Source organism: Leptidea sinapis, chromosome 13 (genome assembly GCF_905404315.1).
Source record: "Leptidea sinapis chromosome 13, ilLepSina1.1, whole genome shotgun sequence".
Lineage (NCBI taxonomy): Eukaryota > Metazoa > Arthropoda > Insecta > Lepidoptera > Pieridae > Leptidea > Leptidea sinapis.
The window spans coordinates 8,091,604-8,195,900 of NC_066277.1; the positions used below are offsets into that span (position 1 = coordinate 8,091,604).

Below are 104,297 nucleotides of genomic sequence, written 5' to 3' on the forward strand. Positions count from 1 at the left end.
ATCAGTAAATACCTAGGAGAATTCGATCACGAAAAGACTGAAAAAAATTATCCCTTGTATTTCATTTGTCCTACCTACATGTTACTGTTAATCATAGTTTTATTTGATCCCACGACACAGTTTCCAACTAGTATGGCGATTCAATAACAATCACAATGTAGTAAAATACTAATAATTATAACCTTGTAAATTATTTAAACTTATTGTAATTTAATGACAATGCATATGCAAAAAGATCGATTTAAAATAAATTATTCTTAGAAAGAAAACATATACACAACCACATTGCTCCTGTGTGCATGATCGACGAAATTTTCTGTTTTAACTATATAATTATTTTAATGTAGTAATGTCCGGGCGAAACACTAGTATGTAATAAATATAATATGCCCGGTAATTCCCCCACCGTCATAATTGTCTTAATCTCATTCAAATCCAGTTTGACATACACAATAAGCATCGTTAAACCTTTAACTTGTATGGCAAAAGCAATCAGTGCCCTCGAGACGAACCAGTCCTATACTTGTTTGTCTGAGATTTAACTAAAACAATGATTATAAATAAATTATTATTTTTAGGTTTCATTGAAGGTTTGTTAAATATAGTGTTCTTAATATGTTCATAATTATTATGATAATATTGTGCCATAGTGATTCATGATTCACAAATTGTCTGGTATACTATTTTAGTGTTTAACTTTCTAAGTGATGGTTTGTTATGTAATTTATTTTTGTATTCATAGTATTTTTTGGATTTCAGTGATAGCTGGTTCAGACTATATACCAAAACACAGTTATAAATTGCAGACTATTGTAAGTAATACTTAATATTTTATAGATTTAAATAAAATTCTTTTCATTTACAGAAGTATAATGTTTCTTACTCAGAGCTGAAAGGCCATCTTGCAAGTGATAACTTCTATCAATATGTTGTATTTTATATGAAGAAAATTCTTAAAATTTTTTTCGTAATGATTTCTTAATACAACAAAAAATATATCATTATACATACATATATTGAGGCACTAGTTTTCAAATTTTATTTTAAATGTTTTAATCATCAAACATCAAAGTCAAAGTCAAATAAACTTTATTCAATTAGGCTTAAGCTAAGCTCTTTTGAATCGTCGCTACAAATATTTCTCTTAAATTATTGAGTTTACCATATGTTCGTAAAAAGTTGAGCTCGTGAGAAGAACATAAATATAAGAATCTCAATGGCCACTCTTTTCAATCAAACAGAGTTATTAACAATGGTTGTAATATACATAACAAATAAATTTGTAAGGTGATGCATCCAATATCTCCTCTTTAAATAATAACTATTTCATAAAAATTTATAAAGAATAAACTGTATAAATATAAATTATTGTATATTGGATGTATCAAACTTTATAGCTTGAATTCATTGTTTGTTTAAGGATACTTCGTGGACATGATGGTCATGATTACTGTCACAATTAGTAATTGTATCCAACAGATACAATGATTAATTAACTCATAATCATAGCAAAAAAACCAAATCATGTATAATATATTCATGTTACTATATATACGTTTGGAAAGGCTTGACAGCAATGGAAAGATTGGTCGTTTCCGTGCTCGGCTTTTATCATGTGTGTATTTCTTCTTATCGGTTCTTTCAAGTAAGGGTTGCTGGGAAAATAAATTGACACTTAATAAATTACTGGGCAAATGAGACTTAACATCTTGTCTCAAGGTGACGAGCGCAGTTGTTCGCTCAGAATTTTTGGGGTTTTTCAAGAATCCTGAGTGGCAATGTATTAAAATGGGCAGGGCATATCAATTACCATCAGCTGAACGTCCTGCTCGTCATGTCCCTTATTTTCATATAAAAAAATGGATTTATTAAGGGACAATAATAAAAGGCATAAAAGGCATTTATTTTCTCAAAATTGATTCCTTTAGAATTCTTTTTGATGTCATTTCTTATACTACTAGATACTACTACCGCTTCGGAAACAAATGGCGCTCTGAGAGAGAAGAAGCGGCGCAAGAAACTCTCCCAGCATTCTTTTTTTTTTGCGCTCTTTTCAATAAAAATATACAATATTGTACAGTTGCTATAAAATAATCACAATCTAGTCCCAGGCTGTCCGATCATTTAGATATTCAGCAGTGGAGTAATAGGATTTACGACAGAGCCATTTTTTTATAAAACATTTAAATTTATTTATAGACAATGCCTGAACAGTGGCTGGGACTTTATTGTAGAAGTGTATACATTTACCCTTAAAGCTATTATGTATCTTATGAAGCCTACTAGAATTAGTTACAAGCAATCCCTTATTTCTAGTGTTATAATAATGAAAATCACTATTAAGAGCAAAAAGGTGACGATTTTTGTGAACATATATTAAATTTTCATAAATGTACTGACAATAAACAGTCATAATATTTATTTCTTTAAATTTTTCTTTGAGAGACTGTCTATAACCAAGCTGATATATAGCACGAACAGCTCTCTTTTGCAGAGCAAACACTATATCAATGTCAGCAGCATGACCCCATAGTAATATACCGTACGTCATGATGCTGTGAAAATAACTAAAGTACACTAATCTAGCGGTCGCAACATTCGTGTACTCTCTAATCTTTCTAACTGCATATGCCGCAGAGCTGAGTCTATCTGCTAGATGGGTAATATGTGGACCCCACTGAAGCTTTTTATCTAACGTGATACCCAGGAAGACCGTAGTGTCCACAAGTTCCAATCTCTGGTCATTTATAAGTACGTTGGTTTGTACCTCCGCTGTGTTTGGTGTAATGAACCGTAAACACTTTGTTTTTTTACTGTTTAAGTGCAGATTATTCGTCTCAAACCAACGCACTATCTTTGAGAGTGCATTGCTTACCTCGTCATCAATATTCGCACGTCGCTTCACTTTCAAAATAAGTGAAGTATCATCAGCAAACAATACAATCTCATGGCTATCATCTACCACAAACGGTAGATCGTTAATATATATAAGAAACAAGAAAGGACCGAGAATAGAACCCTGTGGAACACCTATTCGCACAGGTTTACCCTAAGACCGTTTGCCATTTACATCGACTATCTGAACTCTTTCGCTTAAATATGATTTTAACAGATTTAGGGCTCTATTTTTCACTCCATAATGCTTTAGTTTTAGGAGTAAAGTTTCATGGTGGACGCAGTCAAATGCTTTTGACAAATCACAAAAAATGCCCAATGCATCCTGTGACTCTTCCCAGGCGTCAAAGATGTGCTCAATGAGTCTAGTACCCGCATTAATTGTTGATAAACCCCTAGTGAAACCAAACTGATTTTTGTTCATTAATTTACAAAAATGCATTTGTAGCTGTTGAAGCAAAAGTTTTTCAAAATTTTACTAAAAACAGGCAGCACTGAAATAGGTCTGAAATTAGCAGGGTCAAAAGAACTGCCCGATTTAAACAAAGGTATAACTTTGCTGTATTTCATGAGGTCAGGGAACACACCCTCATCTATGCATTCATTAAATATTATTGCTAATTCAGGTGCTATAATGTCAAGTATGTATTAAACAATATTAGTCGAATGGCCCCATAGGTCTTTTGTATTTTTTAGGTTAATTAATTTGAAGATTTTTATTATATCGCTACCTGTAACATACTTAAATTTCAAGTCAGTAGAAGATACTGGTACGTGTAATTTAAGCATATCATATGCTGCTTTTGGCGAAGAGTTAAGGTATTTGGTCGTGACAATCGGGATTTCGAAGAAGTATTTATCAAATTCATTTGCAATTTCTATTTCTGAATTTATAACGCGATTATTAATATTTAAACAGATAGAGGTGTTACGGCAATTCGATCTACCAGTTTCATTGTTAATTACACTCCAAGTCGCTTTTACTTTATTATTACTGTTTTTAATTTTATCTGCAATGAAACGTGTTTTCGCTTCATGACAAACTATTTTAAAAAGCTTGGAGTATTTTTTTACATATATTTTAAATTCTTCACTATTATTGTAATGTTTCTCATAATAAAGGTCATATAAGCGTTTACGACTTTTGTGGATACCCATTGTTGCCCAATCATTAAAACTATGTTTGTTGTTTACTGTCAACGTTACTGGAGTAAAAATCCTGTCAAATTCCTCACAGAAGGAATTGAAGACTAAGTTATAGTGAAAATTAGCAGTTTCACCACAGTGTAAAAATGGTATCGTATTTACCAAATTATTTCTAAACCTCTCAAGACGGCTACCCGTAACTGGTATAATCGTCACCTTTTTTGGTCTGACATTGTCCAATCTTGTATTTACTTTTATAAGTTGCCCACTATGGTCGGACTGAAGATTATTAATTATGAGTTTACTAGTAATAGTAACATCTGTAAAAATATTATCTAAACAGGTTGCTGTTGTAGAAGTGATTCTAGTAGGTTCCCAAAATACATTGAACAAATTAAAACTTTGAAATAAATTTTTAAGGCTAGTACAATTGGCCGAAGGTTCAAGCAAGTTTATATTAAAATCTCCACACACTATAATTGACTTGCTAGTTTTGCTAAATTTTGATAGTACCTCCTCCATTCTATGTTGGAATTGTTCATCTGATGCAGTGGGGGGGCGGTATACACTTACAATAATAAATTGCTCTAGTTCTATACAAGCTATCTCAATTAGTTGTTCTAAAGAGAGATTAACAATATCTCTTCTATTTTTACATTTTAATCTATTATTAATAATAATTAGGGAACCTCCATGTATTGCCCTACTTCTACAAAACGAACTGACTACTTTATGTTCTCTAAAACTAAACTGGAGCTGATGACTCTTACGCCAATGTTCTGTAATACATAATATATCTATATTACAGCAGCTCAAAAACAGTTCAATTTCTAATTCCTTACTTGAGATACCTTGTATATTCTGGTGAACAATATTTATGAGCTTTATATTATGATTATCTATAGCAGTAACATTTATATTTGGTGAATGTTGCCTATTTTGTATGATATTGCAAGAGTTGTCCTCCCTTGTCAAATAACTTAATTTAAATTAATTGAAGAAAAATCTTCATTGTTATATTTTTGTACATTAGTACTAATACATTCCCCAATAGGGGCTTGTATGTCGATTATTTTACAATTTTGCCCAATAGAGGCATGTTTATTAAATAATACTACAGAGGAAGTAGTTTGTTGACTAAGACTATAAGCTACTAAAGTAGCCAGCTGTCGCTTAACTCTAAATGGTAGGTATAGGTTACCATTGGTTATTTTCATTTTATAATTAATGAATTTATTTGTGTCAAATAAAATTAAATTTTCATTGTTGTGGAATGTCGCATTATACAAAGTTGTATTTAATTTAAATATTTTTCTATTTTGCTCCTGTGTCAAATCCGAGGAGTATGGGAATGTACACATCATCACTTTAATTAATGACAAAATAATAATGATAAAAACACATGTTAATGGTTGTACATTCAAACGATTTTTTTTATATGAGAGGGGGCAAACGGACAAGAGGCTCACGAGATGGGGAGAGGTGAGGCAACCGCCCATGGACATCCGCAACAACAGGTGTGTACAGAAATGTGTTGCCGGCCTTTAAGGTGGGAGTATGCTTTTTTCTTGAAGGTCCCTAAGTCGCATCTGTTCGGGAATACCGCCGCCGGTAGTTGATTCCACAAAGTGGCTGTGCGAGGCAAGAAATCTCTAACAAAACGCGCGGTTGTGTCTCCTTTTTGATTGAATTCTAGTTTAACTTTTCTACTTAATCCTACGTATCTAAGGAATTTCATTAAATTCTTATGGAAAAGAAAAGAAGGAAAAATAAGCGTACAGGTCACCTGGTGTTAAGTTATCAGCGCCTCCCACATTATCTTGCAACACCAGAGGAATCACAGTAGCATTGCCGCCCGTTAGGAAGCTGTTATATTTTATGGTTTTCTTTATCAACTGTTCTTTTAGATTTATCTCAATATAGTAGTATAAGTCATAGAGAGTCAAGAATATCTCTTATGGAGACACAGAAATGTAAAAAAGAAAAGTGAATACATTGATACCGTAATTAATTTTGACTGTCAAGTTGTAAACAATTGGAAACAAAAAAACGCTTGGAATTAGTTCCTAAGTATTTTGAATATAAAACTATCAAATCACTAGCTAATTCACACATTAACAAATTACAATTGGTCTCGCTTTATCGGACTCTCTGATCGTCTATACGCCGGTATATTGTGTGTCTATGGAATGAAAACAGTTTCGGGCTAAACGATAGCAAATATCCACCAGTGCTTTTATTTATTCAGCACAAATAATAAAATCGTTTTTGTTAAAGATACGATATCATATCGACTTGAAGTTAGTGCCCACGAAAAGTAGCCTCAGAGTTTCGATATATGGAAAAAATACTTAAGAACCAAATTGAAATACATCAAGATGATTATAATGACATTTGTTGAAATTGTGGCCTCAAATTTTTATTACGTATTTACAGGAGAGTGGCCGTATGAAACGTGATAGTAATGACGGTAACACAACGAATCCATGCACACCCTACGATCCTCCCATGCCGAATTTCTACGAAAAAGCAAGCAGAGTAAGCGAAGAAAGTAAGTTACAGCTTTTGGTTACCCAGAAAATAGCATTATCGAATTTGTTGGGTAGTACAATCATAGCTTCATATCTCTTTATTATTTCTGGACTACTGGTATATTGATTGGAATAGCTCTGTAGAGATGTTTAATAAATTAACTCCAACGTAGCGACGTACCACAGTAGCAATTATATAATATGTATTAAAAAGAAGCTAATTCATTGCATAGCTTAAAAATTTTAAGACTTATATAGTGCAAATCACCGTTTTTTTAACCCGGCGAGCATGAGTCAGAGTATCTCACAACCTGGTGAGATTTGAAAGTAGTGTATTTTTTTAAATCTTTGTCTGGCAACCCTCGCTCGCTCAGTAGCTGGAGGCATGGGCGTAGGGCAGAGCATAGTGACGTCATCGCAGTGTGGCGTGGGACGCTGGCCGGGATATTAGAGCGCAAACCTCTTGGGGGTATGTTATACCCTGCCTCATTTTTGACGTATTTTTTTATGTGATTTTTCCATTGATGAATTTTAACTTTTATTAGTTTTTTATGGTAATAAACCATTGTAGTTTTTTTGATGATTTACTATATTGGTTGTCTTTCATTTCTTTAGTTGAGTTTTTATTATTATTTACAATTTTTAATCAAAATGTATATTCAAAGACAAAAAGAGTGAATTCGTGCCTTGTTAGAGGAGGAATCAAGTGATTATTCTGATGAGTCCAGGTCAGAAGATGAAACCCAGCGAGCACGAAGTGAATTATGATTGTACCAAAGCTGGCGTTGATGTGGTTGATGAGTTGAATGCCAATTACAACGTTTCTCGCAGCAGGAAACGATGGCCTATGACTCTTTTCTATAGTCTCTTGAACATGGCAGCTACAATTGCTTTCGTTACTTATCGAGCAAATAAAACATTACGACCAAGAGAACAGAATTCAGAATAAAGAAGAGAAGAAAGAAGAGAAAAAAATATTTTGGGCTTATAATGTTATACGAACACTTGCAATCAAGAGATCAACCAAAAAATGGCTCATACCTCCGCCAGCAAATTGAGAAACAGCAAGGAGAACCATCACTTGAACATGAGAATGGACCAGGACGAAATATCAGAGGCCAGGATTGTAAATACATAAATATCAAGCATATGGCATGCTTGTGCCAAGCCCATTTGCATGGAGCATGCAAAATTTATGTGCAAAAACTATGCTCATCTGGACAGTAGTAATTAATCATATGTATTGTAAAAAAAAATTACGTTTTATAACGAATAGAATTTAATTACCTTTTATTTTTCATGTTGAATTACAATCCAAAAAATAATATTTATCTTATAGTGTTGATTTTTGTGAACCTCAAAATTTTACTTCCTATAATTACTTAGTGTAAGAAAAAAATTAATAATTAAAAAATATTTCATGTTAAAAACTTCTTTTGCTGAATTCCATTAAATTATTAATTATTTGACTAAATAAGATCAACAAAATTAAGAGATAAATAATAATTTCTATATCATAATACATCAAATTATGGGTACCTCATTCTTTATGTAACTTTTTTTCACCTCATGCCCGCCGGGTTAATGGAAGAGGAGGACAAAAGAGCATAATTCCAGGTCACCAGATGGTATCACTTCAGCCTTAGCTCTCTTGTAACATCAGAGTTATCACAAGAATGTTGCTGACCTTATAAAGCGTGGAAGAAACGTACTTATAAATTGGTAAAAACCGAAAAAAAAAACTTGAATTATCGAAATTGACGAATAGCGTTAAGTGTCTAGATCTAACGCAATAGAACAGCAACCAAACTTGTTAAAATATTGCTTTATTTTTGATCCAATGATTTAATAATTGTTTATTTTAGAATGCTTCGAATATATTTGGAAATTAAAAGTACGCGCTGATGTGGAAAAAAGACGTTGGGACTGTAAGTGCTTTTATTTTCATAATTTTTTATATCTACAATCTTAATTAGACGTTTAACATATTAAACTTGCAATCAAAAATTGAACCGTAAAGTATATTAATTATTATTAAAAAAGCATGCATTCACACTACTTACTTTTATAAAATTTATCTTTTTAGGTGTAATTTGGCGCCACCATAATAGTGACGAAAATGGTCCCCACTCGGCAATCGGAGGAAGAAATACGGAACCTGGAGAATTTCCACACATGGTAATTTTAAAATTTTAATAATTCTTTTTTTTTTATGGAATAGCCTCCTATTCCACTTGTCCTCACAAACGAGCGTAGGGGTCACCTGGTGTTAAGTGATCACCGCCGCCCACATTCTCTTGCAACACCAGAGGTATCACAAGAGCGTTGCCAGCCTTTAAGGAAGGTGTACGCGCTTTTTTTTAAGGTACCCATGTCGTATCTTCCCGGAAACACCGCACAAGGAAGGATATTCAAATCGGTTTCACTCATGATTCATCGGTGTTGGTAGTTTCAAGCCATTCAGAGGTCCCCGATTCAGTCCCGGGTGAGTGTATTAAGTTCGCGGTCACGTCCCGTCTCCAATACATATTTGCGTTCGTAGTTCGTGGCTTGTCTTTTGTAACCATTGGCGTTCAAGCGTGCACAAAATTTACTCACAATATCCACTACTCGTATGTGATCATTGGTACTATGGGTCTTAATCCTAGAAGCGTTTAACTAACAACATGGGACATAGAGATAGGCTTTAAAAGGCTTCTGCTACTAAAATATTATTTTTAAGTAGTATACATATATATTTTACAGTTATTTATAATTTTATTTTGCCAACGGGCTGAAATGAACTAAGTACAAAATTTTTGCGGGGAGGTAAACACAATATATCAGTGAAGCTCGCATTCAAGTTTCTGGTTTCTGAGATCAGCTAGCACAAACAAACAGATCACCGCACAATTGTTCTTTCTTTATATAAAATACCTGATCAAACCAGGGCAACCTACTGGCCGCAGCGGATTAAGTTTCATTAATATTTTTCAATTAAAATTCTAATTCATTTTAACATTTAAGATGTGTCAAAAATACTAAAATATGATTCGGTCAACTTACAACACAATATAAAAAATAACATTGTTATATATTTTAATAGCACCTTAGGAGTCATAAGAATGTTGCCGACCGAGAGCGTGGAATAAACGTACATACGAATCCAAGTTTTGAGTTTTCTTGAGTGCTAATCCAGCCAATATTCGTCTTCAAACAATTGGACACGTGTTTCGCCTTTACAAGAGGCATTCTCAGGAGATGTTGACTCGCCAAACTCTGGCACGAGACTCAAGTTTGAAAAAAACTCAAAACATTTGGATAATTATGGATTTCCGCAAAGTAACGCCTACTTCAATAAAGTTTCGTATAAGCAAATTCAAAAACCGAAAAGAAATTGGTACGTGGCTTGTGGTACCGGGGGCAACCGGGTTTGAGTCAATGATTCTACCTATTGGGCTATCAATGCTTTTCATTTCCATGGGCTCTGCTATAGATGCTATAATGAAATACGGGTTTCCATCACCGCCAGCACATATTGCAGTCTTTTATAACAATAGACTATATTCTAGGGCGCCTTAGGATGGAGAGCCATTGCTGGAACTTGGATATTTAAATGTGGAAGTACATTGATAAGTGAAAATTATCTGCTAACTGCCGCTCATTGCTCCCAAACGTCATCAGGTGATACAACAGTTGCTGACACACGACCAGAAATTGTAAGACTCGGTGACAAGAACATTGTTGATGTAGTAAGTTGATCATGATTCTCTAATATTAACGTGAAACTTTAAATTATAATTAATATATGTGTATTTTTAATGGAAGCAAGCAAACGTATTCACATGAACTTGAACGGTCCCCCTGAAAACCAATGGAATCACAGTATTTATCTGTACATTTGTAATTGCGGTACATTTACATTTTTTCAGAAGTGAACAGAAGACTCAAGTTTGCGCGCTTACACAAAAGAACCCATTTGTCGTATCACCACTCTTCGATACCACTTCCCTTAATAAGGTCCGCTCACTCGACAGAAATCTCGAGCGATTGCCAATCCTGCGGTCATCTGAAAGACAAGGCCAAATTGGTTTCGAAGAAGCTGGCCGTCAAAAATAGAGCACGGCCCACATTTATGGCACGGTCCGGACATATATGAAGTATCACTTTCAACTCTGATCTGGCGCACCCCATCAGCTTGGACCATTTGACCGCGTGTGACACATGGCTACTCGAAGTTTTGGGGATACAGTACCCTGTTAACGTCTCCATCACCTGGCGTTGCGTAGAGACGTGTGTTTTCTACCATGATATAATATCCACCCATTTCCACCTACGCACAACTCTTTATAAATAAAAATATTGCCCCCATCTCTGAAACTGTGGCATTCCTCCACAGTGCGGTTTTCAAGGAAGGTTTTATTGCACGTACTACAAAGCTGTGGATGGACTTCCTTTTGTGGTGTTTCCGGGACGATACGACATGGGTGCCTTTAAAAAAAAGCGTGAACATCTTCCCGCCGGCAATGCTCCTGTAATTTCTCTAGTGTTGCGAGAGATTGTGGTTGTTGGTGATAACCCGTACGCTCATTTTTCCTCCTTTAATATTAAAGAAATACATCCTAGCAAAAAAGGCTTCAAACGGAACAGAGTTCGTGGTGAATATAAGAATGCGTATTGCATACCAAAATATGTAATATAGCATGTAAAATAACTACTTTTAATAGTATTGATAAGAAGTATAGTGTTTTCGGGACGATATGATATGGGTACTATCAAAACAAGCGCGTATACCTTCTTTTAAAGCCGTCAATGCTCGTGTGATTCCTGGAATGGTGTTGCAAAAGAATTTGGGCAGAATGGGTGAGAATGATCACCTAACCTCAGGTGACCACTCGCTTGTCAAATATTAAAGTTAAATTGTCAAAATATTATTTTATTACTCATTAGCTGCCTACACACTCATGTAGCTTTTTATATGGATACTTTTCTTAATTATGTAAAAAAAAAAACGTATCCAACTAATTTGCCGAATCTACTTCGATTTTTTAAATTTAATTCCCGCCATTTAAATAAGATGACACCTGATAAGAAATAATAAAAAAAAATATAAATTCACATTTCTTAATACTGGTAATTTCATTACTTTAATCTTTACTTTGCAGTTCTACAATGGACAAAAGCCCTTAGATGTGAAGATAAAACGCATAGTAAATCATCCAAATTTTAAACCTCCTAAGAAATACTTTGATATTGCTATTGTTGAACTTGCAAGGAGTGTGATATTTACCAAATACATACAACCGGCGTGTCTTTGGAGTGATTTTGATACAACAAGACTTGGAGCTCAAGCTACTCTTACTGGTTGGGGAGTTATTGAGACCGGTGGGTATATTTGTCTGTGAATGCAATAACATAGGAGAGAGTTGAAAATAAGACATTGGGATCGGGCATAGACTTAGATTATACCAGCGTATAGAATATCTGATAGCCCGAAAATGAGTCACCCAATTTATTTTGCCATTGTGTGCGTTAGCTAGTGGTTTAAGGTTCAAATTACTAAGGAGGTTATGTCAATAGTGGTTGACTTCTTACGAACTTTTAATCAAAATCGATTACAATAACAATAGATTCGCCTTCTTTTTTATCTTGCTTCTCTCTCTTCATTCTTTTTCATTCATTTCTCCATTAAAGATGTTCTTTTCTCTCGCACGTTTTGTTTGTCTAGTATATTGTGAGTCTAATGGTAGTCCATGTTGTATACCGCAAGACACGTTTGACTGAATATTCAACGTAATTCCGACAGTTATAAATTAAAATTATCTGCAAACATATTAGAATTAATTCAGTTTAAGAAGAAAGAATAAACTTATCCTGCTGTTTAATAAGTAAGCAATAGTTAAGGGCTCCATCGCAGTTTTATGACTTAAACATAGGCTGGGAAATTCTTATCAGCTTTTCTCCCCATGTCAAAGCCCCTTTACAAACTGATGTAGCTTCATAACGCTTACAAAATGTTGTTGCAATAATATCTTACATCAATGTCACTCCTCTACGGTACATAAATATTTTTCTATTCTACTATTAATAATATTTTCCTTACTTTTTTATACAGCCTTAAAATAAATTTACAGTTAAAAATAACTGATACATGGTTATCATTAATAGGTAGTTGCTGCATTATTTTGCAATGATTTTCTTCGAAATTAGATGGGCTATTCTCATGCTTTATTTCTTTGCCTTTTGCCTTGCAACGTAAGTAAAAACCGAGCTCAATTTTAAATCAAAGTTTGCGGAAAAAAGTTTGTTTAATCGTCAAATTTTGAATGTCTTTTAAAACTTCAGCGGGTAGAAAAACATCACCAGAGCTACAAGCTGCAGTAGTGGACATCATTGACTCAGGTCTCTGCGATAGACTTCTGCGTCCCTCGTGCAATAGACATTGGTGTGGCTTGGAGTCTCATCAGATTTGCGCTGGGAAACTAGCTGGAGGAGTTGATGCCTGTCAGGTACCTCAATATGGAACAATTGTAACAACTCTAGAGCTGTTTAAAGATTTTTTATATTGGTGCCATTATTTTATTTTGGAGATTTTATTGTAGAGTAATTTGAAGCATTGTTATGCCTTTTAGTACCTATCTCAATGTATTTGTCTTACCCTCATTTAAATTAAATCTATTATGTTGAATAAAATATTAAGATTAGTTTTTTAAATTTGTTTTGCTACGCAAATGTTGCAAATTAACTATTTATTATACTTCCAGGGTGATTCAGGTGGTCCACTACAAGTAAAAATTCCTTTGCCAATAATCTCTCAAGGTTCCATGCATTATATAATTGGAGTTACATCATTTGGTATCGGATGTGCCAGACCCAATTTGCCCGGTGTCTACACCAGAGTGTCGAACTTTGTCGACTGGATCGAGGACATCGTCTGGCGTGGACTTTGACAAAATTCCTGATGACTTTACAATTCTTAGAAACAAAAAATAATCAAAATGACATATGAGGAACATATTTTCATGGAAATAAAATTTAAAAAAGGCTTAAAGTGTTTTTGTTGACTAGTTCACTTACGCCATTGGGATGCATAGGATAGCGATGCTACGCGATCATCGCTGCACTCTGATCGTATCCGTAGATAGACGTCAAGTTAACGTAGTAATATGATAACAGCACTTTAGCCTAGCCCATCAGACCCACCTCAGTCAGAGAGGTGAAAATTTTGGAGTGAAACTCTTTAATGATTTTAAAAAGACCCAAGATACAACATGCTTAAAATTCTGATTATAACCCACATAGTGCTATTAGTTTTCATTTTTAATAAGCATCTCAAACAGAGTGTTTTCTAAACAATTTTAAAGAGTTTTTTATTATTAATCTTAGTTTACTCTGCGAGAGATAAATACTTGTGGGAATTTAAATCTTTATCGCCAATTTTATTAATGTTTTCCAGGTCGCTAAAGTTTTCAATTAAAAAAGAATTCCTTATAAAGAAAAAAAAAGTCTGGCTCAATATCTTAATAATATTTTTGTCCTACAAGATAGGTATTTTTACCAGATAAACTCATGCGAATTATTTGAGATTATACTATATGTATCTTACTTACATTTTATTACTACATTCAGGTCACACTCTCAACGCCACAATCGATCAGGTCAGAAGTCTCCCATGGCTCAATTCTTTTTTTATTACCTACAAGACAGGTCGCGCAGACTTCAAAAGGACGAATTTGCCAAGTACCCAAATAACACAACTATCCATTTCCGAACTTCGCTCATTCCTGTTCTATCGACGTCAGTGAGCTAGGAGGTAATTTAAAGTGCGATTCTCTTTTGGTATTAAGGGACTATAAGCAATTAGAATTTGGAAGCCGTATGGTACAAAACAACTAGTGTACATTGTACATTCCCTGGACTGAACGAGGCAAATATCTCGGAGTGCCACTCAACTGTAAGTTTCAACATGAAATTTGCAAGGGAAATCGATACGGTACCTAATAGCACCGGGTTTATTTTCAGCTGCCTTGAGCGTTGGAAATTCAGAAATACAAATACTCTCATTCTGACACAAAGATATTATATAATTTCGTAAGCAAGCTTCGAGTTTGTTCAAGCACGATCGTTTGCAGGTAATTCGCAATATTTTTTTTCGCACGGCACCCAGTAGTATATTCGAAATAAGGACCTACATCGCGATCTTAAGTTGTCCAAAACAGCTCAATATTTCAAAGAGCTTTCTCGACATTTGTACAGCTAGGCCGAGGAAAAAATCTCTCAGATTAAGCCTCAGCCTTTTCAATATAGATACGAAAGTTCTTCTTCTGTCGCTACTCTTAAATTCTACGTTGCGTTGTTATTGCGCCGCTCCATCAGTTATAGGCTAGTCAACAAGTTCAAAAACGAGCAAATGCTTGCAAACCTATAAAAGCTCCAAACAATGAGCAATGGCTTCTTCAATCCGAACTGATGTCTAGAAAAATGTATCGAAAGTATTTTTAGCAGTAGCTAAACCCAAAATAATAAATTGGATAGAAATTGGATTTGCGAAATCGCTTTTTCCCTTTATTGGGAAGAAACGAATTACCACGCGATTAAACCACGCCCATTCCGTTTCAATATACTTTGAATGTGTGCTCTTAATAGAACATATACAGAAAGCATTGTTAATATATTTTCATGGGATGAAGTGACGATACGACTGCATGATCTTAAAAGCCAACACCTGATTAAACATATGATCAAAGTAGTAACGGATCATAAAACGACCGATGATACAACATAACACAAACACATCACGCTGAGAATTATAATGAAATGTCTCCTGGTCTATTCAAAGAAATATATGTACATAGAACGCTCATTGGCAAATTTTTCAATCAATAATTTTGAACCCAAATGATATGGAACTTACAATTTAGATTCCAATAAATTTATCGCGTTTTTATACAATTGATTTTGAGTTTCAAGTGATTTTTCGGCTATAGAACGTTAGCGACTGTGCTTCTTTATGTTACTGTGAACTGTCAAAGATATCTTCAAAGAACTCTCAGTCGAATGTCACTCGAGTTATTTAAATACTTTCAAACAAATCGTAATTAAGAATTTCGATTTTGTTTGATTTTCCTCTCTATGTAAATATTAAAATTCTTAAAGCAAATTGTTTCTCTAATTTTTTAAATCAATTTTAACCATTCACCTTATTTAGCTCAACACTTGAAAGGCTCAATCTATGGTATTTCAGATGACCATGGTGGTGGTTATCCCTTCCCAATAGTTTAACTACTAGTCAGATTTCTCCCACACAAAAAAGTTTAAAATATTATAGGATTTTTATTAAAGTCAAATTAAATATAAAATAAAAAGACGCATCAAATTTGATGTCGTCACTTTAAGATATAAGTACGTATATATTATATCGTATTAAATATAATATCATTCTCTTGTACCCATAGTACAGGCCATATATATTAGTCTCTAGATAAAATGAGCGAGAGAAAAGAACATCTCGGAGATACAGCATGATAGAAACAGAAAGCGAAAAGCGAATCGAATTTTGAATATGAATTAGCTCTTTAGTATTTAGAACATTAAACCACTTGCTAAGTAACGCACATATTGACAAATCAAATTAAATCCTTTGTCCTATCCCCTCGATTTGAGATCACTCCCCTAACACCCACAGCCTGTATCGGCTACTCGTACTTGGTGTCGATATATCGAGCGACGTTCAGTTCCGTGGTCACTTGGAAGAGAAGGTCAAACTGGTCTCTAAAATGCTTGGTGTACTCAGTAAGGCGAGACAGTACTTCACTATAAGCCACCGCCTGCAACTATATAAGGCGCAAATTTGGCCTCACATGGAGTACTGTTCTCACCTCTGGGCAGGCGTTTCTCAGTACCTGTACAATACAGCATCTTCCATTTGACCGAATACAACGAAGAGCAGCTCGAATCATTGACAATCAACTCATCCCCGATCGGCTTGACTCTTTCGCGTTGCGTAGAGATGTGAGTTCTCTCTGCATCTTCTACCGCATATATCACGGGGAGTGCTCAGAGGAGCTGTTCGGGTTGATTCCAGCGGCCGAATTCAACCATCGGATATTACGTCAAAATGCAAAATACCACCCGCATCACGTTGACGTCTGGTATTCCACAACCGTACGTTTTATCAAAAAATTTCTTGCCACGCACAGCCACTTTGTGGAATCAATTACCGGCTGCTGTTTTCCTGATCCAAAACGGCCTCCAAACCTTCAAGGGAAGAGCATATCTTAAGGGCCAGCAACGCATTTCTTGATACCTTTTGTTGTGGATGTCCATGGGCGGTTGCCTCTCCAATCCCATTCCGTGAGTCTCGTGCCCGTTTATAAAAAAAAATCCAAATTTGTCACGTATTATCGGAGTGTCAGATCGTCTATACGCTAGTATATTTTAAGTTTACAATACAGGTTATACCTAGTTTGGGGCAAGATAATTAGTTTTAAGTTTATAAAAGTACAAGAAAAAATATATCTACAAGTATTGCTGGTTTAAGGATATCTTCTTAATATATATAAATTACGTGACATGTTGTTTGTCCGTGATGGACTCCTAAAGTAATGAACGGTTTTTAATGGGGATTACTTCATGGAGTGCAGTTTAGTCCAACTTGAGAGATAGGATAGTTTTAATTTATATTTTGTGACCCATAATTATTTTTATTTTCAATATTTGTTTTGTATGGACATATTTTCTATGAGGGGAGTTAAAGACGCACGGTTTGACAGTTTCGCTGCGAAACAATTTCACTATAACAACAGGGAGCATTTTTTACGAAATAATTCTGGATGTTATGAAATATTATTGGCAAATTCCTATAAAACAATTTTTTTAATTATTAACAGAACAACGTCTTTCTGGGCAGCTAGTAGTTATATAGATTTAACTCTCCCATCCAGCTCATATGTGTAAGCTATAATATAATATTTAAGTAAGATACATAATATCGATATAGTTTCGAATTTTTCACTTTAATAAAAAACCGGTGTCGTCGTCATTAAATGCTTAAAATATATCTCGGAGATTTATTTGGATTTAAAATCGGGCGGTGTTGGTATCCTCCATGTTGTTTTAAGTCGATCAGTGCGCACAACCGGCGCGTGCGCTAGCTTGAAGACGACTGCGACTTCTCAATGAGCGCTCTACTGATGGACAATAATAACTAACTTCAGTCACGTCACCGACAGTGACGTACACAGTGACAACTTCAAACACACTTTGAATGATGACGTACACAGAGTAGAATATAATCATACAGGCCATATTACTTTTATATTCTAATTCTCCGACATATATTAGATTATTAAGTAAGTAATTCGAAGTAAATTCATTACTTTAATTTTTTTAATTTGTTTTTAGCACTTAACTTAGTAAAGTTGTGCATACCTTTAATTTAGTACGTAAATAGTAACTTTATGTAAATAGTAGCTCTTATTTATGTTTATCTTATTCATATATATTAAATTATGTATCTAGTTGGTAAGCCTTAATAAATAAATAAATACATAATAGCTTTAAGAGTAAATGTATACTTTTACACTTTTATAATAAAATCCCAGCAAATGTTCAGGTATTATTTATAAATAAAATGTTTTATAAAAAAAAATGGCTCTGTCGTAAATCCTATTACTCCACAGCTGAATATATAAGTGATTGGACAGCTTGCGACTAGATTATGATTATTTTACAGCAATAGCAATGACAGTACAATATTGTATATTTTTATTAAAAAGAGCGCAAAAAGAGAATGCCGGGAGAGTTTCTTGCGCCGCTTCTTCTCTCTCAGAGCGCCATTTGTTTCCGAAGCGGTAGTAGTATCTAGTATATTAGAAATGACATCAAAAATAATTCTAAAGGAATCAATTTGAGAAAATAAATGCCTTTTAATAATGTATAAGAGTTATGTCGGAGCGAAGCGGAGTAATATATCATAAAAACATGTCCGGTAATTTCCCGAAAGTCATAATTGATGTTCACGTTCAAATCCAGTTTGGCAAACTCCATAAGAAACTTTTAACCTTTTATTTATAATATGTAAAAACCAAGCAGTTCCCTCGAGACGAACCAGTCCTGTGCATGTTGTCTGAGATTTAAGTATCTAAAACAATGATTAGAAAGAAATTATTATTTTTAGTTTTCATTGAAGGTTTGTACATAAACAGGGTTTTTTATTTGTTTATAATTAAAATATTTTGCTTTTTTAGTGTTTAACTTTATAAGTGATGTTATAATATGTAATTTTTTTTTAATAAAATGGATTTCAGTGATCGCTGCTTTAGACAATATACCAAAACACAGTCACAAAATGCAGGGTATTGTAAGTGATGCATAATATTTTTACGGATTTAAATTTAATTTCATTCATTTAATAACACAATTATCAAGTGGTAACTTCTAGATTGCTCATCATAATATCCACCAATTTATTTTTTTTATTTTTAAATGCCAAAAATTTTAATTGAAATGATTTCTTAATATGTTTTTCAAAAAATATATCACAATTTTAATCAAATATATGTCATGCACATATTCTAGAACTGACTCTCAAATGTTATATTAAATGTCTTTAATATTATACATTCATAACTTAAAGGTTTGTAAAGACATTATTGTAGACATCAATGCAAAGAGAACATCGTTAATCCTTATTGTCCGAATTGGTATTGATGTGAAAATAATGGTTTCTCATTCAAAATATGGAAATGTAGTTTATTTTTTAATTTAATTCTACGTATGTAAGTAATTTATTGGGATTCTGTAGTACTAAGTGGTCTTCTATATCGACTGTGCTTAGATTTATCTCAATATACTAAGATAAATAAGTTTCTGGGAAAACGATAAAAAATATCCGCCTTCCTGATTCTTTCTCTGATGCTACAGGATAATTAGAGAATGCAATCACTTTTGCTTAAGATAACTTACTTTAAGTCGAACTTACTTAAGACCCTGTCATATTGACTTAAAGTAAGTGCCAACGAAAAGTAGTTTCAGTTTTGTTAAAATGAAAAAAAAAATCCTTGAGAACAAACTGAATACACGCTGCAAACACAGATAATGATTATGAATGTTCTAGAAATTGTGGTCCAAATTACGATGACGATGTAAATCGATGACATGATTGTGTAAGAAATATAATAATAAATTTTTATTCCGTATTCACAGGAGAGTGGCCGTATGAAACGTGCTAGTAATAATGCGAACACAACGAATCCATGCACACCTTATGTTCCTCCCGTGCGAAATTTCAACAAAATGTCTAAGAGACTTAGCGAAGAAAGTAAGTTAAAATATACTATGGCATTATGGTATTTGTTGGGTAGTACAATCACTGGTGAAATCTTAAATACGATTATTTATATCTCTTCCCTATTTCTGTACTACTGGTTTTTTTATTGTATTGTATTTGTATCTTGCCACTTCTTCTCATTAAAGCTCAGGTTGTAAATGGTAAAAAAAGCTGTCCCCCTGAAAACGAGATCTGGAAAGGTCTTGAAACGTCGGGTTAACTAAAATAAAAATGTAACTTTTACGAAAACATCTAATGTAAAACCGTTACAATTACACGCGTTTTAATCCTATAAAAGTGTTTTATTTAAATGTGTAACACTCGCGTTAATCAAAGAAAATACAAAAGAAAAGGCTTTTGATTTTCATAAGTGTAATTTTGGTTTTGTTATGATTTTATTATAAATGTTGTCATTTTTGTTAAAATGCTGTAAGTGGCTTTTATTAATAAGTATGTTCAAGATGATATTGTAGAAGCACAATCATGATTTAAAAATATAAATCTCTATTAATAACTAACTAACTATTAATAGAATGTAAGAAATACCTTGTGATGTCTCGTAACTATAATTCTCGATATTAAACATGATACATTTTAGTGTCTCGTGCTACGAGTAGAAAAGCAGCGAAATTTGTAAAGATGTTACTAAATTTTATGATTGTGTATTTTAGAGTGCTTCGAATATATTTGGAAATTAAAAGTACGTGCTGATGTGGAAAAAAAAGACTGGGACTGTGAGTAATTTTAACTTCTTTATTTTTTAAAACTACAATCTTAATTAGAATAAAATGACATTTATTTTTTTTGTTATCCTAGATTAATCCGTCATGTTTATTATTATTAACAAAGTTAACAATACACATTCACACAACCTTCTTTCAAAGAATTTGTCTTTTTAGGTCTGGTTTGGCGCAGCAATAATCGTGGTGACCACTTTGCAATAGGGGGAAGAATTACGGAGGTTGGGGAATTTCCACACATGGTAATTTTATTTACTTAAATCGGCCTTACTCACAATACACCAGTGTTGGTACAGACTAGTGTCGAACTATTCGGTAGACTTTCATTAGTGTGAGTGTAGTTAGTTCGCGGTCACGTCCCCGTCTCACCCTACGCATTTGCGCTCGTAGTGCGTGGCTGGACTTTGGTCACCGTTCACGGGTGCACAAAATTAACTCACAATGTCCACTATATAATCATCGGCATTTTTTTTTTTTTTATTTACTGAAGTAATCAACAGCATACACAACAATTATTTTTACAATCTTAGTCTAGGTTTTACATAAAGCCACAATGAACTACTTACATAAATTTTAAATCATAAAAAGAAATCATATATTAACAGAATAGACTTAAAAATTATATAATATACTAACAAATAAATGATTACAAGAGTACGCGCGCGGGCGCGTGTGTGTTTGTGTGTGTGTGTGTGGTTTGTGTGTCTGTGTTTGTGAGTGTGTGTGTATATGAGTATTATTCGCAGATGCGTTTAAGAATATGGGTTTCTAAGTAGGTAACACAGACCATTCCTTGTGTCTATTAAATTGTCATTTTTTTATTCATGGTAACTTTATTTAAGAATTTAAAAAGCTTCTTCTGCTTTGTATCAATTATTTTTACTTTTATTTTCCTAATGGTTTGGAATGGAAAAGTACAAAATATTAGCGGGGAGATTACCACAGTACATCATTTGTGTGAAGCTCGCATTTAAATCGTCTTAGGTGCAGTTTTGTTTTCTGAGATTATTGAACACAAACAAACAGAAAAATACACAAAAGTCCTTAATACTATTATATAGCCTCGATCAACTACAACATTTATTAAATTGCATGGGTCACAGTCACCGCAGAGGTGTTATCTATATATAACATACCTGATCAAACCAGGGCAACCAAGTGGCTAAAGCGGATTACGTTTCTTTTTTTTTTCAATTTACATATAATTTCATTTAAAATAAGAACAATATATAAAATAGCATTGTTATACAACATTAATAAAAAAAATTAAAGTTACGCTAGAAAATAAAAAGGTGCAGAAATCCGGACCAAAGACAATTACATTTAAAGAAGAAGAAGATAAACGAACACCCATAAGGGTCACCTGATGGTTTGTGATCACAGCAGCCCATACTCTTTTGCATCACCAGAGGCATCGTATCAGCGTCAAATAAAATTAAGGAATTCGAAAATCGAATAATAATTGTTTAGTGGCATTCGGGGTTCGAAACGGGGGCGACCTGGTTTTAGTCCAAGGTTCTACCTATTGCACTATCGATGCTTTTCATTTTCATGGGCTCTGCTATAGATGCTATAATCAAATAGGAGTTTGCAATAACCATAATACACCGTAAATATATATTGCAGAGTCTTTTATATCAATAGACTATATTCTAGGGCGCCTTGGGATGGAAAGCCGTTGCTGGAACTTGGATATTTAAATGTGGAAGTACATTGATAAGTGAAAAATATCTGCTTACTGCCGCTCATTGCTCCCAAATACCATCAAGTGATAGAACAGTTGCTGACACACGACCAAAAATTGTAAGACTCGGTGACAAGAACATTGTTGATGTAGTAAGTTGATCATGATTCTTTAATAATAACGTGAAACTTTAAATTATAATTGCAATATGTGTATTTTTAATGGTAGTAGAAGGACAAACGAACGTATGGTTCACTTGAAAACCAGAGGAATCACAGCATTTATCTGTACATTTATTATTACGCAATGTTAAGACTATTACAGAAGTTTACAAATGACTCGCGTTTGCGCGCTTTCCACAAAAAAAAAACCATTTGTCGTATCACCGCTCTTTGAAAACACTTGCTTTAAAGCCTCGCCTAGTATCAGTTTATTGGATATCGAAATCTCGAGCAATTGCAAATCCCGCGGTCATCTGAATGTCATATATAGATCACAGCCATATGGAGTGTTGCTGTCACCTCTGGTCTGGTGCACCCGTCTGGTGCAATGCGTCTCGATCACCTGGCTTTGGGCAGAGAGGTCGCTTTATTGCGTGTCTCTTCTACCACATCACGGAAAATTTTCCATAAAGTTGTTTCACCACTGAATTACACTTTCAGACGACACGCCATAAATAAGTATATCATCCCCGCCCTCTGGATGTGTGGCGTTCCTCCACAGTGCGGTTTTCAAGGAGCTTTCTTCCACGTACAACTAAGCTGTGGAATGAGTCTCCTTTTGCTGTGGTTTCGCGACGATACGAGATGTGTACATTCAAATACCTTTCTACCTTCGCGGGGTATGCGAAGGCCGTAAGGCCGGCAACGCTCCTGTAACTCCTCTGATGTTGTGAGAGAATGTGGGCATCGGTTATTACTTAACATCAGGTGACCTGTTAGCTCGTTTGTCCTCCTTTTCCATAAAAACTTAATTTTTTACTACTACACACTCATGTAGCTTTCATTAGCGATATTTTTCTTAATGTAAAATAATTATTTGGCCAAATCTAGATCCATTTTTAAATATTTTCATTCCCGCCAAGTAAATATGTACTCGTATTATAAGTCTTTCCTTCTCAAAGTAGCGTAATCCACCTACCGGATGAGGAATAATAAAAAAAAATCACATTTCTTAATTCTGGTAACTTCATTTCCTAATATTTACATTGCAGTTCTACAATGGACACAGGCCCATGGATGTGAGGATAAAACGCATAGTAAATCATCCAAATTATAAACCTCCTAAGAAATACTTTGATATCGCTCTTGTTGAAACTGCGACAAATGTGGTATTTACCAAATTCATACAACCGGCGTGTCTTTGGAGTGATTTCGATACAAAAAAACTTGGAGCTCAAGCTACTCTTACTGGTTGGGGAGTTATTGAGACCGGTGGGTATATTTTGTCTGTGAAAGCAATAAGATAGGTGAGAGTTGAAAATGAGACAGTGGGATGGGGGATAGACTTTGATTATACTAAAGACCACCTGATAACACGTAAAGGAGTGACTAATTTTAATTTATGTGTGCGATAAATAGTGGCTTAAGGTTCAAAATACTAAGGAGGGTATGACAATTTGTGGTTGACTTCTTACGAACTTTTAATCAAAATCGGTTACATAAACAATAGATTCACTTTCTTTATCTATCTTGCTTCATCTCCATTATAGATTTTCTTTTCTCTGGCATGCTTACTTTGTCTATAAGCTAGCATATTGTCAGTCTGATTGCAGTTACCAGTGGGAGGCTCCTTTGCACAGGATGCCGGCTAGATTATGGGTACCACAACGGCGCCTATTTCTACCGTGAAGCAGTAATGTGGAAGCATTACTGTGTTTCGGTCTGAAGGGCGCCGTAGCTAGTGAAATTACTGGGCAAATAACTTAACATTTTATGTCTCAAGCTGACGAGCGCAGTTGTAGTGCCGCTCAGAATTTTTGGGGTTTTTCAACAATCCTGAGCGGCACTGCATTGTAATGGGCAGGGCGTATCAATTACCATCAGCTGGACGTCCTGCTCGTCTCGTCCCTTATTTTCATAAAAAAAGTCTATGTTGTATAGCGGAAGACACTTCTGACTGAATATTCTAGGTAATTCTGACAGTTATAAATCATTGTTATTTACAAACTGATTTGAATTAATTCAGTACAAGAAGAAAGAATAAAATTAACATGCTGTTTTATAAATTAGCTAGAATTAAGGACGGAAGAGCCCTTGGTATTCAATTTGACAATAAAGTAATGATGTCCTTCAAATTTAGATTTGCTATTTTCCTTGATCACGTAAAATTTTGAATGTCTTTTAAAACTGTAGCGGGTAGAAAAACATCACCAGAGCTACAAGCTGCAGTAGTGGACATCATTGACTCAGGTCTCTGTGATAGACTTCTGCGTCCCTCGTGCAATAGACATTGGTGTGGCTTGGAGTCTCATCAGATTTGTGCTGGGAAACTAGCTGGAGGAGTTGATGCCTGTCAGGTACCTCATTATGGAACAATTGTAATAAAGGCAGTGACAGATTAGTCAATAATCTTGTTAACCAGTTTTTAACATTGATATTTTATTTTGGATATTTCATTGAGACCTTTTTAAGATAAACTGAAGCATTGTCACGCCTCTTATTATCTGTCTTAACATGATATCTTTTTATAGAAGAGGAGAACAAACAAGTGTTCGGGTCACCTGATGTTAACTTATCACCGCCGGCTACATTCTCTTGCAACACCGGAGGTGTTACAAGAGCGTTGCTGACTTTTAAGGCGAAGAGTAAGCAGAAAACACGCAAACATGGTGTTTTTAGACAAGTTTTGTGGTAAAACTATAGCATTTCGAGCTATGAACACTACTTAATCCTGTTACACATATCGTTAAGTCTTATATGTAGGTTGCTAATGCTTGCTGTTGGTTAAAGTTAACACTGCCGAGCCTTTTTGAACTACCACTTTTCTTTGAAGTTAAACAAGTTATATGGCATGGCGTGACGCATTGTTTTGGTACTTCTCTCAGAAAAGTTATTCTTATAGCTTGTACTTTTTTGTGTAGGTTAATTTATTCAGATTAGTAGTGAATAACGAGGATTGTAAGCATATAAACTGTTTTCCACGCAAGAATTTTGAAAATATTGGCTTTTTTACATAGATGGCGGGTCGGCAGCCGTGAACTCATATCGCTCAAGGTCGGTGGCATTTAGTGTCGCCTTAAGTATGTACGCGCTTTTATTGAAGTTTTTTTAATTTAGCTTTGCCATCCAGATGATAGCGGAATTGGCAATAGCTCGATTTCTGCCTTTTCGACCCTGATTTAGATATAATCTGTTCTGCTGATTAAAATATTTAGAATAGTTTTTTGCTGCGCAAATGTTGCAAATCTACAATTTATTATACTTTCAGGGTGATTCAGGTGGTCCACTGCAAGTAAAAATTCCTTTGCCGAAAACTTCTCAAGGTTCAATGCACAATATAATTGGAATTACATCATTTGGTATCGGATGTGCCAGACCCAATCTTCCCGGTGTCTACACCAGAGTGTCAAGCTTTGTCGACTGGATCGAGGACGTCGTGTGGAGAGGACTTTAACATCTTTTCTGATGAATTTACAAAACTTACAAATAAAAAAAATGTCAGAAATACTTATGAAGAACATATTTTTAATGGAAATAAAATTTTAAAAAAGAGTCAAGTTAGTTTTTATGTTGACTATTTGCACCTCACAATTTTTAACGAATCTAATACAATCCAGCTGAATGAACAGGTTTTCTTATGGCCTCTTACCATAAAAAATATAATGTTGCCTATGCACTGTACCTCACGGAGTTTTATTACAAGCACACCGAAACTTAGATTATTGCAGTCCAAGGACCATATTTCTGTATGGACGTAGATGTTCACCATATCAAAATCTGATAAAACCCAGATTTCATAAGCCCGAAAAAAATCATAGGGGTCACTCTCATTAAGTTCTAAACGACGAATAGATTAAACGGCGCAAAAAAAGCTAGATACACACTCCGAAGTAACTTAAATAAAAAAAATTACCTGACATATGTATCAAAAGTAGTCCTGGATTTTAATCCTCAAGAAAAAACAAACATGGCTGTCCAAAGCAGTCCTGGCAGTGAAGTGTTATTGAGGTGCGAAAGGCTGTGGAAACACCTGGAGTGAAATCAAGAGAAATGTTCAGAATTATTCACGGTAAAGATCCACTATGGATGTCTTTTGGCCAAGCTAGGGGTTACAGGAACTTCAGTTAAGTAAGTCAACGTAACTTTATAGCACTACATTGCAGCAGCTAGTGTCAGTCAATGAAGTTGTGACTCCTCCGGTGCAGGAAGAAAGTAGGGCGTCACTCATAGAAATAAAAAAAACAGACGTATATGTTAAAAGTGCAAATCCCTTGCGCGATGACTGTCGCATAGATGAACATAGTACATATATTACATTGCTAGGTATACTTGCAACGCTCCGGATATTGAAGGACTTGTCCAGCAATGGCGCGCAAAATGACACCAATACGAATAAATTAAGGGTTTGATTGTGGAAAATAATCGCCGCATTGGAATCCAGGTAGTGGAAGTAAACCTGCAGTAAGATATAATGATATAAATCACATGAACGCGTTGTTTCACATCTGCCGTTTTTTATACTAAGTCATTACTCAATCACTGGTAATCTATCTATAAGCTCGCCGGTAAGGCAACCTGCTTGACGACGCAATGTCTCTTCTAGTTTCTACTTATTTTGATGGCTTCGGCATTCCTATTACATAACACACAATCAATTTAGGCACCAATGCTCAATTCAATGTTAATTTTTTGAATAATATGACATAAATTCAATATTCAATATATAATTACTACAAGAGATTGATTGTCCAATTTGTAATTTACAACTTGTTAATAATACATGAATAACAATACGCAATCAATTTCTATTCCAATACAAGATACAAACGGTTTTCCCACGAACAAGACTATTAATTTTACAGCCATTCTTACAATGAGGTTGAGTTTGCATGATTTTGTCGTAAATAACACATTTGAACATAAACTGGTATTAGCAGGAAAATGTATAATTTTTTTGTGACTTTTATAAAAAACTACGTACCGATTACTTAGTAATATTTTTTACTTAACTAAAGGGGTAATTTAAAATTCGGAAGTTATTGGTTTTACCCCGAAAATTGAGTTTTCATCCGATGTCGACGTTTTAAGGTCCTAGGAAGCTTCCCTGACTATTCCCGCGTTGGTGTCCGCACGCCTGTATGTATGTGTGTGTGTTATTGTATGGATGTATGTTTTTTTATGAAAATAAAGGACGAGACGAGCAGGACGTTCAGCTGATGGAAATCGAAACGCCCTGCCCATTACAATGCAGTACCGCTCAGGATTCTTGAAAAAACCCATAAATTCTGAGCGCCACTACAATTGCGCTCGTCACCTTGAGACATAAGATGTTAGGTCTCATTTGCCCAGTAATTTCACTAGCTACGGCACCCTTCAGACCGAAACACAGTAATAATGTATACACATTACTGCTTCACGGCAGCAATAGGCGCCGTTGTGGTACCCATGCTCTGGCCGGCATCCTGTGCAAAGGAGCCTCCCACTAGTATGTACACTTCTTATAACTTTTGAACGGCTCGAACGATTTCATCGCAGTTGTCGCCATTCGAAAGGGCTTGACCAAACTTAGATTTTGGAGAAAATTCGGCAAGATTCGGACCGGTAGAATTTAAGAAATCTCAAAGAAACTACAAGAAATATTTTTCGCATGTGTTTTTAATTGGAATAACTTTTAAATGGATTTACCGATCGATTCCTAAAAACTAATCAGATCTTAACATAAAAATACCACATCGATCGACACCAAGTCGGTCAAAGTCAGTTGATTTGTTCGTGAGTTATCGTTTACGAAATAAAAAAAGTGTTGGAAATTGGATTTGGATTTAGAATTCTTCTAAATTCCGAGTTCGGTCAATTGAAACACAAAGAATTATATGAGGCTCAAAAAACTGCGTGAAAATCAGTTCATTGGTTCAAAAGTTATTGCCGTTCGAAAATTTAAAATTTTAATAAACACAATTTTTTTTAACTTTTACCAGATTTTTGAGCTCGACGAGCTGAAAAACTTAGAACAGCTAACTCTTTGAGTTCGAAGAGTTCAATACAACACAAATTATATTTTTGAGCTCGAAGTGCTCGTTTTGTTAAGTATCTAAAAGCAAACCTTAATTAGAACAAGTCCTAAAGAGATAAATGAAATCACCATCGACTAGGAAGAAAATATAAATTTCTATTAAAGCCAGGAGGGAATCCAGTTAAAAGTTTTTCAAAATAGTTTTGTTGAGGTTAAATATTCTTTAATCAGATTCGCAATAAACCACAGATGAGTCGTGGTTGCACTGACTATTAATTGAGGTTTTTGTTGAAATAACTAACACAACGATTACTCTTTTCAGATTAGAGTACATATTATTTAAGCAATAAAATTTTGTTTTAGTTATTGATTGCTAAGCATGGAAACATTTAATGTATATTACGGTGCAAGGCCGGTCACATGGTCAGAATCTTCGTGATTATCCATTTTTTTGTGGGCGTTGTACACAACAGAAAGTAAAACATGGTCTTATAAATATTACAAACGTAATGGTAGGTACAGTTCACAAAGTCTTATGATTATGTAATAAGAACGTGGTATTCCTGGCATACGCGTGCGATGTAACAGCCTCGGTCGACAGGTTCCTCCCTGAGTGCCTGCTCGGCGCACGCCCGGCCTCCGAACTCGACTGCACTCACATCGCACGCCGATTACACCCACGCCAAGACAAGTACCGACACATCTTCGTACTCACGCATAGCTTGACGATCTTAACTACGACACGGCCATTCTGACCAGTCATGCATCCTCGGATAATGTCTCTGAAGCAAACTATAGCATCGAAAGTAATTTAACCGTTCTTCCTGACACAAACATTGGCTTTACAAAATAAATAATCAACAAGGTACCGAAAAATATAACAAATCTCCTCCTCCTACTCCTAATACTCGAAATTACTCGTGCAAATTTCATAAGGCCACATACCAAGGAGCTATATGATAAAGACTGACCAGAAGTGAGAGGATTAAGACACGCGGTGGTCAAGCAAAAGAAGCTCTACCAAAAATTTACTTCAAGCTCACTCGCAAGCTCCCACGCCTAAGGTTACATAAAACAACTCATGTGACAAGGATCACTGCCATTTCAACAAGCATCTGTTTAAAATATACGAGTATGTGTCAACGATAGTCCCCAGTCTTCACGGGGGAGTATCGTTGGTTGTTGTGGCTGTCGTTCTTGGCTTTGCCGCTGTGTTTCGCTTGTTTTTGGACTATTTGGTGGCCTTTACCTAGAGACGGCAGCATGGATTGAAAAAAACTAATCCAGGGCGGTACTGTAATTACCAGACTTAGTTGTTCTGGAGAATACGTCCCTGAGAGACCACAATTAGGCCCTGTACCTAAGAGTAAATGCCCGGGCTGCCCCGCGTTCTCTGGGGAAACCCTGTGCTGACTCGGGCCAAGCAGAGTAAGAGGCTCAAACGACCCTCCTCCACATTCGCTATGGACATAATACAATATCAAAGGGATGTGATTAATCTTAAATGCCGTCCACTTACACCTGGATTCGGCCTGCATGGAGGCAGAAGAGAGGATCGCACACATCATTCTGGACCAGTGAGATGCTCCTTTGCACATAATGCCGACTAGATTATGGATACCAAAACGGCGCCATATCTGCCGTGAAGCAGTAATGTGTAAACATTATTCTGTTTCGGTCTGAAGGGCTAGCTAGTGAAATCACTGGGCAAATGAGACTTAACATCTAATATATCAAAGTGCCAAGCGCAATTGTAGTACCGCTCAAAATTACTGGATTTTTTCAAGAATTCTGAGTGGCATTGCATTGTAATGGGCAGGGCGTATCAATTACCATCAGCTGAACGTCTAATTCGTCTCGTCCCTTATTTCCATAAAAAAATCTGGATTGTGGCAGTGTGGCCACATACCAGGCCAGATCACCAAGGACTTTCCCAGAGGTGACTTCAAAGGTTTGATTAACTACATTTAGGAGAAATTCCACAGCAATAATTATATTCTGTAATCACTGTATGTTCTATAATAGTTTTACTATACACAAACAAAAATCGTGGAACACATGATCCTAATAATGCTTTTGGAGTACTAGATACATAACTTGGAGAATTTCCATGCATGTTAATTGTAATATTAGTAAGAAAAATTTGTGCGACAGACATCAATTAGAGGCTATAACTGTCATATAAAAGAAATATGCCGCTTGTAAAAAAGTAATACGATAAATTAAATGTAGATTATATAATTAGTAATTATATGAGAAATTTGTGAACCAATATACTGCAGCCCAGGTTAATGTTGTTGGCAAAACACAATATTTTATTTTATTTATTTAGATTCACCAGTGGTAATTACAATAATACATTTATAATTATTATTATTATGCTAATTTACAAGGGTTTTATTACTAAATAACATTTAAGATGAATACCGCATGCTAAATTATGTGTGAAATAGTTACATAAAATAAGTATAAGTTATAAAACAACCATTCTATAATGTAATGAAATTAAGAAATTAACAAAATCTACTAAACAAGTCAAGATAAACGTATTAAAAAAATAAAGAATACTTATAAATTATTTATTTACAATACATTTTTTTACATTTTTGCGAAACCTTGGCAACGAATCACTGAATGGGTCCAAGCATTTATAATCGTTTATAATTTTGCATAATCGCGACACAGGTGAATTGATCCCCAAAATAGTTCTGCGAGAAGGTGTTTCAAATAAGTTCACAGGTTTACGTGGGCATCTAGGCACTCTAAATGTCTGTGTGTAAGTATCAACTACAAAATTATTAAAATAATGTGAGCATTAGAGGACCAAGAAAAGATCCATGAGCAACACTTATAAGTATAGAAACCATCCTGAGATAAAATTGATGTAGACAACAGTTTGAGTACGATTGTGAATTTAAAAATCTATCATCAATTCAGTCGAAAACCTTTATTGATAATAATGTACATAAGCTTTAATGAAATATGTTCATTATTTCAATGAAATTATCGATAAGGATTACTTTTTTATTAATATTGTATTTCAAATAATTTTATTCATTTAAAGATATATTCTATGTTTTATGTTCTTATATCATCACTAATCATTATAAAACAAAGTCCTCCGCCGCGTCTGTCTGTTTGTTTTTTTGCATTCAGTTATAAATTGTTTGCATCACGCCAGTGGACAGGTTTAGAAAGAGCACAGTTTTCATCGTCAACGAATACTTGTTTATGTATAATTTTAAAGATCAAAGAAGTGTCATCTAGAAACGGTACTATCTCATGAGTATTGCCAACAAAGTAGATCGTCAAATATAGATAAGAAACAGAAATAGTCCTAATATTAAGCCCTGTAGCACCCTCATTGTTACAAGTGAACCAGATGATAATTTACCATTGATATCAACTCTCAACAATTCTATCACCGAGGTAAAATGTCAAAAAAATCAGAGCCATGCCGCGGATTCCGAAATGATGTAGTTTCATAGTATCTTCTGATGCTGGACGCAATCAAAAGCCTAAATGTTTTCTAGAAAACGGATACCAGCATCAGTCGTAGACCTGCCGCGAGTGAATCAAAAATGTTTTGGATGAACTAAGTTACTGTGGAGAAATGCTGTGAATGTTCATATTATTTTTGTGCTCCAAGAGAGTGCTATTAGAGAAATTTATAATATGCAACCAAAAAAACTCGTTTTGGGAAAAAATCAAGTTGACAAACATATAATATATGAATATAATCTACGTTAGAAAAACATTACTGAATTCAAGAAACATTTTGTTTTCTTATTTATTAAATTCAAGAAGGAAGAATAAAATGTAAGTGCCGTTTACTAGGTTACCTAGGGTTAGGAAATTCTTCATAGGTCATAGTATTCAATTTTACAACATTATAGCAGACAGTATACTAGTACTGAATGAACTTCCTATAGTATAATAGATTATATTATAAACAATAATCATGCATGGTTCTTGTCTGGTTCTGCACAGGCCACCTAAAATTGTATTGTATTATATTAAGTAGGCTAAATTATTTTATAATTTAAAATATGGGCTGGCTTTGCAGTTCTCTCCATGTAAAACCCCTTTACGAACTGATGTAACTTCATCACGCTTTATTTTATCTCATTGTCAGTCCCTATGTTAAATAAATATATTTCTATAGATTCTAAATATTTCTGTAATTAAATGAAAAAAAAAAATTCAAAAAAATTACTAAATGTCTAGACAATCCCCAAGGAGTGTTTTTTCTCATTCTGACTTAGGTCAATAGTAGAAGACAGAGTGAGAATTAGCAATGCTTATAATAGTTAGCAGACTATTATGAATAAGGGGGCTAATGTTTAAGCGAAAAGCAATAACGGTATTTTTGTGTTTTATCAAACTGATATTAGATATTATTAACGATTCGATATGTTAACAGCTGATTGTGAAAATGCAATTTTGATCAAATCATTTTAAGCATTGATGTTATTATTTGAAACTAGCTCAGTGTGGCAGAGTTGTTTGAACATAACAAATGGCTGTTATATCAAATTATATACTACCATTGATGCTGATACAGGGTAACTTTATATCTACCAAAAATTTATAGACGTATTTAACATTGCTAATGATTAAAATAAATTTGTAGCAACAATCGATGCTTCATATTCAAGAGACTTCAAAAAGCCTATGATAAAAACAGTAAGTTAGTTCAGATTTCTTAAAAGTTTGTTCTGTTTCTTTTTTGGATGTCGACGATAAGCTTTACGTCTTCTTTGAGGATACGCGAAAGAATCTTAACGGAAATCAATTTTTTTTAAAACCTATCCCGCTGGCCTAACGCTGGGTCAAAGTTTGGAATAGTAAAAATAAAAAGCAAACAATGAGGGTAAAAGTAAAGTTATTTATTGTTGAATAATGGATGAAATTTTTATTTATTATAAATATTTATGTATTTAGATAATTTATGTTTAACGAAGTGTTTCTTCCTCGTTATCACAATTCATATAAATTCAACAAAAACGAAACAATTACTATATTGTTCTTAGCGCTTGTTCTTATAATCCGCAGAGTACTAACGATGAGACTAAAGCTACCAACAGCACTTCCGATCCCTTTTCTTCGTATGATCTTCCAAAGCCTCATTTCTACAGATCTGACAGAAGAATAAGCGAAATAAGTAAGTATTTTGTCATTTAGGTAGTATTTCTTCCTCTGTATTTCTTCTTCATCATCATTTCAGCTGGAAGATGTCCACTGCTGGACAAAGGACTCCCCCAAAGATCGCCATGACGATCGGTCCTGTGCTTATGTCTTCTTACAACAAGATATTAATTTATTAATTATTCTATCTCAAGTTAATTCAATTCATCAGTTCGGCGTGTAACGATACAGATTTTTCTTTACTCCTTTAGAATCAACTTACTGGAATAATATAATAACAGCCCTAAAGCCTCAATATTGTGCAGATAGCAGCTACGCGATCTGCCAACTATATAATTATACAAACAATTATCTTATAATATTCTTCTTTACGTGTCACACAACTACTCCTTTACCGCAGCAGATTTATAACTGTTTTGTCTTTCAGTACGTCCATAAATGATTTAAGCTTACAATAAGATCCGATAGAAATCGCTTCTGTTTATTTTCTAGACTCTTCACCCTAAAATCAATTGTAAATTGAATCTTAGATCAAATTTTGACGTCTGCAGATAAAACAATACTAATCCATATTCGTTCTGGTAACCTGACGTCTTATTATTCGTTAAATAATGCTTTCTTTTTAAATTTTTAGAATGCCTTGAGTATATTTCGCAGTTACAGAAGAAAGATGGCATAGACGTACGATTTTTGGATTGTAAGTAAAAATAATCAATGTGTTTTTGTTTGTGTTTTTAATAAAATAATTTTATTTCCAACCGTCTTCAAAACGTTTGTTACCTCATATTATTTCCGCTGTTTATGGAGAGATTATAAATTCTGTTTCGTTTTTCAAGAATGAATCAGGCATTTGTATATACAGTATAAAGTATCATATGGTAAAGTGGCAGGAATAATAAACACTACAAATGGCCACCGGAACATTTCAAAGCTAAGTATTTCATGTGTGACAAAAATAAAAAAACAAAAATAGGCAACTAAATTTAAAGATAATGAAAGTACTGCCATTGATCCTATCTGATTATGAAGCCATAAGGAATGTGGGCATCGTAAGTTTTAAATGCCACATTTGATAAAAAAAAAATAGTGCATAACGCAGATCTGTAGGAACTTTTACTTACAACGTGTCCCAAAATTGTAATCGCTGTAAATCGGAGAGGCTTGGTTAAAAAAAAGTAAAACAGGGACAGAAAACCATGGCCCAGAATAATACTACAGTCTAGTTTATTTTTGCAGTTCAACAGTCTATTAATGGTTCACGTATACCTTAATGTATCTCTAGCAAAATATAAAAATGGTAAATATATTATTTATTACATACAAACCGTTTTTATAATAACTGAACTGTTCTTTCAGCTTCTTTGTCAGAATTGTCAAAGTTTATCGATTTCATAATTTTTTTTTTTATTATTTTAATATAATATCAAGTATAATTTTATTATTGTGTAATATATATATTTTCCTCTAATTTTAAACTAACATGCTTAATAAAACAAATATTTTAAATTCGTTGTCATTTATTCCTATTGGTATTCATTAGTTTATCCACACCCTGTGAGTACAAGCAGACTCAGCAAAAGAAGAATCATTACCGCAGTTTTCTTAACTTCGTCTGCTGAGGAGAAATATTGTTTATACTGAATCGTCCACTTTCTGTTTTTCAACACTTGCCTCATTTGTATCAAACTAACTTATATTATTTTATATATTTTTTATAGATATAATATCTTTCTCATACTAAAAAAAATAAATATTGTTACATAAAACGTTCCTAACAGATATCAAAACTCACAACGTTTTAGTCAGATAAATAAATACTCGACGCACTCGAAAACATTACTTTTATTTTTACAGGTGATCAGAAAGCTATCGAAATCTTTAGGATTGCAACGATTGGAGGAAGAATTACGGAAGCTGGTGAATTCCCACATATGGTAGTTTATAAATTTCAATAATAATATCTTTCAATTTTACACTCAAATCAATATCAGAATATAATTTCATACTTGATTATCCGAGTGTTGCAGCGCGGTTAGAGTTTATTTATATATTAATTGATTAGAATGGACTGTATAGTTATGACTAAAAAAGGTACAATTCGCGGTAATAAAGAAAATCGCAAAAGAAAGAAATGTATGGCTACATTGCGATGTGGATACTCCCACGATGTACCCTGGATGCTCTAGCGTTGATCCCAAGGTCAGCGATCAGTGTTAGGTGATACTGATGCACCAGAATTTAGCAGGTTATAGATTTAAGATGATGGCGTGCGTGTGGACTGCGGTCGGTGGATTTTCAATAATACGATTACTCGTATTTGTCAAATTATGAGCAAAATACCGGTAGTTCCGGAATCAACGAACAAAACAGCGAGAAACTGAATTGACATGAGCGTGGGAAAAATGCAGAAAAAGTGTGGGTGAATATTAAAAGTACACACGTTAACACGGTGCGAACAATTCGTAGAAATTGTCGGACACACTGAGAGACTCTAGCAAAATCTAGATAAGACACGGCACATCCTAGATCGTCTATTCTAAATTTACAATACGATTTTCTGTATTCTTTGCTCAAAATTCCCTGTTTATTTTTCATCCATTTAAGAAATTTGGTTATAAAAACATTTGTTCTTCTCTTCGGCAAACTTAAGCTTTGCAAACTATTGTATAGCTCAACCACTAGATTGTATCATTAATTTGGATTCATTTATTTTATTTATTTATTTATTTTATTTTATTTTGGCATCAAACAGTCACAAAATTACAATTTTAATGTTAGATAATTACTAAGAAGAAGACTTATAGTGCCGAAAATTACAATGTTAAATTAAATACCTAGTGCTAAACATAAACATATAAAGTTAACATTTACATAAGTTTGAGATTTAATTTCTTTCTAAATTCTTTATAAGGTAACCCAAAAACATCCATATCAGAAAAATCTTTATTATAGGAGTTAAGTGCTCGTGGTATAAAGCTATTCAAAGTATATTTTTTGTGTAGCGTGGTGGAACAAAGATAATTAATTTACGACAGGAGCGGATGATTTTTTCATTTAGAAATCATATGTAGAGATTTAATATATTATTCATTTCAAAACAAATCTTATCACAACACTATTAAATACAACTAAATAACCAATACTGGTAGCAGTTTCGAATCGGAGAGCTAGACTGATCCGTTGACCAAAATACCTGCCAGTGCTTGGGTTTCTAATAGCCTTTTAGCCTTGTAGCGTATATAATATTTTCTATTTAATTTTCCGCACCACTGCGCCGCACGTGTGTCGCCACAAAACGGCACATAGATAATAGATAGATAGATAGACAAGATTCACATAGTCATTCAGATCGACATATTTGCGAAGTTTGCTGCCTTCCGCAGACGAAGAAGCAACCCCAGCACCAATCGACGCACCTTTGTGAGACGTAACGAGTGTTGACCCAATTTGCGGCCCACACACAAGATTTATATGTTCACTTCATGTGTCACCACAACGTGTTACTCTTAGCTAGAATTATTTATGTCTCGTCATCAGACAATACATTCATAATTTTCTCATATGCTCACATTCAAATCCAAATAATTTGAATAAACTAATTGACAAGTACATATAGCTAAAAAACTAAACAACAAAATTTTTGACTACAGTATTGGAAATTATAGGGTGCTTTAGGATGGAGAGCAGTTAATAATGGAACTTGGATATTTAAATGTGGAAGTACACTGATAAGTGAGAATTATTTGTTAACTGCTGCACATTGTTCACAAGTAGCGGCAAGTGATAAAGCAGTCGCTGATATACGACCAGAAATAGTACGGCTCGGTAGCAAGAATATTTTAGACCCCGTAAGTTTTTGACAATACTTAATAATTTAAGCAATGTAAACATGCAAAATTTTTATTTTATGAATATAACATTTTTCTATTTCTGACTAACGAGCGTACTGACGGGTAACTGACATTAGCAGCATTATTTTCCTATGAGCTTTTTTCTATAACTATGAGGGTGATATCCAACTGTGACGGTGATAGTACGTGGCGGGCGAGGGGCTTCGTAGTGAGACTCAACGGTTCAATCGCCTCAACCCTTCTGCACCACCGATCGAGACAATCGACTGAGCAAATCGTAGTCTTGGGTGATTTCAACGGGCACAATGCCGAATGGCTTGGATCATGTACCACAGACTACGCAGAGCGATTTGTGCATAATTTTGCATTGGCGTATGGTCTGTCCAAACTTGGGTTGCGGCGCTGGGCTCAAAGGATCCGAACTGCAAAGTTCTGAAGAGGAAATATAACCGTGCCTCCAGATTTTTTAAGCGGCAAATCGCCCGTGCGAAATCGAAGCGCGTCGTGAAAATTGGCGAGCAGCTTTCCAGTTACCCGACCGGAACACGCAAGTTCTGGTCGTTGTCGAAAGCTGCTCTTGGTAACTTCAACCAGCCGTCCATGCCGCCGTTGCACATGAGGAATGACACCCTGGCCCATACGGCAAAAGAGAAAGCCGATCTCCTGTGCACTCTTTTTGCCTCCAACTCGACTCTTGACGACAACGGAAAAACACCGCCGACCATCCCGCGGTGTCAGAGCTCCATGCCTGAAGTACAGTTCCTACAGAAAACTGTTAGGCGAGCTCTGTTTTCGTTGGACGTCAGGAAGTCGAGCGGGCCGGATGGCATTTCTCCAATCGTGCTTAGAACGTGTGCCCCTGAGTTGACGCCGGTGCTAACGCGTTTATTCCGGCACTCTTATTCAAAAGGCGTAGTCCCTGATTCATGGAAGTCAGCCCTTGTCCATCCGATCCCAAAAAAAGGAGACAGTTCGGATCCGGCAAACTACAGGCCTATTGCGATTACGTCCCTACTCTCCAAAATCATGGAGAGCATAATTAACCGCCAGCAAGTGGACCTCCAGCTTCCTCACTGGGCGCAGCATACAGGTCGTTATCGACGGTTATTGCTCAAATCCCAAGCCCGTGAACGCTGGAGTGCTCCAAGGCTGTGTGCTATCTCCCACGCTGTTTCTTCTGCATATCAATGATATGTTGGACACCGCCAACATGCATTGCTATGCAGACGACAGCTCTGGTGATGCCGTATACACGGGCCATGCAGGTCTCTCTCGGGAAAACGTCGAGCAGTGCCGGGAGAAACTTGTGTCTTCTATCGAGTCCTCTCTCGAGAAGGTCGCGGAATGGGGTAAGTTGAACCTTGTCCAATTTAACCCCCAGAAGACTCAAGTTTGCGTGTTTACCACTAAAAAAACCCCATTTGCCGTATCACCGCTCTTTGAGAACACTTCCCTTAAAGCCTCGCCTAGTATCGGAATACTGGGTCTCGAAATCTCGAGCAATTGCCAATTCCGTGGCCATCTGGAGGGCAAAGCCAAACTGGCTTCAAAGAAACTGGGTGTCATAAATAGAGCACGGCAATACTTCAAGCCGGCCCACATTCTAGCGCTCTACAAAGCGCAGGTCCGGCCTCACATGGAGTATTGCTGTCATCTCTGGTCTGGCGCACCCCAGTATCAGCTCGATCCATTTGACCGCGTCCAATGCAGAGCAGCTCGAATTGTCGGGGACCCAGTACTCTGTGAACGGCTGGATCACTTGGCGTTGCGTAGAGACGTCGCTTCATTGTGTGTCTTCTACCGCATTTATCACGGGGAGTGTTCCGAAGAGCTGTTCAACCTGATTCCTGCCGCCGAATTCCACCTTCGCACGACACGCCACAAGGTAGAATTTCATCCCCACCATCTGGATGTGTGGCGGTCCTCCACAGTGCGGTTTTCAAGGAGCTTTCTTCCTCGTACCACGAAGCTGTGGAATGAACTTCCTTGTGCGGTGTTTCCGGGACGATACGAGATGGGTTCCTTCAAGAAAAGCGCGTACACCTTCCTTAAAGGCCGGCAACGCTCTTGTGATTCCTCTGGTGTTGCAGGAGAGTGTGGGCGGCGGTGATCACTTAACACCAGGTGACCCGTACGCTCGTTTGTATTCCTATTCCATAAAAAAAAAAGTTTTGTTTTACGCAGATGACCTGAAAGCGTTTAGCGATCAACTCTTTAAAGGTTCCTACTTGTTGCAGGGATTGTTTAATTCCCTGGTGTATTGCTAATGAAATGGTATTGAATCATAATAAATACTATTGTATATAGTTTTATAGAAAAGTTCATCCGATTCAATTCGTATATAGTATAACTGGCCATGATGTTCAAAATGTAAATTATATTAGAGACATTATAAGCTTTATCGATCCAAAAGCTTTGGAATTCGAATACTAAATTGTAGTTGTTTAACGGTCTTACGAGGAGTATCCTTGAGTATGGTTCACTTGCCTGGAATCCTCGCTATAATGCACACTCTACATGAATTGAACATATACAAAAGCGCTTTCTGCACCATGTGAGTTTTCGCGATAAGTTATGTAATTTAAATTCTGGCTACTATTCCAGACCTGACCTTTCAACTTATTAACTCTGTCGGATCTTAGAAAACTATTAGACCTATGTTTTAACATAGACTTTTCAATTAAGCCTTAGATGCGTCTGACTTTCTTTATAAAACTTCTGTAAGTATTTCAAGGCCGTATAGTCTTGTAAAAAACTATATTATGCCTTTCAAAAGTGGCGTCTCAAAAACAAACCTAGGGTTCTCAGAACCTATCGATAGGATATTATCTATATATATATATATATATATATAGCATAAATTAAGTCTTTGACATATTGTAATTGTAACTTATTGAGTGTCCTTAAATAGATAAATAAATAAAAAATTAATCTCTTTGGTTTCTGACACTAAATAATATATAAATAGATATATATACCACTGTTTATAACACAAAGCACTAGCATGCCTTCCTCAAGTTCCAAATATTCACTTACAAGAATACGTCGAGGTTTGTCTTAATTAATGTTGTTTTAAATAACTTTTAGTCTCCCAACGAACGATTCATTGATAAGAAGATAAAGCGTATAATCAAACATCCAACCTACATGTCCCCTAAGAAATATTTTGATATTGCAATCATTGAGATTAGTGAAAAAGTTCAATTTACAAAATACATACAACCAGCTTGTCTCTGGAGTGATTTTGATACGACAAGACTTGGAAAACAAGCTACTGTTACTGGTTGGGGCATCACAGAGTTTCGAAATGAAGGTATGTATTTGATTCATTTCCATGTACATGTTACTAACTGCTTTTTTCACACATTTTTACAGAACATTGAACATTGAATAGAAATAATTAACTTGCAACATTTTTTAAGTAAACTAATTATAAATAAACATTTTTCATGAAAGAGAAGGACAATCCAGCCGTTTGTCAATAAGGGTCACCTGATGGTGTGATCACCGCGGCTCATACTCTTTTATACCAGAGGAATCACAAGTGTTCCTGATCATATTATTATTATTATCCAAAGAACTGTTTCACCTGATTCCTGCCGCAGAATACCACCTTCGCATGATACGCCACAAGTTAGGATATCATCCCCACCACCTAGATGTGCGGCGGTCCTCCAGAGCGGTTTTCAAGGAGCTTTCTTCCACGTACTACAAAGCTGTAGAATGAACTTCCTTGTGCGGTGTTTTCGGGAGGATACGACATGGGTTCCTTCAAAAAAAGCGAGAACACCTTTCTTAAAGGTCGGCAACGCTCCTGTGATTCCTCTGGTGTTGCAACAGAATGTGGGCGGCGGTGATCAGTTAACACACACTTCCTTATTCATAATAGTCTGCTAACTTAAAGCATTGCTTATTCTCACTCTGTCTTCTTCTATTGACCTAAGTCAGAATGAGAAAAACACTCCTAAGCGGCTGTTTAAAGTTAGCGGACCATTATGAATAAGGGGGTAAGTGTTAACGTACGCTCGTTGGTCCTCCTTTTTCTATAAAAAAAATAGTCAATCGTTGAATAAATGTACATATTAATTCAAAAACCAAAAACATAATATAAGTACGTGGTGGGTAAGGGTTGACGGTTGGCGAAGTGATATTAACTTGTTCGTATAATTTTATTATTGATTTTTTACTTCATAGAAATATTCCGTAGATTTTTTGTACCATTGTATGTTGTTTTTTTGGTTAAGCTAAGATATCAGTAGAATTACAAGCTGCAGACGTTGACATCATAGACTCAAATACATGTGATAGATTGCTGCAATGTAACAGAAATTGGTGTGGGTTGAAGCCTCATCAGATTTGTGCCGGGGACCTAACCGGACATGTTGATACCTGTCAGGTATGGAATACTAATAATTAAGTACTAATCGAGATTGGCCGGAACATATAGCTGATAGAGAAAAAAGAAGTAACTCAAAGTGAGAATACTTTAATTTATTTTTCTCTTTTATTCATACCGTATATGTGATATATTTAATCTTCTTTATTTTGGCTTTATATTTATAAGCACAGTGAGCATTTAATAAATAAAAAAATGAGACTTTAATAAATATATTTATTTAAAAGTTTGCACACACACAGAAAATAATTTTTAGAATTGTATCATTTAAATTACCACTATCATGACATAGGCATTCTTCGAAACTTTTCAATAACAAAAGAGACTGTATAGATAGATACCTGAATGTAGATACCTGGGACTTCTTCTCTATCTTGGCATTTAATTCAGCCAGTGTCTTCTGCTTAGGGGTGTAGACACGATGCTTCGGATATCTCCATAAATAGAAATCTGCCGGGGTTAAATCCGTCCTCCTGTCTGTCCTGAAATCAGCTTTTTAGGAAACATCTCTCTAGCCATTGGAAGGGACTCGTAAGAGGTGTGTAACCTATTTTGACTATAGCCAGCAAATTCACAGCAGAGTTATGGCCATGACAATTTTAATAAAAAATAGGGCCATTTTCCTGAAATTGCTGCCCATACAGTTTGGCGAGTGTTTAAAAAAAAGAAGCCCGTTGAGTTTCTTGTGCCCTTTTTGCTCAGGTCTGAAGCATAATTTTTTAAAGGTTTTCAATTTTTTCGAAAATATCTGAATTTGAATTTGAATTTACGTGCCCATTTAGATGGAGTTGGGCCTCGTCGGAAAAACCAAGATGTTGTCAAAAGCGATTGAAAATGATTGCAGTATACAATTTCCGTAAATTTAAATCACAAGGCAAGGCTTAATTCTTGCACTAACCGAATCTTGTTCGGGGATATTTTAAATTTATTATAATTTTAAAATTTATTTCAAAATACGGCATAAAGAATGCATGATATTCCTAATTAAGCCAAACGTTCGCTTGGATTGCTTTACATTAAGTGTCGATCCCATCTCTTTCAACCTCTTTATCCATTTCTTTATCTTTTGTATGGAAGAGGAGGACAAATGAGCGTACAAGTCACCTGATGTAAAGTGGGCACCGCCACCCGCATTCTCTTGCAACACCAGAGGAATCACAGGAGCGTTTCCGTTTTTGGAAAGGTATAATGCGATTTTTTGAAGGTACCCATGTCGAAGCGTCCTGGCAACCCCACGGAAGGAAGCTCATTCCACAGTTTGGTTGTACGTGGAAGAACGTTCCTTTAAAAAACCCCACTCTAGATGAACGCCATACATCCAGATGATGGGGATGATATCCAGATATGAGGTGTGTCGTATGAATGTGGAATTCAGCGGCAGGATGAGGGTCAAATAGCTCTTTGGAATACTTCCAGTGATTAATGCGGTAGAAAACACACAATAAAGCGACGTCTCTATGCAACGTCTGGTCAGGAGTGCAGTGCCTATCCAACGGCTGCATCGCCAGAGCGCCAGCAACCCGCTGCGTTTGGCACTACAAGTCAGCTGATTAGGATAGGATGCGTTCCTTTGGTGGCAGACCATAACCCTGGTTCAATTCGGTTAAAACAGCAGCTGACTGCAAAAAAATTGCGGCCCTGGGCACAAAAGATCCAAATTCTTTTACCGGCAAATCACACTTGCAAGAACTAAGGACACTAAGTTACACTTTAAGAAAATGAAAAAGAATATTCACGATTTCCTCACAGCAATATGAATTAATTTGACCTTTATCTGTGTATTGTCTATGTCTATGTATTAAGCTTCTCCCAGCGGATGGTGCTGGGAATGACCCCAAGAAGTGTTTTTAGAAACGCCGAAGTTCGCATTCCGCATTCTAATGAATAAAATAGCATAATATATAAATAGTAGGTAATAAGTTTTTTTTTTAATAACATATATCAACTTACATTTAAATTACATTTATTTGCTCGCCAAACGTAACGTTTATCGGCGAGATGCGCTCATTAATTTTATACATAACCTACTAATAACCTAATCATATACAAACATAACATAAAATGCTTCTAAAATTAAAGTATAATAATGTAAGCTGCGAATAACTATATTATTATGGTATATTATATTTCTATACTTATTACCTAATATTGTCTGATAATACATTCTTAAGCTTTTTCTTAAACAATCCAATTTTTATCTTGAGGGTATGTCTTAATATGTCTATATTATTAATTACATAGGGTAAGTAGTAGTAGTTAATTGTTAAAATTTCTTTTTAGGGAGACTCAGGTGGTCCATTGCAAGTAAAAATTCCTTGTTTAACGACCTCTGAAACTTCCATGCATTATATTATTGGCGTTATTTCATTTGGTTATAAATGTGCCAGACCCAATCAGCCTAGCATCTACACCAGAGTATCGAGCTTTGTGGAGTGGATCGAGGGTATTGTATGGCGGGGACTTAGATAAAATAAAATAACAATTATTAGAAAGAAAGAATAAAGAAAGTTTACAGTCCCTGCATGCAAATTTCTTCCAAATAAAAATTGATAAAGCATTTTGTATTGTTTTAATTTTCCTTCATATTATTTATATACCTTATATACCTTAATGGGAAATAAAACAATTCTAATTTGAAACTGAGAATTTTATTTATTCACAACAAAACAATGTTTAAACTATATTTAATATCTATCACTACGGGGAACTTTACCAAGAAAACTGGAGTATTTCCACGTATCCAACGTGCTAGCCTAATTCATAATTATAGTTATATATATATTTTTTTTATGGAATAGGAGGACAAACGAGCGTATGGTTCACCTTGTGTTAAGTGATCACCGCCGCCTACATTCTCTTGCAACACCAGAGGAATCGCAAGAGCGTTGCCGACCTTTAAGGAAGGTGTACGCGCTTTTTTTGAAGGTACCCATGTCGTATCGTCCCGGAAACACCGCACAAGGAAGCTCATTCCACAGCTTTGTAGTACGAGGGAGAAAGCTCCTTGAAAACCGCACTGTGGAGGACCGCCACACATCCAGATGGTGGGGATGATATCCTAACTTGCGGTGTGTCGTGCGACGGTGGAATTTGGCGGCAGGAATCAGGTTAAACAGCTCTTTTGAACATTAAATCCATTTTTCAAATAAAAATAAGATGTAGTGCAGGGAAGTGGGTAGAGAGAAAGCGTGATAGGAGAAGGAAAAGGATAGTGGTGTTAACACTCAATTTAATTGTTTTAGAAATAAAAATGTAATATAATAACACTATATTTTATTCTGCATATAAATGATGTATTGACAGACTTCAATATGCATTATTATGCCAACGAATGGAGATACTGGAGATACAGTTAACACCAGTCAAGGAAAAAATTAATTTTATCTTATATGGAAGGGCTATTTCAAACGCACATTCATAATATTTTAATTTTCAATTCAAACATCTAAATGTACGATCCATTCGAAAGGATATGCAACAAGCTCAACATGGCTCTTTAATTGCAAGCTCTAAAATTTAATTCCTATAAAATTACACAAATCCTGACTGACATGAATAAAAAATAAATGTCCCGGGAAAAATTGCGCTGCGCATGTGGCAGAAGTAGGGAAAATAAACGCATCCTGGACCTTAACGGAGCACTGTAGACTAAACAAATCCTATTAACCTCTCAATTCAAAGAATCACAGATTGCAGAACGTGTAGATGCTGTTATATCGTGCAGATGAAACCCCGTTGCAAATCCTCACTGAATTAATAATAAAGTAATCTGCATTGAAGTATCATTTCTTCAGGAAGATCAATTCTTCAACTACTTGAGATGCGTCAGCGCACTGCAAAAGATATAATTAGAAAAAATTTGTGAAAATAATCAATCTTAGCAGTGAGCTGTTATTAACAGTGGCTTTAGGAATAGACCACCCTGGTCGCATTGAAACCGGTATGTGCCGCCGCTTTACCAATCAAATCAATAGAGTGTTCCCGACGTTATGAAGCGTCGTAAAAACGAACATATTATGAACGTATAAAAAAACATTTTAACCTCCATCCTCTATTCTTGCGTCGTATGCTGCTAGACACGATGCTACTTAATAAAATAATTAATAATCTAACGGATACTTCATTATTATCAAGAATACATTTCAGTTGTAAAATCCCTAAGCGCACAGTTTGTACCTACAACATATTTGGACGAAATCGTTGCCGTACTAACCTAGCTTATCACTCCTGCATCAATCGTATTTGTCGCCAATTTAATACACTTACGCAAAATAATCAGCAACTCAATTTATTTATTTCCACGTCAACCCGCTTTCCTCGTAATGTCATTGTCTCTCTGCGTAAGGGAGCTGATTTGTAGAAATTAGGTACTATAACTTGTGGGAGCCTCCTTTGCACAGGGAGCCGGCTAGATTATGGTTACCACAACGGCGCTTATTTCTGCCGTGAAGCAGTAATGTGTAAACATTACTGTGTTTCGGTCTAAAGGGCGCCGTAGCTAGTGAAATTACTGGGCAAATGATTCAATTCAATTGGTGCTTAACATCTTACGTCTCAACGTGACGAGCGCAAATGTAGTGCCGCTCAGAATTTCTGGGTTTTTCAAGAGTCGTGAGCGGCACTGCGTTGTTATGGGTAGGGTCTATCAATTACCATCTGAGTGGACGTCCTGCTTGCCTCGTCCCTTATTTTCATAAAAAAAAAATACTTTTGTTACACTCGATAAAATAACCTGTCTCTAAATCTTTTGCACATGCAATTTATTGATATTTTTGCTATGTGTCTTTTACTTTTCAGTCTACTTGTTGACAATTTTACATTTGTACATGAATATTGTTGATTTGTCATTTAATAATGTAAAATAATAATAAAAGTTCGGAAACCGGTAATATATTGGTACGTACGAGAATCAATCTATTGCGCCATCGACGCTTTAAAAAAAACTTAAAAATTTATTGATTTATGGTCAAACTTCGACCTCTGAGCAACCACTAGTCTTAATAAATTCGCTATTTAAATGTACCATCCAATAAATTTTATAATTAAATAGCCTGAGGGCGTTCGCTCCGTTCCCAGTCAGTGGTATCATTAAGAAAATGATTTATGTTTAACTTTTTTAACAATTCTATTGAAATTGGTAATACATTTGTTTTAAACATTTTCTGGGATCATGTTGTAAAAGCATATATCTCCATCGCGTTAAGGATGTGATTTCTTTTAATCACTAACGGCCGTTCCCAATATTCAGTCTATCTCTTACTTGAGATAAAAATCGTAACTATCGTTGATTTTTCTGTCCCAATAAACTTATCGACCGTAACTCACCTTATCCGTAGACGCTGCCTGTCAATGGGACGACGTATAGCTTACGAGCGCGATAGAAGTGATGATAGACTGAATATTGGGCACGGCTGTCAAGCGATTGTAATTAGAAGATATCATGTAACATACACCCCCACTGCCTGATCTCCAGTTGTGGAGACCAATCTCTTGAAATCGTCTAACAGCAAACTGCATCGAAGAACGGTAGGTACACGTAAAATGGTCACTTCGCAATGGGTCAAACCTCGTCCTAGTAAATGCCTTTGTTTATGTTATCTAACTTAGTGTCAATGGTATTATTAAGAGATTTGTTTTATTTGAATAGATATTTTCCTTAGATTATGTTGAAAACAAAGTATCCAAAGAATGATTTAGAGGGCTTAATAAGTATTCGCTTTTATACCAATAAAGTATTTATACATTCATTATTTTGTTGACGGGCAGAAATACGTTGCTAAAGCATCATTTGATTACCGAGAACTTGTTTAAACGAAGAGCAATAAATATGGTTTTGTATTGTATTAAACTGGTATTAGATATCATCGAAGCTTCATAAGTTATAAACTAGCTATAAACATTTTATACGTTAAATTAGTCATAGCTCAGAATTGCACAGTTGTTTGAACATAAAATATGTCTGTTATATTGAATTATGTACTTCTAATTCTGGTTATTCCGGGTAATTTTATATTGAAGAGAACTAACAGCAGAATTAAACATTAATGATGATAAAAAAATATTTTTGTAGTTACTATTGGTGCTTCAAGTTCAGGAGACCATGAAAAGCCTAGGATAAAAAGTGTGAGTTCAGATTTTTTTTAAATTTTCTTTGGGATGTAACTCATTTTCTTATTTTCATTACTTGAAGCTTTGCCTTGAATGGTCTTGTTATTTAATAAAACTATTAATAATCATAATAAATTCGTGTTTAACGATGTTTCTTCCTCACCTACAGAAATATTTATATAGCTTTTCTAAATCATCAACAATTTCATTGTTGTAAATGCTTGATCTTTTCACCAGCAGAATGATGTTGGTCAGATTCAAGCTACCAACAGCACTTCCGACCCATGTTCTCCGTATGATCCTCCGAAGCCTAATTTCTACAGATCTGACAGAAGAATAAGCGAAACAAGTATGTATATAATTATGTTTCGTACATTATTTGTTCATCTTTAATTTTTCAAACAACAAGATAATAATATTTAATTTGTACTGGCTATGTGATTACCGCGAATGTAAAAAGGACATGGTAAAAAAATACGTACAATGTACACATATTATTATTAAATAAATGCATTATATAATTAAAAATAAATTAAAGATGAATTACCACGTAATTTTTACCTATACGAACTTGTCAGTTTAAATTTATTATAAATATATATTATATATAAAATAATATTATTTATTGAATCATAGAATATGTAATAAATAATAATAAGAAAATAAGATATAAGTTAAGTATAACTTAATAGACAAATATTTACAAAAGGAGTGAAAACTAGGGAGAGGAGACATTTAAAGGAAGTTGGGTGGGGAACTTCAGCAAGTATAAATATATAAAAAGATTGTATTAAAGGATCATTAATGATGAAGGAATTAGTAGACAAATGCGTCTAGTCTGTTGAAATGACATTTTTTTTTAGTTCTTTATGTATAGCAATTTTAAGAGCATTATTAACAATCAAAAATCAATTGTGTACAATAAATTCGATAATTAAGCTATCTGTAGAGAAATTGGCCTTGTCCTTTATTTTAATTAAAATAATATAAACGCGTGTAATTGTAGTTGTATGTTTACACTAGGTTTTTACGTAAACGTTAGCTAAATCCCAGTTGCTAGATAATTAACCAGACATGATAAAAATCTCAGGAAGGGTTGTGAATCGTCGTTTTATATTATGCAGATAATGATAGAGTACAGCAACGGGATTAGTTAAATATATATTATATTATATTATTTATTATTATATTTCTCTTTACGCGTGAAAATCGCTGAACTCCTTGCAAACCGTTCTCGCGGAGTTGGGCGTTATTTTGCGGAATTCCATAATTATCTAAATGTTATGTTCTATTTTAAGTGTTCATTCCTTTAAGATTCCTAAGTCTACATGCAGAATGTACCTGACGTGCGCCCTAGAGGAAGGAATTTAACGTATCCTCCAGATGACAGTCAACATCTCCTCGTGTAGAGGCGAAACACGTGTGTAATCTTGACGTCTATTATTCTTTAAATAATGCTTTTTATTTTTAGAATGCTTCGATTATATTTGGCAGTTAAAGAACAGAGATGATAAAGAAAATCGATTATTGGATTGTAAGTAAGAAATCAATGTGTTTATGTTTTCAAACGTCTTTACGAAGGTTTGTTGCATCATATTTTTGCGGCTGTCTATTGAAAGATTTGAAATTCATTTTCGCTTTTCAAGAACGAACCAGGCATTTGTATACAGTATAAAGTATCATATGGCGAAGTGGCAGTGATGGTAAAGACCTCAAATGTCCATCGGAACATTTTAAAGTTAAGTATTTACGAGTGACAAAAAATTAAGTGACTATAACCAACCAAATGTAATGAGAATTAAAGTTGTGCCATCGATCATACCTCATAATGAAGCCATGATTAAGGCGAAGAGTAAGCAGAAAACACGCAAACATGGTGTTTTTAGACAAGTTTTGTGGTGAAAGTATAGAATTTCGAGCTAATCCTGTTACAAATATCCTTAAGTCTTATTTGTAGGTTGCTTATGCTTGCTATTGGTTATACTTAACACTGCCGAACCTTTTTGAATTACCACTTTTCTTTGAAGGTTAACAAGTTTTTTGGCATGGCGTGACGCATTTTTTGGTACTTCTCTCAGAAAAGTTATTCTTATAGCTGGTACTTTTTTGTGTAGGTTCATTTATTCAGATTAGTAGTGAATAACGAGGATTGTAAGCATATACACTGTTTTCCACCCAAGAATTTTGAAAATATTGGCTTTGTTACATTGATGGCAGGCCGGCAGCCGTGAACTCATATCGCTCAAGGTCGCTGGCATTTAGTGTCGCCTTAAGGAATGTGTGTATCGTAACTCCTTAATGACCATACCTCCTCCTCTATAGACTTTGGAATTATAATAAGTCTACATCTATTTTTACAGATAGATTGAACAGTACATTATTTTATAAATTCCCTTTCTTTAGTTTATTATAGTATTGCCCCAAGTTACAATTCGTTACAATTACTACTTAATAGCTTCTAGCATACGCGTGTATGTAAAAGATTTTACAAAGAGACAGAAAACAGGAACACAAAATAATTAAAAGAATTATACTACAGCTAAAAATCTTTTTTATTAAAGATAAGATTAAGATTAAGAGATAAGCTTTCCAAAGTTTATCTCTAGGAAAAGACTTTAAAAGGCGTTTCTTTAAGTATAATGACTGAACTATTATTTTTTGGTTTTTTAGCATTAGTGATAACGCCATCTTTTTGTTTTAGTATAATTAAATAAGTACAGATGCGATCACACCTATTTCACCTATTTCTTCCCCCAACTTTTCCTGTGTCCTTCGACATGCCTTCGTTAATCGTCTGAGAGTCACCGCGAATGTATGGTCGAATCAAGCTACCGTTAATTGCGCACTCGCAATGTGCTTAAACGCTTATTATCTACTATAGCACCTAATTATTAAGACAACCATCAGAGAATGACAGTGATTAATGTAAGAAGAAAGGTTAATTCGTCATCATCAAGCTAGAAAAGCAGGCGGCCATCTTAACTTTGACGTGCACGTCAGTAAAGGTAAGGCATGTCTTCCTAATTCCTCAATAGCTGATCATATCTATATTTAGATTCAACAGTTGAATTACCAGCCTCCTTCTATATACAGTCCACTTAAATTTAAATATAGAATTACCGCCTTTTTTTATGGAATAGGAGGACAAACGAGCGTACGGGCACCTGTTGTTAGGTGATCACCGCCGCCCACAATCTCTTGCAACAACAGAGGAATCACTGGAGCGTTGCTGGCCTTTAAGGAAAGGTGTACGCGCTTTTTTTGAAGGTTTTTTTTTGCCTTTTCGCAAATTCGCCTAAATAAATGTTCATTTATCCTACAATTAGTTTTTTTATTACAATTACAAACTCATTACAATGCAGTGTCGCTTAGGATTCTTGAAAAACCCCAAAAATTCGGGTTTTTCAAGAATCCTGAGCAAAACTGCATTGTACTTGGCAGGGCGCATGAATTACCATCAGCTGACCGTCCTGCACGTCTCGTCTCTTATTTTCATATAAAAAAACGGTTCCCATTGCGTTTATATTTTTGTGAATTGTTTTTCGCAATAGTCAGATAAGATAATATTCCCGACACGCTCGTAACATTATTTTTTAATTTTTACAGGTGAATTAAGTCGTGGAATAGATACTGACGACGATACGTTTCAAACGATTGGAGGAAGAATCACGGAACCTGGTGAATTTCCTCATATGGTAGATTAATAGTTCAGTTTTAATATAACAGTATGACGTTATTTTATAATTTCACACTCGAATTAATATCAGAACGACCTCAACCTTAATGATTCGTGCGAATACGTTGTACTCAAATCAATTAAATCAAAATCATTTTGTTCATGTAGGTCATAGTTTCTCAACCTTATTTTGCTCACCGCCCACTTTGAGAATATGTTTTTTTCTAGAGTATTTTTTTGCCTTTTTAGACTATATTTTTTAATCTACCCAGGCCCCATCTGCGCCATCTCAATCCCCCCAAATTTACTCTGGGTCTTCTACTGCCCCCCCGAAAGTCTCAAACGCCCACAAGCGGGCGTTATCGCCCACGTTGAGAACCTATGATGTAGGTCAAAGAAATGACATTTATGAATGTCAAAGTTTTCTTTTCTTTTTACATTTACCACCACTTAATGAGAAGAAGTCGCAAAAGTCATACAGCTACCTCAAGTAGCGCCCGTACACGAAACGTAAAACGAAATAAGACATTCTAAATCTTTTGATTCAGCTAATTCTACATTAACAATACATAAAATTTGTCAAGTTAAATCAGATTGCCCTGCAAATTTATAATTCATTTCTAAATCTGTTATTAAAAATTTTCTACAAACGTAAGCTTTCAATTTAGTTTAGATACATACAAGCATTAAAATAGTGATTAAATCAATTGATTGCATTCCGACATAAACACTTTTGAGAAATCATTTTGAGAGATTTATATTATATTACAAGGTGATCCAGCAAACGTTATATTGCCATGAATTGGTAATTTAAAAAAAAATTGTATTTCTTGCAACCCTTTATCGGATTTGTGGATGGAACAGAATAATATAAAAATCGCGGTACCAAAATAGCTATCGATCGTAGAAGGGCGAAAATTTGAAGTTGTATGAATTTTTCAATGCTAAATCATAATGAAAGAAAAATAAAAAATTAATGTCAAAAAATATATTTAGGGGTCCCTTATCAATTAGGGGTATGACAAATAGATATTGGCCGATTCTCAGAGCTACCCGAGATGCACACAGAATTTCATGCAAAGCGGTTCAGCCGTTAATTTGCCGAGAATTTTTTATACTAGCGGCCTTACTAATAAACTTGGTATAAAGTTATAACTGATGATAAACAAAGAAAAATGCAAAATGTTTACATTATCATTTTCTATCAATGATAATTCTGAAGTTTTCGTAATGACAAGCTGCCTTGCAAATAAACGCGGGAAACGTTATACGTCCGAACAAACCATTCGTAAGCAAAATGTCTATTTGTAAACATTTTACATATTCTTGGTTTATGCTTAGTTATAACTTCATGCCAATTTTATTTGTAAGGCCGTAGATGTTCACTTCATAATTTGTCTCAGGACCATCAAATACTTTCATAATTTTCTCATACTTCATTCATTGCGACAATTTTCTATATTATTGGAAATTATAGGGCGCTTTAGGATGGAGAGCAGTTAATACTGGAACTTGGATATTTAAATGTGGAAGTACATTGATAAGTGAGAATTATTTGATAACTGCTGCACATTGTTCACGAGTACCGTCAGGTGATACAACAGTCGCTAATCCACGACCAGAAATCGTACGGCTCGGTAACAAGAACATTTTTGGATTCGTAAGTTTTTGACAATAGTTTTACTCAATAATTTATATTATTATTATGCTTATGGAAATGTGCAAACAAACAGAAAAAATGTAACATTTCTATGGAGAATTTTTATGATATGAAATATTTTTACCTTGAAAGTACCTGACAAAGGAGCGTATGCTTCAACCAGTCGGAGGCACCTTTGCACAGGGTGCCGGCTAGATTATGGGTAACACAACGGCGACTATGTGTCTACTATATGTTTACGCATTACTGTGTTTAGATCTGAAGGGCGCCGTAGCTAGTGAAATATACTGGACAAATGACACGTAGCATCTTATGTCTCATGGTGACGAGCGTAATTGTAGTGCTACACAGAATTTTCGAGTTTGTCAAGAATCCTGAGCGGCACTGCATTGTAATGGGTAGCTGAACGTCATGCTCCTCTCGTCCCTTATATTCATTAAAAACCTGACTTAATTTTACTACTCAGTTTAATTACATGCTCTGAAATTTGAACTGTCAAACAGTTGATTTTATTTTTATTGTCCTATTTTACTTTAATTTCTTGCAAAAAAACATTATAATTATTATATACATGTAATTATTATCACGTCAGATATTAATACCAATGTTTTTACGCAACGCAGTAGCATGCCTTCATCAAGTTCCAAATATTCGCTTACAGGAATACGACGAGGTTTGTCTTAATTAATGTTGTTTCCAATCATTTTTAGTCTCTCAACGAACGATTCAATGATATGAAGATTAAGCGCATAATCAATCATCCAAACTACATGCCCCCTAAGAAATATTTTGATATTGCAATCATTGAGATTACCGAAAGCGTTCGATTTACAAAATATATACAACCAGCTTGTCTCTGGAGTGATTTTGATACAAAAAGACTTGGAACTCAATCTGCTCTTACTGGTTGGGGCGTCACAGAGTATAGACACAATAAAGGTGTGTATTTCTTTTATTTCCACATTCATGTGACACATGTGTTATGAAAAATGTGCGAAAAATCCGTTTGAACATTGAATAGAAATAAAAACTATGTTACATCAGTAGGAGACTATTTTGTACTGGATGCTAGATTATGGGTACCACAACAGTGCCTATTTCTGCCGTGAAACAGTAATGTGCTAGCATTACTGTTTTTCGGTCTGAAGGGCGACTTAGCTAGTTAAATTACTGGGCAAATAAGACTTTTAACATCTTATGTCTCAGGGTGAGCGCAATTTATTGTAGTGCCGCTCAGAGTTTTTGGGTGTTTCAAGAATTCTGAGCGGCACTGCATTGTAATGGCCAGGGCTTATCAATTACCATCAGTTGAACGTCCTACTTGCCTCCTCCCGTATTGGCATAAATAAAACTGTACTTTATTTGTGAAATAAATAAACTAATCTTGAGATAAGGAGGAGGATAGGTAGGAGGATAAACGAGCCGGACATACATACATACGGGACACTTGATAGTATAGGATCACCGCGCTCCATACATTCTTATAACATCCAGAGGGATCATGAGATTGACTTGCTGACTTTATAAAGCGTTGAGTAATCAAATTAATCGGGAACGTCAAACTCTGCCTTAACCAATCTGACACGTTTTTCGCTACTCGTTCCCTATTGTTCGGGAATTCAGCGTGGGCCAATTCTACGATGGAGGACGCATGTGGTGGTGGGTACCTTCAAAAAAAGCGCGTACACCTTCCTTAAAGGCCGCCAACGCTCCTGTCATTCCTCTGGTGTTGCAAGAGAATGTGGGCGGCGGTCTTTACCATATCTTAACGAAATTAACACTTCAGATAAATTATTAAATTTAGTTAATTATGGATTTCCCAAAAATAAATTTTCATGATCAAACAGTCACCGCAAGCAAACTCAAACAACCACATGTACCAGCCATGTCTCATATATTTGACTAGCAATTGTTTTTATTTTGTGTAGCTATAGGAACAATATCAGCAGAATTACAAGCTGCAGTAGTGGACATCATAGACTCAGATCTCTGTGATAGACTTCTGCGTCCCTCGTGCAATAGACATTGGTGTGGCTTGGAGTCTCATCAGATTTGTGCTGGGAAACTAGCTGGAGGAGTTGATGCCTGTAAGGTATGGAATATCAATAATTACTAGTCTGACTGTTGTGCACATTGGTAAAATCAGTCGGGCCAATTCATAGATTGGACAAAAAATTAATTACGTGACGATGTGTAAGCGGTTGCTGATGGTCCGGGCTAGCCCTAATAGTATTTTGAGGGCAAATTTGCACTTTTGTGCTGACAAGTCGGTCCTGTTCTAGGCTAGAAAGGTTTAGATTCTAAGACATCTTGAACAGATTGCCCAAGGATTTGGTTATATCAAAATCTGTTAATCAGTTTAAGAATAGACTGGACAAACATTTGAATAGATATGGCAAATGATATAGACGCATCAGCGAAAGCTGCTTAGTCTATTATTAATAATAATAATAATTCAAATTCAAAATTCAATAAATGTTTATTTATTTATTTACTATCTTCGCGCCTTAATAAGGCTACTGGTAACCCAAGCGCTGGCAGCCATTTTGGTCAACGAATCAGCCTAGCTATCCAACGCGTAAATGCTGCCAGTATTCTTGGTACGCTTCCCCGTAATGATAGCTTTAATTTTATGTAGTCGTAGTATTGTAGATATAGTTATAAGATCTGTTTTGTTTTTCATAAATAAATTTTATTTGTATAAAAATCTTCATCAAGGCGAGGCTAATATTACAAATACAAATATTTATTTTGTTACATATTCATAAAATATTTACAATATATAAAACTATGTTTTTCTTAAGGATAATATATTAATCATTTATACTTAACACAGCAATGCTTATAACTATATTAATAAAACTGAATATCCAAAAATCCGAAAATCGTTAATAGTATATTAAAGTGAGTCATTATTAAGTTCTTTTATGCATAATTAGATTTGTTCTTTAAATTTATTTTCAGGGTGATTCAGGTGGTCCACTGCAAGTAGAAATTCCTTTGCCGATAGCCTCTCAAGGTTCCATGCATTATATAATTGGAATTACATCATTTGGTATCGGCTGTGCCAGACCCAATAAGCCCGGTGTATACACCAGAGTGTCTAGCTTTGTCGACTGGATCGAGGACATCGTGTGGCGTGGACTTTAGGTAACAACTTAGATAATTTATACGTCTAGATAGAGCCTCTTGCTGTAAAAAAAGCTACGTCTTACACTCGCGATTTCTATGTCACTTTGTGTTAGCGAGCGTGCATTGCTCAAAATTGAAGTCAACCTTTTTTTTTCGACGTTTCCACAGCTTTGACAGCCTATCTAGACGTATAAATAATCTAAGGGTAATAATTTTCCCGACGAATTCATATAACTTAAAAACAGGAGAGTGAATTTCTTTAAATCATCAGGCACTTTTGCCTCAACGCATTTTTTACCCAAATAAAGAGATAAAGCATTTTTAACTTTTTTTAATTTACCTTCATCAATAAGCAAAAGAATTATAGTATGATACTTAGAATTATATTTATTCACAACAAAACGATACTTATTAACTATATTGACAATATTTAATATCTATCATTTCGAGGCTAAGCTAATCCAATCCAATTGTAGTTGTATCGATTTTTTTTAATAATAATTAGTGATATATATATATTTCTTTTGTGCGTCTGTTGTAACTTGTAACTGAACTTCTCCTAAACGGTGTGTCTTCAGGTGGATTCGAGAATGGTTTAGATTCACAATTGAACTACCTCCTAAACGGCTGGACTGATTTTGATGATATTTTTGGGTGTTCCAGTGAATTTGAGATTGGTGTGTGTCTTCAGGTGGATTCGAGAATGGTTTAGATTCACAATTGAACTACCTCCTAAACGGCTGGAGCGATTTTGATGATTTTTTGTGTGTTGCTGTGTATTAGAGTGGTTTAGATTCTCAATTCCGTCCATATAATATAATTCTCCTGCTCATGTGTATGTTACTGAACTCCTCCTTACGGCTGGACCGATTTTTCAAATTAAAGACGTGTGCACAGGACAACGTCTGTCTGGTCCACTAGTATACTATATGTTCTCTCCGACTTCGATAAAGCTCAATTTGATGATTTAAGAGATAAAAATGTAATGTTTTAACACTATTTATTTTGCATAATTATTGTAATTGATATATTGGATGTCTGCAATATGCATTAGTATGCTAACGGAGATACTAGAGATACCGTATACTAGTCATGCATGGTTCTCTCGGGAAATCGTGACAAGTGCCGGAAGAAATTTATACCTTGTATCGTGAATCTAACTCAAACGCAAACACATATATTATTTAATTTCAAAATAGGACTTCAAAGCCACTTGTGCAACGTCAGAATCTCTGGTCCAATCGAAAGAATATGCGAAAAAAACTCAGCGGGATTCATTTTTTTTAAATTTCGTAACAAAATAATGTATCACTTAAACCGCCTGACAGCCGCCTGTATATCTTCAAATCCATCCGAAAAATCGAATGTATGCAACTCGAATTTTTATTTACTAGCGAATTGTATTACAAAACATATTACACGATAAATCGAATAAATTGTTATGGCGTCTAATGGTGTCCTTAAATATCTTTAAATGACACGCACCATGAAATTAGTAGGTGTGATACAAAAATATATATACACGGTTTCTTGTCCAAGTCTTTAGAGAAGGCCTTTGTCGAAAGATAAATTACTAACTTATGTAGTTAAATTAATTTAAGTTTCGTTTGTTTAATAAAAAAAATAAGTTTGTAGTTATAAAACTACATTTATTATACAGTTAATTCTGCCTTTATTATTAAAGGCTTATTTTATTTTACTTGTCGAAGTAGTAGATTTAATCTACTTTGATCTCATGGGTATAGTTATATAAATAGTTATGAGTTAATAATCACTAATTTTGCAGCGAAGAAAAAAATAATCGCATCGTCGATTTTAGAGATTATAAGGATAAAATTATAGAAGTTTATATATTTAAATTATTTTTAGAACTAATTCAAGTTTTATAACCTGTATTATGAATATGGCATATGGCATTACTCTCATATGGCATTGGTACTAATAACTGGTTTGTATAGAACAACAGTCTAACTTTGGTCATTTATAATAATAATATAATATTGACATGCTTTTTACACAAATTATCTTGCCCCAACTTAAGCATTATAGCCTGTGTTATGGGTTACAAGACAACGATATATTTAATACAATATACTTACTTAAACATACATATATGCATATAAACATACATAAATACATTTAAACATCCATGACTCGGAAACAAACATCCATATTCATCATATAAATGCTTGCACCTATTTATTAACCTGTTATTTTGTTTTCATATTTATTTTTTAGTTATTTTATTTGGTTTTTTGTTCAGAGCTTCTTGAATGAAAGTAATTTTGAGATTTTGATTTCAATTAGCAATTCATTTAAGCTAGATATTATAATAAATTGTATTAATCAATGTTACTTTTTGAAGTAAATACATCGAACAGCATTTAAGTCTAAGTCAAATAAACGTTATTAACTTAAATAGGCTTACGCTATGATGTTTTGAATCGTCACTACAAATATTTCTTTTAATATACTGAATTTAACAAATATTGTTTGTAAAAAGTTGAGCTCGTGAGAAGAACATACTAGAAACTCAACGGCCAATCTTTTCAATCAAATAGAGTTAATACTCTATTTTTACATTACATTTACATTGTATAATTACAATGGCTGTCAAATACTTAACATAATAGTTTGTAAGGTGTTGCATCCAATATATGAGTCATGTTTAAATAATATAAATTATTTCATAAAAAGTAATAAAGAATTAACTGTATAAATATAAATTATCGTATATTGGATGCCTTTACGTAACCTTCAGAGCGTGAACTCATTGTTTGTGTAACATGATAGTCGTGATTACTGTCCCATTAGTCATAAGGCAGCACACCAAGGAGCTACATAATAAATACTGGACGGATATGAGTGGATGCAGACAGACAAAAGAGGCTCTACCATGCATAGATCAGAGGCTCTCCGTAAGCTGGTGAAACTCACACGATCAAGATTACGTAAGATAACTCATGTAACAACTGTTTAATATAGGTGTCACTGACAGTTCCCTGTGCAGGACTTGCATGGAGACAGAAGAAACGGCCACACACCTCATCCTGGAGTGCCGCAGTGTGCCCACATACCGGGCCAAACACCTGGTCACCGAGGACTCTCCCCGAAGTCATGGCTGACATCAGATGTTTGAGTAACTTCCTTGAGGAGTTGGTATGGCAAGATTAGCAACCCAACCCTATGAAGCAAAATAGGCGCATAGCAGACGTCGAGTTGCGGAAAGTAGCCCGTGAATACCTATACCTACTGTCACAATTAAACAATTTTGATACAGTGACTTTGCCTACAGTGCCGCTGAAGCCCGAAAAGCATACTTAAAGCGTTGTTTTTATATTGTATGCGTACGACTACCACAAAATTTTAAACAATTCTAATTCAGCATCTGCAGTCGAGTAAATCTGCGGGCAAGCATTATACTAACAAAATTTTGTTTTTCAAATTTTATTTGTGTATTAATCCTAGAAGTGAGGATTATCACTTCAAAAAACATAACATATTGTTTAGATTTACAAGAGCTACATCTCAAGTCAATTTCCTAATGTACAAATATTGGAGTTGAGCAGGTTATCAACTGTAAAGTAGATCCTGTAGAGTATAGATGAAGCCACAACCTGAGAGTTGAACAAAGCAAACAGAATTTTATAACGAGGCGGTACTCGAACGGTTAGCTCAGTTGGTTAGAGCACTGGCACGGAACGCCGGAGGTCGTGGGTTCGAAACCCGCTTTGTTCATAAATTTTTTTTTTTCAAATTTGATTTGTGTATTAATCCTAGAAGTGAGGGTTATCACTTTAAAAAACATAACAAATTGTTTGGCATTATACTTCCTTCGTCAGTGACAATATGGCCTAATATTTAAGCATACTAGGTTAGTGACCAAATTGAATCACGTGGTAATTCTACGTCTTAAAAATGTGTCATTCGATTCAGTATTGTGTCTAGAAAAATGTTACTCGAGCATATATTAGCACATAAAAACGGCTATGGTTATTAAAAAATGAAGATAAAATGATTGGATTTCGTATTTTGTTTACACCTCAAAAATAACATTTAATTTATTTTTCACATTCAAATAACCTTTCCTGTGCAATGATACAAAATAATCTGTATACCATAAAAGTGTTTAAATAAAAGTGATCCTTAATGCTAGCTGTTAAGGTTTAGCTTCAAATAGAATACATAATGAACATAGGACTTCGCAATACTAACTGAGAGCCGTGGATTTAGTATTCGATGACAGGCCAAGGCCAAATGACGAAATATTTGTTTTCATTTCACATACTAGGAGAGTATTATTGTTTTGATCTGATTATTGGGTAGAAAATGTTGCTTCCCTCCACAGAGAGGGAAAAACTCATAGAAATTACTTCCCACCGGCCGGAATGAACTTTAAAAATAGAACTGTTGTCAGCTGTGTAGAGTTTTATGTCAAAGAAATCCTATAAAAAAAAATGCTGCGGCCATGTGACTTTTTAAGCAGCCAGTGTGAACTTAGCACAAACTTCTTTGAGCGGAATAAGCCGCAATAATTACGCGGTGAGTTCCATATTTAAAATTCATAAAGTCAGCATAAATTGTCCTAATTTGACAAATAATTTTAAATAGGTACCTACTACTAATATTATTATATATTACCTATGAATAGTTTAGATAAACAAATAGTTTTATTTTCCTCATATTCGAAATGAAAAGTAGAGTGTTTAACACGGGTAAAAAAATCAATTCCTACTCGGACTATAGCCGCCCTCGCGCACGGGAATTGATTATTTCGACCCTCGGTTAACAATCTACTATTTTTATTGCCCAGTGTTGATTTTCATATTCCCGATTTTCCGTGGACAATACCAGCTTAAGAAAGACAAAAGATAAAAGTATTTGAGATGTAGTGGAAGGAACATATTTCGGATACCCTGGACAGCCAAGCACAGTAATGCATCGATTCCTTCGCAGCTCGTTCCAACTTGCCTCTCTACAATCTGTCACCAGATTATTCTCAAATATTTCAACCACATAATAAGGAGAAGACTATCCTCTACCAGATGGAACGATCAAGTGAAAAGCCTACCCTCGACTAGGTTCTGCTCGCTTGTCAGAGTTGCAATGGACTGATGAAGGCAGATCAGAAGATGTATCACAGCAGCAGCATCATCAGCTGATGATGACCACGTTCCTCAGACATGAGGAAAAATACCCCAGAGAGAGAATTTTTAATTATTAAGTCTAATAATCAATTATAAGACTGTATTTGCATTGTGGGCATTAAGACCAAGATGTCTTTATCAGGGTAATTTTATACAGGCCGTTAAGCATGGTAAATAGCCAATGCTCATCCATGAGTGCTTAAGAAGACTGTATAGGACATTAAGCGAAAATTATTATATTTTTTAAAACGTCAAACAAAAAAAAATTAGTACTATGAAGTACATAATATAAATATTTTTTTTCAAAACTAGATACGTATTAAACACTGAAGCCGGTTTTATAAAATTTACAGTATTTTTATTTATTATCATTTAGTATGATATTGACACGAGAGTGGGTCAGGGATTGGAAATAATACTCCGCTTATAGAAACGAGTCTTTATTTGCGTTCACTTTTCTGAACGTGCACTTAGCCCGTCTGCCGCTGTCCTCTTGTCGGCGGCGATACCTTTAACGCGTCACACCGCACCGAACACTAAGTCTCTTCTATCTTCTTCCTCCTGGAACACTTCCACTTTTCACTACTTCTTCTTTTCTTCTTCTTCTTCCTTACACTTTTGAGTCAGAACTAGAACTGCCGTAGGCCATGCTTAGTACGGCTTATATACCCCCGGATCTGTTCTATTTTCAAAATGGTTCTCCTATTCCATCTTTAAATTTAAATTGTACTAGAAAATTCTTTTAACTATTTTTATCCTGCTTACACATTTTCCATCCCTTTTTTTCTGTTCGTTTTGATCCTGAACTTACTAGAAATTTCCATTAACTTTACAAAACCCAAAATATTCCATACACTGGTAGGTGTATCGAACCCAGGTCTACAGCGTCTAAAGTAAACACTTTTACGCTAAAGCTACGAGTATTGCTGACGGAGCTGTTGAAATTATCAATGTGTTGAAATTTGACAACTCTCGTCATGTACATTGCTGCACGATATGACGTTTGACAACTCTCGTTATATACGTCGAAGCGTTGCTACGCGACAATATTTACTTGCGATTCATCTTTTTATCCTTTTAAGTACAATAAAATAAAACCACCATTGTATGTCAAACCTTTAATTGTAGTAGTGTCTGTAGTAAAAATATATTTACCTACATTTACAAATCGACGCAAGGTTATGATTATCTTTTAGCGTAACAAGTTTATTCCGATTTCAGTCCACCCCATACGATTGACTCTATCCAATCGCTAAAACTGGATACCTTCGTGTATACTCCAGGTTTTTTCTCCCGTGCACAGCTGATACCAAACGATGTGACACCAACAATCATGTTCATTGATACGTTTTGATCAGTTCGTACTCTTACTTGAAGGGGCCCACCAGAGTCACCCTGAAATTATAGTGACTGTTATAAGAAGCGTCGGTGGCGAATAGGTATCTCCCCGTGTAGGTATCGAAATCGTAAATATGTGCGGCGGCCTCTACACAGTAGGCTAGCCAGTAGTTTCTCGCGAGCGAGCTCTCCTATATGCTATTTAGGTTTGACTATGTTGTGGTGTTCCAACGCATGCATTAATTAATATCAGCAAATATTGTAGGTTTGACAACGAAAGAATATTATATTGCTTTAAAATTACGATAAACATACCTATTTATGTTTTACAAAAAACTGAGCTATTTTTATAAAATTACATTGTAGGTAGGTACAATTTTAGGTAAAGAAGTCAACCCTAATGTGGCCAGAAGAGTTAAGAGTCACGCGATAGAAGGAGAGGCAACTCATAGGTGAATAAAAATGTAGGTTAGAAAGTAGCGCTGTGCGATCTGAATCACACCTTATTTTATGACCGCAAAAGTCCTTTTCCCGCAATAGCTAAACAGCGAACTGTCAAAATTTCAATTTCAGTCAAAACTGTCAAAAGTTTCGATATAATATAAAATTCGATATTGACTTGATGTTTCACTTTTTAACTTTAACTATACCAAGGAATTCGATGGTGCAACACATTCCGCAGTCTATGTTAAGGTCAGCGTTACTGTTAACGTTAAATTTGAATTAAACCTTAACTATAACAGCTAATATGATGCAACCTAGGTAGTCTTGTCAGCGATCTGTTAAAGTCTACGTGTATTAATAATCGTGCATAAAAATTAACTTAAATTAATTCAATATAAGAAATTCACATCTCACCTGACAGGTATCAACCTTTCCAGCCAGTTTGCCTGCACAGAACTGATGTTTCGCAAAACCGCGCCAATTTCTGTTATGTGACATTGCTAAAAATTTGCCGCATTGTTTTACCCGTAATATGTCAACTACAGCTACATTGAGAGTTGTTGAAGTCTTACCTGTTATGAAATAGGAATTATTCTGATTATTAAAAAATCATATAAAAAAAGAACTATGATGAGTAATAAGTGAGTACACTAAGCAATGCGAAAGGAAGAATGATGTGAGAAAGAGTTTAAAATCAAAATCAAATGCTATTTAAATAAATACTAGTTTAAATGTGGTTCTATACTCTCGTTTCGCTAAATAAAATCGCACTATTGCATTAACAGTCTTTTTAAATTTTTTTGAACATTTCCTTGTTTCTAACGCATTTCTTCTATGTTCTATAACAGTATTTATTTTATTTTTGGATTTTATAGATAAGCAATTTCTAATCGAAGACGACAAATTTATCACTTTCGTATTCAAATTTAATTTGTTCTAAAATTTTAAACTCGAACTGGCTTGTCTCAGGATTCGCCCCAACGCTCTTACCAACTAATTCAACTGTCCACGTCCAACAATTTTTTTTTATATTTGAAAGAACGATATCTCAACTCTTTTCCCTAATATGCAATTATTGGGATTGAGAAGAATATCAACTGTAAAGTAGATCCTGTAGATCACACTATAGATTTGAACAAAAATACTAATATTTACGGATGCATCATTAGAACAGTTGACTTGGTTGGTAACAGTAAGAACAGACATGAATCCCGATCGTCTATAAATAATGTAACGAATTAAATTTGTATATTTAATCTCAGAAGTAAGGGAGATCACTTAAACATAACAAGTTGCACGGTAAACTTTAATATTCATAAAGCATTTACCTTCCTCAGTCTTCCCCCATCCGGTCAATGTTCCTTTTTTGCCCAGCCCTCGTGTACTTGGCTTAGTCCACAGGCATGCTGGTAATACATTATGGGCAAATTGAACTTTATTCTCCAATTCAAAAAGGGCGATGTCGTTATATTTCTTGGGTGACCGGTATTTAGGATGTACTGTTATTCTTTTGATTTTAACATCGACTGGATCACCGTAAATGTTGAACTGAAAATTAACAGAAGTTATAAAATTATAAAAAAGTGGATAAGTGCGAATTTGATTTACCCACAGAGGGTTCCATATTAGTAGTGACTTCCCTATACCAATAAAAAATACGGGTTGCACTCCGGGAGTGCCAGAGTGGAGTGAAAATTTGAACATTAACATTGTGCATTTTTGGAAGTTTTGTAATGGTTCGGGAATAATTTCGCACGAATTACTTTATTTATCAGTATAAAATTACTGGCATTTATGTGGTTAAATACAATATTAATTTATTGTGCTATCTTGCACAAAAATGACAATTTATATTACATAAAAAAATTTACACTTGAGAACTCTTACAATTATTTTACATCAAAAAATTTATCTCTCAGAAAAATCAACTTTCACCCATAAAAAACTGTAAAAATAGTTCTCCGCTGAGATTCGAATCCCACGACCTTGTGATGTTTCGGCTTTACAATCACAATGATTCAACCACTGGTCCAATGACTGTATGATAAGTAAGTTGAAATAGCCGAACTATAATTAGTTAGAAGTATAATACTTTCATTCATAATTTCAACGACAGTCTTACGAATTTTCGATCAGACCACGTGTCCTGGCGCGAGTTAACATTTTATACCCATCATTTTAACCCAAAAATTCAGAGCGGTACTACGATTGCGCTCGTAACCTTGAGACATATAATGTTCTTTAAGTACTTACCATATCATCTGCAATATTCTCCACACCAAGTCGAACCATTTCTGGCATAGGGTTGATAATGTCAAGGTGCCTTCGTACAGGAAGCATAGTACAATGCGCTGCTGATAGCACAAACTGTTCACTTATTAAGGATCCACCACATTTAAATATCCATTTTGATTTATTGATGTTTTTTGCCTTCCAGCCTATTGCGGCCTATAAATGTAAAAATAAAAGTGTGTGTGTACTTATGTATGCACTCAAGAAGTTATACTTCTTTGGCCTAACGAAGCAAAAATCATTAAAATGATTTATTCCTCGTGCTCTTCTAAGTTTTAAGAAGGAACAATTTTGTAAAAATCTTGCAAAGATGGTTTTGACAATTAATTATTAAATAATGAATACGGCTGTATGGGCTTGAACACTTTGCCTGTCCTAATAATGGACGAAGAAACCAAAAAAAAAAGTAACGAATGACGCAAACGTCAGATAATATTAGGAACCAACTTAAACTACGTCGCAAATATGTTGGTCTCAGTGAGTCATACATCTTTGTGCCGTTTGGTGTCGAGACACTTGGCCCGTGGGGCCCAGAGGCGCGGAGAATGTTCAAAATACTATCTTCGCGCCTCAATAAGGCTACTGGAAACCCAAGCGCTGGCAGCTATTTCGGTCAACGGATCAGCCTTGCTATCCAACGCGGTAATGCTGCCAGTATTCTTGGTACGCTTCCACGTAATGATAGTTTTAATTTTATGTAGTCGTAGTATTGTAAATATAGTTATAAGATTTGTTTTGATTAAATAAGAATTGTTCACTTAAACTTGTGTTACAGTGATGATTTTTTAAATTTCGTAACACATTTCTTTTCTGGGATCGTGTTGTAAAGCATATATTCATCACCCAATAAAAGACTTACTAACTCGATTTACCGAGTATTAGGCATAAGAAATTTATGTCCTCGTGTTAACATTATGATACTCGTAGTCGCAGTTTCTAGCAAATTCATCAAATTCAAATTACTTTGTTCTGTATACTTTCCAGAATAATAAAAAAAATATTTCAATGGCGGGGTTGAATCTGTAATCAATTGCTACATACAATCGCGAAAAACGGATCAGTGAATAAAATGTCGCAGATTTTTTTTTGTCACCACCGCCCACATTCTCTTGCAACACCAGAGGAATCACTGGACCGTTATCGGCCATTAGTAATTTTAAGGTACCCACGTCGTATCGTCCTGGAAACACCGTACAGGGAAGCTCATTCGTCAGCTTGGTTGTGGAAGAAAGTTCCTTGAACACCTCACTGTGGAGGAACGCCACACATCCAGATGGTGAAGATGATATCCTAATCCACGCAACAGCGTGTATTTTTTTTTTGAACAACTATAAGTAATCTATCTAATAAATAAGTAATTTAATTTCTTTATTACCATATGAGGGAATTCAGCAGGCTTTGCGGGTCTCCCTCCAAATATTACCGACCAATTAATAATTGCGAACACTTCAGGAATAGTTCCGCGCTGAATCTGAGATATCACATACATTCTACCTAAAAAAAAATAAGAATTAGTTATTTCTCAAAGTAGAACAAGTTCAATTTAAAGTCACTAATCAATTTTGCAGGTTAACTTTAGTAAAAGCAAAGAATTAGTCCTTTATCTTTCGATGATTGAGATTTTTTCAGCTGATGGTAATTGATGCGCCATGCCCATTACAATACATTGCCGCTCAGGACCAAAAATTATGAGCAGCACTACAATTGCGCTCGTCATCTTGAGACATAAGATGTTAAGTCTCATTTGCCCAGTAATTTCACTTGCTACGGCGCCCTGCAGACCAAAACATAGTAATGTTTACAGCTTAATGCTTCACGGCAGAAATAGGCGCCGTTGTGGTACTCATAATCTAGCCGGCATCCTGTGCAAAGGAGCCCCTCACTGGTATATAATTAAAGAGATTATAACTTTTGGGAAATTACGATCCGCGCAATCCATTAATTTGACATTACGCAACTTCAGCAGGTTATTATATAGATTGGGCTGATAATATCAATTTAAATTATCAGGTTGATGTTTTGTTTTTTTTTTTTGTTTGATTAGTTTCAACTTACATTTATTGGCCCATTCTGCTTCGTCTTCCACTCTTTTGGTTTCCCATGCGTATTCATGACATTCTATAAACAAATTAATGAAAAATATTACGGATACCTACACCTAAGTATAAAAAAAAATCTTAATCTAAGCTAAGTAATTATATAATAAAATAAAATAAACTAATCTAAAATTAAATAATATTAACTATGTTATAATTATCAGAGCATACTTATCTATCACACTCATGACTGGCTGACTAGATTGCTGATAACTAATTTACGAACAGTGTAAGGGGACTAATAGACCACCCTAGACCATATTTTAGGGAATTCAATGACCCGCACCAAGACGACGCCACAAGCAGTGACATTTAAGCGTGACCCAACCACCAATCGTAACAGTAATAAATTTATTACATCTTATGCACTTAAATAGGTTCAATATGCTTTATTAGCTGTTAGTATATTATTATGACTCACTTGATTCAATTATCCTTTGTCCGAGTCGATTGAAGTCAGGCTTGACCGGAGTGAACGGGTCACAAGCACTCTCCGTCAGATTATCATCACCAACCGTCAGCGTTACATTGTTCTGTTAATTGAATTTTAATTAATATCCCTACACAAGTTCAACGTTTTAATTTACTTTTCGATTGGTTATTGGGAAGATAAATGGATTCAACATTTTCAAGCTTTTATGACTTCATAATAATATATTGATTTATCGACCTGTAACTTAACTTAAGACTCTGTAGAAAATTTTCATTTAGAAAACTATAGGAAATACTTACTTTGATGGCCTCCAAAAGATAAAATTCCAGATCGTTGGTTATTTCTGATGTTACTAGAAATTTAATTAAATTTGTTTTCATTATTAATAATTCAGCATAGATATACTGGGCATATTATATTAATAATAGAAATACCATAAACAACATCAAAGTGATACAATAAACCATTTAGAAGCGTAAAGTTATTTACCTTTTTTATTTTTATTTATGAAAATAAGAGACGAGACGAGCAGGAAGTTCGGCTGGAGGTAATTGATACGCCCTGCCTATTACAATGCAGTGCCGCTCAGGATTCATGAAATACCCCAAAAATTCTGAACGGCACTACAACTGCGCTCGTCAGCTTGAGACATAAGATGTTAAGTCTCATTTTCCCAGTAATTTCACTAGCTACGGCGCCCTTTGGACCGAAACACAGTAATGCTTAGACATTACTGCTTCACGGCAGAAATAGACGCCGTTGTGGTACTCATAATCTAGCCGGCATCTTGTGCAGAGGAGCCTCCCACTGGTGAAATGTTAGTGTCAATGGAATTTTTAACTTATCGTATTACAGTAAACTTCTCATAAACTAAAATATTATCATTCGCGCCATTTTTCTTATGACAGTAAGGGACGAGAAGAGCAGGACGTTCAGATGGAGGTAATTGATACACCCTGCCCATTACAATGCAGTGCCGCTCAGGAGTCTTGAAATACCCCAAAAATTCTAAACGGCACTTCAACTGCGCTCGTCGCCCTGAGACATAAGATGTTAAGTCTCATTTGCCCGGTAATATCACTAGCTACGGCGCCTTCAGACCGAAACATAGTAATGCTTAGACATAACTGCTTCACGACAGAAATAGACGCCGTTGTGGTACCCATAATCTAATAATATGCCAAAATAATCAGCCATGTGGCGTTCTTCCGCAATGCTATTTTCAATGTTATCATCCACTTACACCAATCCAGTTTCCAGCCCTACATCATATTATATGACATAGGTTCCTCTTTATAAAAGCACGTACATAATAACTAAACTCTGGCAATGTTCCAGTGAATCCTCTGATCTTTAAGGAGAGTATGAGCAGCAATATTCTCTTACTATCACGATGTACTTTTACATTTTTAACTCCTTAACTTATAATAATATGGATACACAAAAAAAAAACAATTTGTTGTAATGTAATAACCCTCACTGCTGGGATTAATTACACAAATAAAACTGAAAACAAAATTTTAACTTTAAAATTAAAGCAGAGAGGGTTAGCACTGTAAAACATAACAAATTGTTTAGATTTGCAAGAGCGACATCTCTAGTCAATATCATAAAATGCAAACACTGGGGTTGAGCAGGTTATCAATTGTAAAGTAGATCCTGTAGATGAAACCACAGCCTGAGAGTTGAACAAACCATGCATTTTATAACTATACGTCACGCGAACGGTTGGCTAAGTTGGAAAGACCGCTTGCAGGAAACGCGAGAGGTCGCTGGTTCGAGGCCCGCATCATTCATAAAATTTTGTTTTAGTTTTATTACTACAAAATATTGACCTTCGATCAAAATAAAAATGATCCTCAACGTGACATAGATGCCAAATGGTGTCAATGTTGCAAAATAAAAAATAACTACTTCAATTTTTAATACTTCAAACACTTATTTTTTCCTCTCGTAGACAAAAATTTTTAAGATTGGTATCTTCAACCTCGAGTAGGTGTATTTTGAACAATCAGATACTCGAATTTAAAATAATATCATTAATAAGCTTTTAACCATGTAAAAGCAAGTAAGACAATGAATGCCACAGAATATAATTATAAATATACCAAACCAATAAAAAAATCCCTTCAATAATTACCAATTCCCAGTACAGCAAGAAGGCTGAATTTCAAAATCATTTTGAATCTGAAATAAACAATTCGACACTGCCGGAAGTTAAAGACAAGTGATCAGTTCTTCATTATGACCTTATAATAAATATGGACAGGAAACAAATTTTATTTATATCGAATACTATAATGACGTGTTGGGTTTAATGAATATGATAATGTCTCGACATACTCGGTAAATTGAAGTCTATCATACTACATACTATCGTACACATATGTACTATACATTAACTCATTCAGGTGAGTTTTAATTTCGTGTAAAAATAATAAAACAAAAAATTTGGCATCTCCTTTCATTTTTAGTAATACATAACATTCCAAAGTTTGATCCTGATCAGCAACAGAGTCTATTGGTTCATACAGAATGTATTTTTTTTTAAACCATTCGGGTCGATTGCCGTATATATTATTTTATATGCAGTTATTATTTTCTTATAAATCGAGGCATGTCTCCTTTTACGACTTTTCTCTAAGACTCGTAGTTTCCGACTTGGCCATCACCGCCCTTCTCAAAAAACCACCCTTTATAGTACATATATAAATGTTCTTCGGGTAAATCTGTATTGTAGACGTCGTTAGCAGACGATTAATAAATCGATTGTAGGTATAGCTGTGTTGACTTTTTAAAGCCTTTGTTGTGGTTCGTTCCGATAGAAACAAATTCAAGAAATCACTACTACATTTATATTACCAAATACTCATATTCTACCTCAATCGAAAAAGCTTTCCAAGAGATACACTCAGGGAGACCTGAGATTATCTCTTGGACTTAATCATAAATGAGGGATACCTCAGGGTAAGTAACTGGGACCTGTGGTTTACTTAATTTACATTGCGAACGCCCCAACGGAAATACAACTAGTGCCAATACGCTGAAATCCTAACTTCAAACCCACCGGAACGAAATGAAAGCTCATCTGAAAAAAATATATTTTAAAACAAAGTTTTATACAAGTTTCTTAATTTAAAAAACTGAGCGCAAAAAAAATAATTAGAAACGAAAATTTAGCCCAATTTATTACAAATTTAATGGAGAGAATCTAAATTCTTTATTCCAGCATTATAACAAATAAGGCAACACACAGTTAGTACGTTAATTATAATCCTCATCTTTCCGATAACGTGCAGAATCAACTAAATAAACAACTGTGTATTATGTATTCAAAAACATGACATGATTCATACTGTTATTATTTACTTCATAAATCCTAGTAACAGATACTTATATTTATTTTCCCGTTCCAATCATATAAGGTAAACAGAAATATAAACAAAGTAATTAATACTATAACGGAGACTGTTATATATCTGTGCTTCATATATCATTGTCTATTTATAATTTTTTTTTAATTTCTAAAAGATACACTATGTATATTTTTCTTACTAGAAAAAGGTGTACATATTTATATATAGTGAATTTTGCTATTATTACCAACTAATAAAAGCAAAATTTAACTTTTGTGGTGAATTATAAGCCGAGTAGCTCATAATATAGTCCTGATGATGTAATTATGATAATCGTAACACAATCCAAAATTAATACATAATAATAATAATAAATTCTGTATTGCCATACAAAACATTACAAATATAAAATGAATAATTAGGATACGCGATGAAACAAAAGGCAAAAGGAAAAGGCTCAGCTTCACCTGACATAGAATCATGGATTTATGTTTCCATGCAGCGCTGTATTTCACCCATCCCCTCCTCCCTAAGGTGTCTTTTTATCTATCTATATAAGCTATATTTTTTTATAAAATGTAATATTAAAAAGAGATTGTTCTGATTACCCTTACAAGTGTATGTAGTGTAGATAATAATAACACGTAATTACTTTTTACGGCACTCACTCTGACGCTAAGATCTATAGCGTACTTAGCCTTTACTCACGTTAAGCTTAGCTGAGTGTGAGATTAGAATAATTTTTGACTTCATCTTTAAAATGATTTGACGCCTGACCTTATGCTGAGCTAAGAGCTAAGACAGCCCAATGCAAAAGTCAAGTTCACTCTTTATAACATTCAGCTGAGCTTTTCGTAAGAAAAGTCTAAGCAAAGTTTAAGTACGCTCTATAGTTCTCAGCCTAAGACTTGAAGCCTCAATTGACTTTGAAAACCGAAAATTCACTCTAGTTATAACTGTTTTCTAAATTAATGTAACAACAATTCCACCTTCGCACGACACGCCACAAGTTAGGTTAGGTTAGGTTAGAATATTACAAAATTAAAACAATATTACATCGGGTGGTTGCCTTATTTTTTTTGTACCTTTTAATACGACTCGTACGCACTGCTCAGCCGCTCAATGAGACTGATGTCAATGTATATCTGAACACATAGTATTTTCTAACAGTTACAATCCTGCGTTTATTTCGAATTAAAACAGAATTAATGCAGTTGAGGTGCGATCACTGCGTAGTATGTGTGGGGTGAGACTAATTGATAGACTTCAGAATGCGGTAATACGAGCGTGCTGTGATCTGAAAGAAAGATTGAGGAAGTATGCTGAAATTGTTTGGACACGTGGAGCGAATGAGTGAAGAAGTAACGACTTATCAAATATACGAGGAAAATGTGAAGGGTTCAGTCGAAGTAGACCTGGACCATATTGGGAACGTATTGAAAAAAGGAAAGTTCGGAAACAAGAGCCAGTGAGCATGTATGAAAAAAGTAATGAATGTAGAGGAAGCGCGTGAGGTTTAAGGATAGAAGTGAATGGCGTTCTGTTGTCTCTGCCTACTCCGAGGGGAATAAGGCGCGTGTGTGTGTATATTTCGCAGCAACTCATGCGACTGGGAAAATGCATATATGGAAGCTGACGCAATCGACGCGAGTGGTCGAGTCCCATGTTCCACGCCATTCGCAACAGTTGGATCAAAGATATCCATCAAATTTTTATTTTACGAAAGAGCATATACACTCAGGAGCGCAGTGTATGTACTTATAGTTTAATATCCAAATTATTTGGTGCCTAATAGAGTGGAGTGAGGTGCTGTTACAGCAGTGTGGTGCGATAACTTGTAACTATTGCATAAACTCAACTGCCTTCTTGACACAGGATCACCGAAAGTATGAATGCGGCATTATTGAACATTGTTTATATATTTTCTTATGTGGATCATCCATTAACGAGCCCTTACCTCACTTGATCGTAGGCGCCTATCGAATGATATAAAAATTTTTGAAACATCTCAGCAAGACTTGCTCAAGTCGGCAGTTTTCATGAGTGTAGTTTAAGTTATATTATTACAAATTAAACTATTATATTTACCTTGCGCCGACTTGCGTTTTACCAGGGAAATCTTACAACTTAATCGGTGTCGACTAAGATTAATATTATGTGCGGCCACAGGTCACGGCAATTTTAACAGGCATCTCTTTAATATAGGTGTCACAGACAGCCCTCTATGCAGAGGTTGCCTGGGGGCAGAGGAAACAGCCGCTCACGTTCTGCTGGAATGCAGTGAGGTGGCAAACTACAGGGCGAAGCACCTGGGGTCACAAGGCGCTCTTCGGGAAGTCTTCCGAGACGTTAAGAAGTTGGGTGACTTCTTGGAGGAGCTTGGCTGGTTGGAGTATCCTCTACCACCCTCGCACGCAAAATAGGCGCCTATGACGTCGAGTTGCAGAAAGCGCCCGTATGAAGAAGAAGAAGAAGAACGATTATATTTTTACAAAGTCATTCGAAATTAATGAGTTGAAATATAATTTAATTAATAGATCAAATGTAACATTCATGTACCCTTGACAATTTTCGTAGTTCAATGTATCGTAGTTGGTCGGGCTTAGGATATTAACGACTATTTCGTACCACAATTATTATATGTAGACGGTTCTAATAGTATTCCTGTCGTTTTCATTTTACAACTCTACTGTTTTATGTTCAATTTGACTAATATTGTTGCTATAAAATTGGTTAAAATTGTTTTTGACTCTTCTATCTACAATGTAATTTGGGTAAAAGTTAACAACAGGAGAAAGAGTAACATATTATAACTTTAGTTAAATTATAGATACTCACTGACTGAATCAATTAGACTTATCAGTTGCAAAATATGTTAGTGCGGATACTACTAGTCTAACATTCAATTTTTTTTTATTTTATGGAACAGGATGACAAACGACCACCTGTTGTTAAGTGATCACCGCCGCCCACAATCTCTTGCAACACTAGAGAAATCATAGGAGCGTTGCCGGCCTTTAAGGAAGGAAGTAAGGAATCAATTAAATTAGATTGACCATATATGGGCACAGGTTGTGTCAGACAAAAATATAATCTATAAGCTACGTTGTTACATTCAGTTTGGGACTAAAAACGAAGCGCTTCCTATCCCGGTATTTTTTTCATTTTAAAAGTCACTTAACATTAAACATTATTGAAATAAAAAGTATGACTCCATATTTTATTCGTAGACATGTAACTAGTAATGTTATAATCTAGTGGATCGTTGTAAATCGAATCACAATCAATTATGAGCTATCATATTCATGTTACTTACCTACATTTAAGGAAAAATCTATTGTGAATGAAAAAGAGAACTATCAAGCTTTTTATGTGGCCCAAGCTCCATACTGTAATGGTCATTCTTCACATTATTTCGTGTTCGACACATTTTTTCGTTTCTTAACAAACACCACTCATTTAACACTACCTATTAAACCGTCGTTACAAAGTAATATACAGTAGAAACTCGATTATCCTGCCCTCAGTTATACAGATTCGTGATTATCCGGACTATCAACCGCGCCCAACTGCATACCTTCAAGTTGAATTTATGCGACCATGAATGTCAGAAATGGCATAACCCCGCCCGATGTGTAATGAGGGGTATGTGACTATCATCAAAACCAATAAGATTAATGATATCGAAGAACTCTTATTAAATCCGTTAAATTCATTTATTTAGATTTAAAACAAAGAAAAATATTTACAATTGTTCATTTTAAAATAGATCATGTATTCCTAAAATGTGATATAGGTATTTTCAAAATGCAACGATCATGTTATCATGTTATAAAGTATTTTCAAATAAATTATAAAAAAATGTGTTATTTTTTCTCTATTTCTCGAATCGACCAGGATTTATAAAAAAATGTTGACCTTGAAAAACCTTGACCTTACAATTTGACAACCTACTTGTAAATGAGCGTTGGCGATATAACTCTACAAAATTTCTTCGAATTTTTTCACAAATTATAGGGATTACAGTATATGCAACCGTAAGTAAATTTTGTAAAATATATCCGGTAGATTCTAGATAACTTATAAAAATGTGATATCGTTTGATTTTATCAACTGATTAAATTATTTGATTGGAAAACATTCATAAAGTATTGTTGGACTGTTTTCGTAATCCACACTCGTAACAAAGATATAACTTCTTCTAGTTTAAGTTTTCGTTCGTAAACTTCGCTCAAGGCCCCAACGTTAAATGAAAACTATAAAATTGGCCCTGCCTTTACGATACACCTATTATGTTTTAGAAACAACCACGTATTACACGGAATATAAATAATGAAATATATACTAGAATATTTACAAAATATTATTATAATTCAAACTGGATTTTTTTTATCATGATTTGACTAATACGACGAACCGTAATTATTCATATTTGAATATGTTTATACTATGCTTGTCTGCTAATATTCTGAAAATTTATTGAATTAGGCGTTACTTTGCGGAAATCCATAATTATACAAATTATTTAAGTTTTCTTTAGTGTTAGTTCCGCCAATATTTGTTTTTAAAACAGATTTTGGCGAGACAACACGTCCTGAGGATGCCTCGTGTAGAGGCGAAACACGTGTCGAATTGTTTTAAAAACAAATATTGGCGGACCACCAAAACATTTCAAGCCCATCTTTGGGACTATTATTGGTGAAGATGAGTTCAGTTACTCGGCATTTAAATATAAGATAGATAGATTTCATGTTAAGAATATGTTCGAGACTTATCTATTATTATGTTTATTCTCACGTGAGAATCTTATATGCCTAAATTTGTCACTTCACCTCCCACAAGTATATTATATTCGTCCATTTTCATTTAATAATTATGTTTATTATACACTGATGATAGATTAATGAACACAGTGCTTTATCTACTGCAGTATTTCTTGGAGTAGGTTAACATCAATGTTGTAGTCTGTTGTCTCGCATTGACTTGTTGTTATTGTCGCACCTATGAACTATGTCCTTTCTTTAAATAATAATAATAGCCTTTAATAACAATCTTTACATAGTTTTAGGTTTACATTTAGTTTGCAGTAGACATCGGCACAGATTGTTTTGCTTTTGCATAGTCCTCCCCCAGGCTCTTCCAGTGTTGTCGGTCATGACATGATCTGCTCCACGTCACACAAGCGGCATCTTTTAAATCGTCGCTCCATCTACGACTCGGTCTCCCTCTCTGTCTTTTTCCTTCTCTAGGATACCATTCTGTTACTATTTTGGTCCTTTCTTTTATTTAAACAAAATAATGTGTCGATACGGTGTAAGAAGGACCAGCTTCTATATGAGTAAGCGATTTGTCTTTACGCAAATTCCAGTAGATGTGCTTCAAGCTCGTGTATTCGTGAATGTCTCTGTTTTATTACTGCAATCAGTAGCGTCTGTGAATACATCTCATTTAATGATCTTACAAGTCACTTGTCTTAGAATTTACATAATTTTCTTGTTATAGGTACTTGTGTTCATATAATATAGGTGTACACTGTATGTATGACTGACATGACAATCACACGCAGTCTACAGATGGAACCCAATTAAAGGTCCTAACTGAAACCACACAGTTTTCACAAAAAATTTATTTTAGTAGTTAAAATTTGGTTTTGAATCAATTTTGTTTTTTTCTATATTGCTTATCAAATATTATGTATCCGCTAATGCTAATCCGCTATCCGGAAGTTAAGGACGCGTTCTCAAAACAGAGAGGTAACAAATCGTATCACTACACTGACACCGCTCAAACACATACACGAACTTAAAGTTAATAGCAGGAATCAAATGAATTTGATACCTTAGCAAGTTTGAATTTTGTTTTTTTTAATACCTATGTATTTTTGATAATTGTTTGATGTGTTCGTTTAGTAGTTAAATATTAGAACTTTAGATGGCAATTCTGTCTCATAACGTCGTGTGCAGTAAACGCAGTTTTTTTTAAATCCAAGGTGGCTGCCGCGTAAAATTATGATTTCAGCAATATGGGTATCGTATCCGAGGTTATCGAGGGTGCAGAGAACGACTTTGGGATCATTTTTGAAATCCAAGATGGCCGCCGCACAAAATTATGATTTCAACAATATGGGTATCGTATCCGAGGTTCTCGAGGGTGCAGAGAAAGATTTTGGGATCATTTTTGAAATCCAAGATGGCCGCCGCGCAAAATTATGATTTCAACAATATGGATACTGAATCCGAGGTTCTCGAGGACACAGAGAACGAATTTGGAGTCATTTTTGAAATCCAAGATGACCGCCGCGCAAAATTATGATTTCAACATTATGGATATCGAATCCGAGGTTCTTGAGGGCGCAGAGAACGAATTTGGGATCATTTTTGAAATGAAACATCTTTGCCCGCATGAGGGTAAAATTTTTACGGATGAACCGGAATAAAGTATCACGAAAATGAAGGACGTTTTTATCCAAGAAGAGGGGAGGGTGATTGAGTCTGATTGAGATAGAGTGAGAAAATTCGAATGTAGCATGAAGCAGACGGTACCGCTATGAAGTAAAACAAATTCACTACTAGCGTTGTATCATGCAGGTTTAGCGCGCGGCCGCGAGTATGTAGAACATCTTCCCTACTAAATTTGTATCGTGCAGGTTTAGTGAGTAATAATAATAAGTAAAACATCTAATAATTTCTAATATTGACAAAAATCAATAGGTTTAGAGAACAGATTAGGATAATTATTAATAGAAACGAGATTTAAAACTGGTTTTCACTAATAAGTTTCACTTCTGACATGTGTTCTTTGTACGCATGCCATTTTTTGTGTTGTCTGGTGCTTTGGACGTAGCTTCCCCCCTGAGGACACCTCCCCTAAAGTGGAGTTGAAAAAAATACTGGAGACATACCTTGTGGGGTATCGTTGGATAGGTCTTTGAAAGTTAGATTCAGGTTTGATACATGACATTTCCTTTGGTCTTTTGAAAATAATGCGGGATTAAGGAATATATACGTTACATTTATGTAATATGTAGGTATCATTAGATAGGTCTTTCAAAATCAAATTTTGATAGCATGTGGGATATTGTCAGACAGGCCTTTTATAATATAATTTAAGTTTATGAATGAATTTTTATTTTGGCGATGTAAATGACTCCCATGAAAAAAATTTTGTAGATATCATAGGCGCCATCATGGATTTCGATTTTGTTATTGTTGACCCCAAAAACCATGAAAATGACACCCATGTTGAGAAGTTGGTAAATTTCATAGGCGCCATCTTGAAATTAAATTTTAACCCGAAATTCGTTATGACAACGAAAATGACACCCATGAAGAGAAGTTGGTGAATTTCATAGGCGCCATCATGGATTTTTATTTTGACCCGATATTCGTTATTGTTGACCCCGAAAACCATGAAAATGACACCGATGAAGAGAAATTGGTAAAATTCATAGGCGCCATCTTGGATTTCGATTTTGACCCGATATTCGTTATTGTTGACCCCAAAAACCATGAAAATGACACCCATGAAGAGAAGTTGGTAAATTTCATAGGCGCCATCTTGGATTTCGATTTAATATACACCTTATATTTAGAGATGAAAAAAAATCAATAATTCTTCAAAAAAAAACATATTTTTTTTTAAATCTGACTGCGTACAAAATATGAAAAGTATCAAAGACAGTATTGTAGAGCTTATAAAAAATATTCATGTCCGTACAGCGATCTTTCCGAGTACGAGCTACTACATACAACTGACACAGTGTCTACCCACGACGGCGGCCGACCGCGGACTGACGTTGTTTCGATAGATCTCTCTGTGCAATGCGTACGGAGGGACAAAGTAAAATAACCCTTAATACGACACTTTAAAGCTCATGCTTATCAGAAAAATATATGAATTTTAGACGATTCATTTGTATTTTTTCTGAGATAATTTATAACATATTCATTAATTTCTTTCCCGTGTTTTTGAAAATATTAAATCTGCTTTCCTTACGTAATTTTTAAGAGCCGAAATTATGTAAGTAGAAGCAGAAAACTGATCCTGAATGAAGCCCCATTTCGTCAATTTTGTGTGAAGAGGTAACGGATAATCGTTTTTACGACATAAAGTATCAAAATTTTAAAGCAAATATTTCCCGCAAATTGGGGATAAAGAAGTAATCTATTTGTGGCAATTTTTAGTTTTGTTAGATTTAGCTTCATTTCATCACAAACTCTACTACTCTACCGAAAAATATCTTATTTGTGTCGGATTCGTAAACGCATCCTTAAGTGAGATATTCCCAATACAACTTAATGGAAAGTGTGCCGTTGACACTAAAATATATAATATATTTGAAATAAATGAAATTTATTAAAAAAAAAGATAGGTGGCTAGATTATGGGTACCAGGACGGCGCCTGTTTCTGCCGTGAAGCAGTAATGTCTAAGCATTATTGTGTTTCGGTCTGAAGGGCGCGAATTGAAATTACTTCGCAAATGAGACTTAACATCTTATGTCTCAAGGTGATGAGCGTAATTATAGTGCCGCTCAAAATTTTTGGGGATTTTCAAGAATCCTGAGCGGCACCGCATTGTAATTGTCAGGGCGTATCAATTACCATAAGCTGAACGTCCTGCTCATTTCGTCCCTTATTTTCATTAAAAAAAAACTCATATTAGTCATATCTCTAGAAAATTAACATACGGTCTGCTATGATGCGAAATCACAATAACTCTTTCTTACTCATATAAAAAGCACCAAAAAAAACCATAATATTTTAAGCAATTATTCATGTACAGAGTCGCCAGAAGCGCCATTATTAACATTTAAATACACTTTCTAAAAATGTTGAGCTAAGTAAATATGTTAATTCTGTCATCAACATGCAATTTCAACCAAAATGTTAATCAAAGGGATTTTTAACATCCTTTCATGTTGACATAATTTATAGAAGCCTTTGAATACAACGTGTGTCTTTTTTACGAAACCAACAACAACATAATGAATATGTATTAGGGTACTTTATCTTTTCAATTATAATTATATTGACTATACATTTTATGTCTATATGGGTATGATAATAATATTAATGAGTGAAATAGGTTTTATGGAAGTAGAGGACAAACCTGATGTTAAGTTAACACCGCTGCCCACTATTTCTTGTAAAACCAGATGAATCACAAGAGCGTTGCTGACCTTTAAGAAAGGTGTAGGCACTTTTTTAAAGGAACCCATATCGTATAGTTTCGGAAACATTGTACAAGGAAGCTCATTCCACAGCTTGGTTGTACGTGGAATAAAGTTCCTTGAGAACCGCACTGTAAATGAATGCCCCACATCCAGATGATGGGGATGATATCCTGATATGAGGTGTGTCGTATGTAAGTGGAATTCTGCGGCAGGATGCCGGTCAAACACCTCTTGGGAATACTTCCGGTGATAGGTAGAAAACACACAATAAGGCGACGTCTCTATGCAACGTCTGGTCAGTAGTGTAGTGCCAATCTAACGGCTGCATCGCCGGAACACCAGCGACCCGCTGCGTTTGGCACTACAAGTCAGTGGAAGAACGCCACACATTCAGATTGTGGGGATGATATCCTAATTTGTGGCGTGTCGTGCGAAGGTGGTAAACGGCGGCAGGAAACAGATCAAACAGGTTTTAGACAGACCCTCCGTGATAGATTTTAAGACACATACATAATAAAACAAGAAATACATGATAAAAAGATTATAAATGGCTCAGTTTTAATTTAAATTGTAGATAAAGATATTAGGAGTGGTAGTGCCATGTTGGGTCCTCACGGACACAACCGAATTGGGCCAGCACGCCCGGAGATATACCACTCCCCCACTCGAAACCGGCGTGAAATAGCGGCTATGCCGCTGTGTTTCGTCCGGTGAGTGGGGTATCCGGAGGCCTACACCCCCCCCCTCCCAAATACAAATGGCAGCACAGACTAAAACGAGACTACTCCAGGACGGTACCAGGCTATGCAGCCCTGAAGAATCCGTCCCTGGGCGTCCAAAATTAGGGCCTGTATCTAACAGTGGTTGCCCAGGCTGCCCCGCGTATTCTGGAGGGGGAAAATCTGCGCTGACTCGGGGCAAACAGAGCAGGAGGCTCAAACCACCCTCCTCCACACTCGCTGTGGACTTTTGCAACATCAGGGGGCTTCGCTCAAATTTAAATGCCGTCCACTTTCACCTGGAGACGGCGAAGCCAGCCCTGCTCTTTTTAACTGAGACACAGATATCCTCCCTGGCTGATTCATCTTACCTTTCCTACCCGGGGTATAATTTGGAACACTCCTTTATACCACGGGCTGGCGTGTGCGTTTACGTCAGGGAGGATGTCTGTTCTCGACGCCTGAGTTTTCTTGAAGGACAGGACCTATCCATCATCTGGCTGCGTGTAGACTGCGATGACCATCCGCGAATCTACGCATGCCTGTATAGGTCCCACAGCGGCAACGCAGAGACTGACCGGCTCCTCGAATACATCCAAATGGCTACAGATTCCGTGTTGGAGCAGATCCCCACTGCAGAGATCGTGTTTTTTGGCGATTTTAACGCCCACCACGCCGAATGGCTAGGCTCACGTACCACCGATCATGCAGGGAGATCTGTTCACGACTTCGCCTTAGCATATGGTCTGACGCAACTGGTTATTGCGCCAACGCGAATCCCAGATGTGCAAGATCATACACCTTCACTGTTGCACCTTCTGTTGACCTCACATCCGGACGGCTACCTAGTTTCCGTTGACCCTCCTCTGGGATCGTCGGACCACTGCCTGATCCGGAGCACCGTGCTGATCACGCGCCCAATACGGCCTCGCTTCTTAGGCTGTCGCCGCGTGTGGCATTATAGGTCAGCAGAGTAGGACGAGATGCGGTGCTTTTTTGCATCCAACCCGTGGAGGCAGATCTGTTTTTCGCTGGGAGATCCAGATGCCGCTGCTGATGCTGTTGCTGATGTGGTACTGCAAAGTATGGAACTCTTCATTCCATCCTCCTATGTGCCTATCGGTGGCAGGTCCCAACCATGGTTTGACCGCTCCTGCAAAATGGCCTCTCGCCGAAAGCAGGAGTGCTATCAGGCTGGGGTCAATGCGGTGGTATCTAAGGATATGAATTCCAGCGAACTTAAAAAACACTTCAATCATGCCTCCAGGTCCTTCAAAAGAGTTATTGCTGACGCGAAGTCGAAGCACATTGGCAGAATTGGCGAGAGACTGGTCGCTCGCCAAGGCTGTCCAAGGGAACTTCTGCCAGCCAGCCATTCCGCCACTGCACAGGGATGATGACTCGCTGGCCCATGACACGAAAGAGAAAGCTGATCTCCTGGGCTCCCTCTTCGCGTCCAACTCGACTCTGGATGACCAAGGTGCACCACCACCGCATATTCCGCGGTGCGATTCATATATGCCGGAGGTAAAAATCCGGCATGGTGCCGTGCTTAAGGCGCTTCTCACCTTGGACATTCACAAATCGAGCGGGCCCGATGGCATTCCCCCGATAGTGCTGCGGACATGTGCTCCGGAACTGGCGCCGGTCCTTACCCGTCTTTTCCGGCTCTCCTACTCATCAGGCGTAGTCCCGAAATTATGAAAGGCGGCTTTAGTGCACCCGATCCCTAAGAAAGGTGTACGCTCAGATCCGTCCAACTACCGCCCCATTGCCATTACCTCCATTTTCTCCAAAGTAATGGAGTCGATCATCAACCGCCAGCTCTTGGGATACCTAGAGGCGCACCAGCTGATCAGCGACTGCCAGTACGGTTTCCGTCAGGGTCGCTCAGCTGGTGATCTTCTTGCGTACCTCACCCATAAATGGGCGCAAGCGGTTGAGTCGAAGGGAGAGGCGTTGGCGGTGAGTTTGGACATAGCGAAGGCCTTTGATCGGGTGTGACATAAAGCGCTTATAGCGAAACTGCCATCCTATGGGCTTCCCGAGAAGTTGTGCAAATGGGTCACTAGCTTTTTGGCTGATCGGAGCATCAAGGTTGTTATCAACGGTGCATGCTCCGACTTAAAACCCATAAACTCTGGTGTCCCGCAAGGCTGTGTGCTATCCCCTACGCTGTTTCTTCTGCATATCAATGATATGCTGCAAATCAGCAATATAAATCATTGCTATGCAGACGACAGCACGGGATATGCTTCCTACACCGGCCGTGCCAACATGTCCCGGGATAGCGTCGACGAGAACCGGATCAAACTTGTGTCTGAAATCGAGACTATGCTTTGCAAAGTCTCGGAATGGGGCCGACAAAATTTAGTCCAATTCAACCCCAAGAAGATACAAGTTTGTGCGTTCACCACTAAAAAGTCTCCCTTTGTCGTATCCCCTCCTCTAACTGCCATAGCCTGTATTGGCATACTTGGCGTCGATATATCGAGCGACGTTCAGTTCCGTGGTCACTTGGAAGAGAAGGCCAAACTGGCCTCTAAAAAGCTTGGTGTACTCAGTAAGGCGAGACAGTACTTCACTAAAAGCCACCGCCTGCAACTTTATAAGACACAAATTTGGCCTCACATGGAGTACTGTTCTCACCTCTGGGCGGGTGCTCCCCAGTACCAGCTTCTTCCATTTGACCGCATACAACGAAGAGCGATGTTAATCTATTTGTGGCAATTTTTAGTTTTGTTAGATTTAGCTTCATTTCATCACAAACTCTACCGAAAAATATCTTATTTTTGTCGGATTCGTAAATGCATCCTTAAGTGAGATATTCCCAATACAAGTGTCCTAAGACAACTTAATGGAAAGTGTGTGGTTGACACTAAAATATATAATATATTTGAAATAAATGAAATTTATTAAAAAAAATATAGGTGGCTAGATTATGGGTACCAGGACGGCGCCTGTTTCTGCCGTGAAGCAGTAATGTCTAAGCATTATTGTGTTTCGGTCTGAAGGGCACGAATTGAAATTACATCGCAAATGAGACTTAACATCTTATGTCTCAAGGTGATGAGCGTAATTATAGTGCCGCTCAAAATTTTTGGGGATTTTCAAGAATCCTGAGCGGCACCGCATTGTAATTGTCAGGGCGTATCAATTACCATAAGCTGAACGTCCTGCTCATTTCGTCCCTTATTTTCATTAAAAAAAACTCATATTAGTCATATCTCTAGAAACTTAACATACGGTCTGCTATGATACGCAATCACAATAACTCTTTCTTATTCATATAAAAAGCACCAAAAAAAACCATAATATTTTAAGCAATTATTCATGTACAGAGTCGCCAGAAGCGCCATTATTAACATTTAAATACACTTTCTAAAAATGTTGAGCTAAGTAAATATGTTAATTCTGTCATCAACATGCAATTTCAACCAAAATGTTAATCAAAGGGATTTTTAACATCCTTTCATGTTGACATAATTTATAGAAGCCTTTGAATACAACGTGTGTCTTTTTTACGAAACCAACAACAACATAATGAATATGTATTAGGGTACTTTATCTTTTCAATTATAATTATATTGACTATACATTTTATGTCTATATGGGTATGATAATAATATTAATGAGTGAAATAGGTTTTATGGAAGTAGAGGACAAACCTGATGTTAAGTTAACACCGCTGCCCACTATTTCTTGTAAAACCAGATGAATCACAAGTGCGTTGCTGACCTTTAAGAAAGGTGTACGCGCTTTTTTAAAGGTACCCATGTCGTATCGTCCCGGAAACACCGCAAAAGGAAGCTCATTCCACAGCTTGGTTGTATGTGGAAGAAAGTTCCTTGAAAACCGTACTGTGGAAGCACGCTACACATCCAGATAGTGGGGATGATGATATCCTCATTTGTGGCGTGTCGTGCGAAGGTGGTAATTGGCGGGATCAAACACAACAGGAAGGAAAGGAAACAGATCAAACAGCTTTTAGGAAGACTCCCCGTGATAGAATTTAAGACACATACATAATAAAACAAGAAATACACGTTAAAAAGATGATAAATGGGTCAGTTTTAAGTTAAATTGTAGATAAAGATATACAATAAAATAAAATGCTAACTAACGGCCATGTTAACTGAAAAATGATGTTACGCATCTTAATCATCACTGTGAGACTTGATTATTTCGTTGTTTAGGGTTAAATAACGCGTTATCATTAAATTGTGAGGTGTCATGTCGTATAACCTATCCATGGATGGCGGCATGCCGCCGTGAAGTCAACGTGCGTATTTGCACGTAATTAAAAATAGATTTATAAAATAATTGGGACCAATCTCAGACTCATTCGACTGCTATATATGTAGATTGCCGCATTTACATCAGTTGTTTAAAATATATTTGGTATATAAAACAGTTATTTAGTTCCGTATGTTGAATTTAGAACCCGATGCGGGCAGTGACAGTTGACTCTCGAATAAGGAGAAAAGTGGACTTACATTCTCTTTAAGCATACTTTTTCGGTTCTGTTATCAGACTGCGAATTATATGTCCTTATAGAGTAAGACGTTGATTGTATATAGAAAGTCGTTGATTATGTATATTAAAAATCTTAATATATGTAAATTTTATTATTTGTAAATTAAGATCTAGAGAAAACGATACGACCGCTCAAACAATACTGAACTGAGTATAGTGCAGAGCTGCATTTAAGCACTATCGCTTTTCGCGCGGTAAAAAGCGACCAAATTCGAAAAGAGAGCGATAAACATCCGTGTCATGACTTCACATTTCGAATTAGCGAATTTGGCGCTCATAGACCTATAGAGCGTACTTAGACATTGCTCAGACTTTACTTACCTAAAACTTAGAGTATTTGCTGAAATTAATGACGTTGCATTACCGCATTAATAAAATTAATGCGATAATTCAACGTTTTCAAGAAAATCACACAAAAAAAATCTTACCTGAAACAGGTAAATCACGTAAATAAATATCCCATAGCACGAATTTGGTTGTAAAAAATATTGTAGTTGATAGAGCTTTAGTCCACGATTATAACAATACCACTCTTATTATACGGTAATGCACCGTTTCCAAGAAAATAACGAAAAAAATTCTAACCTAAAACAGGTAAATCACGTAAATAAACACTACATGAGCGCTGCCATCGCGGCGGGAGGCTAAAAACTGTCATAAAATGATTTTAGTTTCTTAGTAAAATATAAGTACAGGCAAAGGGTTCAAGCTCATACAGCCATAAATTGTATTAAAAACAGTGAAATGAAATGTAAAAAAAGTCTGTGACAGATAAAACGTATCACGTTGTAATAAGAGTGGTAGCACTAAAATCGTGGACCAAAGCTAGAGCTTTGATGATAGATCGATAGATAGATAGATAGTTAGAACAGTTAAAACAACGCACGAGCCGAACGTAGCGTGCCGCCGCAGCGGCCGGCGAGTGCCAGAACCAAATAGTAGGAGTTTCCCTCCATTAACAAAAAAAAGGGGGGGGAGGGTAGACTTTTATTTTTGTTTTTCTTGAAAATTGTGTATTGTGCCGCGGCAGCGGCGATAGATGTTTGGGGATTGATGAACATGAACAATAAACCCTTTTATAAATGTTTTCCTTTTATCTAAAAATAATTATTGATGAAGCCGTCTAATCTGTCCTAGACTATTTTTTACATTTCATTTCACTGTTTTTCATACAATTTATAGCTGTATGGGCTTTCACCCTTTGCCTGTCCAAATATTTTGCGAAGAAAAAAAAACATTTCATGACAGTTTCTAGCCTCCCGCCGCGATGTCAGTAGTGTTTATTTACGTGATTTATCTTCTTTAGGTTAGAGTTTTTTTTCGTTATTTTCTTAATAATAAATTGATAACGGTGCATTACCTTGTAATAAGAGTGGTATCATTGTAATCGTGGACTAAAGCTCTATCAACTACAATATTTCTTACATCCAAATTCATGCTAAGGGATACTAAGTTTTACCCGATCTCAGTCCAAGCGTGTAGTGATTAAGATTTTAAAAATATTTTCTACCTATTTATTTATGATGACCAAAATTTGACCATTGAATACTTCGACACCGTTATTGTAGATACGAGGTACCTTTTATTAGATATACGAGTTTAAAAAAATATATTCCAACCAGATTCACGATGCCTGTATTGAGAAGGTCTAATTGGTATCTCATTAGTAAATGTACCTACTCGTATTAAAGGAATTTATTATTTATAATATAACGTTTGAATACGAGTAATTGAATATATACCTCATAATGCAGAGGTAGTGCAAATTCAGTTATGGCTAAATAATAGGCCGACATACTTGAGATTCCGAGGCGCGATGGTCTGCAGCTGGGGGCCCCCGCTAATCCTCTACAAACTCCTGGTGCTAAGGTGCGTGTTACTTCCTCTCGGCGTGTGTAGGAGAAGGATTTTTGCGTGGCGTTACACCGAGAACTTAATGCGAGGATTAGGTTGCTGATCACTGATGCAGTCTCAAACTACTTACTATATTATGCGTATATTGCGATTTTCCTTCGACCTGTGTTGCTCGGTGACAATTTGGTCATATTATGCGGCGCAAGAGATAACTGTCATTAGATTAGCCTCTCAGATGACAATGCGTCTGCTGTCTATGGTATCTCTTTGATTTTTTCCTTTCCACAGGAAACCGTCTGAATGAAAAATTATAATTTTCCATAACCAAATTACAAGAAAAGAAATAATTGCGGCGCATCCAGGAGTCGTTGAGAAACATTGTAAAAAGACCGAAAAGTGGTCATGTAGTGGTCAAGATGGATGAAAGTGTCGAAAATCACCAATCTAGTGAAGTAAATGTCAGAACCGAAGTAATTAGAGGTGCGTAAACTTCGTCTACTCCTCATAAAAATACTATTTTGACAATAGGCATGATGAGAGATTTTGAATTTCATTAATTCTATTAAAAACAGCAGATACCTTCTATGACCAGAAAGATGAATAACACCAGAAATTATTAAAAACCTCTGCTCATTGAATGACTGTGCCACCTTGTATAACAAGTAATGGAAGTTTGAACGATACCAATGGAGCGTACTAAATTTTATTCGAATATTTAAACGCGTTTCAAACATCAAAATCACGGACAAACCGAAAATATTCAACCAGGAATCTATTCATCAATGTCCGGGCAATAACCTCAAGAGCTAAAATTGTCGGGTATCATTCGCAAAGGATAAAGGCTGACATAAGCCACAGGTCACGTAGGGCTCACGTTTTTCCATTTCGGCGGCAAATTGCATACATACGTGACTTAGAAGCATGATGTTCGACGGACTGACTGCCAGCGGTACATTGTTTTACTCTTCGCGAATTACTTTAGTGGCCAGTAAATAATAGTTTATAGGTGCTTGAATTCAAGCTATTTCTTTCTGAAATGGTTTTGCTAACGACCGTTTTATCTACAGTCAAATTCAATCGAGTGTGGAAACCGCACTCATCCACACGAGAGTGATGTTTGGATGTTTAGAAATAAGTATGTTATTTAGATTGTTTATATATGAATCGATTGTATTACTTAATACGTAACTATCCATGCTTACTGTGGTTTTACTAAACTTAGTTAATTGTGATACAGGTTACGTTAAGTATTTGATTTTTTTTTTTATTTGCTTATATGTGATGATACTACTAATCTGGAATGGGAGCGAATACCACATATATCCTAATTCCTTCTATCGACAAAAGTCTCGCTCAATTTTGGGATCGTTCTTCTCAGGCCTGAGGCTTGCTTTTCCAGCGTGCGTTGTAGATTTTTCAGAACTGTCAAACCATGTGTTAATAAATTCAGTTATAGAAAATGTGTCCATACAAAACAAATATTGGGTATAAAAATAATTATGGGTCCCAAATCGAAATAAAACTATCCTATCTCTCAAGTTGGACTAAACTGCACTCCGTGAAGTAACCGTTTAAATCCGATCACATTCTTAAATAAGGGTTATATAATTTCTAATATACTAGATACAAGTACCGCTTCGTAAACAAGTTTTTCTCTAAGAGAGAAGAAGCGGCACAAGAAACTCTCCGTTATTCACACATATTAGATAAGGATAAACTAGTAAGGTAAGATTTCCTTTCCTTAATTAGTTTTTAAATATCTATAAGATTTTGAACAATCCTATAGTAATAGTTCCATGAATAATCAAACATAATTTATTTTATTTATTTACTCAAAACAAACGACAATATAATATATCAACGTGTCGCAACATATATTTTTGTTTGATCTTAAGCATTTGTTAAGTTAGAAGTGATGAAAGCCGTTTAGAGCTTAACTTCGAAGGCGTGACTTAAGGGTAACTTATTGCCTTCTACTTTACACTGTATCGCAACTTGTAACACCATAACGTAACATCTAGTTTATAGGATTGTATTGATCATTCAAAAAAAATTATGTATAAAGTATATAGTATAGGTAGATAACTAATATATAAAATTCTCGTGTCATGGTGTTAAACTTTGAACTCCTCCGAAACGGCTTGACCGATTCTCATGAAATTTTCAGTGCATATTGGGTAGGTCTGAGAATCGTCGAATTTTTCATCCCCCTAAATGTTAAGGGTGGTCCACACGAAATTTTTTCTCTTAATTTTTTTGACATTTTTTTTAATATGAGTCAGCATTAAAAAAATACATACAACTTCAAATTTTCACCCATCTACGATCAACAGTTACTTTTGTATCGCGATTTTAATATCGGCAATACAACGTTTCTGGGTCAGCTAGTTTCTTCTTATGAAATCTTTAGTCTAATATCTTAAATACTAAATTATAATTAACAGTATATATATTGTATTAGTATGAATTTAATTTAGGAATATTATGTTTACCAGCTGATATAGTTTTTAAGTTATGTATAATATTTAAAACATTTTGCAATTCAAACTAGTTAAGTAGCATCAATAAACCACAGACGTTTTGAGTTGATGTTCATAATAATTGAAGTTACGTCATAGTTATAATTAAAATAATATTATCTTTTTTAACCGACTTCAAAAAAGGAGGAGGTTCTCAATTCATCGGTGTTTTTTTTTATGTTTGTTACCTCAAAACTTTCGACTGGGTGAATCAAATTTGATAATTCTTTTTTTATTTGAAAGCTGGTGCTTCTCCTGTCCCATTGTAATTTGGTCCAGATCTGACAATGGCATCCATGAGAACACCATAAAAGTCCTAAATTTGCTGTACATACGCATAGGAAAGTGGATGATAAATTTACGAAAAACTCAATATCGCGCCAACCGATTTCGATGATTATTTTTTTTATTGGAAAGGATATACTTCAAAGATAGTTTGGTGAGAGTTTGGTTAGGTTGTGAATACGGACTCAATGATTGAATTGTTAGTTAGTGTACTTCAAATACACTAACAATCAAAAATAAAAAAAATTAACAAAAAAACAACCTACATCAAAAACACTATTACAAAACAAAAGATATAATATGCACTAAAAAGTATAAAAATAATTGCGTATGTTTTATACAATCTCATTAATTAATCTAATTCTAGTTACGATTACTGTAATTTTTGGAGTCGGTGTAATTCAAGATAGGTCTGTAACTACATACATAGTTATAGGTGCGATGTGCTTGAGTTGTGAGGATGCGAGAGTGAGTCGCGGCGGAATTGCATCAATTCCAAAAATGACAATAATCATAACTAGAATTAGATTAATTAATTAGATTGTATAAAAATACGCAATTACTTTTATACTGTTGGACCTTCTGTTGACCTCACATCCGGACGGCTACCTAGTTTCCCTTGACCCTCCTCTGGGATCGTCGGACCACTGCCTGATCCGGAGCACCGTGCCGATCACGCGCCTAACACGGCCCCGCTTCTTAGGCTGTCGCCGCGTGTGGCACTATAGGTCAGCAGAGTGGGACGAGATGCGGTGCTTTTTTGCATCCTACCCGTGGAGGCAGATCTGTTTTTCGCTGGGAGATCCAGATGCCGCTGCTGACGCTGTTGCTGATGTGGTACTGCAAGGTATGGAACTCTTCATTTCATCCTCCTCTGTGCCTATCGGTGGCAGGTCCCAACCATGGTTTGACCGCTCCTGCAAAATGGCCTCTCGCCGAAAGCAGGAGTGCTATCAGGCTTGGGTCAATGCGGTGGTATCTAAGGATGTGAATTCCAGCGAACTTAAAAAACACTTCAATCATGCCTCCAGGTCCTTCAAAAGAGTTATTACTGAAGCGAAGCCGAAGCACATTGGCAGAATTGGCGAGAGACTTGCACGCCTTCCCTCGGGAACTCGTGCGTTCTGGTCGCTCGCCAAGGCTGTCCAAGGAAACTTCTGCCAGCCAGCCATTCCGCCACTGCACAGGGATGATGACTCGCTGGCCCATGACGCGAAAGAGAAAGCTGATCTCCTGGGCTCCCTCTTCGCGTCCAACTCGACTCTGGATGACCAAGGTGCACCACCACCGCATATTCCGCGGTGCGATTCATATATGCCGGAGGTAAAAATCCGGCATGGTGCCGTGCTTAAGGCGCTTCTCACCTTCACAAATCACAAATCGAGCGGGCCCGATGGCATTCCCCCGATAGTGCTGCGGACATGTGCTCCGGAACTGGCGCCGGTCCTTACCCGTCTTTTTCGGCTCTCCTACTCATCAGGCGTAGTCCCGAAATTATGGAAGGCGGCTTTAGTGCACCCGATCCCTAAGAAAGGTGTACGCTCAGATCCGTCCAACTACCGCCCCATTGCCATTACCTCCATTTTCTCCAAAGTAATGGAGTCGATCATCAACCGCCAGCTCTTGGGATACCTAGAGGGGCACCAGCTGATCAGCGACTGCCAGTACGGTTTCCGTCAGGGTCGCTCAGCTGGTGATCTTCTTGCGTACCTCACCCATAAATGGGCGCAAGTCGAAGGGAGAGGCGTTGGCGGTGAGTTTGGACAGCGAAGGCCTTTGATCGGGTGTGGCATAAAGCGCTTGTAGCGAAACTGCCATCCTATAGGCTTCCCGAGAAGTTGTGCAAATGGGTCACTAGCTTTTTGGCTGATCGGAGCATCAAGGTTGTTATCAACGGTGCATGCTCTGACTTAAAACCCATAGACTCTGGTGTCCCGCAAGGCTGTGTGCTATCCCCTACGCTGTTTCTTCTGCATATCAATGATATGCTGCAAATCAGAAAAATTCATTGCTATGCAGACAGCACGGGGTATGCTTCCTACACCGGCCGTGCCAACATGTCCCGGGATAGCGTCGACGAGAACCGGATCAAACTTGTGTCTGAAATCGAGACTATACTTTGCAAAGTCTCGGAATGGGGCCGACAAAATTTAGTCCAATTCAACCCCAAGAAGACACAAGTTTATGCGTTCACCACTAAAAAGTCTCCCTTTGTCGTATCCCCTCGATTCGAGATCACTCCTCTAACTGCCACAACCTGTATTGGCATACTTGGCGTCGATATATCGAGCGTCGTTCAGTTCCGTGGTCACTTGGAAGAGAAGGCCAAACTTGCCTCTAAAAAGCTTGGTGTACTCAGTAAGGCGAGACAGTACTTCACTAAAAGCCACCGCCTGCAACTTTATAAGGCGCAAATTCGGCCTCACATGGAATACTGTTCTCACCTCTGGGTGGGTGCTCCCCAGTACCAGCTTCTTCCATTTGACCGCATACAACGAAGAGCGGTTCGAATCATCGACGATCAAGTCATCTCCGATCGGCTTGATTCTCTAGCATTGCGTAGAGATGTGGGTTCTCTCTGCATCTTCTACCGCATTTATCACGGGGAGTGCTCAGAGGAGCTGTTCGGGTTGATTCCAGCGGCCGAATTCCACCATCGGACATTACGTGCAAAGTACCATCCGCATCACGTAGACGACTGGCATTCCACAACCGCGCGTTTTCTTCGTAATTTCTTGCCTCGCACAGCCACTTTGTGGAATCAACTATAACTACCGGCAGCGGTCTTCCCGAACAGATACGACTTAGGGACCTTCAAGAAAAAAGCATATTCCCACCTTAAAGGCCGGCAACGCATTTCTTGATACACCTGTTGTTGCGGATGTCCATGGGCGGTTGCCTCACCTCTCCCCATCCCTTGAGCATCTTGCCCGTTTGCCCCCTCTCATATAAAAAAAAATACTTTTTAGTGCATATTATATCTATTGTTTTGAAATAGTGTTTTGAAAGTCGGTTGTTTTTTTGTTAAAAATTTTTTTTTATGAAAATCAGGGTCAAGATGAGCAGGACGAGCGAGAGCTGATGGTAATTGATACGCCTCCCTAATTCCTAATTCCTTATTACCTAATTACTGGGCAAATTCTCATTTGCCCAGTAATTTCACTAGCTACGGCGCCCTTCAGGTGATATCACAATATATGCTTACACATTACTGATTCACGTCAGAAATAGGCGCCGTTGTGGTAGCCATAATCTAGCCGGCATCCTGTGCAAAAGGAGCCTCCCACTGGTCTATCTATGATTAGAACTAAGGCTGGGTTGCATCATTTTGCTTTAGCTTAAGCTGCTATAGTTAAGGTATAAGTCAAATTTAACGTTTAGTAACGCTGAATTAAACATAGAATGTGTTGCACCATCGTATTCCTTTGCATAGTTAAAGTTAAGAATCGAAATGTAAAGTCAATATTGAATATTTATTTGGTCGTTATTATGCTGTTTAACATTATCAATAGCTTTAACCGCGCGAAGATTGGACGGTTACGGTTAACAGTTAAAGTTATAACGTCATAAAAAGTTGTCAAATGGTGCAACCCATTTTTTGCTTTACCGGTACTTAAGCATGTTTGTTATTGCTAAAGTAACTTGGTGCAACCCAACGTGTTTTAATATCAGTGTTAGAAATACTTTATAAAATAGTTTTTACGATACTGTTGAAATCGCCTGTAAAAAGATTGTTTCAAAGTCTTGCCCAAGTAGTGCCCTTTTTATTAATTTATAGAAACCAATTATTTATACACAAAAGCTTTCAGATTGCGCAAATTACAATATTGTTACCAGTAGGAGGATTTTAGCACAGAATGTTGGCTAGGTGAGTCACACACTAGTTCCTTTATCTGTCCTCAAGCAGTAGTGTACAAGCAAATTGGTATTTCGTTTTGAAAGGCACCTTAGTTGGTAAACTGCGGGCCTACCATGAACTCTTATTGCGATTCAATTGACAACCTAAAATAAACTGCTTTGCTATTTCGTACCACGACGTGATAAGAGCTATCTAATTTAGGTTGACGTCAAATCAACTGATTAAATCGCAATAATGTCAATTGAATGTCAAATATGATATCAATTGAATCGCAAATTGATTTAGATCGTTCATTCATTCGTACCATGAGGTGTTATTTCAACCTAAACTGGAAAGCTTATTTGTCAAAGTGACCGATTCGAAAAAAGTTGCTAATTCCTTAGAGGAAAGTGAATCGTGTTGTGAATATTTTATATTGAGCACAATTTTTTGCCTCATGCCGGGGTATGTGTGTACGTTAGGAAGGATATCTGCTGTCGCCGTCTCGGCTATTTTGAGGGTAGGGACCTGTCCACTCTCTGGCTCCGCGTAGATTTAGAGGACCGCGTCCGCATCTATGCGTGTGTCTACAGGTCCCATAGTGGTAACGCAGAAACCGATCATCTCATGGGCTGCGTTCAAGCGGCAATTGACGACGTACTTGCACAGATCCCCTCGGCTGAAATCGTAGTCTTGGGTGATTTCAACGGGCACAATGCCGAATGGCTTTGATCACGTACCAGTGACTACGCAGGGCGATCTGTTCATAATTTTGCATTGGCTATGGTCTGTCCCAATTGGTCGAGTCGCCAACGCGGCTCCCGGATGTGGATAGCCACATGCCGTCCTTATTGGATCTTCTGCTGACTACACATCCCGATGGTTACCAGGTCTTTGTCGACGCCCCTCTCGGAACGTCCGACCATTGCCTGGTCAGGAGCGGTGTCAGAGCTCTATGCCTGAAGTACAGTTCAGACAGAAAACTGTTAGGCGAGCTCTGTTTTCGTTGGACGTCAGCAAGTCGAGCAGGCCGGATGGCATTTCTCCAATCGTGCTTAGAACGTGTGCCCCTGAGTTGACATAGAGCTCTGACACCGCGGGATGGTCGGCGGTGTTTTTCCATTGTCGTCAAGAGTCGAGTTGGAGGCGAAAAGAGCGCACAGGAGCTCGGCTTTCTCGGCATGGACGGCTGGTTGAAGTTACCAAGAGCAGCTTTCGACAACGACCAGAACTTGCGTGTTCCGTTCGGGTAACTGGAAAGCTGCTCGCTGCTCGTTTCGAGAAAAAGTGTGAGCGTATAATCTTTACGCGATTGAAGTAAAACTAATAGTAAAATAAAAATTTACAGGTACATTAATATATTACATTAAATAAAGCCTTGTTGCCAAATTACGTATAACTGAGGAGCTTTGTAAGATTTTTTGCTATTTTTTTTCCCGGAAACGCTAACGATATAACTTCATCTTTTGAGCAAAGATGGAATTTTCTCTATCTAAAATAAAAGAATGCGTTTATAATAATTAATATTATTTAATCAAGCGAGTTTTATATATTAAAAGCAATGATATAATGTTATATTTTGATATTATTATTCATCAGAAAATAAACATTATTAGGTTCTTGATTTTCTCTTTTATGCTTAATTATTGATGTAAGAGTAAAATGTTCCTCGGATTCTGGCATTTTATTTGACTGATTATTATTTTCATTTTTGTATTCTATTTATAATTGTGTGCAATGTGCGTGCATCCAGAAAAAATAATTGTTGTATTTGTATAACAGTTCTCCGCAGCTTTCATGTAAACTTTATGCTTAGATAATTTATACGTCTACATAGAGTCTCTTGTTGTTAGACAACCGATAAAAACAGGCCAGGAATATTAATTTAGTGTACTTACACTCGCGATTTGTATGACACTTTGTCTTAGTGTGCGTGCAATGCTCTAAAAAGAGGTTATCCGTCAAACTCAATTTTTTCGACGCTTTCACAGCTGTTACAGCCTATCTAGACGTATAAATGATATAAGGTAGTAATGTTTTCATTATTTCCAAATAGTATGTGTTGTAAATGTTTATGGATTGTTATGCATTGTAATGGGCAGGGCGTATCAATTACCATCAGCTGAACGTCCTGCTCATCTCGTCCTTTATTTTCATAACCCGCGCATTTTGTTCGAAATTTCTTGCCTCGCACAGCCACTCTGTGGAATCAACTACCGGCAGCGGTCTTCCCGAACAGATACGACTTAGCAACGCATTTCTTGACACACCTGTTGTTGCAGATGTCCATGGGCGGTTGCCTCACCTCTCCCCATCCCGTGAGCCTCTTGCCCGTTTGCCCCCTCTCATATAAAAAAAAATGAAATATAATTTTTAACAAGATTGACCACGAATTTTTATTTAATATACCCTTTTTATTATTTAAACTTGACTTTTTAGGTTTTGCTCAAAAATAAATGCTATATATTTCTTTAAATAAATAAGCAGCATTACATAACGGTGTAAATACATCCGTGAAGGGCTGGCTGTCGTGACATCGCATTCATTAGTACCCTCCGTCGCCTGTAGCGAACCTGGATTAAAATATATTAAACCCGTCTTACAATAAGCCAACATTTATATTGTTAGGGGCGAGCAACGGTGTGACGTATAGCCTAGTTTTCTAAAAATACTTGTATTCATATAATAATAACTAGCTGACCCAGCAAACTTTGTATTGCCGATAGTAAAATCGCGATACAAAAGTAACTGTTGATCGTAGATGGGTGAAAATTTGAAGTTGTATGAATTTTTTTATGCTGACTCATAATCAAACAAATTTAAAGAAAAAAGGTCAAAAAAATTGGTGTGGACCACCCTTAATATTTAGGGGGATGAAAAATAGATGTTGTCCGATTCTCAGACCTACCCAATATGCTCTCAAAATTTCATGAGAATCGGTCAAGCCGTTTCGGAGGAGTTCAATGTTTAACACCATGGCACGAGAATTTTATGTATTAGATATTAATAATCTTTATTTGCGAAAACTGCCACCAAATATTTTACAAAGACAATAGATGTGAACAATGAACATTATATGAATAAAAGAAAAAATAACAATACAAATGTTAAAAAAAACAATAAAGAAAGAGATATTAATGCTAAAAAACATTGAAGGATTATTTAATAACTTAGAATGATGACAAACGAGGCAGCAGCCCGATTCGCAAAAAGGAAAGTCCTCAGTTCAGTTATCACTTTAAAAACATAACATATTGTTTAGATTTACAAGAGCGACATCTCAAGTCAATTTCCTAATATGCAAATATTGGGGTTGAGCAGGTTATCAACTGTAAAGTAGATCCTGTACATGAAGCCACAACCTGAGCGTTGAACAAAGCAAACAGAATTTCATAACAAGGCGGTACTCGAACGGTTGGCTCAGTTGGTTAGAGCACCAGCACGGCACGCCGGAGGTTGTGGGTTCGAATCCCGCAACGTTCATAAAAATTTTGTTTTTTAAATTTTATTTGAGTATTAAAATGTTAATTATGTTGAACACGAAACTTCGAGAAGCAATAAAACATTTGCGACATGCCTTTTCAAAAGTATTAAATCACTTGCGAATAGCTATCAACTATATTCTAGTTTAAGAAACCTACAACGGATGTTGATATCATGTGAATAAAAGAGACAACCATAATATGAATCATAGACTTAGAATATACTATCGTATAGACCTGACAGACAGATATATATACATTGCCTTGGCCTATGTCGAACCCAATTTCCATAATTAAGCATCTGGTTGGCTAGTTAGTAGATCTTGAGGTATTTTGCGTTTCAGTCTTCTTGATACTTTCATTCTTTTGTTCATTAGGGCTTTTGCTAGTATGTTAGGGTGATTGTCTGTTCTAGTTTTGTGTGCCTTAGCGAATTTTGTTGTCTCATCCTTGACTGTTGGTATTCCGAGAACATGGTGTAATAGAACATTTGGTGGTTGATTGAAAATGATAGCTATGATTTAAATCAAATTAAACGTTAAAAGTAAAGCTGACTTTTCCACAGAACATATCAAAAAGTGAAATATCGAGTCAATATCGAATATTTTTTGAAACATTTGAAAGGCCGCTATTTAGCTATTTGACATTAACACAGTTTCGTGGTATGTTTAGGAAAGTTCCTTGAAAACCGCACTGTGGAAGACTCTCATTTCACACTCCTCTCTTCTAAGACTACTACATGTATTAATAATATACGAATATAGATTCCGGAAAGGGAATCACCAACAAACTTATGGTACACGTATTATTTCGATCGGTTCAGTAGTTTTCGCTGTGTAACCGAAGGAAAAACTGACTGTCCATTTATTAAACATGTGAAGGTTGGACGGTTACGATTAACAGTTAAGCTATGACGTCATCTTGTGCGTTAGTTGGTGCAGCCCAGCATAAGAAACTAATGCCAAGCGTGGTTGACAGTCTACGACATTTCAATCAAAGTCAGTTAGAGTAACAATCGATTTCCTTACCTATCTTGCTCATCATCATCGTTATTTCAGCCGGAAGACGTCCACTGCTGGACAAAAGCCTCACCCAAAGATCGCCATGACGATCGATCTTGCCCTCATCCAACCTACTCCGGCGATCTTGACCAGATCGTCGGTCCAACTTGTGGGGGCGAACCAACATTACGCATTCCAGTACGTGGTCGCCATTCAAGGACCTTACTGCCCCAACGCGGGCTCGGTTGTCCGCCGAGCTATGTGCCCTGCTCACTGCCACTTGTGACTTTGGTTCTCCTCCGGATCTCCTCATTTCTGATTCGATTGCCCGCTGAGCTTCTTCATAAAGTTAATAGTTAGCGACCACGTCTGCGTTCCGTATGTCCTCACTTGTAACACACATTGATTAACAACTTCGTCTTCAGACACTGAGGTATTTTGGACGAGAAGATTTTACGGACTTCTCGAACGCTGCCCATCCGAGTTGGATTCGTCCTATCTTGCTACATCTCTAGTATATTGTAAATCTACGATAAACATTGTTGATCGACGTTCAATCAGCCTGCGAGAAGTTTCTATCTGTTTGTCGCGACGACAACAGTAGCTGTCAAAGATAAACGACCGATACTACCACAAAGCGGGTAATCGCCCGTAGCGTTCGTACACTTTAGCCCAGCGACAAAACATTCGGAATTAAACTTACTTTTATTTTATTTTATTTATTTATTTTACACCAGCAAGACAAACAATAACAAAAGCATAGTAATATTATTATGATAAGTGTTGGCTTAATTATAGGTGTTACAAACATTTCAAAAACATAGACACATACACAAGTATTGAATTAAATTGAATGAAAAAAATAGCGGAATATTTATAAATTGAATTAAACATAACTGAAGAAAAAATGAGTAATCTAATATATAAAATTCTCATGTCGCGGTGTTTGTAGTTAAACTCCTTCGAATTCCGATTCTCATTTAATTTTTCATCCCCCTAAATGTTATGGGCGGTCCACGCCAATTTTTTTTTTTTTTTTTTTTTTTAATTTGTTTGATTATGAGTCAGCATTAAAAAATAGTTACAACTTCTCATCCATCTATGATCAACAGTTACTTTTGTATCGCGATTTTAATATCGGCAAAACAACGTTTGCTGGGTCAGCTAGTATTTTATAATAATTCAAACATGCATCATTTTCCAATTATATAATACAGACTTAAACTTACCAGTATTTATTAATTATTTGAATAAAATATACTTTTTGCCTATAAATTAATTTTTTTTTTTATTGTATGAATATAAATGGAGTAAATTCCGTTTAATTGACGAAATGTTGTCTGAAATAATATAAATACTAACTTTTTTATCTTTTTCTTTATTAACAGTAGTTGTTATGACACCAATATATTGCTTATGTGATAATTTATATAGAGTATTATAACTTTTATCTTCCCACTACCTCGTTCTTAACACCACTCGGTTCTCGTTAATCGTGCCTAAAACTAATTTACTTTATTTCTTGTTAATTAACATAATTACATACAAATATAAGTACTTAACTGTAAATACTCTAACCAACAAATCTTAATTTAAAAGTACACTTTAAAAAATTTTCTTGCTCGTTAGTTTTAGGAAATTTAAATATTGTTTTTTTTATGAAAATAAGGGACGAGATGAGCTGATGTTAATTGATACGCCCTATCCATTACAATGCAGTTCCGCTCAGGATTCTTGAAAAACCCAAAAATTCTGAGCGGCACTACAATTGCGCTCGTCACCTTGAGACATAAGATGTTAAGTCTCGTTTGCCCAGTAATTTCACTAGCTACGGCGCCCTTCAGACCGAAACACAGTAATGTTTACACTGCTTCACGGCATAAATAGGCGCCGTTGTGGTACCCATAATGTAGCCGGCTTCCAGTGCAAAGGAGCCTTCCACTGGTAAATAAAATGAGTACAGTTTGCACGATCTATAACAAAAATGATGAATGTAAATAATAAAGTTAAATTATATTCATGTTTTTGCTTATTGGATATGAAAATATTGAGTTGGGAGACATCTGTCACACACAACACGACGCAAGTAACTCGATTCGAGGCTTGTTCTCACAACACGTGACAGCCGTCGTCGAAGACGAATCGAACTTTTGATGGATTTATTCACTCATCTAAATTCTATGTAGTCCTGGTACTCTACGTTCGAGTTCGATAACTTAGTCACTAGGAAATTGTTGTTTTCTCTTCTATTGACTTATTTGGTGTAACTTTTTCTAAGTAGACTTTGGACGTCAATGACAAAATCTACTATACTAATAGACCAGTGTCGATAATTTTTGAAACCAAAAAAAATTACAGTAGGATGAATCAAATAAATTACAGTGTATTTGGGACAAAGTAAGGTAAGTTTTCACCAGATTTCGTAGAAAAATTTTTTTTTTTTTGAAAAAGAAATAAAAAACCAAAAACTTGGTTTTTTGAATTTTTCACCTAAATTTTGAGGTTATCTTAAAAAAGTGTAATAACAAAAGTTGTAGATCTCTTTATTACCTACAACTTTGCCAATTAACTTTTTGCCATAGGACTTGTAGTTTTGCCGGAAATCGAGATAAACCGTTTTTTACCCTAAAACACACCCCCTTTTCCACTTCCCGACCTCAGATCGCCCGTAATTTATTTTTCCCTTAATTTTAGTTATATTCTCGTCCTTTTCCAATGGGTTTCATCCTACTATTATTTTGTTTCACTTTTGATCATTTTCAAAGGCTTTGGCACTGGTCTATAATGCGAATACGAATGCGAAAGATACTGAACCAATCGAAATAAAACTCATACCATAAGCTTGTGATTGGTGATTCATTCTTATCTGGAACCTATATTTTTTTATTAGAAAAAAATATTCGCAATGTAAATAATTCAGTAAGTAATTATATTTTTCCTGTAGGAGGCTCCTTTGCACAGGATGCCGCCTAGATTATGGGTACCACAACGGTGCCTATTTCTGCCGTGAAGCAGTCATGTGTTAACATTACTGTGTTTCGGTCTGAAGGGCGCCCTAGTTAGTGAAATTACCGGGCAAATGAGATTTAACATCTTACGTCTGAAGATGACGAGCGCAATTGTAGTGCCGCTCATAATTTTTGGGGTTTTCAAGAATCCTGAGCAGCACTGCATTGTAATGGGCACGGCGTATCAATTACCATCACCTGAACGTCCTGCTCGACTCGTCCCTTATTTTCATAAATAAATAAAAAATATGACAAAAAAACATTTACCGGTTCAGCACTCGTAATCCATATACATATTACTAATTCATGAAATACTCTTAGGAGAAAGGAGTATCAAATGAGAGTCTTCCACAGTGCGGTTTACAACGAACTTTCTTCCACGTACAACAAAACTGTGGAATGAGCTTCCTTGTGCGGCGTTTTTTTTTTATTTATTTAATCATAAATATATGCACAGTTGGTACTTAAATTTTACATCTCGCCAAACTGTTGCAACAGTTTGTTGGAAATTACGCTCTTAGACTATATTATACTATTGTGCATCTATAATAAATTATACCTAATTTGTTCGTTATATACACTAATACACATATAACATTACACACATTTCATTACTTAGTTATCAATTCATAGTATTCCTAAAAACATATTAAAATCTTACCTGTATACATATAACTAAACTATACTACTTTAAATATTAAGGCTTATGTGGAGACGTTAAGAAAGTGCTCTTTAATTTTTTCTTAAGTACTACTTTACAGTCTTTTTCATCCTCTTCCGGGATGATACGACATGGGAACCAAAAAGAAACGCGTTCACCTACCTTAAAGGCCGGCAACGCTCGTATGATTACTCTGGTGTTGCAAGAGAATGAAAAGAGAGCTGTTCGTGCTATATATCAGCTTGGTTATAGACAGTCTCTCAAAGAAAAATTTTAATATATATTTTTTTTTTATGGAATAGGAGGACAAACGAGCGTACGGGTCACCTGGTGTTAAGTGATCACCGCCGCCCACATTCTCTTGCAACACCAGAGGAATCACAAGAGCGTTGCCGGCCTTTGAGGAAGGTGTACGCGCTTTTTTTGAAGGTACCCATGTCGTATTGTCCCGGAAACACCGCACAAGGAAGCTCATTCCATAGCTTTGTAGTACGAGGGAGAAAGCTCCTTGAAAACCGCACTGTGGAGGACCGCCACACATCCAGATGGTGGGGATGAAATCCTAACTTGTGGCGTGTCGTGCGAAGGTGGAATTCGGCGGCAGGTATCAGGTTAAACAGCTCTTCGGAACACTCCCCGTGATAAATGCGGTAGAAGACACACAATGAGGCGACGTCTCTACGCAACGCCAAGAGATCCAGCCGTTCACATAGCACTGAGTCTCCGACAATTCGAGCTGCTCTACGTTGCACGCGGTCAAATGGATCGAGCAGATACTGGGGTGCGCCAGACTAGAGATGACAGCAATACTCCATGTGTGGCCGGACCTGCGCTTTGTAGAGCGCTAGAATGTGGGCCGGCTTGAAGTATTGCCGTGCTCTATTGATGACGCCCAGCTTCTTCGAAGCCAATTTGGCTTTGCCCTCCAGATGGCCACGGAATTGGCAATCGCTCGAGATTTCGAGACCCAGTATTCCGATACTAGGCGCGGCTTTAAGAGAAGTGTTCTCGAAGAGCGGTGATACGACAAATGGGGTTTTTTTAGTGGTAAACGCGCAAACTTGAGTCTTCTGGGGGTTAAATTGGACAAGGTTCAATTTACCCCATTCCGCGAATCTCGAGAGAGGACTCGATAGAAGACACAAGTTTCTCCCGGCACTGGTCGACGATTTCCCGAGAGAGACCATCATGGCCCGTGTATACGGCATCACCAGTGCTGTCGTCCGCATAGCAATGTATGTTGGAGGTGTCCAACATATCATTGATATGCAGAAGAAACAGCGTAGGAGATAGCACACAGCCTTGGGGCACTCCAGCATTCACGGGCTTCGGGTTCGAGCAATATGCGTCGACAACGACCTGTATGCTACGCCCAGTGAGGAAGCTGGAGGTCCACTTGCACAAGCTCTCGGGAAGCCCAAATGATGGAAGTTTTGAGAGGAGCACCTTGTGCCATACACGATCAAAGGCCTTCGCTATATCCAGGCTAACTGCCAGGCCTTCCCCCTTGCTTTCAATTAGCCGCCATTATGACTGTTCATTGTCAGTACATTTATGAAAACTTAATGTACGTTCCCAAAAATCGTCACCTTTTTGCTCTTAATAGTTGATTTTCATTATTATTACACTAGAAATAATGGATCGCTTGTAACTAATTCTAGTAG

The 104,297-nt window shown here is 36.1% G+C and overlaps 5 protein-coding genes across 6 annotated transcripts; 4 read left to right on the forward strand and 1 right to left on the reverse strand.

The window, feature by feature from the left end:
• Window positions 1-474: 474 nt before the first annotated feature.
• On the forward strand, window positions 475-13,596 carry LOC126967567 (serine protease snake-like). The gene is made up of 9 exons (XM_050812094.1): window positions 475-590; window positions 760-812; window positions 6,478-6,592; window positions 8,438-8,500; window positions 8,659-8,750; window positions 10,124-10,303; window positions 11,717-11,936; window positions 12,897-13,060; window positions 13,316-13,596. Exons 1-9 carry the CDS (start codon window positions 551-553, stop codon window positions 13,499-13,501), a joined length of 1,113 nt encoding a protein of 370 aa, XP_050668051.1. The 5' UTR covers window positions 475-550; the 3' UTR covers window positions 13,502-13,596.
• Window positions 13,597-18,636: 5,040 nt separating this feature from the next.
• Window positions 18,637-26,018, forward strand: LOC126967568 (serine protease snake-like). The gene is made up of 9 exons (XM_050812095.1): window positions 18,637-18,741; window positions 18,860-18,912; window positions 19,758-19,872; window positions 20,553-20,615; window positions 20,781-20,863; window positions 22,278-22,457; window positions 23,519-23,738; window positions 24,660-24,823; window positions 25,735-26,018. The coding sequence occupies exons 1-9, from the start codon at window positions 18,702-18,704 to the stop codon at window positions 25,918-25,920; spliced, it is 1,104 nt and encodes a 367-aa protein (XP_050668052.1). The 5' UTR covers window positions 18,637-18,701; the 3' UTR covers window positions 25,921-26,018.
• Window positions 26,019-32,950: 6,932 nt separating this feature from the next.
• Window positions 32,951-44,470, forward strand: LOC126967569 (serine protease snake-like). Its single transcript, XM_050812096.1, has 9 exons — window positions 32,951-33,044; window positions 33,113-33,165; window positions 33,535-33,643; window positions 34,262-34,324; window positions 35,482-35,561; window positions 37,293-37,475; window positions 40,566-40,791; window positions 41,723-41,874; window positions 44,155-44,470. Exons 1-9 carry the CDS (start codon window positions 32,999-33,001, stop codon window positions 44,341-44,343), a joined length of 1,101 nt encoding a protein of 366 aa, XP_050668053.1. The 5' UTR covers window positions 32,951-32,998; the 3' UTR covers window positions 44,344-44,470.
• Window positions 44,471-47,739: 3,269 nt separating this feature from the next.
• LOC126967566 (serine protease snake-like) lies at window positions 47,740-56,770 on the forward strand. Of its 2 annotated transcripts, none has more exons than XM_050812092.1 (9): window positions 47,740-47,875; window positions 47,945-47,997; window positions 48,220-48,331; window positions 49,454-49,516; window positions 51,589-51,677; window positions 53,136-53,318; window positions 54,029-54,257; window positions 55,247-55,410; window positions 56,283-56,770. In XM_050812092.1, the coding sequence occupies exons 1-9, from the start codon at window positions 47,830-47,832 to the stop codon at window positions 56,466-56,468; spliced, it is 1,125 nt and encodes a 374-aa protein (XP_050668049.1). In that variant the 5' UTR covers window positions 47,740-47,829; the 3' UTR covers window positions 56,469-56,770. The 2 variants fall into 2 exon arrangements, with proteins under 2 accessions (XP_050668049.1, XP_050668050.1); XM_050812093.1 differs by having other exon boundaries at window positions 47,741-47,875; window positions 48,223-48,331.
• Window positions 56,771-62,700: 5,930 nt separating this feature from the next.
• LOC126967563 (serine protease snake-like) lies at window positions 62,701-70,477 on the reverse strand. The gene is made up of 9 exons (XM_050812090.1): window positions 70,341-70,477; window positions 68,500-68,552; window positions 68,189-68,300; window positions 67,727-67,789; window positions 67,047-67,165; window positions 65,633-65,827; window positions 64,708-64,927; window positions 63,794-63,951; window positions 62,701-62,992 (listed from the first exon to the last, which is right to left on the reverse strand). Exons 1-9 carry the CDS (start codon window positions 70,378-70,380, stop codon window positions 62,804-62,806), a joined length of 1,149 nt encoding a protein of 382 aa, XP_050668047.1. The 5' UTR covers window positions 70,381-70,477; the 3' UTR covers window positions 62,701-62,803.
• Window positions 70,478-104,297: the final 33,820 nt, after the last annotated feature.

Excerpts from the sequence above, each read along its gene's own strand:
- LOC126967563 (XM_050812090.1), bottom strand. The coding sequence starts at position 70,380 with ATGATTTTGAAATTCAGCCTTCTTGCTGTACTGGGAATTG. Across the intron at positions 64,928-65,632 it reads AGAATATTGCAGATGATATG|TTCAACATTTACGGTGATCC; the intron begins GTAAGTACTTAA and ends GTTAATTTTCAG. Across the intron at positions 62,993-63,793 it reads GAAAGGTTGATACCTGTCAG|GGTGACTCTGGTGGGCCCCT; the intron begins GTGAGATGTGAA and ends CTATAATTTCAG.
- LOC126967568 (XM_050812095.1), top strand. The coding sequence starts at position 18,702 with ATGATTAGAAAGAAATTATTATTTTTAGTTTTCATTGAAG. Across the intron at positions 22,458-23,518 it reads ACAAGAACATTGTTGATGTA|TTCTACAATGGACACAGGCC; the intron begins GTAAGTTGATCA and ends TTTACATTGCAG. Across the intron at positions 24,824-25,734 it reads GAGGAGTTGATGCCTGTCAG|GGTGATTCAGGTGGTCCACT; the intron begins GTACCTCATTAT and ends TTATACTTTCAG.
- LOC126967567 (XM_050812094.1), top strand. The coding sequence starts at position 551 with ATGATTATAAATAAATTATTATTTTTAGGTTTCATTGAAG. Across the intron at positions 6,593-8,437 it reads AAGCAGAGTAAGCGAAGAAA|AATGCTTCGAATATATTTGG; the intron begins GTAAGTTACAGC and ends TGTTTATTTTAG. Across the intron at positions 8,501-8,658 it reads GGAAAAAAGACGTTGGGACT|GTGTAATTTGGCGCCACCAT; the intron begins GTAAGTGCTTTT and ends TTATCTTTTTAG.
- LOC126967569 (XM_050812096.1), top strand. The coding sequence starts at position 32,999 with ATGGCTGTTATATCAAATTATATACTACCATTGATGCTGATACAGG. Across the intron at positions 33,166-33,534 it reads AAAAGCCTATGATAAAAACA|AGTACTAACGATGAGACTAA; the intron begins GTAAGTTAGTTC and ends TATAATCCGCAG. Across the intron at positions 34,325-35,481 it reads AGACGTACGATTTTTGGATT|GTGATCAGAAAGCTATCGAA; the intron begins GTAAGTAAAAAT and ends TTATTTTTACAG.
- LOC126967566 (XM_050812092.1), top strand. The coding sequence starts at position 47,830 with ATGTCTGTTATATTGAATTATGTACTTCTAATTCTGGTTATTCCGG. Across the intron at positions 49,517-51,588 it reads AGAAAATCGATTATTGGATT|GTGAATTAAGTCGTGGAATA; the intron begins GTAAGTAAGAAA and ends TAATTTTTACAG. Across the intron at positions 55,411-56,282 it reads GAGGAGTTGATGCCTGTAAG|GGTGATTCAGGTGGTCCACT; the intron begins GTATGGAATATC and ends ATTTATTTTCAG.